This window comes from Oryctolagus cuniculus, chromosome 16 (assembly GCF_051225735.1).
Source record: "Oryctolagus cuniculus isolate XC-2025 breed Fujian yellow rabbit chromosome 16, ASM5122573v1, whole genome shotgun sequence".
Lineage (NCBI taxonomy): Eukaryota > Metazoa > Chordata > Mammalia > Lagomorpha > Leporidae > Oryctolagus > Oryctolagus cuniculus.
Genome location: NC_142882.1, coordinates 75,318,031 through 75,462,209, shown reverse-complemented (window position 1 = coordinate 75,462,209; position 144,179 = coordinate 75,318,031). Strand labels below are relative to the sequence as shown.

Below are 144,179 nucleotides of genomic sequence, written 5' to 3'. Positions count from 1 at the left end.
AGTATATATACACTATGGAATACTATTCAGCCATAAAAAAGAATGAAATCCTGTCATTTGCAACTAAATAGATGCAACTGGAAACCATTATGTTTAGTGAAATAAGCCACTCTCAAAAATCATATGTTTTCTCTGGTATGTGGTAGTTAATATAGAATACAAAAAATATATAGGAAGGAAATGGACCATTTGGGATGTGATTGTTGTTTTTAGCCCTTGTTTGCACGTCTGTGGAACTATGGTCTTTTTTTTTTATCTTTTATTTAATGAATATAAATTTCCAAAGTACGACTCATGGGTTACAATGGCTTCCCCCCCCATACCGTCCCTCCCACCCACAACCCTCCCCTTTCCCACTCCCTCTCCCCTTCCATTCACATCAAGATTCATTTTTGATTCTCTTAATATACAGAAGATCAGCTTAGTATACCTTAAGTAAGGATTTCAACAGTTTGCTCCCACACAGAAACATAAAGTGAAAAATAATAGATGATTTTTTTAAATGATGATGAAATCAGATCAGACCTATTGTCATGTTTAATCCCAGCTAGAGTCAAGTTGGGAATTGATAATTTCTTTTTTTTTTTTTTTTTTTTTACAGAAGATCAGTTTAGTGTACATTAAGTAAAGATTTCAATCGTTTGCACCCCCATAGAAACACAAAGTGAAATATACTGTTTGAGTACTCGTTATAGCATTAAGCCTCAGTGTACAGCACATTAAGGACAGAGATCCTACATGAGGAGTAAGTGCACAGTGACTCCTGTTGTTGACTTTACAAATTGACACCCCTGTTTATGGCATCAGTAATCTCCCTATGCACCAGTCATGAGTTTCCAAGGCTATGGAAGCCCCTTGAGTTCTCCGACTCTTATCTTGTTTAGACACGGTCATAGTCAAAGTGGAGGTTCTCTCCTCCCTTCAGAGAAAGGCACCTCCCTCTTTGAAGACCCGTTCTTTCCACTGGGATCTCACTCACAGAGATCTTTTTGCCAGAGTGTCTTGGCTTTCCATGCCTGAAATACTCTTATGGGCTTTTCAGCCAGATCCGAGTGCCTTTAGGGCTGATTCTGAGGCCAGAGTGCTATTTAGGACATCCGCCATTCTATGAGTCTGCTGAGTATCTCACTTCCCATGTTGGATCGCTCTCCCCTTTATTTATTCTATCGGTTAGTGTTAGCAGATACTAGACTTGTTTATGTGCTCCCTTTGACTCTTAGTCCTTTCATTATGATCAATTGTGAACTGAAATTGATCACTTGGAATAGTGAGATGGCATTGGCACATGCCACCTTGATGGGATTGAATTGGAATCCCCTGGTATGTTTCCTGTGGAACTATGGTCTTATTACTTTTTACTTTTAGAATATTATGGTTAGTGGTGAATTAAGCCTGGGTTATAGAATGGATTAAAATTATGTTTTTGTAGAAATTAATGAAAAGATAACCAGAGAGGGAAGGAGGGAGGTTGGGGGAGGGAGGAGAAGAGAGAGAAGTATGGTTATCTTCTTAGAACTTTCCTATGAAATGCATGAGATCTTTTCTTGTTATATTAATAATTAGAAAATTGAAGAAAGTTTTTTAAGGAGTATGGGTTAGTAAGTTGAGACTTATTTACCCTCAGGATTTTGAGATTATTCCACTATCATCTCATTTCAATTTTGCTCCTTCTTTTTCTTTAATTCATAATAAATATTTTACACAGAAGCTTGCAAACTTATGAGGGGGTTATATCATAATACACTGACTGTAAATTTCCAAAAATTTCCGGAGTAAAAGTGCATTTATGCACATAACCTACTAGTATATAGTAACTTAGCAACATAGCACACTACAGCCTGGCTGTTTCCCCTGCTGCTTCCCCCTGTGGCTGACAGCCAGCTGTCTCCCTACCACTGCCTAGCCTCCTGAGAACCTATCATGTGGTGTATTGCTAGCATGGGCAAATATCCGAATTCAAAATTTGAATTTTGGTTTCTGTGGGGCCTCATGGGCTGGCCAGCCATGGGGTCCCCATGTCAGGGTTTGGTCTGATAGCTGTCGTTGTGTCTTTATTGCAAGGCGGATGTTGCTAGTTTCGGTTAGGGCAATGCTTTCCAGGGGTCGGGACTTTCCAGAGAAGTTGAGCCTGTCTCGTAAACAACAAGATGGCGCCGAGGACTGTGCAGTGAGCCTGCCTGCTGCGTGACACTTCATCTGATTGGCCCAAGGACGAGTGCACACCACTTGAACAAGCAGCGGATTGGAGTGTTCCGTGCACGGACTAGAGCCTGCTTGCGATTGGTTGAATTTCGTATATAAGCTGTGTGCCCAGGAAGGAGGGGGCTTTTTTCTCTCTCCTCTCTTCCTCCTTTCATGCTTTCTCTGTCACTGTTATTTTCTCAATAAAAGTCTACTGAAGACCGATTAGCTGCGAGTATCGTCATTCCTTTGCAGGCAAGGGAATGGCAGTTTCAACTGAATATATACTGCTTTTGTACATCGTAGCATCAGATAATTGTTATTGAGCCATCGTAAACTGGGGGCCATCTGTTAGTCTAATTCTGTATATCGTGGTTTGAGTATTTCTAGTATCTTGGAGTTAGGCTCAGTAGATTGTTGTGACTTCCTCCTGCTCAGGGTGACTGTTCTCCCTTGTATATTTAGGGAACTGTGATTTTGAGCTCATGGTTCAAGGGATTTTATCTGTGGGGCCCTGAGGCTGGGGTTTAGGGTCCATTTCTTCAGAGCAGGTTTACATTTACTTCTGTTAAGCACTTGGGGCTTTAAACTGCATATTGTCTTAGAGGTTATTTTAATTCATCCAGGTTGAATGAATCTGAGTTCCAAACCTGCATAAAGGTAGGTCTGTGGTTAGAATTTTCTAGGGGAAATTTTCTTTTTATCCCTTATACCCAGAGCTAATGCTCACATCTTAGCTATAACCTCATTTCAGGAAGAGTTTTTGTGTATGTGGCTGTGTGTCCTGCTTGTCCACGAAGATCTCTTTCCAGGCTCTTTGGGGGAAGAGAGCTCTGGTCTAAACTCTCCCATCAAGCTTGGAACCAGCTGTGTCTCCTACTGCTTGCACTAACATGTATGACTGAGAGTCTTCATGGTTGCAGCCTCCAAAACAGTCACTGATTTTTCTTATATGTTATTAACTATTTAAAAGTTATGTTGGCCGGCGCCGCAGCTCACTAGGCTAATCCTCCGCCTTGTGGCGCCGGCACACCGGGTTCTAGTCCCAGTCGGGGTGCCAGATTCTGTCCCGGTTGCCTCTCTTCCAGGCCAGCTCTCTGCTGTGGCCAGGGAGTGCAGTGGAGGATGGCCCAAGTGCTTGGGCCCTGCACCCCATGGGAGACCAGGATAAGTACCTGGCTCCTGCCATCGGATCAGCGCGGTGCGCCGGCCGCAGCAGCCATTGGAGGGTGAACCAATGGCAAAGGAAGACCTTTCTCTCTCTCTCTCTCTCTCTCACTGTCCACTCTGCCTGTCAAAAAAAAAAAATAGTTATGTGACCCAGTGGTGGCAGAGTGTCAGGAGGGCATCTCTGAACATCTGTATCAAAACCTCATCTCACCTACTACTCTCAGTTCATCTCTAAGGTTGACAGGTGGAATAACAGAAGAGAACACGGGGCAGAGTTGTTGAATGGGTAACGCAAGGCCACATAGCTCATGACTGAAGTTCTGAGGCTCTTTCATGTGCTCTGTACATCCCACTTTCGTGCCTGACAGTTGCTTGCCCAAAACTGGATCTTCTACAACAACCAGTGGTAAAAAAATCAAGAGAAAGAAAGGGTGTGCGGTGACAAATGTGGCTATTACCACCCACACTGATGCTGCTTCCCTATCTGTCATCATGCAGAAAAGTTATTTCCTTATTCTGGTCTTAGTCACTTGAAAGGAATTGGTAATCCTGGGCAGCCTGTTGTTTTATAAGTGAATACACACAAAGTATTAGTGCCTGATTTCTATGTAAATTTGTGACACAAGAGGTTTAACAAGTTAAAATACACGGTCAATGTTTTATTTATGATTAACAAATGCAAATGTGTTAATAAAGTAAAATAATTCGATTTTTAAGTTTTAATATATTCAGACGGTGGGACTAAAGGTCAAATCTTTCTCTCCAAAGAAAATTCTAAGAGAAAGAAAATAACCAGCAATGACTCAAAAATTGCTTTAGCAATCCTGACAGCTACTTCTCATCACATTAGCCTGAGTTCTCACATGTTCTAATCAAGGACAGGAAGACCATTGGCCACTTTCGTCTTAGTCTCTTTGTTATTTTTATCTCTCTCTCTTTTTTTTTTTTTTGCTATTAATCTATTGGATGAATGATTTAAACTTCATTCATTAGATCTATACACTTAGAGAATGTTTTATTAGCTGGACTGTTTCTTACCTTCTTTTATAATGTAATGCGAGTTCTACCTAAAGACTGAGTGAGGAAAAGCTCTGTAGTGCAGCTCCTGACACTTAAGAAAGAAGACTTAATGGGAGAGACAGCAGGAGAAACTTCACAGATGCAACTCCATGGACCTCCAGTCCGAGCTGATGAAAACTCTACTCTGTCCTGGGTCCTACATTTTTTAACTTGTAAGGAAAAGTTAGATTTTTAGAAGATACAGTGACTTTATATACACTTGTAGTTTTAAAAAATAAAATGAAATGAACATGACCAGTATATTTGTGGAGAGAGTTATGACTAGGGTCGTATCTGCAGAAAAAAAAGGAAGAAAATTATTGTGTGGCTGTCATATCTCAGTGCTTCACTGAGTCATACTGTATAATGACAAATGCTCTTCTTTCCTGTGGTTCCAAAAGAATGGAGTTGGGGAATAGTGAGGACTCTTGGGGTAATAGCAATACTTTGTTCTGAACTTGGGTGTTGGTTATATGTGTGACCAGAGGATAAAAAACTCATTTATTGGGCATGTGCTGTGGCATAACCAGTCGAGTTCCTGCCTGCAAAGCCAGCATCGCAGATGGGCTCCCAGTTTGATTCATGGCTGCTCCACTTCCAATCCAGCTCCCTGCCAATGGCCTGGGAAAGCAGCAAAGGATGGTCCAAATGCTTAGGCCTCTGCACTCGAGTGGGAGACCCAGAAGTGTGGTCACTTGGGGAGTGAACCAGCAGATGCAAGATTTCTCTCTTAGTCTTTCAAATAAATAAAATAAATTTTTAAAACCCTCATTTATCTGTATACTTACATGTACTTTTGGTATGTATATTGTATTTCAACAAAATGTTTGAAAAACAAAAATTAGAATGTTTGCTCATTTCTCTCCAACACAGACATTCTTAACAAGAGATTTAATAAGCTTTCTACACAACCTTGTGGTGACCTACCTCGTCCTATATGTTCCTTATAATCATGCCATGCTTCACTATTCAAGAGTAGGATAAAACTCAAATGTTCCCACAGGATGATGGAAACCCTTCATGGAATTGATTGAAGCTTAGGTAACTACTAAGCTGTTTAACAAAGTCTGACCTTTCTAGTACTCTAGCCCTCCTTAATGCTTTTTGGTCAAGAACAAATGACAGCAATCTAAAGCTACAGTATTTTTACTATGATGATTCCAGAGAAGACAGCTGATTTAAAAATCTCAAACAAGACGCAGAGCTAGGTACACACACCACCACCACCACCACTACCACCACCACGGCCTTGCGGGGACTCAGCACAAGCACCAAAATTCACAAATAGGGCTTCCTGGGTAAACGAGGGTAACTGGAAGAAATAAGTGCTAGGTCCCTTAGCTCTTACTCAGACCATGCTGTCAAGGAACTACAAAGGAGTCTGTTACGTATTTCATAAATAGAATGTATGTGGATAAGGAAGGAAGTCTCATTTTCCATTACCCAGAAATGGAAGCAATGCTTCAAAGACTCACACAGCATGACCAGGGAGGGATGTGATGTAGGAAAGCAAATTAATTGATATCAACTCACTATTGCCAAGCCAAACCCTTCCTACCACAGTCCTTTTATAAGCAGTACTACGTATTTTAATATATTAAAAACCCTGAAATGTGATCCCTGTTAAACATAAGAGTGGGGATAAGAGAGGCAAGAGATGTACAATTTGGGACATGCTCAAGCTGACTTGCCCCAAATGGTAGAGTTAGAAACATACCAGGGGACTCCAATTTAATCCCATCAAGGTGGCATGTACCAATGCCATTTCACTAGTCCAAGTGATCAATTTCAGTTCACAATTGATCATAATGAAAGGACTAAGAGTCAAAGGGAGCACATAAACAAGTCTAGTACCTGCTAATACTAACCGATAGAATAATTAAAGGGGAGAGTGATCCAACATGAGAAGCGAGATACTCAGCAGACTCATAGAATGGCGGATGTCCTAAACAGCACTCTGGCCTCAGAATCAGCCCTTAAGGCACGCGGATCTGGCTGAAAAGCCCATGAGAGTATTTCAGGCATGGAAAGCCAAGATACTCTGGAAAAAAAAAAAAACAAAAAACAAAAAAAAACAAAAAACAAACAAACAAAAAAAACCTAAATAAAAGATCTCTGTGAGTGAGATCCCAGTGGAAAGAACAGGTCTTCAAAGAAGGAGGTACCTTTCTCTGAAGGGAGGAGAGAACCTCCACTTTGACTATGACCTTGTCTAAACAAGATAAGAGCCGGAGAACTCAAGGGGCTTCCATAGCCTTGGAAACTCATGACTGGTGCATAGGGAGATTACTGATGCCATAAACAGGAGTGTCAATTTGTAAAGTCAACAACAGGAGTCACTGTGCACTTACTCCTCATGTAGGATCTCTGTCCTTAATGTGCTGTACACTGAGGCTTAATGCTATAACGAGTACTCAAACAGTATATTTCACTTTGTGTTTCTATGGGGGTGCAAACTGTTGAAATCTTTACTTAATGTATACTAAACTGATCTTCTGTTAAAAAAAAAAGAAGAAGAAATTATCAATTCCCAACTTGACTCTAGCTGGGATTAAACATGACAATAGGTCTGATCTGATTTCATCATCATTTAAAAAATCATCTATTATTTTTCACTTTATGTTTCTGTGTGGGAGCAAACTGTTGAAATCCTTACTTAATGTATACTAAACTGATCTTCTGTATATAAAGATAATTGAAAATGAATCCTCATGTGAATGGAAGGGGAGAGGGTTTGGGAAAGGGGAGGGTTGCGGGTGGGAGGGACGTTATGGGGGGGAAGCCATTGTAATCCATAAGCCGTACTTTGGAAATTTATATTCATTAAATAAAAGTTTAAAAAAACCTATTTCCTTAAATAACCACAAACAAACATATTCCTAAAATTCATAAGTTTCTAGACACTTCAACTAAACATATTCCTAAAATTCATAAGTTTCTAGACACTTCAACTAACTCACAATGGTTTGGAAACAAATTGTGTTACTAACAGAGGTGCTGGTGATTTAAATTTTGATTTTCTGCAATGCTTTATCAGAAACTTGGCATGAAAGAAACATTAAATAGTGGGGGTTAAGCTGCCACTTGATACCCACACATCGTATATGACCACTGTTTTGAATCCTAGCCACTCTACTTCCAATCCAGATTCCTGCTAATATGCCTGGGAAGGCAGAGGTGAGGGCCCAAGTACTTTCCTGCCACTCTCCTGGGAGACCTGGATAGAGTTCTGCACTCTTGGCTTCAGCCAGTGACAACCTTAGCTGTTGTGGGTATCTGGAGAGTGACACCGCAGATAGAAGATCTCTCTCTCTCAGGACCAGAGCTGTGCTGTAGCAGGTAAAGCTACCACCTGAGACACCAGCATCCTATATGGGCACACGTTCATAGGCTGGCTGCTCTACTTCTGATCTAGCTCCCTGTTAGTGGCTGGGGAAGAGCAGTAGCAGATGGCCCATGTGCTTGGGTCCCTGCACTCATGTGAAAGACCCGGATGAAGCCTCTGGCTCCTGGCTATAGCCTGGCCCAGCACTGGCCAGTGCAGCCATTTGGGAAGTAAACTTAAATTTTATACAGCATTATTCTGAACAGAAGACAAGGAGTAATTAGAAAACACTTTGGTCTTTGTGTTTAGAAATTTGTGCCTCACTGATTAGTTTTTAAATTTTCTATGCATTTACTAGAGAGAGAGAGAGAGAGAGAGAGAGAGAGAGAGAGAATCTTTCACACACTGTTTCACTCCCCAAATGCTCGGAAGTCAGAGCTGGGTCACACCAAAGCCAAGAGCTTAGAACACAAGCTGGGTCTCCCACATGTTGCAGGGACCCAAGTACCTGAGCTGTCACTACTGCTACAAGGGTTTGCAATAGCAGGCAACAAGAATCAGAAATGGAACAAGGACTGGAACCCTGGCAGGCAATCTGGGATGCAGGAGTCCCACGCAGCATTTTAACCTTGACAACAAACATTTACCTCTCACTATTTTTAAGGAGCTCATTCTTTCTAGAGAAGGAAGTCAACCAAGAGCTCGTCCAGTACCTAAGACAGGTGTGACTGCTTTCCCCAAAGAGTGCCGAGCTCTCTGAAGTATCTAGTTTACCTGTGTGTCTCCACCCAGTCTAGTGCAGTGCCTTCTTGCTCAGTAAGTACTTAGAGGAAGGGAGAGAAGGGAGGCTGAGGCACAAAGCACAGTTTGCAATAGATTCCTCTGCACGGTGAAAACCACTTTCTGTGGTGTCAGCTTGAACTGAAGTGACAAAGCAGGAGGGCTTGTCCATGATGCCAAGAGGGTCGGAAGACCAATTCCCATGGAGAGGCAGGAGATGTTTATGAGTTTCCAGATGAATAGCTTAAGTCCTTTGTTAGTTTTAAAACAAAAGCTTCTGAGATTCCATAAGTCAAGTATGTGTCAGAACTTTGCCAGCAGACTTCAAAGAATGCAGATTTATTTAACATTTTAGCCTCAGAGAAAGCAAGAATAAATTTTGAACAGGAGTTGTTGGCTGGAAATTCCTATTGAAAAGCAATAATTGACAGTGAATAAAAATGGTCCTCTAGCCTGTCTCACCTTCTCAGAAGAATGAAGGAATTTATGCAGGCAATCATCTTGAAGCAATCAATAGATATTTAAAAAATGCATTATAATGAGAGGAGGGGACCTGGCTGCCATGACATGCTAAGTATCTTTTATTTGAAACACAGAAGCTGCTCAGTGCAGGAGGCGAGCACCCTGTCTGCTCACCCTGGCCAGACAGTAATGACAATAGATTCCATTTTTATATCTTTCCCCGTGGTTTCATGAGAACCAAGTGTGGTAGAGCTAATATTTCCCTACCCAATCAGTATCTAAAAGATTGCATAAACATGGAAAAGAGTTTAACAGAGAGGTGGAGAAGCAGAAAACTCCTGGAAAAATATGTGTTTGCTGGCATTTGCTATCACTAACATCGGTGTTTAATTGATCTTGGGGTTTGCTTGACTATGAACTTCATTGTGCATTTCAACCAAGGCGACCACTGAGGGCGTGCAACCAAGCGAGCTGGGAGCTCACGTCTCTATTTGGGAAGCCTAGGCAACTATGCCCTAGAAATAAAACGCAAGCTCATTGACTTGGCCAAAATTTCAAGTTAAAATTAGGCAGCCTGTTGGTAGCCTTCTTCCACCATCTCCAGACACTCACACATATCTTAGATTTTTTTTTTTTTAAGAAAGTTTACTTGAAATACAGAGAGAGTTAGAGGGACAAAGATCTCCCATCTATTGGCTCACTCTCCAAACACCTACAATCGCTGGGGTTGGGCCAGGCCAAACCAGGAGCTGGAAACTCAACCAGGGTCTACATGGGGGTGGAAGGGTGCCGACTGCTAAGCCACTCCCTGCTGTATTCCAAGAAGCTCGAATTGGGAGCAAAGATAGGAATTAAACATAGGCACTCTGATATGTGATGCAGCTGTTTGTAACATCTACACAAATCACCCCCACACGCTTTGCTTTTAAACCCACTGAAGTCAGAACTTTGTTTTCCTAAAATTCCTATATTATTACCATCCAGTGACTCTCTTAGACATAAAGCAACTTAATAATTATTAGATAAATACTCAGATCTTTTTAAGAGTATTGTAGTTTTCATTTAAAATATACCATGAACCTAAGAATGAAAGGTAAAGAGCTGGCATCATGGTGTTAATAGATAAAGCAGCTGCCTGCAACATTGCTGTCCCATATGGGCACTGCTTCATATCTTGGCTGCTTCACTTTTTTTTTTTTTTTTTTTGACAGGCAGAGTGGACAGTGAGAGAGAGAGACAGAGAGAAAGGTCTTCCTTTGCTGTTGGTTCACCCTCCAATGGCCGCTGCGGCCGGCGCGCTGCAGCCGGCACACCGCGCTGATCCGATGACAGGAGCGAGGTACTTATCCTGGTCTCCCATGGGGTGCAGGGCCCAAGCACTTGGGCCATCCTCCACTGCACTCCCTGACCACAGCAGAGAGCTGGCCTGGAAGGGGGGCAACCGGGACAGAATCCGGTGCCCCGACCGGGACTAGAACCTGGTGTGCCGGCGCCGCAAGGCAGAGGATTAGCCTAGTGAGCCGTGGCGCCAGCCAGCTGCTTCACTTCTGATACAGCTCCCTGATGATGGCCTGGGAAGAGCAGCAGGAGATGATGCAGGCGTCTGACGCTGCCACCAATGTTGGAGACCTGGAAGAAGCTCCTGGCTCCTGCAGCCATATGGGGAGTGAACCAGTGGACTCTCTTTCCTTCTCTAACTCTGACTTTCAAATAAATAAACAAACGCTGTAAAAAAAAGAAAGGTAAAAGAATAATTGTGTTAATTTACCTTTTTTAAACTTAAACATTTTAGTTTTATTTTAAAATATTTATTTATTTGAGAGACAGAGAAAAAGACTAGAGATAGTGAGCTCCCATATTCAGAAGTCCTGAGACGGGGCCAGGGGAAGTAGCCAGGAATTCAATCCAACTTTCTAGTGTGAGCAGCAGGATCCCAAGTACTTGTGTGGTCACCACTGCCTCCCAGGTTCTGCATTAGTTGGAAGCTGGGGTCAGGAGCTACATCTCAGTACTGAACTCAGGTACTCCCATATACTGTTAAGCTAATTGCCTTCCTGGATGTAAATATTTTAAATATCAAACCAGAACGATGACATACCAATTACAGATAAACCAATCAATGTGATATTTATTGGGACCATGGGTGAGTGGTTTATTATACTATTTGGGGAGTTTATTATACTATTTTATCATTTCTTGCATATTTGAAAATTTTTCAGTAAAAAATTTTAAAATGATAATAAACAAAATTTCTGAGGGAAAAAATAAAATATACCATGAACACTAGCTTTTCCACATTATCCTATGTTGATTACTTTTGTAAAAAGAAGAGTTATGCTGTAAGAATTTCCTTGGTAGGTTCAGACTTTCATACATATATTTCAAGTCAAACTCACAGGAGATCTGGAATCTTCTAGAACATGCCAAATGCTAGAATAATGACTCATTCTCTGGTAGAAACTGTGCCCCAGAACAAGTTCCTTACCTGTGTGAAGGACTGTCAGTTTTCTGTTTAGAAATAGCAACCACATTGCTTTAACAACCTCTACACCCACAAGGGTACTTCAGAAAGTTTGTGGAAAGATGGAATTAAAAGATTTTGTTTTGGTGAAAAATTTTTTGAAACCCATGAACTGTTTAAGACCCCTCTTACCTAAGCCATGCAGTTGGTTCTACAGCTCAATTTATTTTTTATTTTTAACATTTATTTAATTAATATAAATTTCCAAAGTACAGATTTTGGATTCCAGTGGCTTCCCCCTCCCCCATAACTTCCCTCCTACCTGCAACCCTCCCATCTCCTGCTCCCTCTCCCATCTCATTCACGTCAAGATTCATTTTCAATTATCTTTATATACAGAAGAGAAATTTAGTATATATTAAGTCAAGATTTCAACAGTTTGCACCCACATAGAAACACAAAGTGTAAAATACTGTTTGAGTACTAGTTATAGCATTACTTCACATTGGACAACACATTAAGGACAGAGATCCTACATGAGGAGTAAGTGCACAATGACTCCTGTTGTTGATTTAACAAATTGACACTCTTGTTTATGGCATCAGTAATCTCCCTAGGCTCTAGTCATGAGTTGCCAAGACTATGGAAGCCTTTTGAGTTCGCCAACTATGATCTTATTTAGACAAGGTCATAGTCAAAGTGGAAGTTCTGTCCTCCCTTCAGAGAAAGGTATCTTCTTCTTTGATGGCCCGTTCTTTCCACTGGGATCTCACTTGCAGATATCTTTCATTTAGGCTTTTTTTTTTCTTTTTGCCAGAGTGTCTTGGCTTTCCATGCCTTAAATATTCTCATGGGCTCTTCAGCCAGATCCGAATGCCTTAAGGGCTGATTCTGAGGCCAGAGTGCTGTTTAGGACATCTGCCATTCTATGAATCTGCTGTGTATCCTACTTCCCATGTTGGATCGTTCTCTCCTTTTTAATTCTATCAGTTAGTATTAGCAGACACTAGTCTTGTTTATGTGTTCCCTTTGACTCTTAATCCTACCATTAGGATCAATTGTGAACTGAAACTGATCACTTGGACTAGTGAGGTGGCATTGGTACATGCCACCTTGATGGGATTGAATTGGAATCCCCTGGCAAGTTTCTAACTCTACCATTTGGGGCAAGTCCGATTGAGTATGTCCCAAATTGTACATCTCCTCCCTCTGTTATTCCCACTCTCATATTTAACAGGGATCACTTTTCAGTTAAATTTAAACACCTAAGAATAATTGTGTGTTAATTAAAGAGTTCAACCAATAGTATTAAGTAGAACAAAAAAATACTAAAAGGGATAAAGTATTAAGTTGTTCATCAACAGTCAGGATAAGGGCTTATCAAGTCACTCTACAGCTCAATTTTAAAGACAGCATTAATTCAAGAGTTCTACATTATTGTTCCAAGTCTTTATTCAAATATTCTCTAGAATCTAGACTAGAGTAGGGTTTCTCAAACACTTTAGACAAGGTCATTCCCATGGTTTTGGGGTATGTGCTGGGGGAGAGTGTGGGGAGATTCTTGTTCCAAGATGTTTAGCAGCACCACTGGGCTGTACTCACTAGATGTCAGTAGCACCTTCCTGTAATCTGGGACAACCGATAATGACTACGGACACTGACAACAATGTTCTTATAGAGAAAATTCCATGTCTGTGATCCCCATAGCAGGAGCAATAACATCGCCTGTGAGTTTATTAAAAATGTACATTTATTGGGGGCCAGCTCTGTAGCATAGTAAGTTAACCCTCCCCCTGCTGTGCCAGCATTTCATATGGGCACGACCGGTTTGAGTCCCGGCTGCTCCTCGTCTGACCCAGCTCTCTGCTAATGGCCTGGGAAAGCAATGGAAGATGGCCCAAGTACTTGAGACCTAGCACCCATGTGTGAGACTTGGAAGAAGCTCCTGGCTCCTGGCTTTGGATTGGCCCATCCCCAGCCATTGCGGCCATTTGAAGAGTGAATCAGTGGATGAAAGATCTTTCTCTCCATCTCTCCCTCTCTCTCTCTCTCTCTCTGTAACTCTACCTCTCAAATGAATGAACATTTAAAAAATGCACATTTTGTGCTGCCCTGACCTAGTGAATCATAATGGAGCTACTACCCAGCAAACTGGCATTTAACCAGCTCTACAGATGATTCTGATGCACATTAAAGTTTGAGATCCACTGGAGCCTGGAGCCATTGGAAGTGGGGTGGAAGGGGGTATCTTCCAAATTCCAAAGTTCAAGCCTAGATCAATTAAATTGGAGTCTTAGGTGTGGGACATGGGCTTCAGTACACTTGGAAGCCTGAGTACTGGCTGTGTATTGGAATCCCTGGATCCACTTTCTATCACTTCAATCAGAACACTTAATGCGGGATCTATCCATCAGCGTCTTTTCCTTCCAAGTATAACATGTGTCAGGTGATTCTAACTCTAAGGTGCACCTGGGGCTGAGAACTACTGCTCTAAGATTGGAAGGCAGCTTGATGTGGTTATTCAGGACATGAGCCCTGGAATCACATGGCCTGGGTTTGAAGCCCAGTTTAACCACTTTCTGTCTGACCTTGGAGAAATTACTGAGCCAAGCCAAGCCTACATGTCCTTGTGTGTCACATGGGGAAGATAATAGTGGAAATTACCTGGAGTGTTGCTGTGAGGATTAAATTAAACGGTACATTTGAAGCATCTGGCACAGCATCCCTGTGTTAAATTTAATTTTTTCAAAGTAAAAGTTCATGAGGAGATAAAACATTAAGAAACAATTCTGGCCGGTGCCGCGGCTCAATAGGCTAATTCTCCACCTTGCAGCTCCGGCACACCGGGTTCTAGTCCTGGTCGGGGCACCGGATTCTGTCCGGGTTGCCCCTCTTCCAGGCCAGCTCTCTGCTGTGGCCAGGGAGTGCAGTGGAGGATGGCCCAAGTGCTTGCGCTCTGCGCCCACATGGGACACCAGGAGAAGCACCTGGCTCCTGCCTTCGGATCAGTGTGGTGTGCCGGCCATGGCAGCCATTGGAGGGTGAACCAACGGCAAAGGAAGACCTTTCTCTCTGTCTCTCTCTCTCACTGTCCACTCTGCCTGTCAAAAAAAATACAAATAAAAAAAAGAAACAATTCTTAGGTCAGGCACTGTGGTGCGGCTGGTTAAGCTGTCACTCAGGATCCTTGTATCCCATGTTGGAACACCAGATCAAGTCCCAGCTACTCTGCTTTTGATCCACCTCCCAGTTAATTCACCTGGGAAGCAGCATATTATGACCCAAGTACTTGAGTTCCTATCACCCATGTAGGAGAATTGGACGGCGGAGTTCCTGGCTGCTGGCTCAACCTAGTCACAGCTGTGTGGGCAGATGGGAAGTGAGCCAGGAGATAAAGAATCTCTCAGCCTCTTTCAAATAAATAACTACATCTCCATTTTCAAAACAAAAAGACCCCAAAGACCTCATGAAGATATTTGCACTTTCATATTCATCTCAGAAATCATATTCATAAATACCCAAGATACAGAAACAACCTAAATGTCCGTCAGAAATGAAAGGGTAAAAGAATTGTGGTATGCGTACAATGGAGGGATATACACAAGAAGGAAATACTCTGACTTGGGATGAGATGAATGGATGAAGCCAGAGGCCATTATGAGCAAAGAAACAAACCAGGAACAGAAAGAGAAACACTGGATGATCTCACCTATGTGTAATAATAAAATGCTGATGCCCTAAGAACAGAGAAAAGAAAGAGGGGTACAGGAGGCTAGGGGTAGAGGTAGTGGGGGAGCAAAGAGGTGGGAATGGGGAAGATGTTGATCAAAAGCTAGGAAGTTTCATTTAGACTGGAGAATTAAGGTTCAGCCCTCTGCTCACTGCATTGTGGCCACAGATAAAAATAATCTATTGTGTGTTTCACAACTGCTGAAAGAGATTTTTAATGTTCTCACTAGAGGTGATAGATATGTTAAATAGCTAGAATGAGTCTTTCTGTGATGTAGGAATAGATCAAAAATCACATACCAAGTAAGTATACACATCTATCAGTTCAAAATCTCCCAAAGAAAAAGGAAACAGCTGATCTATAGTCATAGTTATAGGCAAATGTGAATGGTTTAATTCCAAACAAGACAAATCCGTTGGTACCCAGAGTTGTGTTCCCAGCAAATGGGGGCTTGGCTACAAACTCTAGAAGCTGTCAATTAAAAGGAGGCATTTTAATATTGCCAGTCACTTAGGTATCCTCTCATGGAAGACATAAAATGAAAACATCCGTTCACTGCTGCTGCTCTGCCTGGATCAGTGGGGGCATGTGGACCACCTGCCCATGGCTCTGCCTCTTCCTTCCAGGAGTCCCTTTGAGGCCATGGTGCCTCCTCCTCCTCACACCACCTGCCAGCCTTCCTGGACACAGACCTCTGGCTGCCTCCCTTCCCACCTGCGCCTGTTCCTGACCCTGTCTTTTCAGTGTATCCCAGTGTTGTGCACTTTGGAATGCGGCGGATAAGGCTGACTCTTTGGATCCTGACATTCACGGAAGCGTCTGTCCGTGCTAAACACAGCTCACCTGGGCAGAGAAGACCCGAGGATGTTCTCTGAAGACATTTCTGTAGAGTGCAATGATTTTCTGCACTGCCTGTGCAGGAAGCTTTACCCACCTAAAGAACGAATTAAAAATGGAATCCATTCGTAAAATAGTCATTAAAAATACCTATGTACTTTTTATATCAAGGTAATTCAAATAAAGTGAAGTTGTGAGAATAATTGGGAGCAATTTGGGTCCCTTTTTGATGCTATTTTGGCTTGTTACCATTTTCAGGAGATTCTGTGTTTGTCGAGAACTCAGTCTATGTGCCAGTGAGACCCCCAGAGCCGAACAGTGTATGGATCTGGACCTAGCACTGATGGCAATGTGTCCGTGGATAGTTAATCCTCTGAGCCTGGGCTTTGGAACCATTTTCCCGGTGGAGCTGTTATCAAGTCAACTGAGATAAAGACTGGATAATGGGGCTCGTGCTGTGGCATAGCATGTGAAGCCACCACCTGCCCCACTTCCAATTCAGCTCTCTGCTATGTCCTGGAAAAGTAGAAGAGGATGGCCCAAGTCCTTGGGCCCCTGCACCTGTGTGGGAAACCCAGAAGAAGCTCCTGGCTCCTGGCTTCAGATCGGCACAGCTCTGGCCATGGCAGCCATCTAGGGAGTGAACCAGCAGATGAAAGACCTACCTCTCCCTCTCTCTCTCTCTCTCTCTCTGCCTCTCTGTAGCACTGCCTTTCAAATAAATAAATAATTCTTAAAAAAAAAAAAAGACTGAGTAACTCCGATGTCATGTTCCCACTTTATCCCCTGGCTTCTGCTGGCAATACATTTCCTATGTTTGACATGGAGACAAACCAGGTACAAAAAGAAGCCACCCTGATCAAAATTCTTGAGCTTATTAACAATATTTAATTCAAATAGAGGGGCAAGTAGGGGGAGAGAGCTTATTGATTCCAGAGCCCCACCAAAGTACCTAAAAATAATGACCCATATTGAGGTGTGCTCATTGCTGGAGATATTCTGTGGTTTTGATCTTGCATTTCAGAAATGTAATGCTACCACCCTTTTGATATAGGATAAGGTAGGTAGCTAGATTAGGGTCACCAGATGGAAGCCACACCTTACCCACACATGTAATCCTATCTACCCATTTGTCAATCAAATGACCTCTTCCTCAGGATGTACCTCCCCTGGCATGGGGGTGGTACCATGAAACCACTTCTGCTTCCAAGCTCATAATAAGCCTGGCAAGGGGAGGGCTCTCTCTCTCTCTTTTCTCTCTTTTTCTTTCTGGACCCAGAGCAAGCAGGGTACTGAAATCTCTCATTCTTCCCCCCCCCCTTTTTTTTCATTTTCAATTATCTTTATATACAGAAGAGAAATTTAGTATGTATTAGGTAAAGATTTCAACAGTTTGCACCCACACAGAACATAAAGTGAAAAATACTGTTTCAGTACTAGTTATAGCATTAATTCACATTGGATAACACATTAAGGACAGAGATCCTACATGAGGAGTAAGTGCAAAGTGACTCCTGTTGTTGATTTAACAAATTGACACTCTTGTTTATGGCATCAGTAATCTCCCTAGGCTCTAGTCATGAGTTGCCAAGGCTATGGAAGCCTTTTGAGTTCGCCAACTTCGATCTAATTTAGACAAGGTCATAGTCAAAGTGGAAGTTCTGTCCTCCCTTCAGAGAAAGGTATCTTCTTCTTTGATGGCCCGTTCTTTCCACTGGGATCTTACTCACAGAGATCTTTCATTTAGTTTTTTTTTTTTTTTTTTTTTTTTTGCCAGAGTGTGTTGGCTTTCCATGCCTAAAATACTCTTATGGGATCTTCAGCCAGATACCAACACCTTAGGGGCTGATTCTGAGGCCAGAGTGCTACTTAGGACATCTGCCATTCTATGAGTCTGCTGTGTATCCTGCTTCCCATGTTGGATCATTCTCTCCCTTTTTTATTCTATCAGTATTAGCAGACACTAGTCTTGTTTATGTGATCCCTTTGGCTCTTAGACCTATCAATATGATCAATTGTGAACTGAAATTGATCACTTTGACTAGTGAGATGGCATTGGTACATGCCATCTTGATGGGATTGAATTAGAATCCCCTGGCACATTTCTAGCTCTACCATATTTCCCTTGAACACTGATTAGTGCCTGTTCATAGAATGCTTCTCTAAGTAAGAGGCAAGAGCTTGGAATAGGAATTTAGACTCCACCTGTCTCACAATACTTTGACTCTGAAAAACCTCAATGCCCTGTATAAGAGGTGTGGTGACCCTTATGTTCCCAGCAGAAGCAAATAGAAACACCTTAGCTCCAGATAAATTTACATAGCACTGGGACACTTCGCTAAATGGATTTTATTGTTAACTGAACATTTAAACAACAAAGGTCAAGCTTTTAATGCCTTTCATAGGGACTATTTAGTGGATTAGAGACTTGGTATAATGTCTTATATGCTTAGGACTGAAGATGTCACTTTCAAGAAGTGGCTCAAAACTTGAGTCTGCCCATATGTGGCCAACTGGAGAGAGTTGGAGTCTTGGTCATCTGTGGCCTAGACAGATACTTCTCCCAAATGAGTGCTGTTTAGACAAGCAGAAGTTGTAGTGCCTGGGAATTTATTTAGACACACATACCCTAAGGCTCCTCCCAGAACCACAGAGTAGAAACTCTCGGGGTGGGTCCAGCAATCAGTGTTTTAATAAACTCTCTAGATTGTTCCAACATCTATTCAAGTTTAAGCCTCACTGCTGTAATGCAGTATTTCCTAATCCCAAGAGTCCAGAAGACTCATCTGGAGAGCTTACACACAACAAGAGTAAATGAGGGCAGGCGCCGTGGCTCAATAGGCTAATCCTCCACTTTGCGGCACTGACACACCGGGTTCTAGTCCTGGTCGGGGCGCTGGATTCTGTCCCGGTTGCCCCTCTTCCACGCCAGCTCTCTGCTGTGGCCCAAGAGTGCAGTGGAGGATGGCCCAAGTGCTTGGGCCCTGCAACCGCATGGGAGACCAGGAGAAGCACCTGGCTCCTGGCTTCAGATCAGTGTGGTGCGCCAGCCGCAGCACGCCGGCCGCGGTGGCCATTGGAGGGTGAACCAACGGCAAAAGGAAGATCTTTCTCTCTCTCTCTCTCACTGTCCACTCTGCCTGTCAAAAAAAAAAAAAAAAAAAGAGTAAATGAACCATCAGATGGGCTTGTGCTACCCCTCCAGTTTCTGATTCAATTGGTTTGGGATCAGAGAATTTATCTTTTTAAAAGATGCCTCTAGAGAGCCAGCACTGTGGCACAGTACATAAAGCCACCACCTGTAGCACCGGCAACCCATATGGGCACTTGTTCAAGTCCCGGCTGCTCCTCTTCTGATCCAGCCCTCTGCTATGGCCTGGAAAAGCAGTCGAAGATGACCCAAGTCCTTGGGCCCCTGCACCCATCTGGAGACCCGGAAGAAGCTCCTGGCTCCTGGCTTTGGATTGGCCCATCTCTAGCCATCATAGCCATTTGGGGAGTGAACCAGCAGATGTAAGACCTCTCTTTCTCTACCTGTACCTCTCTGTAACTCTGCCTTTCAAATAAATAAATGAATCTTTAAACAGATATGTCTAGGGTGAAGTGTTTGGCCCAGTAGTTAAGACACCAGTTGGGATGCCCACATCCATCAGTGTGCATAGATTCGGGTCCTGGCTGCGCTGCAGGTTCCACCTTCTTACTAATGCATGTGCTGGATAGAGCAGGTAAAGGACTAAGTACTTGGGTCCCTGCACCCAAGTGGAAGACCCAGACTGAGTTCTGGCCTCTGGGCTTCAGCTACAGTGGGCATTTTGGAGAACAACTGAGTGGGTGGGAGCTCCCTTGTTTTTGCTTTAAAAAATTTGTTTTTGTTATGCCTCTAGGTGGCTTCATTGAGTATCTGGGTTTAGGGAGCATTTTATAAGTTACCAGATTCTATAATTTATAGTGGGGTGGGGACAAGAGAAGAGGAGAAGGGAAGAGAAAGGAAGGAGAAGGAGTAGGGAAGGAGAGAAGAGGAGGGGATTGGAGGATTGGGAAAAGGAGAGGGAGAAGGGAAGAAGGCAAAGGGAGGGAAGGAAGATGAAACAACTTTCTAAGTCAAATGCTAAACTGATGCACCTGTATTTAACACCACTTTCAGAACTAGGCTTAAAGAATTTATATTAACGGCAAGTTTTTAAAGCAAGCTTAGAGTAAAAAAGTTCCTTTCTTCCCAATTCTATTATTATTCAGTGTTAAATTTAGCCCTAGTTACCTACCAGCTTTGATTGGAGCCTCACTCTGTAATACACTGGGGATACGGATTTTGGAAGCCGCCATTTCCAGGATTTGCCCTCAGCTGTGGAATCTTAGGAAGATCTGAAGGCAGATATGAAATTTAAAATGTTCCTGCCCATCACTTGGCCTCAATCTCATGGCCACTGCCTGCTTTTCTCCACGTTACATACAGGGAAGCTGTTCCTCGTACAGCCACTGGAGGAAAGCCCACCTGGCTCCTCCCTCAGCTGGGATCATCTGCCGTGTTTTCTCCAATTCCCCCACATGCCTGAATAACACAGAAATAACCCTATTCTATAAACCATCTGCAAGTGACAGTACCAAAAACATTTGCAACAAGTTTTCAAGTATCACAAGGGAAAAACATTCTCCACACTTAGAGAAGCATTACAATTCCAATGGTAATTTTAGCCCTGACATCTGATTATGAAAAAAAGGGTCTTTTCCATCTTCCTAGACCAGGAGGCTGACAAATTATGATCAGTTATATGCTTTGTTCATTCTGTGAGATAAGAAAGGTTTTTACATTTTTAAGTGATTGAAAAAATCAAAAGGATATTTCATAATAAGCAAGAATGATAGGAAATTCAAATTTTGGTTTCCATAAATAAAACATCACTGGAACACAGACACACTCTTTAATGTATTTATTGTCTATGGAAGCTTTTGTACTACAAAATATAAAAGCAGTTTTGGGCTCTTGCTACAGAGATCATATGGCTCACAAAGTAAAAAATATTTTCTTTGTGGCCTTTTACAAAAGAATAAGCCAGTATCTCCTCTAGACGCTGACTCCTGGAGGGAACAGAACTCCTGCTGTGTATCCCAGGCAGCTGTCCCCCACTTGGCATAGGTACCCAACCTCATGGTTTCTGTTCTGAGAGAACACATTCCATCTGCTGGTTTACTCCCCAGATGGCCACAATGGCCAGGGCTGGGCCAGGCTGAAGTCAAGAGCTTCATCCAGGTGCCACACACGGATGCAGGGACTTAGGGTCTTAGGATGTCTTCTGCTGCTTCCCCAGGTGCACTAGCAGGGAGATGGATTGAAAACAGAGCAGCCTGCATGCCACCCAGCACCCATATGAGATACCAGTGTTGCAGGTGGCAGGTTAACCTGCTACTCCACAACACCAGCCCCTGTGTTTACAGTTTTTACAACCACTTTTCCTCTGAAGGAGCTTATTTCTTGGTATCTTGTATTTTAAACAATGTTTAAAATAGGAGCTTTGACATCAACATGAAAACACAGGTTTCTTGGATTTGACCTGTCTGGCACATCAGTGCTCAAAGTTTTATGAAGAGTAGACTTTTCTCTGGGACAATTTTCTGCCCTAAGACAAGGGCCTCTCTTTCTCTAGCAACTTTGTGTATGTGTGTGTTTTCTGCTATTTACTCCCCTTTAATGCTGAATATAAAATCTGAAATTTCACTAATACCTTTAGAGACAAACACATACAAATTGATATCTAAAAACAATAATTATGCAGATCAAAGTGGCCTCTGACTCTTAAGATAGCTGTGAAATGAAAAATATTTCTAGGAAAAGGCAAAGCCTCATAGTAAAATCAAACAAACAAACAAACCAGAGAGGGGCTTTGGTAACTTTTAACAACAGAAGACAAAAATAAAACTTAGTTTTTTTTTTATTAAATTCACGAAATACAAAGCCACCTATGTGGGAATGTTGAGTTAACTGTATAAAACAGAAACAAATCTAAAATATATTAGAGTCTGAGTGGGGAAAAAATCTTCCATTTCTTTTCTTTGATGTTAATGAAACACAGAATTTGGAAAAAAACAAGTATTTTCCCAACTGAACTTTCTTCTAGTCTGCATACCTAGCCAAATATCATAGCAATTTTTAGTCATGAATAAATATAACAATATCCTCTATATAAGCCATAAAGGATGTTAAAATTCTACTTTCAATTATCTTAACTCATGTTTCATTTAATTATAAGTTCTTATTTTTTCCCACCAAGAATCCAATAGAAATATATATACTAATCATCTTTTTCAAAGAGAGTATTGACATGTGAATTATATCTGAAATCAAGGAAGAATCAAGAAAGGAGAAAATATGAATTAGTCTTAGGGAAGCAATTGTAATTGCAAGGATCTATGCTCGCATGAGAAATAAGATCACCAAGACAACAGTGAAAGCTATTGGCCCAGATAAGCCTCAAGCAGACAAACAAGCAGAATGTCCTTAAAAATCCAGTGGCCTGTAACCAACACCTCTTGCTTTGTGAACATTATGAAAAATGAATGCAGGACAGAGGTTTTTTTTTTGTGTGTGTGATTTCTAATAATGATCAGTTTCAGACTAGCACTCACAGAACTCTCTGAGTTATTGGTATCTTCAAAGAGTGGATGATCTTTGTACTATTTTCTGGGTAAATGCTCAGTATTTTGTGACAGGATAGAAGTTCTCTACTGCCATCGCAAATTACATGTCACAATCTCAATAATTAAATGCCAGATAAAATCGCTACTCAGGAATATCATTGAGATTGTACTTTTAACACTCTGCATTTTTAAACAGGTAGACATTTAACAGTTATTGATCTCATTTTTAGTGGGTAGGCAAATGGCCCTGTGTAAATCCATGGTAAGGACTTGTGCTGGGCTTCAGATTAAACAAGTAGCAGGCAAAACGTCTACATCTATTGATTTTGGAAATAATTGTGCCATGGTATGCATGCCAAACAACTTTAAATGAAGATAAAACAGTCAGGATAGTTTAAGAGAAATGCTGGTCTCATCATTACAAAATCCTGAAACCATTAAAATGCACTGAGTGCTTAATGTGATAGAGACTATTTCAATTACTTTACATGTTGATCTTTCGTAATTATTTATCTGATGCCCTTATTTTTCACATTTTCAACACTTTGATCCAATATTAAATCAAACAGCATCTCCTGGCAGATAGAAACAAATTAAAGAGAGAGGAAGAGTCAGAGAAGATGTAGCAGTGCCCCAGCACCCAGTCACTGGGAGGAAGACGGTCTGTGGGACTGCACCTCAATCAGATAGGCTCTCATCATGGTCAGCAGGATCGCAGAACCATGGGCAAACATTTCTCTGGGATTCATGTATTGTTGCTTCTGAGGTTAACATTTCACGGTGAACAAGTTACCACTGTGGAGGTGTAGTGATGTCCACTTATGGATTTTCAGAGAATATTGGGGAACTAGGAGACAAATTACAAATTTTTGTGAACTATTTGTACTTCCTTCTCCATTCCTGTACACACACACACAGTCAACAAAAAAGACATTAGCAGTTGTTAAAAGAGAAAGAGAAAGCTGGCTTCAGAGTCCAGCAGAGTGGTGGAGAGTTTACGTTTGTTTTGCTTATTGGAAGATGAGCTCTTGAGAGGAGAGGACCATAAACATCCCTGTACTGATACATGTTTAGAAAATAAATTTCAGCTCATGTTTGGTTTACCTCATGGTGACTGATAGGAAACAAAACCTTGCTTTTATTTTTTTTTTTTTTTATAATAGAGGCAGCTACAAGAAATACAACCCACCAACAAAGATACACACAGACTGAAAGTTGACAAAATAGACTTTAACACAAAAACTTAAATGAGACAAATTAGTGCACTATGTGATGATTAAGGGGTCAAATCAACAGGATGATGTTACTATAATAAATGCATATGCACCTAACATTAGGGTACCTGGCTATTTCAAATAAATGTTATTGGAACTAAAAGGAGATATAAACGCCAATACAATAATAATGGGGGACTTCAACACCCCACTTTCACCAATGGACAGAAAAACTGGACCGAAAATCAACAAAGAAACAACAGAGCTGATCTACACTATTGACCAAATGCACCTAATTTATATCTTCGGAACATTTCATCTCACAGTGCAGAATACACATTTTTCTCATCAGTGCATGGAACTTTCTCTAGGATAGACTGACCATATGCTAGGTGATAAATCAAGTCTCAGCAAATTAAAAAAATATAAATCATACCATGTATCTTTTCTGATCACAATGGAATGAAGCTCAAAATCAACAACTCAAGAATCTCTAGAATAGATGTGAACACAGGAGACTGAACAACATGTTCTTGAATTACAATGGATCATAGAAGAAATAAAAAGGCCAGCACCATAGCTCAACAGGCTAATCTTCTGTGTGCAGCACCTGCACACCAGGTTCTAGTCCTGGTCGCTCCTCTTCTGTCCAGCTCTCTGCTGTGGCCCGGGAGTGCAGTGGAGGACAGCCCAAACGCTTGGGCCCTGCACCCGCATGGGAGACCAGGAGAAGCACCTGGCTCCTGGCTTCGGATCAGCATGGTGCACCGGCCGCAGCGCGCTGGCTGCAGCGGCCATTGTGGGGTGAACCAACGGAAAAGGAAGACCTTTCTCTCTGTCTCTCTCTCTCATTGTTCACTCGGCCTGTCAAAAAAAAAAAAAAAGAATAAAAAAATTCCCAGAGACAAATGAAGATGACAATAAATTGAAACTTATGATACACAGCAAAAGCTGTATCAAGAGGAAAGTTTATAGCAATTAGTCCCGATATCAAGAAATTAAAAAAGCATCAAATAAATAATCTAACAATGCATCAGAAGAATATAGAAAAACAAGAACAAAACAAATCCAAAAGGATTTTGGATTTTTAGAAGGAAAGAAATAATAAAAATTAGAGAAGAAATAAACAAAATTAAAACCAAAGTGATACAAAAGATCAGTGAAATAAAGAGCTTTTTTTTTTAAAACAAAAAACTGACATTGATAATCACTAACCCAACTAAATAAAAAAAAAGAAAGAATATCCAAATTAATAAAATCAGAGACGAAAAAGGAGATGTTGCAACAGATATAGCATGGACATAAAAAGACTTATCATCAGGAATTACTATAAAAGCTATATGCCAACAAATTGGAAAATCTAGAAGAAATGGAAAGATTTCTGGACACATGCATTTGACCAAAATTGAGGCATGATGACATAAAAAAAACTAAATAGATCAATAACCAAAATGGAGACTGAATCAGTAATAAATACTCTTCCAACAAACAAAGCCTAGGACTAGATGGTTTCAGGGCTGGATTCTACTAAACTTTTAAAGAAGAACTATTTCGAGTTCTTCTCAAGCTATTCAAAACAATTGAAAAGGAAAGAATCTTTCCAAACTCCTCTAAGAGGCCAGCATCACATTAATTCCAAAACCAGAAAAAGATAAAACTAAGGACTGTAGGCCAATATTCCTGATAAACACAGATGCAAAAAATCCTCACAAAATGTCAGCTAATCAAATCCAACAACATATCAGAAAGATCATTAACCCAGACCACGTGGAATTAATCCCTGGCATACAGGCATGGTTTAACATATACAAATCAATAAATGTGATACAGCACATTAACAAACTGAAGAACAAAAACCATATGATTATCTCAATAGAAACAGAGAAGGTATTTGATAGCATACAAAGTTCCTTAAAACGTTGAAAACCTCAAGCACATTGGGTATAGAAGGAACATACCTCAACACAATCAAGGCAATATATTACAAACCCATAGCCAGCACTGTTGGATGTATTGAATGAGGAGAAGTTGGAAGCATTTCCACTAAGATCCAGACCCAGACAAGGATGCCTACTCTCACCATTACTATTCAGTATATTTCCTGAGGTTTTAACCAGGGCTATGATACAATAAAAATAAATCAAGGGGATATAAATGGGAAAGGAAGAAGGAAACTATCCCTGTTTGCAGATGCCATGATTCTATATATAGGAGAACCAAAAGATTCCACTAAGAGATTATTATAACTCATAAAAGAATTTGGTAATGTTGTAAGATACAAAACACACACACAAAAATCAACAGCATTTGTATACACATACAATGCCATGGCTGAGAAAGAACTTGTAAGATCAGTCCCACTCACAATAGCTACAAAACAAATTAAATACCTTGGGATAAATTTAATCAAGGATGTGAAAGCTCTCTACAATAAAAATTATAAAATATTAAGGAAAGAAATAGACAAAGATACACAAAATAATTGAAAAATCTTCGATGTTCATGTATTAGAAGAAAATCAAAATATCCATACTACCCAAAGCAATTTACAGATTCAATGAGATCCCAGCCAGAATACCAAAGATGGTCTTTTCAGATCTAGAAAAGATAACTCTAAAATTTATATGGAATCACAGGAGACCATGGATGGCTGAAGCAATCCTAAACAGTAAATATAAAGCTGGAGGCATCACAATACTAGATTTGAAGACATATTATAGGGAAGTTAGAATCAAAACAGCCTGGTACCGTCATGAAAATAGACATGTAGATCAACAGAATGGACAAGAGACCCCATACATTAATCCATGGATCTACAACCAACTGATCTTTGACAAATGGATTAAAATCACTACCTGGAGAAAGGATAATCTATCCAACAAATTGTGTTGGGAAAATTATATTTCTTTCTGCAGAAGCACGAAACAAGAACTCTACCTAACACCCTATACAAAAATGAATTCACAGTGGATCAAGGATCTAAACTAAGACCTGAAACCATCAAATTATGAAAGGAAAGCATGGAGGAAATACTGCAAGACTTTGGCATAGGCATGGACTTTTTGGATAAGATCCCAGACATACAGGCAATAAAGGTAAAAATAAACAAATGGGATTACAGGAAGCTAAGAAGCTTTTGCACTGCAAAGGAAACACTCGACAAAGTAAAGAGGCAAGAGAAAATGGCAGAGAATATTTGCAAATGACACATCTGATAAAGGGTTAATATGCAAGCTATGTAAGGAGTTCAGGAAACTCAACAACAACAAAACAAACTATTTAAGAAATTGGCTAAGGATATGAACAGACATTTTTCAAAGATGAAATACAAATGGCCAACAGACACATGAAAACATGTTCAGGATCACTAGCCATCAGGGAAATGCACATAAAAACCACAAGGAAGTTTTACCCCAACCCAGTCAGGATGGCAATCATCCAAACATCAAAAAATAACAAATTACTGGTGAGGATGAAGGGGAAAAGGTACCCTAATCCACTGTTGGTAGGAATGTAAATTGGCCCAACCAGATTCCTCAGAAAGCTGAAAATAGATCTACCATATGACCCAGCCATCACACTCCTGAGAATTTACCCAAAGGAGATGGAATCAGCATATTAATGAACTATCTGCATCCCCATATTTATAGCTGCTCAACTCACAATTCCTAAAATAGGGAATCAACCTAGATGTCCATCAACTGATGACTAGATAAAGAAAATGTGATATGGGGCCAGCACTGTGGTGCAGTGGGTAAAGCTGCTGCCTGCAGTGCCAGCATCCCATATGAGCTGCTTCACTTCTGATTCAACTCCCTGCTAATGTGCCTGAGAAGGCACCAGAGGAAGGCCCAAGTCCTAGAGCCCTTATACCCATGTGGGAGACCTGGAGGAAGTTCCTGGCTCCTGACTTTGGATACCCCCAGGCATTGCAGCCATTTGGGGAATGAACCACTTGATGGAAGACCTCTCCCTCTGCCTTTGCCTCTCTGTAACTCTGCCTTTCAAATAAATAAATAAATAAATAAATAAATAAATAACTCTTCAAAAAACATTAAAATGTGATGTATACATGATGAAATACTACTCAGCCATAAAAAGAAAATCCTGCCTTTCATAACAAAATAGATGCAATTGAAGACCATTATGCCTACTGAAATAAGCCAGTCTCCAAAAGACAAACATTGTATGTTTTCCCTGATTCGTGGTAATGTACAGAATACAACAAAAATATAATGAGTAAAATTTCTTTTTGAGATCTGATTATTTTTTATAGCCCTTGTGTATACATCTGAGGGTCAGTGTTTTTCTACTTTCTATTTGCTGAATTCTTTATTTAGTGGAAGGTTAATCTTGTGATTATAGAGTAAATTTAAAGTCTCATTGCAAAAATTGAAATAAAAATAAGGAAGGAAGGAAGAGAGGGTGGAAGGGAGGGAGGGAGTACACGGTAGGAAGTGTTATGTTCTTAAAGCTGAATATAAGAAGTACATGAAATTTGTTCCCTTTATATAAATAAAATTTTTTTAAAATAATAAAGTCACCAAATATTCCTGAAGGAATTTTAGAAGTTTTTCCTCATGTTTGCCTGTGTTGTTGAAAAAACACCCAGAGAAGTAAATCATTATAGTGATAAAATATATCAAATATCTTCAGGAATCCATTGATTAGAACAGAGCCTAAGGGAAGACAAATGAACATTAGAAGTCTTTTGTTTTTATCTATTGTTTATAAATTAGTCTCAGGCTATCTTCTTTGTAACTTTCTTTTTATTTCAAATATTTGATATGTGAGCAATTATCGCACTATTAAAATATCATATATTCTTGATGTATATTTTGGATAAAAGAGTTTGTAAATAAAATTCATGCCCAGTGTTGTTATTATTTGAAAGATAGAAAAATAGAGAGAGCGAGTGAGCAAGCACACTCCCATATGCTGGTTCACTTCCCAAATTGCTGAAAGTCGTAGGGTATGGCCAGGCCAAAGTCCGGAGCTGGGAACTCGATCCAGGCTCCCAATATGGGTGGTAGGGAGCTAAGCACTTGAGCCATCACCTACTGCCTCCTATACTGTGTATCAGCAGGAAGCTGGAAATGGGAGTGGAGCTTGGACAGACTTGAACCCAGGCACTCTGGTATGGGATGTAGGTTACCCAAGTGGCATTTTCACTGCCAGGCCAAATACCTGCTCCCTAACCTCTATAATGGAGCTAACAACTAGTAGGCATACACGACTGGATGCTATATATATGCTTACTCATGAAAATAGCTTACTTGAGTGGCCAGAGTGCCAAGTATGAAGAGAGGGCAACTTCTAGCCTAAAAAATTCAATTTCCAAAGAGCAAGACCCAGGGGACTTAAGGGCTGCTGGGAAATGTTCAGAACTAAGCCTCTGCTTCCGGTCCAGTTCCCTGCTAATGCACCTGGGAAGCAGTGGGAAGATGGCCTGACTGCTTGGGCTCCTGTACCCATGTGGAACCAGCATGGAGTTCTAGGTTTCTGACTTTGCTTTGTTCCAGATCAGACTACTGCAGCATTGAGGAGTGAAACAGCAAATGGAAAACCTTTCCTTCTTTCTTCCTAACTATGCCTTTCTAACAAATAAATAAAGACTCAGAAAACACTTATGTTAGGAGTGACACATATTTCATTAGGAAGTAGGTGGACAGAAAAGAGTAATCTATGGGGACTTAGTATCCAGTTTTGACACTGGAGGATGCTGTGGTTGGTATGTTTTATCCCCAAGAGTTCAACCTGCTAGAAGCTTCATACCTAGTGTGATGGCCTTGCAGTGGTGCAATCTTTTTTTTTTTTTTTGACAGGCAGAGTGGACAGTGAGAGAGAGAGACAGAGAGAGAAAGGTCTTCCTTTGCCGTTGGTTCACCCTCCAATGGCCGCCGCTGCAGCCGGCGCACCGCGCTGATCCGATGGCAGGAGCCAGGATCCAGGTGCTTTTCCTGGTCTCCCATGGGGTGCAGGGCCCAAGCACCTGGGCCATCCTCCACTGCACTCCCTGGCCATAGCAGAGAGCTGGCCTGGAAGAGGGGCAACCGGGACAGAATCCGGCACCCCGACCGGGACTAGAACCCGGTGTGCCGGCGCCGCAAGGTGGAGGATTAGCCTAGTGAGCCACGGCGCCGGCCTGGTGCAATCTTTAAGAAGTGGAACTTAGTGAAAGATAAGTAGGTTGTGGAGCTCTACCATAATGCATGGATCAATGCTGGTTTTGGAGGAGGATGTCAGGCCTGGAAGGAGTGGATTTGTTCCTAAGAGTGGGTTGTTGTAAAAACAGTGAGCCCTGCCCCTTCCCAGTCTCTTGCTTACTCAGATATTTTGTTATAGCAACTCAAAATGCACTAAGGATAGATGTAAAAAATATCTTTACTAAAAATATCTATGGGTTGGACATTGGCTTAGCAGTAAAGAAATTGGCTGAGATGCCAGTGTCCCATTCTGGAGCACTTCGTTCCTGATTCTAGTTACTTGCTAATGCAGGTTCTGAGAGGCAGTGGTGACGGTTCTGTTAGACCCTCAGAGTGAGGATGCTAACACGTCGAGAGGCACACCCCAAAGACTCAGAGTGCAGACCAGCTGATGCAAAAGCAAGAGGATTTATTCGGCGTCTGCGCAGACTGGCCTCCTGAACTCAGGAGTCCAGAGAGTGCCCCCAGCACAGAGCCACATGATTTATATACCCGCAGCGACCAATCAAAAGCACTATAGTGTCCATGCACACAGCAGTCCAATCCGTGAGCTGATCATGTGAAAGGCATGCGTCTTCTATCCAATCAGCTACGGGATCACATGGGAGGCATGCACCTCGTCGCCATTTTGTTGTTTACTTCTTTAGCAGTTCCTTTCCCTGTCAGCGTCATCTTGTTCACCCTGAGGGGGACGACGTCTCACTCCCTTCGTTCCCCTGGAGGGAGAGCAGCGTCTCACTTCCCACACTGTTATTTGAGTATTAGGAGGCATACAAACTGGGTTAGGTCTTGGCACAGTCAGGCACAAGTGTCGCAGTTAGCTAAGCATAGGGCCCCTTATTTTTATAGTTGCACCTAATTTTAGCTTTGGGGGGAAAGTTTAGGGCTATAATTTTTAAACTTTAATTTTATTTGGGGAAAAGGTGACTTCTTGTTTTTAATAGTGTTAGCTTAAGTCACTCCATCTTGGTTTGATTTTTAAGGTTCTTCAGGCTCAAGCAACTCGGGTCCTGCCATCCACATTGGAGACCTGCATTGAGCTTCCAGATCCTAGCTCCAGTCCCTGGCCTAGCTCAGGACAACTGCAAACATTTGGAGAGTGAAATGCTGATGGGAGTGCTTTCCTTCTTTCTGCCTTTCTAGTAAACACACACACACACACACACACACACACAGAGGCCACAGATGTTCCTCGACTTCTAATGGGATTAATTGAAATAATAAGTGGAAAATGCCATGTAAAAATGGCATTAAACACATCTCATCTACCAAACCTCACAGCTTAGAAGCACAGTACGTTGGAGAGTATTGGCTGCTCACTCTTTATTCTGTGACTGACTGGGAGCTGAGTGGGCTGATGCTGTCCAGCATTGCTGGATACGGAAGAAAATCACATAGCACATGATCAGGCTGAGCAAAGATTAAAATTCAAAATTCAAAGTGCAGTTTCCTCTGAATACATGCCACTTTACACAATCATGAAGTCAGAAAGTCCTAAGTAGAATCGCTGCCAAGTCAGCAGGATCTATATAGCCTGCTTAGCGTTGCAATGTGTTAGGTGTCACCGTCATTTATTAAGTGACCCACAGTGTGCTGCCAAAACAAATTAGCTTTCGTTCTCATTGCCATGTCCTTCTTTAACACTGGATTAAGGGGAGCCCCTCCTTCAACTCACCTGAACAATTCTTACAGTCAAAGATTTAGAACTGTATTATTTAGGGGTACATGTGGAGACAGCTGTGGACACAGAAGCTACACCTTTTCCAGCCAGAGAGTTATAAATAAGGGGAAGGAGGTTCTGGGAGTGGGGAAAGCAACCAGTACTATAAGCCACCTCGAACCAGCCTTTAACTCACAGCCACAGAAAACTTGACACAGGAAGCAACCTAAGTACATAGGGGTCTCTATGTCATTGAATGAAATCCAGAACTAGGCAGTGCACAGTTGGAGTGGTGCCTCCAAGATTTTGAGACCTCATCTGCTCCTTCGTTCCCAGTGAACTAGTTCCCAATTGCTGGCTCGTGGGTTTACCGTAGACCTAAGAGCTCAGACAATCCACACTCAAAATCTCGCAGTTTCAGTGGTCACAGATCTGGGCATGGTTTAGACGGGTCCTCTGCAGGCTCACGATGAAGATGGTGGCCAGGTCTGGGTTTCTGACCAGGAAGTAATAAATACGAATGACTAGGGTTTCCATGATTTCACAGATGCGGGCTTTAAGACACGTGATGACTTGTAATGACCATGTCTTTCCCACCTCTCTGGCAGATGTGTCTTGAATTAATGGGAAACTGAACACACACATACATACAGATCGAATGGGACTGGTTTCCGAAGAACATAAAGGAAAGCCTCTAGGATTCTATTTAGGACTGCAAGAATCAAGTGCACCTGCTCTGCTGTTGTGTTTTCTCTGCATCAGCATCACTTTCTACAAATCCACCAATGAGTTCTCCCACCTTTTTCTGGTGCTGGAGGAACTTCACAATTTTTGTTGAAAAGGTGCCATAAAAATGGAAAAGTTAACTATTTTCAATATTGGTTTTATTATCATTTCTTATATGCATGCCCTTAGCACCTGATATTGAAATTAATTACTTAAGGTCTGGCAGAATAACTTTTAATTCAAATGGACCATGTTGCAAACATCGTCTATCACCCTATTTTATGCCCCAAAGAAACTTTTCACCAATGTGGTACCATTGCCTCAAGACAAAGTCTCTGGGAATTAAATACTTGAGAATCATGAAAGATAAGCAAATGATCTTTTGGCTGTGAGTTAGCTCTTTAGACGTGAACATTCTTACACAGAAACTAGGCTCAACTTTGCCTGGAAGAGTTTTCCTCTTCACTGCACTGTTCATTAGTCCTGGAAGGAATCAAGTTCAATTATAAACATATCAAGGTATCAAGGTATTTGTGAAAAATTAGGATATTCTGTAAATTTGAAAGATGAATACAGTACAACAGACTCATAATTTAGTTCTCCATGTTCTTATTAATTTTCAAGAAAAAACATAAAAGAATTTCAAATAAATTCTATAACTTTTCACTCTTATTTCTAGTTTATAATCATTTGCACTATTATACCAGAATATATTTGTATATTCTCTCTCTTCATTTGCCAGGCACTGTTTTTCCAGAAGTTCAACACTGATTAAAAACCACTGCTAATGCTCTGGGCTGCATCCAGGCAGTGTTATCCCAGGGCACCAGATCTGTGGAGCCTGCTAAAGCTTTTCCCCCGGAAGAGGCAGAGGAACACTTTGATGTCTAGATGAAGACTGCGCACAGTGAGAAGAAACGAGGCTGTGAAATACAAGAGAAAAGGCAGCCTTGCTCAGGAAGCAGTCTAGGGGGCAGAAAACTGGGAGCTTCTGGAGTTGGAGGCACAGAGGCATTTATTCACACAGGGGTCATGTTTTGCATGGGGTGAGAGACATATGTGCTACAGATTCCAATTCCGTATCTTGATGACTTTCTAAATTCCTGATTTCTGACGCAAGCAGGTCAAAAGATTTCAGAGCGAGCCAAGGTGTGTGTTGGTGTACCCACCACGGGTTGCCTGTCGGACCCTGGAGGACTTTGATTTTCTAGCTCTTCTAGGAGCTACGTTGAGAAAGGAAATAAGCCTGGAACATTCGCATTCCGTATCAGAGTGCCTGGTTCAAGTCCCGGCCACCTGGTCTCCAGTCCAGCTCCTGTGACTGTGCCTGCGAGGCAGCCCCAAATTCTTGGCTCCCCACCACCCAAGAGGGAGATCAGATGGAGATCCTGGCTCCTGGCTATGGCCTGGCCCAGCTCCAGCTGTTGCAGCCATTTGAGGAGTGCACCAGTGGACAACTGATCGCCCCTCCCCTGCCCCCTTGTTGATTTGGGTGGTTTCTCTTACTTTTGTTCTCCAGGACAATGTCTGTTACCACTTATCTGTTGCATTTCCTGCCTGGTAACCAAGGAGCAGCTTAGAACTTGTGGCATTTCTCAGTTGTGCTAAACACTGTGCCTCCTACTTCAAGCTCCCACACTCACGGAAAAGTTTTCATACGTATTTATCAAATCTGATGTAATTTTCTTCTTAGGAACATGGAGTGGCTTTCCAGGCTATCTTTGGATGAGGCCATGTGACAGATCTGACCAATAGAAAGTGGAATCGAGTGATGGATGACATTCCCAAGCCAAGATAAAGAAAGCTTGTCTGTAAAGAAAACTCTGCCGGCGCCGCGGCTCAGTAGGCTAATCCTCTGCCTTGCGGCACCGGCACACCGGGTTCTAGTCCAGGTCGGGGCGCCGGATTCTGTCCCGGTTGCTCCTCTTCCAGGCCAGCTCTCTGCTGTGGCCAGGAAGTGCAATGGAGGATGGCCCAAGTGCTTGGGCCCTGCAGGACCCCATGGGAGACCAGGAGAAGCACCTGGCTCCTGCCATCAGATCAGCGTGGTGCGCCGGCCACGGCGGCCATTGGAGGGTGAACCAACGGCAAAGGAAGACCTTTCTCTCTGTCTCTCTCTCTCACTGTCCACTCTGCCTGTCAAAAAAAAAAAAAAAAAAAAAAAACCAGAAACAAAAAACAAAACAAAAAAACAAAACCTCCACCAAGGTAAAAGCAAAGGAACCAAACAGCAAACAAAACCAACCTTATCTTTTCTTCTTTTTTTTGACAAGCAGAGTTACAGACAGTGAGAGAGAGGGAGAGACAGAGAGAAAGGTTCCCTCCGTTGGCTCACTCCCCAAATGGCCACCATGGCCGGCACTGCACCGATCCGAAGCCAGGAGCCAGGTGCTTCTTCCTGGTCTCCCACGTGGGTGCAGGGGCCCGAAAACCTGGGCCATCCTCCACTGCCCTCCCAGGCCACAGCAGAGAGCTGGACTGGAAGAGGAGCAACCAGGAAAGAACCCAGCACCCACATGGGATGCAGGCGCAAGTGGAGGACCAACCAAGTGAGCCATGGTGCCGGCCCCCCAACCTTGTCTTTATAACGTAAATAAATCCTCTGGGGGAAGGAGATTTGCTTATATTAGAAAGTTCCTCTCTCTTTCTTTGGGGAGCATGGGCGGGGGAAGATGTGTAGCTCCAATAGAAGCTCCCATTTTTTATACTTTGGGGGTTCTCCTGTATACAACAACCCTCGTTTTCATTTCCAGGTCTCGCTGCCCTCATGACGTGACTCTCCAGGGAGGAAAGATCTAGCTCAGTGACTGCTCTGACCTCACAAGTCTTGTGTTTGCTTTGGCACACCAAATATTAAACACAGACCCTTCAAGCCACCCAGTGATTCCTTCAATTCTCTCTCTCCTGTCTTGAGTCTGCATATCCAGTGGACTGTGAGGTCTCATGGAAAAACAGAGCCACTGTATGGAAGGACCGCATGTCCGTGGATGTCCATGGCGCCAAGTCAGCCCTACTGGCCCATGTCAGGCTGTGGTGCAGAACTTTTTCCTTTCACATTTCAAACCACTGGGATCTGGGGTTGGGTACAGCAGCTGACCTAACTTACTTCAATACAATGTGCACCTCAGTTTTCATGATAACTTGACACCATAAGCACTGTTTGAGGTAGTAGAACACCCGATTTATGTAAATCCTACAGATCACAGGCTATAATCTTTTTATCCTTAGGGTTATTTCCAGATATTATACTAAAAATTGAGAAATTTTCAACTATATTATTCAAAATACTTAGCATAATGTCTATAAACAGTAGAAGGCATATTATATAATAATGCTCTTATCACTAGGGACATTGATATAATAAGTCTATTCATACTTCATTTAAATTTAAATATGCAAATGTCCCTTTTGAAGGAGAGGCTTAGTGTATTATATTGTAATGACATTCAGCTTCACTTCAAAATGTAGCTAATTTAGATCATTTCAGAGAAAATGACAACTTTTCCCTTGTTACAAAGAGCATGAATTAGATAATTTATCATTTTTCTTGACTAAAGTTAATCACTGATGTTGATACTTTTTCTTATATAACACTTTGCTTCAGTGTATTTAATGGCTATCATCTCAAATGTTTAAAACATCTCCACAAAGCAGGTAGGAGACAGCATTTACTGGACGTGTGTGTGTGTGTGTGTGTGTGTCTGTCTTTCTGTCTCCCTGGTTATCCAACAGCTGTAGATAGATGAGAGGCAGATGTGGGCAGATGTTTCCCTTTATGCTCTGTGCAAACCGTGGTGCTGGCATGGGAGTGAAACCAAGGTCTGAGGACAGAGTATTCCTATTATCTTGGCTACAGTGAGAATCCAGGAGTAAGTGAAGAAGCCTGGGGGCAGCAGAGGCCAGGGTGTGGCCACAAGTATCCCACAGAGCTGGCACCAGAGCTGGATCTCAACACAGACTCACCTTGTCTGTGGCTTTCTCCCTCGGCACCTGTTGCTTCACCATGCTTCCCACGAATCCTCATTGCTTCTAGAAGCTACCCAATAGTCCAAAGCATGTTTTATTTTCTTTAAGGTGGCCTGAGTTGTTTTTATTTTTAGCAATCAAAACCTTGCTGCCAAAGGTTCAAAATGATTGTCTTTGATGTAGAAATACTGTGGAGAGGTTGATGCCAGAAGAAGACACTCTAGCGTTAAGATCTGCTAAGACACAGAGGGCCTGACTGAGTGCCAATCTCGTTTGAGGGCATCACCCCAGCTCCCTGCCAGGACTCCTGGGGCAGAGTGCTGATGCTCTCGAAAGCACCAGGAATCTGATTCCTGGTCACCCCTTAAACTTACCCACCATGACCTACCACGCCATCCAGGATGTTTCCAAAAGTTTCCTCTATTTCTTTCCCGAGATAGGTCTACCCCAGTCTGATGACACTGTCCTGTGATGACTGGATTCCCCCAGCCTGGAAGTGGCTTTCAGAGGGAGTTGTGCTATTAATCATTGTATCCTGGGCCTGGTAGCATGCTTGGGAAATAGTGGGCACTCAGTACAGTCTGTTGAGAGGACCATGAGGACTAATGTCCTCAACACATTCAGAGGAATACAGCACAGGCATTGGCCTTGGATGTCCTCACTTCACTAAGCTGGAAGACTACATCTGTGCCATTATTTCAGGTGGTTTTCTTAGTCTTGGTTGGCACTGATTTCTTCTAGATGCATGGTCGCTTTGATTATTAGTGACACCATAAGGACAAGGACTCAATGTAGCATGGTAGAACTCTAAGGGAACTTGGGGAATCACCTATCATGACCTCAAATTGTGTAGAACAAGAAAACCTCTTCCAGCCATGGTGAGTCATGTCTGAGGTCCCACAGTTGGTCACAACTCACATCTGTAATCACAAACCTGGCCTCTTAATTTCCCTTGTGCTACTTTGCTTTTTCCTAATGAAGTCCTGCATCCAGGTCTCAATACAGGATTTGGCTTGTCCTCAGGGAGTGCAGGCTGCTGCTGTCTTACCACCATACAGGTGCTGTGTCTGATACTCTGTTTCTTTTTTTTTTTTCTTTTTTTTTTCTTTTATTTAATGAATATAAATTTCCAAAGTACGACTCATGGGTTACAATGGCTTCCCCCCCCATACCGTCCCTCCCACTCACAACCCTCCCCTTTCCCACTCCCTCTCCCCTTCCATTCACATCAAGATTCATTTTCGATTATCTTAATATACAGAAGATCAGCTTAGTATACATTAAGTAAGTATTTCAACAGTTTGCTCCCACACAGAAACATAAAGTGAAAAATAATAGATGATTTTTTTTTAAATGATGATGAAATCAGATCAGACCTATTGTCATGTTTAATCCCAGTGAGAGTCAAGTTGGGAATTGATAATTTCTTTCTTTTTTTTTTTTTATACTCTGTTTCTTATGTTATTTAATTTTCAATAACTGAATAGAAATGTTATTATTCACACTTTACAAAGAAGGGTTTTGCTCATAAGCTGCTGATCTGAGCTATTGTAAGAGCTTTGCCAAACCTTCTTTTTTCTCTTTATCGTTGATATGTTTCCTCCAGGTCTAGATTTACTAGAAGCAAGGTCACCTCATGCCTTTGTCCTCCTAGTAGAAAATGGCTGTTCTTTTTGTTCAATCACTTCTACAAAACCTCTCAATGGTAAAGCAGTGACAAGTGAGAGGAGATCTCTGCACAAGCAGTTAGAAACAGGAGACTTCTATGCACATTGAGCCAGCATGAGAGAACTGGGAAAGTATGTTTGAAACTCATTTCTATTGTCTCAAAGAGAAACAGAAGTTATTGTCAGAGCCCAGGTAATTGGGTCTCTATGGGTGAAAAGACCTCTTCATTGGTTCCCAAACTGCATAGCTACAATAAAATTGAATATTAAAATCCCATAAGGATAATCTATAGTCAGGCTCAGAATATGTAAACAGAAAATCCAACAAAAATGGTTTACTAAACCAAGAAGAAATTGTCTTTAAATCCTACCCAATCCTTTCTGGAAATTCTTCTGAGCTTTCATCTAAGATTTAAAATTCTTTGCAACTACTGCCATTCTTTTTCAGTCTACTTCCCACTCATTCTGCCACAGACCCATGTATTATTCAGCACATGCCCGCTTTGAGCCAAAGCATGCCCATTGTGGGGAATAGTAATAACTGTTAAGTTTCTGGGAAAAGAAAACAAGGAAAAGTTGGAAAACTTAAGAAAGCAAAAGTAAAATTGCTTCTTTAAATTCTTCTCCTGGTAAATCATCAGTGATTATTGAATCCTACAGAAGCCAAATCTATTTCTGTTTTAACACACCAGGATTTAGCATTAAGAGTGCTTATGTTTTTTTTACTGTGCTTTTTCAACTCTGCAGTGATCCTAGATGCATAGCAAAAGCAACTACAGTCTTGGAAAAACAGAGCTGGATAAATTTCAGGTTGGAGTAGTAGTGTAGTGTTGACAGATCCGAATGGCATCGGGACTCTGCTGAGTCCCCATCCCAAAGCTCTCAGCTAGGAGAGTGGGAGGTTTGCACAGATCACAACCCCATTTTGGACTAGCAAAAATCCTATGAAGCTTTTTTTCTCCATAAACTACAATAATCAGAACAGGCAGATTTTCTCATCTATCGCTTTCCATTCCTCTTGAAGATGTAACAAGAAAGTTCTCTCTATACAGGAGAATCAGCGCCATGATAACTAGAATAGCAAGAGATTAATAGATTGAACCATGAGGCAAATGTGCTCATAACATGTAATGCCATGGAGACACCTGGAGGAATTCAAAGACGAAACTAGAGATTCAGAAATCACTGAGACATGGGCCCTGCCATCGAGAAGTCTGTTCAGCAAGAGAAGCACCATTGTGTCACAAATATTGTGATTAGGATGCATCTAAAGTTTCAATGCTATAGATGAATTTGTAAGAAATAATCTATACTCTTGATATTTTCAATTTCAGAAACTGGTTTCTCTCTCACTAAGGAAAAATGTCTACATATTATCCTTGGTATCATAAAAATAAATATAAGAGGACTTCTAAAAGTTGGTGGAGGAACATAATTAAAAGATCTGTTTATTTTTGTTTGAAAACATTGGAAATCCATGCAATGAGGAATCTCCAAAAAGTTCACATAAATACATATTATAAAAAAGCATTCATGGGTTTCAAAATTTTTTGAAGCAAAATAAACATATTTCAATTCTATTTTTTCTATGCATGTTTGGAAGCATGTTCATAAACTAAACGAGTGTAATAAGGAGAAAAAAATCCCTTAAGTTCATTAAATGGTGGTATCAAAAAATATTCACAATGAAGAAAGATAATAGTAACCACAGAAGCTGTGGAGTTTGGTTGTGGTGTGCTTTCCAGGCATGCACTGATTACATCAGAAACAATAGAGCCATATAGATGATCAAAGGAAGAAAAATATTTTCTTCCTGTTTGAATTACATTGCTTTCCTAGCCATAAAAAATTGAGTGAAAACCACTGCATACAACTGGGCTTTGAAAGCAACGTCTCCTAATTTGCTGCATTAATTTGTGTTATTTTCTTTTCTGGAAAAATCATTTATTATTATATTATCATAAAACAAGGTCTTGGCTTTTCTTCTAAGTTCAGAGACATAGCCAGTCTCCAAACAGGCAGTGTGATTATGTTGTAATCTGTATTTTGATGAATCTATAATTTTAAATGAATATGCAATTATAATGAAGTTTGACTTGCCAGTTTGTTACATTTTGGGGTTAAACATACACAGATTACCTACAAGTAGAATGCTTTCTTGTTAAGTTTGGGATTTTAGGTCATTTGGATTATTGGAATACCTTGAGTACTAATGGGGGCCTGGATGCGGTAGGAGATACTCTAGGCCAAGTAACAAGCGGCCCTACCCATGCAGTCCTAGATAGCCCGTCTTGTTCCTGACAACAGTAGCAATAACTAATTTAAAAAATAATTTAGCTATTTTGAAGTTTTTTTTATCTATTAGAAAGGCAGAGAGAGCGCATGAGCAAGAATAAGAGAGAGAGAGAAAGAGAGAAAGGGAGAGAGGGAGAGAGAGAGAGAGAGAATCTACTATAAACTGGTTCACTCTCCAAATGACAGCAACAGCTAGCTCTGGGCAAGGATGAAACCAGGAACTCCCACATGGAGTAGGGGCCTAAGCACATGCGGCACCTTCTGCTGCCTTCCCAGGTGTATTAGTAGGAAGCTGGATCTGATGTAGAGTGGCTGGGATTCAAACTGACACTCCAGTAAGGGATGCCAGCTTTGTGAGAAGTGGTTAAGCCCACTGTGCCACAATGCCAGCCCCACTGAGTTTAATTTTTACTTGGGAAAAAACTCTAGACATTTAAAGCTCAATTTCATAAGAATGTTTTTATATAAATTTGAGAAGTGTTTGCTGATTTTCAAATTAGTAGTTGATCATTCTTCAGGATCAAAGAATATCAATAATGAGTTAGGAACCAGTTGGAGAGCCAAATTATTTTCAAGCTTCAACCATTCTTTGCATGTACGATGCTGCCAATTTTTATCCTTTTCCAACAGCTGCTACCTACAGTTTCCACATCTGTTTCTCTAGTATGTCCAGTAGAAAAGTTTTTATTTCCTCCAATTAAAATGAGATTTTACTGAGCACTGCATGAACAAACCACATACTTGACTAGAGTGCTACATCTCCCAGGTAAGTTGACAACACAACTTTTAAAGGGCACAGTAAGAAAGGAGATGCAGAGCCCTACCACCAGAATGGCAGATCACAAGGAGGTGATGGTCCTTACCCAGCCATTTTCCTAACAACGTGACAAGAAGGCCACCTGTACCAGGACATCCCTTGAAGAGAGGCTTCTCAATGCCATGAGTGACATATGGTCACTGTAGAAAAGCTAGAAAACACAGAGAATCAAAGTGAAAAGGAATAGCAGATCAAAACTTTAGGTTCTGGATTATAACACATGGGCTGGGAAATCTGCACCAATACCTTTTATGTATACCTATGTGGTCCTGGTCAAGTTAATCAATATTTCTAAATATCATTTTCCTTACTTATAAAGAGAATACAGAAGTCAGTATTACAGGATTGGCATGGGCACTAAATTTTTTAGTGTAGTTAAGACAGTTACAGAATTCCTAGAAAATAACAAGTGCCCCATACAAAGCAGTTGTTTCCATGATTATCCTTATGCTATTGATCTCCACAACTTCACTGCAAACTGGCTCAATCATCTTTGCAAGATCATTACAAACTTCTAAATTTCTAAGCTTCTAATGTCTGTAAAACTTTTACACCTACAGGTTATTTTCCATCACTTGAATAATTGAAAATAACAAATGAGATTGACTTTTCCAGTCCCTTGGGAGGCAGAATTAAATGCCACCTTGTTTTGGTAGAAGGAAACTACCTCAGAGAAGTCTAGATTGGTACTGGCAGCTGGTGCACTGATATTATGGCCAGGCATTTAATCCATATGGTAGGGTAGAATTTATTAAATGCCTGATATATCACAGTCTTACTTTTTTAAAAATTCTTTTCACATACAACATCATATTTGATCTGATAATTTGAGGGTAGTCAAAAGGTTCATGGAAAATATGTATTATGAGCAAACTGCATGGATTTTAAGTTTTTTGCAACAAAATAAACTTCTATTTTAATTTCATGTCTTTATGACATTTTTGAAGTACTATCACATTCCTCCCTTCCAAATTTTTCCAAAGGCTGTACACGACATGTTAAAAATCTCTTAACTAGGACACTTGGCGGATAGCTTTTTCTTCCCTTCACAATCCTTAGATTCTAGTCACAATGATCTTGTTGGTTCTCCAGATGCAGATTCTTGCACTTCCCTGACTTTGCTATTACTCTTTCAGTCAGAAACAAAGTATTGCTTAGAGTATGTCTTCTCATCACCTGCCTGACACACTCAGTGTTCATTAGCCAATGTCTACTCTGTTCTGGGATTTATAATTTCCTACTTCTTTCGTAGGCTCTCTTTTCTATACTTGGTCTCACTTCTTTTATAGACTATAAGGACTCTGGGGGCAGGGACCCCTGTCTCAGGTTTTTGTATCTCTCAGAGTACCACTCATTGAAGGGAAACTGGTGCTCACCAAATTCATTCTATCTGATACTCAGGGTGAATTTGTTAACCCAGACGGGCAGGTATTCCTAGTCTTACTTGAGCAGAGGAGGAAGATAAGGCTTGTAGAAGGTGACTGGGGTAAATCTTAAGCTCCATCATCTAGGGAAGCAGACTAAACACTTGGTTTAGATCCCTCATCTAGGGATCCTTCGGCTTAACGACTCTACCCCCCATTATAGCCCCGTGCTACAGGAGAACAGGTAGAGGTACCAACTGATTGAAAGGAGTGATCCCTGGTTATCTGCTACCTTCTTGGGAACAAAGGCATAAGAGACACAACGTAGTGCCTGGGAAGGGGCTGGCCTCACCCTAGCCCAGTCAGGCACAGTTGAGGATTAAAACAGCACTGGACAAAATCAATGTAGCACCACTATTTCTATATGCCAGAGAGTTGCTCTTTGTGGTGATTTTCAAAAATACTTATTTAGCCCTTCCTTCACTTTGCTTTGTCTCCTCAAACAAGGAGGCCCTTTAAGGCAATGGCTATATTTTATCTAAAAGACTTTTCTGCAATAAAGAGACTACATGTGTTTTATGTGCTTTGGCTATTTAGTTATGTACATTTATCAGAAAGATCTGCCTTTTAAAAGAAAGTTAAAGGGACACATATGTTCTCCCTGATCTGTGATAACTAACTGAGCACATAAAAGGAAACCTGTTGAAGTGAAATGGACAACATGAGAAACAAGGACTTGATCAGCCCTTGTCCTGACTGTAGAGGAACAACTTACTATTTTATTACTTTTAGTATTTTTTGTTCTATTTAATACCATTGGTTGAACTCTAACACACAATTATTCTTAGGTGTTTAGCTGAAAAGTGATCCCTGTTAAATATAGGAGTGGGAATAAGAGAGGGAGGAGATGTACAGTTCAGCACATGCTCACTCAGACTTACCCCTAATGGTAGAGTTAAAAACGTGTCAGGGGATTCCAAATCAATCCCCATCAAGGTGGCATGTACCAATGCCATCTTACTAGCAAAGTGATCAGTTTCAGTTCATAATTGATCATAATGATAGGATTAAGTGTCAAAGGGATCACATAAACATGACTAATGTCTGCTAATAATAACTGATGGAATTAAAAGGAGAGAAGAATCCAACATGGGAAGCGGGATACACAGCAGACTCATAGAATGGCAGATGTTCTAAACAGCACTCCGGCCTCAGAATCAGCCCTTAAGGCATTCGGATCCAGCTAAAAAGCCCATGAGAGTATGTCAGGCATGTAAAGCCAAGATACTGTGGCAAAAAACAAAATGACCAAAATGAAAGCTCTCTGTGAGTGAGATCCGAGTGGAAAGAAGGGCCATCAAAGAAGGAGGTACCTTTCCCTGAAGGGAGGAGAGAACTTCCATTTTGACTATGGTTTTGTCTAAATAAGTTCACAGTTTGTCAATTCAAGAGGCTTCCATAGCCTTGGCAGCTCATGGGAAGAGCCTCAGGTGATTACTGACATCATAAATAAGAGTGTCAATTGTTAAATCAACAACGGGAGTCACTGTGCACCTGCTCCCCTTGTAGAATCTCTGTCCTTAATGTGTTGTACTATACGAATTAATGGTAAAACTACTACTCAACCAGTACTTCATACTTTGTGTTTCTGTGTGGGTACAAACTGTTGAAATCTTTACTTAGTATATACTAAATTGATCTTCTGTATATAAAGATAATTGAAAATTAATCTTGATGAAGAATGGGATGGGAGACAGAGTGGGAGATGGGATAGTTGCAGGTGGGAGGGAGGTTATGTGGGGAAAAGCCATGATAATTGAAAAGTTGTACTTTTGAAATTTATATTTATTAAATAAAAGTTTAAAAAAAAAGTTCAGCAAAAATATCTTCAGTTTAATACATAGGCACAGGTGGAAAACAGACTGACTATGGCAAGGAGAAAGAGAATGGCACTTTGACGAGAATTAGCAAGGCAACACTAAACAAGACTTACAAATGGGTGAACACATTTTAATATACTAATGAGCAGGAAGTGTTGCTCACGCACGCGCATGCCCGGTATGAATGCGTCTTTCTGGAGAACCAGAAGGAGAACATAAAACGGGACACCCGGTCCTCTTTCTGGGGAATCTCACTCCTCACATCGTGGAGTCACACAGGGCTCGGTGCTTACAAGATTCGCATGCCTGGGCAAGTGCCTTGTTCCTGTTCTGAAATTCTTAGTGGCTTTCAAATAAGGAATCCACATTTTCCTTTGGTACTGGTCCTGCTGACCAGCCTTCTAAGCCCACTGTGATAGGTGAGGGGAGGGGAGAGGAAGGCTTTGTTCTATTCTCTAGGCTCAACTGCAGGTATCACTTTTGTGGAGAGATCCTGAAGAAGGCCGAGGAGAGCACACCAAGGCCGACAGTCTCTCTGGAAGTTGATGACTGGGGATTCCAGGAGTCGTGCAAGAAGGAGTACTGGAAACCACAAGGCCAGGCTTCCTGTAACATTTTAAAAAGCATTATGAAAGGATACAGTAACCGAGGAGCACTTAGGCATTGTGGGAAGATTCTCATTATACCCTCATTGGCCAAAGTCTCATTTGAATGATGTGTCTGGCTTCAGCTCTTTGTCTTGAAAAATAAGGAGACGTAAAGGAATAAAACAAAAATAATTTAAAAAGTAGGAAATGAATCCATTGACTATGTTAAAAGCCTGGGATTAAATTGGCAAGAAAGGCCTGAAGTTCAGTTTCCATCCAATCTATGAAAAACTAGTACTGGGCTGTTTTTGTTCCAGTTTTGCAAAGGAGGGATGGAAACTTTCAGTGCACTGGACACCAAGCCGTTCATCTGTCTTCAACACTGGAGGAGTGAAACCTCAGAAATGAAACCCAGGAGGCTGCTGTGGTGGTGCAGTGGATTAATCTGCCACCCGTGGTGCTGGCATCCTATATAGGTGCCTGCTCAAGTCCAAGATGCTCCACTTCTGATCCAACTTCTTGCCAATGCAGCCGGGAAAGCAGCATAAGATGGTATAAGTGCTTGGGTCTCTGCACTCATGTGGGAGACCTGGATGTAGATCCTGGCTCCTTGCTTCTCCTGGCCCAGTCCTGGCTATTGTAGCCATCTGGGGAGTGGACCAGTGGATGGAAGATCTCTCTCGGTGTCTCTCCTTCATTCTCTGTAATGCTGCCTTTCAAATAATAAATAAATCTTAACAGAAAAACAAGTGAAATCCAAGATGAGTCTCTTGTATGAAAAGGAATTATAGGAAGCTTGCCATAATTGACAAACAGATGGGTCAGGATCAGTACCTCAAAATTATCATTGTAATTAGTTTGGAAACAAAAACCAGCAGGAGCAGTGAGGTCAACTAAGGGAGGAGAAATAGTGACTAACACGAGAAGAAGAGAGCAAAGAGAAGCAACAGGGATTAGTTGCTGACATTCAGTTGATTACTTGAAAATACAGCAAAACCCCTGACACAGAGATAGAATGTTATCATAGTGCTTGAAAATTCTGAAAGTCTTGCTCCTCTCCAATGCCTGCCTCCCTGCTGCACAGGATCCTTCATTTCCTTGTGCATCTAGTTCCCAAGACTTCCAACAGTCTATCTGGAAAGTTGGGGGGCAAGTCTGTGGTTTCCTAGGCAAATCCAGAGACACAAAGTCACATCTCCTTTGCAGGAATGCCTCCAAGGGGAACGCACAGAATCGCTCCTTCCCTTGATTTCTGTCCTGTGAAATTGAAGAGACTTAAATAATCATCTTAGCAAGGTAAGTTTTCTTCTCCTAGAGAATGTGTTTGTATTTGGGGGAGGGGTAGCAAGAAATGGAGTGGAGGGAAGGAAAGGGATAGGGAAAGGTGGAAGAATGGAGAGAGACAAACAGGGAAGTAGGCTGGCAGATGGGGAGAGAGAGGAAGAGTGAGGAGGAGAAAGAAGAGAGAAACAAGGAGGGGTAGAGGGAGAATGAGAAGGGAGAAAAGAGAAAAACAGAAGGGCTGTGTTACATAAAAACTTAATATTGTAAGTCAATTTGTAACAGTTATGTATGTTTTTAAGAGGAAATATGTGGGGTCGGTGCTACAATGTAGTGGGTAAAGACGCCACCTGCAGTGTCGGTATCCCATATGAGTGCCGGTTCGAGACCCTGCTGCTCCTCTTCCAATTCAACTCTCTGCTATGGCCTGGGAAAACAGTAGAAGATGGCCCAAGTCCTTGGGCCCCTGCACCCACATGGGAAACCAGGAAGAAGCTCCTGGCTCCTGGCTTTGGATCAGCGCAGCTCTGGCCATTGCGGCCAATTGTGGAGTGAACCATTGGGTGAAAGACCTCTCTCTCTCCCTCTGTCTGCCTCTCCTTCTCTCTATGTGTAACTCTTTAAAGTAAAATTTTAAAAAATCTTTAAAAAAAGAGGAAATATGTCCATGATAAATTTATGCCTCTTGGGTTTCCTTCTTTGTGCTGTATTCATGCCCCATTCTTTATGAAAACACAGTGATCAAGCACACCAAGAAGCGCATGCCCAGGACATTCCTTTGAACATTACGCTCTTTATGTGTGATAACCAAGATACACAGAGAATGGCCCATGAGAGAAATAAGTAATATGAAACAGATGATGATGGAATGAAAGCCTAAATTGAAAATGCAAGATGCAGGCTGAATAAAGAAATGAAAAATAGGAAGTATATAGCACCATCATTATAAAAGGAAACAACGATTAATCAGAAAGAGGTGCTAAAGAATAAATAAGAAATAGATATATTCTTGGGCTTGTATTATATGATCCTTCTTAGAAAAAATAGTCCTTTGCTAAAGTATAAATAAAAATGTTTTAAAAGCATTGGAGACCCCCGTAAATCCTGACATACGAGTAACAGATTACTAAATTTGATTTGACGAAATAAATAAATAAGTCACACCAACGCTGGGCATTGTGTTCCAGACCCAGTAGGAGTAAGAAGTTGCTGCTTGTAATGCGATTCTTGATGGAGATTTACAGGCAGTTGCTGTCATTTTGACATAATTTGAATCTAAGGCACAGCTAAGAGTGGAAATGAAAGAAGCAGATGAAAGTCAACACTTTATTCTCTGCTGCTTTAATATAGTTTGGAAATGTTTCCATGAGAGCACTAAAGTTGAAAAACAACTCATACTGGAAGCATAGATTTGTAAAATGCAACCTCCAACTATTTACTGGTGTGAATCTATTTTCACAGGCTTTCCTTCTGAAAAATGTCACTGCACATGTTAAACAAGTGCTCAAAGAGATTTACTATTACATGAAATGTCTCACATAGTCTTATTCAGGAAGGTTCCCTTAATTGCGTGTGTGCGTGCGTGCATGCATGCTGTGTGTATGTTAACTTACCTTGACTGGCTATACGAACAGCAAACACAGCAGAAAACAAAACAATTTTGATGTCTGCAGATCTGTGATGGTTGCTTGGATGGCCGGGATTTCTTTAGTAGCTACATTCAAGCTACATGCTCCTTCCTCCAAGATTTAAGCATGTGTCTCAGATGGGAGCTGTCATTTTCTTACGCAATTCCATTTCTGCAAACAAGAGGGTGGTAATCTGACTCCACCTAGTCCAATCAGTCCAAGCCCAGAAATGTTCAGTAATTCTATCTCCACACAGCACTCCTGCCTTTCAACGATGATTGTTGCAGATAAGAGTTAGAAAGGCAATTTAATGAATTAGAGTCGCTTCCCATGTTTTTGGACCTTAGTTCATCTCTCCTCTCTAAACTTGAGATGCTAGAAACAAGGCTTGTATCCTTGAGGTGATGTTCTTCTGAGAGAAGGAAGAAAATATGAAAAAGGAGGAATGATTCAACAAGTTAACATAGAATTGCCATGTGACCCAGCAATTCTACTGTTTGCTATAAACCAAAAAGAAGTGGAGGAGGGACTCAGACACTTGAGATACTTGTGTACCAGTATTCACAGCAATATTTTTCACAATGGCCAATAGGAAGAAGCAACCCGAATGTCTACCAACAAATGAACATGGGAAAAGAAAAGGAGAAATAGACACACAATGGACTATTGCTTGGCCACAGAGAGGACTGAAACTCTTATATACTATAACATGAATGGACCTTGAAAATGTTATGCTAGGTGAAATCAGCCAGGCACAAAAAGACAAAGATTTTATGATTCCATGTTTATGACGTGCTAGAAGACACAAATTGGTGGAGACATCAAGTATAGTAATAGTCACCAGGGACTGAGAGAAGGAAAGGATGGGAAGTCATTCTGTTTTTTTATTTTTTATTTTTGACAGGCAGAGTTAGACAGAGAGAAAAAGAGAGAGACAGAGAGAAAGGTCTTCCTTTTTCCATTGGTTCACGCCCCAAATAGCCGCTACGGCCAGTGCATTGCAGCCGGCACGCTGCACCGATCCAAAGCCAGGAGCCAGATGCTTCCTCCTGGTCTTCCATGCAGGTGCAGGACCCAAGGACCTGAGCCATCCTTCACTGCACTCCCAGGTCATAGCAGAGAGCTGGACTGGAAGAGAAGCAACCAGGACAGAACCGGCGCCCCGACAGGGACTAGAACCTGGGGCGGAGGATTAGCCTAGTGAGCCGTGGCGCCAGCCAGGAAGTCATTCTTAATGGGTACAGAGTTTCTCTTCTGGATGGTGAAAAAGGGCTGGAAATGGTTGATTGGATAAGATTGTAAGGATACTTGATGGCATTTAATTATATACTTAAAAACAGATTAAATGTTGAATTTTCCATTATGTAAATTTTACCACAATGAAAACACTAGACTTCCTGGTGAGAGAGTGAGAGAGTGCGAGTGCGAGAGTGAGAGAGAGAGAGAGAGGAGAAGGGGGGGGAGGGGCAGGGGGTAGGAGACTGTGTGGGGAAGGGGAGGAGAGGGAAAGGATGAGGGGAAGGCTTTTCCTACTAGGCTAGTTTAGGTTGGATTTCCATCACTTGAAACCTGGAGGTCTAACATGGCTCTAAAGACAATATACACATAATTTATATAGACCCAACTTCAAAGACAACCTTGTGAATGTGTGTGTCTATTTCACACTGAGGGGCTCATCCTTGCAGACATTATTTATCTACTTGCAGATTAATTTGAAGGCAGAGACTATATCCTTTTTTTTTTTTTTTTTTTACCTAGTGCCTTAAGTCCTAATGCAATGCGCTAATGTTTCATGTAAAATGAGTCCTTAATGTAATACAAAGAACAAATTGGTCATAAATTTCCTAACTCCTTGTACCCACTACAGGAATATCTTGATGAATTTCTCCAAAAAAAGGGCATCTCTGTTTCTCAGCATTTGCCTTGGCTTTGATATTGTCTTCCACCTAACAGACCAATCCATCTTGTTGGCCCCACACCCGCCCAGGCTCACCTTTTGTCCACTCACCTTTTCGGGATTCATTAATTCTAGCCTCAGCCTATTCTAAGTCCACCACATCACTGAACAAAAGGCCAACATTTTCTTCACCCATCACTTCCATCTATTGTGCTCTAAATATTACCAGAAGCCAGAACCACTCATAATTTTAGTTGCTTGTTGTTATGTCCTTAAAATTAGCACTTTCATCTCTCATGTAATAGAGTATAATTTAAGGTATTAACTAGGGGAGGAATTGATGGGGGGAAAGAAGAGTTACTCAAAACCATTTTACACTGCTGGCCCTGGGATGAAGAACATCAGTTTTCAAACCTGCCAACCTTTCAAGTTGTTAAATATTTAAAAGCCAAGGATGTTTAAAATTATATATAATGGATACCCTAGGATTCTATTTTTAACAATTGGGTGGTGTTTATTTGGTTCACAGACATGCTTGCAAGCCCTCTCTGGGTTCCCAAAGTATGCTGGGTGATTTATTTGAGACTCTACTGCAAGGTGCTTTGAAAACAGGCTAAGTTCCAGTACCCAAGGGCCATCTCTGAACACACCTGTCAACGCCCTGGAGAGAGGCTATTTATTTATTTATGTTTTTGACAGGCAGAGTTAGTGAGTGAGTGAGTGAGTGAGTGCAAGAGAGAGAGAGATAGAAAGAGAGAGAGAGAGAAAGGTCTTCCTTCTGTTGGTTCACCCCCCAAATGGCCGCTACAGCCGACATGCTGTACCAATCCAAAGCCAGGAGCCAGGGGCTTCCTCCTGGTCTCCCATGCGGTTGCAGGGCCCAAGCACTTGGGCCATCCTCCACTGCACTCCAGGGCCACAGCGAAGAGCTGGACTGGAAGAGGAGCAACAGGGACAGAACCGGCGCCCCAACCGGGACTAGAACCCAGGGTGCTGCACCGCAGGTGGAGGATTAGCCTAGAGAGCTGCAGCACCAGCCACAAGTATTTTTTATACAGATCCCTGCCCAAAGAGACGAAAGAGACTTGGATAACAAACTAAAATAACATCAAAGTCCCCTGTCATGTTAAATAGACTACTGCAAAGCACTGTTCCCCCCCACCCCCAAACCCAACACCCTGCACTGCTTTTCATCCAACATGATATTGGTACATTGCCCAAGGCCATGCACATCTTATACTCTGTTTTTACTTTAATAATGAAACTTTTCAAACACATACAAATGTAGAGTGAATAGTTCAGTGAGCCCCCACATACACAATAGGCAACAATTATGAATATTCTGCCAGCATTCCCAACTGAAGGCTTTTGAAGGAGGTTCATTATACAACCCAAACATTTCTAGGATCTATAGCCCAAAAGATTTCATTGGTTCTTATGATTCAAGCTAAATTTGTGTCCTATCAAAATTGATTAGGTTCTTATAATATCTATGAAACATAAAATATCTAAAGTCTACCCAGATCCACATCATTCTTCTTATTAAGATCAATATAGTTTCCCTAATTCAATTATAGAGTATTAATAATATTTTCTTGAATAGGCTGTTTTCCTGACCATAAAGTAAGCTAGATTTATTTGGTCAGGTGGATTGTTAAAAAATTACTTCATATCCTGATTTGAAGAAATTGGATACTTTCCTACTAAAATCTTGATTACTCTTTTTGATTTTATCCTAATACATGATGAGATGGGCTATGGTAAAACACATGAGACTGAAAAAGTAGGCCTTGTCTGTCAGCTCAGTGGCTGTTGGACAATACAATTGTCCTCAGAGAGAGGAACAGATGAAATGGGCATATCCATACAATGGAACATCACTGGCCTTAAAAGGAATAATGCTATGATACATTCTACAGTATGGGATAACCTTGAAAATATTATGCTAAGTGAGATAAACCAGATATGAAAGGCCAAATACTGAATGAGTCCATTTACATGAAGTCCTTACAACAAACTGATAGAGATACAGGCCAGCAGTGGCTGAGGAGAGTCAGGAAAGGGAAGTTGTTCCATGGGTCCAGTTTCTCTTTGGGGTGATAAAGATACTTCAGAGGTGGACGTTGGTAAAAGTGCACAACAATGTGAATACACTTAATGCCCTGAACCATACACTTAAAAATGGTTAAAATGGCCAACTCTTTATGAATATTTTACCAAAAAATGGCTGCTATAATAAGAAACTAAATTTTGACTTTATAACAGGCAAACTTTATCTTTAACATAATTTTCAGATTTAATTTTCAGTATTTTGCAACATTCATTTTATACGTAAATATTATGTACAAACACACATATAAATGCTATATAAATACATAATACTATTTGTCTTTAAAGCACAAATATTAGTGTCATATGACATGGAGTTCATGACAAAAATCTTATAGAGAGGTATATTACTACATAGAGAATACAATTTAGTAAAAACATTTCTAACTATCACATAATGAATAATATTTCATCATGCATTTCATTCTCTCTCTCTATATATATATATACACATACAATTTCACTTAGCATAATGATCTCTAGACTCATCAGTTCCATTGTTAGTAATTTAGCTTAAGGAATTGATCAGAGATCCTATGGTAACAAGGATGTTCCCTGAAGTGATATCGTGATAACAGGGAAAGGGCAATAACTGAAGATTCATTACACGAACTCTGGTTTATTTATTCAATGAACTACTGTAGAATCAGAATTCTAATTTTAAGTGACATAATAGATATTCACGATAGTTTGTTAAGGGAAAGTTTAGGTTAACAAACCCACACACTCATATATCATGTTGCCTTTACAATTAGCTCTTCTATTTTTCATTGCCAGGGATGTTAAAAAGGTGTTTTAAGCTTGGGGCTGGCATTGTGGCGTAACAGGTAAAAAGGTGTTTTAAGCTCATGTGTATGCATGTGTGCTAAAAATTTAGAGGCCAATGCATCAAGACATTATTCAGGATTTCCTCTGAAATGAGATTAATGGCTATTCTTACTTGTCCATTTTTTCCTTGAAATTTTCTACTGTAATCATGAAATACCTTGGGACAGAAGCCGAAATTAGCATTTATTTTGAAGCAAATAATCCTCCTTTGGACCTATTCTTCCATTTTCAAGTCCAGGCAGACCTTATTTTAAATACAATTTTTAGTGGCTTAACCCACTGCCACATAGTGCTGGTATTGGCATTCTCAGAAAAGACATGAATGTATTTGTGCGTGTTTGTGTGAGAGAGGGGGTATGACTGAGAGGTGGGTATAACTGGGCAATAACAACCCTTTTTGTGGGGCATAGGGCTTCCATTAAGGAAGAATAGAGCAGTATTAGGAAGGAATAAAGACAGAGCAGCTTTCTCAGGAAGGGAGAAGAGAAGGGAACATGAATCCAGAGAGAAAACAGCACACAGGTATTTGACCCGAGTGACTGGGAAGGGCCACAGATTCTCTCCCATGGACGGATCCAGGGGCCCTGCTCTCTTCCTCCTCTCACCCAGCACCACTCACTTTGCAGTTTAACTTGTGGTTAAGTTATCCTAATAAAATGTGAGCTCAGCAAAACTAGAAAAGTCTAGTTTGTAGCCACATGCCGAGAGAGCCCAAAGGTACCCAACTCCTAGACGTCAATCACAAATGCCAATCTTGAGCATCATGGTCACATCACCAGTGACACCCCTCATATTTCATGGATAGAAGTCCCGAACCAGGAAGAAAGGGTGCCATGTGCTCTCCCAACTGGCCCATTCCTCCCCTGGAATGTACTGCAATAAACTTTTGCTTTACTATCCCTATTTTATCTCCCTGGGCTATAATTCATTACTCTATCAGCTAAAAGGAATTTAGGCAAGTCAGCTGCCACGGGTGACAAAAAGCAACACTGGACCATCCATAAGATGGTCCTTTTATGAAGTTTATGTCTTTGCAGGTTCTGGAAGCCATCGGTTAGAATAGTTTTGAGTTTCTTTTCCTATAATGTAACCCCTTTGAGTTATTTTCAAACTTTCAAAAAGTCAGCCATCTACAACATCCTTGGAATTCAAGGTTAGGATAGGCTGGGGAAGTATGGCTTCCCTGATCTACTTCTCTGAGGCCAGAAGGGCAGCAGCCACTTCCGGCCCTACGAGGGGAAGGTCCCTAAATCCTAAAATGTACCTGTGAGCAAAGTGAATGGAGGCACAGGGCGAAGAAAGCAAAACAATGTGAGGAACAGAAAAAACAAAAAATGAGTGGAACAGAAAAGAAATTCTAAAAGGGGAAGTAAACCCTGAAAATGATAGAGAAGTAACCTTTATGGGAGCTCAGGAGAGGCTGCCATCCACCAGTGAGGGGAGAGTCAGGTGGTGGAGGCTACAGATGCAGAAAAGGCTGAGGCTGACATGAGATGGGAGATTATATAGCAATGTGGCCTTATCTTTCTGCTTTATCCACTTCTGTAATGTGTAACAATGAGAGTGCAATACTTTCCAAATAAAAGTCTTTTCAAAGTGTAAATAGGAGAATTTTGAGGTGTGTACTATGCAAATTACTAAGTAGTTAAGTAGTTTAACTATTAACTTGGAATGAGCCTACAATTAAGATTTGCCACCATAAATTTATCAGTCAATCAAGATATATTCTTTGCACATAGTATGAATGCAAAACAGAGTTTAATTTGGAACACCATGAGTCACTTCAGAGATGATTGCAGGCTGCTACACTTTATAAGCTGTCACATGCCATTGTTAAAGGGATGGGTTTCTGATTCAACATTTTGAGAGCTCTAGGTAGAATGTTCTTTTAACGTGCTTATTAAAATGTTGAAGTTGTGCATCACTGGACCAAGAGAGTGCAATTGTATATTCCTTTATAAGAATACGTACCCTCTTTAAAGCATACTTACAATGCCTCTATGTCAAGTCCTCTGGCATATATCATTTCTAATGTTTTGAAACTTAGCACATTCCCTGGGTAGAAGTGTTGGAAAGTGGAATGACCACCAAGCCCATACTAATGAGATCTGGGGTTTGGCTCTAATTTCAGATCTCTTTTTCAAGCCAACTCATTTTTTCTGGACTTAAGACTCTACACTGATAACATGGCAGGTGGCAGGATAGTTACTGGCTGGTTTTCCTAAGAGTTCTTCTGGTTCAAAACCTTATGATTCTATAATCCGTGGAATCAGAGAATATTCAGAGCTAAGCTGAGTGAGAAGCGCAAGACCGGTTGACGAGATGTGATTACCTTTTCACTGATCAGGAGTTTCACAGAGATTTATCAAAGGATATTAAGTCACTCAAAGAATCTATCTCCAAGAGAGCCCAAAACACAGCTGCAGATGCTACTTGGCAGGGAAAATACAGCCAGAAAAAAAAAACCCATTCTACAGACTGCACACGGCTTTAGCAAACATAAACCACTCCGCCTGCTGCCTGCCTCTGGGTGCAGATCATGCTCGACACAGGCCATTGTAAACCCCTGAAGAGCTGACGCTTCCAGGCTTGCCCAGTGATTGATTTCTCTGGGCTCAGCCATCTGCTCTGGCTCTGGTTGTTTGCATCCAAGCTGCATGCAGGTACATTTAATTACTGGAGCATACACTGCATACTTGCAACCTTCATCACAGGATATCCTAGGGCAAATAGTTTGCTTTCAGTCCCCCCCTGAGAAGGAAAACTCACAACGTGGGAATATATAAAAATGTGGAGAAGATAATCAAAAGAGTCCAGACACAAGACAAGTATCTGGAAATGTTACTTCTGAATAACAAATCTCATATATCGTCTAGCAAGTGGTCCTGGTACAGGTTGAGCATCCCTATCCAAAACGCTTGGGACCAGAAGTGCTTCGGATTTTGGACTTTTTTGGATTTTTGAATATTTGTATATACATAAAGACGATATCATATGGAGAGGACCCATGCCTAAATACAAAACTCACTTATACTCACCTATACCTTACACACATAACTTGGAGGCAATTTATACATTTTTCATAATTTTGTACATGAAACAAAGTTTCAGAAAGCAAAGGCATCCCTGTCTCAGTCACCCCCGTGGATAATCTGCGATAGTTCGGCATTGCTATCACTCTTGCTCTGAGTTTATGTGCTACTGATAAACAGTTATTTTCTTACTCTTAGTGGAATCTCAGTACTTAACAGGGACATATATAAGTACCACTAACATAGTGAAAAAAAATTACGTGTTCAGGGTCACGAAGCCACAGAATAACATCACCAGGACAGCTACATCAGCTGTTAACAGCACCACACAAGCCCTGGCAGGCTGTATGCCTCCACCTGAGATGCTGGGTTTTGAATAAAAGGTTATACAGGGGTGGGCATTGTGGCACAGCAGGCTAAGCCTCCACGCAGGAGGCTGGTACCCCTTGTCTGAGTGCCAGTTCGACTCCTGGTTATTTGGCTTCAGGTCCAGCTTCCTGCTAATGCATATTGGAAAGCAGTGGATGATGGCTCAAGTGGTTGGGCCCCTGCCACCCTTGTGGGAGACCAGATGGAGTTTTGGATTCTGGGCCTCAGCCTGGCTTAGCACTGGCTGTTGCAGACATTTGGGGAGTGAACCAGCAGATGAAAGATCTCATTCTTTGTCTCTCTCTTTGTCTTTGTCACTCTGCCTTCTAAGCAGGTGAAAATTAAAAAGAAAAAGGCTACTATACACCACCTTTATTTATCATCTATTCAGTGAAGAAGAAACCCCAGAAGCAGTTGGGGGACCAGGAAGTGGATCCTCTTGAAATAAGCCACTGCTGGGGGACTTAAAAAAAATACTCTCTCCAGAGCCATCTGCCTCATTCACAGCCATTCTGCCTTAGGCTTCTCTTTGACTTTGTAAGCTGACATGGTTACTTGAGTCCACGCTGCTCTAGTCCATGGGTAAGGGCATCCCACATTTCCATCATGTCCTCTGTAGGCATTTTTCAGCATTATGAGCATCATCTTCAGCGTCACTATTATCACAAGCCCCTGGGTTATTTCACAGATGGGCAAATTAAGGACTGACTGGAACCTCATTGTCCGTTAACAACTGTTTCAATGGCCACCTCCTACAGGTCACAGGCTGACTCTGAAGGTATGTTTTTCACATATGTGAGGGGGCCGGATGGCATTTTTTCTCACTTGACATGCGGAATCTTCCACAGTCAACACCTTGCCCATCACTATTGCTGACCTGAGTCAAAGGATAGGGGTTGAGCCAGGCAGGTCACTGCACTGCAAGCACTGGCCACAGCTCCCCTGGTTCCTTTCATTTCATGCTAAACTCTTGAGAAGCTTAACACTCACACCCCAGTACACTGCTGCTGGCGAGCTCTTCACGAGAGAGTTTTCACATTTAATCTTCATTCATCTAAGGAGACCCTGGTCACATGGCTGAATGAAGACAGACACATTTGGGAGAAAGCACATGGCAGAAACATGATTTTTGATGACAACTCTAGCTTGAGGGTGAGCAGAATAGTTCTCAAGAAATCACAAGGTTTTGCAGCCTTCATCCGGTTCAGCTCCGTGGCAGTGAGGATGACTCACCGCTACCCAATCTTTGTGAAATGATTCAGGAAAGATGTCCGTTCAGTTCTCAGAGAGCTCTTTGCTTGGTTCATGATCAGCATACCACTAAGTGGCTCGTGTTCACTGCGACACTGATAGACCCGCCCCTTCAATGAGTGATTGACATCTTTATTTTTTTAGCTTTGGGAGTGTTTTTGTATTTTTAATTAACTTCTGTTCATCACTTTCAGCATAGAATTTCAATAGCTTAGCCTTCTGTTTCTTCAGGTCATATGTGATGGCCATCCTAAATCTGCATTCTTGTAAAATGTTTCACGTGTAAACCATTGTCCAATTCTCCAATAGCTTGACTTTCTGGGCTATAGAGAAACATACTTGCTCCCTCTTCCTGTTATCCCTGTTACCCACAAGGATATCTGCAGGCTGCTTTGACATCTTTAACAACCTCTTCACACCATAGAACAGACAATATCTAGAAACACACAGTGAGTGATGCACACAGGTCCTAACCCTATGTGGAACATCATGGCCTGCACACGGGCCATTTTCTTACCCATCATGGGTGTGCTCATGTGGGGGGAATTTGGGCATGTGTGGAAAAGAGAAATCACAGAAGAAGAAAACTGGGAGCGTTTTTCCCCTGGATAAGCTGGATAAACTGTGCTGTGTACCTGTATTTTGATTATGACCCATCCCATGAGGTCAGGTATGGAATCTTCACTTGTGGCCTTATGTCGGAGCTCAGAAAGCTTTAGTTTTTGGAGTGTTTCTGGTTTTAGGTTTTCAGATGAGGGATGTTCAACTTGTACTTGTTGTTAAACTTGTTTTCCTTAAAACCTTCCTGTCTGTCATTGGTCAGAGCTTAACTGTGGAAAACAGAAATCTCTCTGGCTAGTTTAAGCAGATGAGTCTTAGTTCCGAGATTAAGAGCTTACATAATCACTGGGATAGTTAGAAGGCAACTCTCAGGTCAGCTTTCAGAAGTAAGTACAGCCACATGAGTGGTCCACCAAAGGACCGCGGCCTCTGCTGTTACCAGGGAGCCAGGGAATCTGCTCAAACTGCTGGCCTCAAGATAAGCATTTGTGTGATCTGTGCCAACAAAATGACTCATTTACTGTGCCCTGGAAACTGGGGTCTGGATGCTGGCATTTATGTTACGGCTTCTGGAGAAAACCTATCTGCCTTCCTAAAGTCTTGGCAGCAGGAAGGGAAGCAGCAGCAACAGATGGGCTGCCATCTTCTGCTCTCCTGACTGTATGCAGAAACGTCTCCCAGTAGAATGGATCACTTGGAGGGCCAGAACTGGAAGGAAGTGTGGGAAAGTGCCCCAAGCACTCTGATTTCTAACATGTTACAGAACCACTGGCAGAGGGGCTGGAGGGGGGCAGAATCTGGCACATGTGCCAAGTTCCTGGACAACTGGGAATGGTCATTGCTGTCCCTGAGCTAGTATTCTTTTAATACATCTCTAAGAAGCTCAGATTTCCATTCCACTGACACTCAGGGTGCCAGAATGTTAAAACAAAAGCTGCCCAAAGGTTACACACTTAGGAAATGGAAAACTTGGGATCTGAATCTAAATTTTCTGTCTCTGAGTGTGGAAGTCGTTTAACTCCTTACTACCTAGGTTGTGGCACAGCTTGGATAACTATAGGCACCTTACACATGTGCATGGTCAGCTACCACCCCAACTGTTCATTTCCATATGGTATACTTTTCTTTCTCTTAGCTCAATCTTCCATCAAAGCTTAGCTCATGAGGCCAGAAATACATAAGGCTCTGAGATGATATTTGTAGATACTAAAACTGTAACATTGCTTTTGCAGCGGAACATAATGCTAATTGCACAGCAAAATCACCATGAATCTGCTGCCATTCATGGTCAGAGATGATCATGACACTCAGCCTTGCTTCTGGAGTAAGGGGGACTCTTCAGAATCTGGACTAATGATCCAAACTCCCTTCTCAACAGCAGACCCCAGAACCAGGCCTCATTTTCCCAGGAGTAAAGCTTAATAGTAGATGTGATTCAGGTTTTGTTCCTTATTAAAATTTAACCATGGGGACCGGCGCTGTGGCACAGCGGGTTAAAGCCATTGCCTGCAGTGCTGGCATCCCATATGGGAGCTGGTTTGAGTCCTGGCTGCTCCACTTCAAATCCAGCTCTCTGCTGTGGTCTGGGAAAGCAGTGGAAGATGGCCCAAGTCCTTGGGACCCTGCACCCATGTGGGAGACATGAAAGAAGCTCCTGGCTCCTGGCTTCGGATGGGCATAGCTCTGGTTGTTGCAGCTAACTGGGGAGTGAACCATCGGATGGACGACCTCTCTCTCTCTGCCTCTCCTCTTTCTGTGTAACTCTTTCAAATAACTAAATCTTTTTTTTTAAATTAACCATGGTGTCTTCTTCACAAGCACATCCAATGAGTGAGATTTCTATTCTCGATGTTAGGAAGTCGTGCGCAGCTACTAATATTTATATATGAATTACCAAAGAAGAAATCACATTTTTGCAGTCCAAATCACACAGGAGTGAAGGAAATAATTTCACAATGAAGTTGACTAAGGTTAAGGCTATCTCGCCACTTTTTCAAAAAATAATACTATAAATATTAAAGGATTCTTTTCAAAACTCCTGAAGACAATGGTTTCCAAGAAAATTAATATCAGACCACGTAAAGGCCCTGCTAGCTGCTCTGTGGGGCAAATTGCCGAGCAAAGCCAACCTGGAGTCCTGGCTGGAGGCTGCTTCAAACGCCGTTCTTGGTGCTCTCTGCTGTGCTTCTGCTGTTGAGAAAGGCGTTTGGGGGAGGGGTGGTCATCAACCCCAACTGTGAAGTTACTAATTCCACCCTAGCAAGCAGCCTCACTTCCCGAAGGAGAAGCATGAAGTAGACTTGCTCTGAAAATTTGTGATTTTCTTTGCAGATTTAAGGTAGAATCTGGAGAGTCTATTGTTTCCAGAGTTTAAAGTGAATAGAACCTTTTAAGAATAAAGGAAGGGGCTGGTGCCGTGGGGTAGTAGGCTAAGCCTTCCCTGTGGTGCTGGCATCCCATATGGGTACTGGTTCATGTCCCGGCTTTTCCTTTTCCAATCCAGCTCCCTGCTAACAACCTGGGAAAGCAGTAGAAGATGACCCACGTGCTTGGGCCCTTGCACCTGCGTGGGAAACCAGGAAGAAGCTCCTGGCTCTTGGCTTCAGATTGACTCAGCTCTGGCTGTTGAGGCCATTTAGGGAGTGAACCAGTGGATGGAAGATCTCTCTGTTTCTCCCTCTCTGCTTGTAACTCTACTTCTCAAATAAATAAATAAAATATTTAAAAAAATAGAATTAAGGCATTTTACAAAGCATAACCATATACTAACATAGAAACCATCATATATATAATGCATGTATGTATATGTAACTTTTTACATGAAGTAGAAAAACATAGTGCCTTTCCAACTAAATATGGGCATCACATTGCATTTGTGGCCCCCACTCAGTGTTCACTTATTACTGAGCCTGGAGACAACACATTTATATCCAAAGCTTAACTAGTGGTGGAAATACCAGGGCCCCATTTCCTCAGTGACAGGATGCCATGTCTTCCCTGACATCCACCACGGAAGCAATTCTCAGCCTTGAGGGTATGCAAGAATCATCCAGAGGGCGTGGGGAAATGCAACGTGATGGACATGACTTAAAGCCTGGGATTCAGCAGCTCTGAGTGTAGGGCCTGAGAGTCTGCATTTCCGACAACCTGATGCTGTTGGCCTGGGCACCACACTTTGAGCATCATGGGATCAACGTTCCGCTTTAGAGAAGTTAATGTTCTCTTGCAATTCTGTCACTTGCTATTTTTCTGGAAAGTGAGTGCTTTTCCTTATACTGTGCATTTAAAGACAACAGTGACAGCGTTTTAAATCATATATAAACAGCACAGATTCAGAATTATAGAATGCCAGTCAACTCAGTTTCATTCAAATGCTTTATCTTGTATAACCCAGAAGTCATAAAAGTTTTATTAACCAAGTTGGCACCAAGAACATAGTATAGCAGAAAGAATTCTGAATTTGGACTCAAAGTCAGCATGTAAATTCTAACTCCTTATGAACTCCTCCAATGCTGGTCAAGTGACCCAAACCTCAATTCTCTCTGAACTTGATTTTCTTGCTAGCAAACTGGGGATGATGCCGTCTTCCCTGGGGAATCTTATAAATTCTGACAGGGACCAAGTTAGGTAATGTGTCCAACAGGAAAATAATAAAACAAACATGTATGAGGTAGAATTCCAATCAGCAAAAAATTAGTTCAGCCTTGATGAGCATGTTCTCAAATAAGTGTAGCAAGTAATATGTCAAAAGGATTAAATCATGTCTTCATACATAAATCAATGAGTCACTGACCACATAACAGAAATTTTAGAAGTTGAAATAACTACAACTTAATAAACTTCTACAAGTATAACTTGTAAGTTACTTTACATATTTGGAAAAGGACAGAAACCAAAGTGGTTTTCTTCCTCTCTCTGCTCACACCACTCAATCACAACACTTGTGACACCATGGTCTCCAGCAGATACCAGCTTGTGTGTCCTGTAACAGTTCAGGTCTGACGCTGTTGCCTGAAGCAATGTCAGGTCCCAAAGATTGAGAACTCAGTTTAATAAGACTTCCGCTTCTCTAAGGTGTCAATCCAAGGTCCTGGGCTGTTATTATCTATACTTCTGACTGATGGTCTATAAATTGTGTTTCCCAGGTAATTTTTTCTGAAGTTTATCTTTTCATTATTTTTTCCAATTTCTGCTCTTGTTACCAAATACCTAAAACAGTTGGGATATTTTTAATAGAGAGGAAAGAAAGTTTGGGGCTTTTCTCTCACATGGTCCCATCAGCTACCCTTTTTTGTCTATGCCTCTTGCACAGATGTCTGGATAGTCAGCATCATGGATGTCCCCAGATGACTCCGGGTACTTCTGAAAGTTTGGTTCTGAGGATTTCACAACCTCAACCTCACAGTTGTCTCCTGCTGTGTAATATCCCAACTGGGAGGAGCACGGAAGGTATGCGTGGTCCACACAGCCAAGAGAGGAAATCTAAAAGCCAAATCTCGGAGACCTATGCCCTCATTACACACAATATTACAAACACAGAGAGAAAATGGAGAGGAGAGTGCCCCAGACATCCAGAAGGGGATGTGGTCAGGTATTCACTGTGATTCTCAGTGAGAACAGAATTCAGGGGGTGACAAACACATAATGCCGTAGAATACCTTAAAATATGTTCTCAGAGTACCTCACCTGAACTCCATATAATCCTTTAAAATCCAACCAATAAGACCCCCAGTGTGTAAGGAAAGAATATGGAATGATCAGGCTTAAGTCAAGATCACATAGCGGGTATGTGGCAGAGTCAAGACTTCTACCAGGGCATTCTAAAGCCTATGTATTCCCTGGTGCAGAAAGATCCCCTCAGTCTGTGACTACAGCTGTGGCCATGTCCTAGGACATGACGTAAGTCAGAGGAACCTGATACTCAAGTGTTCCCACTTAGGAAATAGATAATCTTGTGCTTCCTCACCAAAGTACAGCATGGTCATCAGGTGGCTAATAACCGTTTGTGTAACAAACATACTTCAGCCCCTCTCTCTTCCTGGCTAGATCCCCCATCCTAGGTCTGCTGGCTCTGGTTATATGCAGATCATGTCCTGAACAGTTTTGATGTGAGCTAAAAAGTTGCTGAGTTCATAATTTCACTCTCCCATCTTTTGTTCAGTCATCCCTTGAAAGGGATTCTTGGGTGTTCATGTTGTCATTTGTGCTAAGTTATCTTACTTCTCAATGATTCTTAGCACTAAAATGAAAGCAGTGGGGTAGATGATTTCCATGGACTTTTCCATGTGATTCTAAAAGCATTTTAAGCTGCTTGATTTAAATACAACCTGTCAAACATCTTGTACTACTTCAGTTTTAGAATCCATAAACTGAAGCATTTTCATGTAAAAGTCATCAATTTTTCATCTCTGTTCATGATTTATGAATGAATTTTGCCCCTAATTTTTATTAAACTATAATGAAAGCCAAATTTTATTGAGAATTCACCATTTGCCAATGATATGCTTTTTAGTGCATATAGTAATTTATACAGTACTCATCACAAGAGCTCTATGGGGTTTGTACTCATCTGTTTCATTGGTAAAGAAACAAAAGCAAAACAGATGGTACATAACCTGCCCAAGGCCACAGAGGTAATAGGTCACAAAGCCCAATTCTAAAACAGGAAGTTTGATTTAAAACCAAACTCTTAAAACCAATATCCATTCCGTATGTGTTCAACCAGATTGTAAGAAATGTTTTTAAGTTTCAAGGTTAAGTGGATGGTCCAACAGTTAAGTCGTGGTGTGGGATGCCTGCATCCTATATTGGAGTGCCTGGTGTAAGTACTATTCTACTTCTGATTCCAGCTTCTGCCAAATTCACAGCCTGGGAGGCAGCAGGTAATGGCTCAAGTAAATGCATCCTGGCTCCCCATGTGGGAGATCTGGATTGAGTTCCTATCTCCTGGTTTCCACTTGGCCCAGCCCTGTGTTTTGTGGGCATTTTGGGAAGGAACCCATGAATGGAAGAGCCCTGTTTGTCTTTATGCCTTTCAATTAAAATGAAAAAAAAATTTAAGAAATAAGATGGGAAAATTAGGATTATTATTTCAAGCATATTGGGAGGGTAGAGGAAGATGGCAGCTGGGTAAGGTGTTCCAGTGAGCATCTCCCCACTGAGACAACAGGTATTCACACACAGATATAGAATTCAACTGAGCTATCAATAAGAAAAGATTCATTGAGCAAAGTACGAAGAAAAGAGCCATCACCCTTCCCCTAGCTCTAAGCAGTACATCATGGAGAGGGACAATTCCTCTACACTTAGGAGAGGGAGAAGGAACTGAGTCCAGATTTTGACTTGATACTGAGTACCAGACCTACCATGAAAAAAAGTGTTTGTCAGGGTCCCATGGTACCTGCCCCAAGCCAGCACCTGCAAATTGATTCTTTGGACCCCCCATAGCCAGGAGGCTAAGGGATCAAATCCACCACCACTCCCCCAGCTTTTGGCTGACAGTGGTAAAAGACTCAAATCACTGCAGGGTAGGGCAGGAAAGGGAACTTAGAACCTTGCCTTGGAACTCAGATCTGGATCCACTGCTGTGAGAGTCATTGCCTGATCAAGTTCAAAGTCTCGTGTCCCCAAGACAGGGCTTGTGGACAACACCTCTGAAGCTGCCCTTGCCTTAGGCAGAGATCTGTGCCCCAGCAGCATGGATTTGTTCTGTGTGTGTCACTGCCAGCAGTTAAGCCATGGTGTGGGATGCCTGCATCCTATATTGGAGTGTAGACCTGGTTCATACCAAGATTGTGCAGGGCCTGGTGACTATGAGACCCAGGTGTGGCCACCAAGGGGCTGTCTTTATCACTCCTTCACCTAACCTTGGGCAGATAGCAAGGACCCACAAGACTATGTCTTGGTACTCAGTGTCAAATTCATAAAACCCAACATCTGACAGATATAAAAGATCCCTATCCCCAGGTTGATACCTATAGGTGAAGCACTGTGGAGCTTCCCCAGTATCAAGTGGACTCTTGTATCCTCAATCGATGAGCCTTACTTTAGAATCAGCTTACTTGTGATTAGTGAGCCCATCTCAGTAGCAGACAGACAGCTGCAGTGTGGGCTGTGGTCCTATCCCTGTGCTGCACTTATCTTTGTAGGCTCTGTTCTACTGGTGTGATCTGGCATTGTGACATTGGTGGCCACAAGACTGGTCATCTTGGTCTGTCCTGGCTCTGTGGGGTGACATGTAGGGACAGACTGCTCCTTCTTGGACATCTCCTTAGTTTATTCTAAGTAGCACACCAACACACATTTGATCAAATCTAAGCTCAGGATCTCCTTTCAGACTGAGGCATTAATGGCGTACTGGACTTGCAGCAAACCTCAATGTAGGGTGCCATCTACTGCCAAAGTGGCACAGGCTCAGCGAAACAAACAGATGGCTTAGAATTTTCAGAACAGCTACAAACAATGCCACATTATGAAGTCTGGAACAATTAACGATTACTCATTTGTTAAGGCACACATGATGTCATTTGCCAAGAGGCATCACGAATGCTCAGGGAATGAACTTCACCTAAGAAACAAAGTAAGGTGCCAGAAAGTGAGGCTCTGACATTTCAAATATTCAGATGAAAATTTTAGAGTAGAATGAACTTCAAGTGAACACACAGAAACAAGTTAATATTCTAACAGAGACTTGACAGAGAAATGGAAGGAATTAAAAGAAATTAAACAGAAACGCTTCACCTGACAAGCATACTAAGTGAAATTAAAAATGTGACAGAAAGTATCCATAGAAGAATCTATAAAAAATAACAAAGAATAGATAAGTTCAAAGACAGTCTATTTGAGGGATTGGCATTGTGGCATAGTGGGTAAAGCTGCCACCTGCAACACTGGCATCCCATATAGGCACTGGTTTGTGTCCTGGCTGCTCCAGTTCCCATCCTGCTCCCTGCTGATGACCTGGGAAGGCAACTGAAGATGGCCCAAGTGCTTGAGCCACTGCCACCCATGTGGAAGACTGAGCTGCAACTCCTAGCTCCTGGTTTTAGGCTGGCCCAGACCTTGCTGTTGTGGAGAAAACCAGCATATGGAAGATCTCTATGTGTGTGTGGGGGGGGGGGTGGGGGGGTGTCTTTGTAACTGAATTTCAAATAAACAAATATTTAAGAAAAAACAAAGACAGGCTATTTGAAAATACATAGCAAAGGAGAACAAAAAAATGAAGCAAGAGGATTGAAGAAAGAGTATAGGAACTTTGGGACACCATGAAAACAGCAAATATCTGAGTAGTTGCAGTTCAAGAGGTACTTGAGGATGCCAAAGAGGTGGAAAGCATGTTGAAAAAGACAATGACACTTCTCAAACTCAGAGAAAGATACAACTATTCAGGCTCAGAAAGGTCAGAGGTCATCAGTCACGGGGAACTCCACCAAGTCTACCTTAAGATATATTATAATGAAGCTTTCCAAGCTTAAGATCCTCACAGCTACAAGAGAAAAGAAAAAGTCAGGAATCAAAGGGTCCCGATTTGCCTGACTGCAGACTCCTCAGCAGAAACCTCACAGGCCAGGAGAGGTGAGGCTTTCACAGCATTAAAGCAGGGAAGACACTTGCCAAAAAGACTCTGTGCAGCAGAGATATATAGGACGGCACATACTCACTCAGACCTACCTCCAATGGTGGAACTGGAAATGTGCCAGGGGATTTCAACTCAATCTTACCAAGGAGGCAGGTACCAATGCCAGCACACTTGGTAAAGAGACAAATATAAATACACAACTGATGAAAAAGATAGGGTAAGTGGCAAAGAGATTACACAAATAAGACCAGTGTAAGCAAATAATGAAAGATAGAATCAAAAGGGAGAGAATGATCCTGCGGGGGAAGCAGAACACACAGCAGACTCATAGAATGGCAAATGCCCAAAACAGCACTCCTGCCTCAGAATCAACCCTTGGGACATTCGGATCTGACTAAAAGGTCCATGAGAGTCTCACAGGCATGGAAAGCCATGACACGGTGGCAAAAAACAATCTAAATGAAAGATCCTGGTGAACAAGACCCCAGCAGAAGGATCAGGCCATCAAGGAGAGAGGCGCCTTTCTCTGAAGGGAGGAAGGAACCTCCACTGTGATATGCCTTGACTAAACAAATTCAGAGTTGCTGAACTCAAGGGGCTTCCATAGCCTAGACAGCTCATAGCAAGAGTCTCGGGTGATTGCTGACATCATAAATAAGAGTGCCAATTGTTAAATCAACAACGGGAGTCACTGGGTTCATGCTCCCCACACAGGATCTCTGTCCTTAATATGTTTAACTATGAAACTCAAAAACAACACTACTAGTTGAACAATACCCTATACCTGGTTCAGTTGTGTGAGTGCAACCTGTTGAAATCCCTGCTTAGTATATACTAAGTTGATCTTCAATACATGAAGGTAATTGAAAATGAAATGTGATGAAGGGCGGGATGGGAGAAGGTGTGGGTGAGGGGAGGGCCACGGGAGGGAGGGAGGTCGGGGGGGGAAGCCACAACAATACAAAAGATGCATTTTATATTCTACTTAAAACTATTGGTTGAACTCTGTAATTAACACACAATTACTCTTAGGTGTTTAATTAATGCTATAACTAGTACTCAAATAGTATTTTACACTTTGTGTTTCTGTGTGGGAGCAAAATGTGGAAATCTTTACTTAACATACGCTAAATTGATCTTCTGTATATAAAGATAATTGAAAATTAATCATGATGTGAAGGGGAAAGGGAGAGGGAGTGGGAGAGGGGAGCATTGTGGGTGGGAGGGAAGATACGGGGGGGAGGAGGCTATTGTGGTCCTTAAGCTGTACTTTGGAAATTTATGCTCATTAAATAAAAATTAAAAAAAAAAGACTCTATGCAGCAAAGCTATCCTTTAACAAAGAGGAGACAAAGATATTCACAAACAGAGCCTGAAAGAATATCACCACCAGACTAGGTTCATAAGAAATACTAAAGGGAGTGTTTCAAACTGAAAGAAACACTAATGAATCAGAAGGAAATATCAGAAGGTAGAAATTGTATTGGTAACTAATTGTAGCTGTACAAATTCAGAACACTTTAGTATAGGAAACATGGCACAAAAAGCATTCAGATCTTTAGTAAGGAGACTGAAAAACAATGAATATGTTACTATGTTAGGAGACAAGCAATATAGAAAGATGTAAAATGGGATGTAAAAAAAATTCAAAATGCAGGGAGGAATGGAGTATAAGTGTAGAGCTCTTTATTAGATTTCTTGTCTCTTTCTCCTTTTGTTTCTTTTGTTTTTTTCATAATTAATGTCAAGTTGCTCTCATTTAAAAGTACCCTGTTATAACCAAAAGAAGTTTCTTTGTAAGCCTCATGGGAACTACAAAGCAAAAGTCTATTAGAGACTTGAGAAAAACAGTAAGCAAGGAACCAAACTACACTACTACAAAAAAATCATGTAACCACAAAGCAAGATTGTAAGAGAAAGAAAAATAAAAGAACTACAATAAAACTAGAAAAATGAGGGTCAAAATGGTAACAGTAAGACCTTACTTAGCAATAGTTGTCTTAAATGCAAATGGATGAAATTCTCCAGTTAAAAGGCATAGAATGACTGAATGATAGCCTGAACAAAGGAAGAACAAGACCTTACCCTATGCTCCTTAAAAGAAATTCATTTCACCTCTAAGGACACACACAAACTGAAGTGGAAATATGGAATAAGATATTCTACACGAATAAAACAAAAAAAATGAAGAAATGATTATTTTTATATGATATAAAATAAATTTTAAATCAGCAGTGGACAAAGAAAGTAACATAACAATAAAGTGTTCAATTCAGCAAGAGGAAATAACTGCAAATATATATTAACCTAATATTGGATTATGTATAAAGCACATATTAATATGCCTAAAGGGAAAGATACTCCAATATAATCATAGTGGGAGACTCTAACATCCTGCTTTCAGAAAGGGATGTATCACTGAAATAAAAAATCGACAGAGTTAAACTGAACCTAGATCAACCGTACCTGAAAGACACCGAGAACACTCCATGCAACAATTTCAGAATCCACATCATTCTTTAAAGCACATTAGACATCAGGACCATCAGCACATCAGGGCGGGTCATATAGCAGGTCACAACATAAGTCTTGGTACATTAAAAAAATAGAACATATATCAGGTGTCATTTTTGACCACAACGCAAAAATCCAGGGGCATTTCCATTTCCAATAGCTGTGAAAATACTTAGGAATAAATTGACCCAAAGAGATAAAGATCTCTGTAATGAAAATTACAAAACACTGATGAAAGAAATTAAAGAGCACACAAAGAAATAGAAAGATATTCCATGTTCATGGCTTCAAAGAATCAACATTGTTAGAATGTCTGTACTAACCAAAGCCATTTACAGATTTAATGCAATCCCTGTCAAAATACTAAATACACTCACCAAACTAGAGAAAATATTACTAATATTTGTATTAAATCACAAAAGACCACGCATAACCAAAGCAATCTTGAACAAAAAAGAACAAAGCGGAAGGCAATACATACCTGACTTTAGAACATAATACAAAACTACATTAATTAGAATAGCATGCTATTGGCTTAAAAACTGACATCAGAACAAATTGAACAGAAAGGACCCTAGAAATAAACGTGAGAATTGTGTGTCTACATACAGAATAATGAAAGTAGGCCCCTATCTGTCACCATGTACAAAAATCAGCTCAAAATGAATATAAGACCTAAACACAAGATCTGAAACCTTGAAACTACTAATGTTAGGAAGGAAGTCAGAAAGGAGCTTATGTGTGTGTGACAAAGGCCTAAGGAATTGGCTAGAACAGCAACTCAATAGGCTAATCCTCCACCTGTGGCACCGGCACACTGGGTTCTAGTCCCGGTCAAGGCGCCAGATTCTGTCCCGGTTGCCCCTCTTCCAGGCCAGCTCTCTGCTGTGGCCAGGGAGTACAGTGGAGGATGGCCCAAGTGCTTGGGCCCTGCACCCCATGGGAGACCAGGAAAAGCACCTGGCTCCTGCTTCCGATCAGCGCTGTGCTGCAGCAGCCATTGGGGGGTGAACCAACAGAAAAGGAAGACCTTTCTCTATGTCTCTCTCTCACTGTCCACTCTGCCTGTCAAAAAAAAAAAAAAAAGGCCTAAGGAATTGACATCTAGGTCCAGCATCTGCATCTCAAAGTCATCCTGATAACCCTCCAGGTGCAGCCTAGTAGCTGCACTTCAAAGTCCTGCAGGGATCCTGATGACCTTCCAGGGGGTCCTGCCCCTTCTACCTGGCCTGATAAACATCCCTCCTCTAAGGCAGGGCCATGCCAGCCAGGCTTCCCCTGTCTGACAACTTCAGGGGGAAAAACTCAGAAACAAGTCCTTTGTTCCAGGAGAAGGAGAGGGGGGAGGGAAAAGGCGGAAAGACAAGACCCATCCCCTTAAAAATCCCAGCCTAAATGTGAACTACACACTCTCTCTGATTCTGTCTAGGAGATGCCCATTTGTTCTTACGGATGTCCCTACCATTAATAAACCTTGATATTTTGCTTTCCACTACTCTCTGTCTCACTCCTGAATTCTTTCTTGCATGAAGACAAGGACCCTTTGATTCTCCGGTAACACTGGGACAAAACAAGGGTGACATTTCAGAACACTGGAACTACAAGGTACTCAAAAGTACAGGAAACAAAAAACAGACAAATGAGATTTCTTAAAACTAAAGAATTTCTAAATAAAAAAAGTCAACTTAATAGACAACCTACAGAATGGGAGAAAATATTTGAAGGTTATATATCTGACAAGGAGTTGATAACTAGAAAGTATAAGGAACTCAAAGAACTCAACAGCAAAAATTCATATGATCCAATTAAAGCAGGTAATAGGTTTAAACAGATATTTCTCTAAGTAACAAATACAAATGGCCAGCAGGTACATGAAAGCATGCTCAGCATCACTAATCATCAAGGGTAAGCAAATCAAAACCACGACGAGGTACTGCTTCACTCCAATTAGACTGGCTGTTATCAAAAGAATGAAAGGTAACCAGTGTCGCTCCCCCACTCGCAGAGGGACAACACTGGACCCTGTGCTGTTCTCTTTGCCCGGCCCTTCCCAGGTTTGCTGCCGCCCACCCCCCCCGCCTCCACGGAGGGGCAGCACCCCTGCCGCTTTCCCGGCTTCCGTGGAGGAGCGGCACACTGCCGGCTGGCTCTCTCAGGGGCTGCTCAGATGTTCCTCAGATGTTCCTGGTGCATGTTGTCTCTCTCTTCCTTTATAGTCCTCTTCCACCAATCCATGCTCTGCTGCCCACATGCCGAGCACACTGCTCTCCTCCAATCAGGAGCAGGATCAACTCCTGCAGCTCATCAGTCAAATTGGTGAGGCAGCTGTGTAGAAGTTGTTTGCTGTCTCTCAGCGCCATATTGTGGGAGATCAGATGCATAGAATTAGTCTTAGTTCCAGTAATTTAGTCTAGTCTCAGTTGCTCCCCACAAGTGCCTGTTGAGGAAGTATAGACAAGGGAACCCTTGCACACTGCTGACTGGAATGAAAATTCATGCAGACATTGTTAAGAAGTATGGGAGTTCCTTACAAAAATAAACATATGTTCCAGTATTTCAACTTTGAGTATCCATCCAAGAGCAAGGAATCTCTGTTGAAGAGAGATTTGCACTCGTGTGCTTAGTGCAGCACTGTTCACATTATCCAGGATATGGAAACAACCCACATGTCCATCAGCTGATGAATGGAAATAGAAAATATAGTACATAAAGATAATTGAATACTATTTGGCGCTAAACATCATTGAAATCTTCGAACTAGAGGTATTATGTTCAGTGGAGTAAGTCAAGCACACAGAGACAGGAACCATATGGTCTCACTCATATGTGGAATCTAAAAATGCTGATTGAATGAGAGCTAAGAATATAATGGGGGTTGCTATATGCTGGCGAGAATAGAGGCAGGTGAGGATGATGAAATGTTAATAGGCACTAAATTGTAGTCCTAAAAGAGAAAAAAGTTCTGCTTTTCTATAGATGACTATAGGTGTTGATGTAATATATATTTGTCTACAAAAAAAAAAAAAAAGGCTACAAGAACGAATTCTGAATGGCTTCACCACAAAGAAATGTTAATGTTTGAGGAGATAGATACGTTCACCTTGATGGGCTATTAAGCAGTACATGCTTGTATAGAAATACCACAGGGTACCCCATAAACTTGTACAGTTTTTATATGGCAGCTAAAATAAGAAACATTTTTGAAAAGCCAAATAAGGTATACTGGATGAACCCAAATTCACTTTTTATTTCCCTACAAAATCTTACCCCACAGTGGCATACCATTCTGTTTAGATCATGCATCCCAGCAGAGAACGCATCCATGTAAAGGAGAGAATTGTACCAGGTCCAATGGGACATCAAAGCAGACAGCAGTGAGTGCTCACAATGCCTCTCATATCCAGAGCCTCTTTCCCCACAAGGGAACAAAAGTATTTCTTCTACTCACCAGTAACTGTGGCATCCTTTCTCGGAAGCACAAAAATTGAGCTCAGTCTGGTCTTTACTTCTCTCTTCACAGACACCATATATTCTTTTTTTAAAAAAATAGATTTATTTATTTAATAGAGTTAAACAGAGAGAGAGAAGGAGAGGCAGAGAGAGAGAGAGAGAGAGAGAAAGAGAGAGAGGAGAGGTCTTCCATCCACTGGTTCACCCCCCAGATGGCCGCAATGGTCAAAGCTGTGCCAATCCGAAGCCAGGAGCTTCTTTTGGGTCTCTCACACAGGTGCAGGGGCCTAGAGACTTCTACTGCTTTGCCAGACCATAGCAGAGAGCTGTATCGGAAGTGGATCAGCTGGGTCTTGAACCAGCGCTCCTATGGGATGCTGGCACTGCAGGCAGCAGCTTTACCCATTATGCCACAGCACTGGCCCCAGACAGTATAGATTCTTTCAGAGAGCAAGAAGCCATCAACCAGGAATCCTCCAGTGTTTCAGTAGGTTTACGCCTTCAGAAGCTAGAAAACTCCATTCTGAATGAATATCACTTTTCTTTCTCCAGAGAGAAGTCAAGAGTGTTTGGGTTAGCATTTTAGAAGATCTGGAAGGACTATTTGTGTATTTTTCCTTCAAGTAGTTGTAGCTATAAACTCTTTTAATGATGCCATTAAAAGTATGGAGGCACTCGTAGATTAGCTGTTTTCTTCTAGATAAGCACTCCAAAAGATGTGGAAAACAAGTTTCAGTACACAATGCCTCAAATATATGTCAGAGTCTGATGAACACCAAAAGTCAAGTTTTCTCTTTACTTGACTAAGGCACTCTTTCTAATCTAGGATAAGCTGGACCCACAAGCAAACCCATCACATTACCCGCTGTGTGGTCACCAATGATTTTGTGATACATCAAAGATTTGCTTTCTCAGGGATGAAGACATCATGCCAGCAGGTACTTTTGTCATCTTTCTGCTTTCAATCCAAGTATTAAGCATGAATTGAAACATCACAAGGTGTCTCTACCTATACCATAATCAGTAGTGGTAGGAAGATGTTCTGGGAGCTGTATCCGAACTGAAATAAAACAGGAACTCTCTTTCCCTTTTCCATTCCGTTTGAAATCGTATTAGCAGTGAGTCGTGTTTCTTCTATTACAAATTCTTCTGCTTTGATTGAGGAGCACAGGAAAGATGCACCTGGAAGAATTCCCAGAGGATCAGTGTGAAATTGATCTTACCAATAGGTTTCCCTTCTGCAGATCTGATTCTTCGGCAACATTTATCCAATTACTCATTGATGTGCAATGACAAAAACGGAAAAGCACACATTTGATTCTTTTCTTGGGGGGAGGTATTATTCCACAAACAGAATAAATAGTACACAAGAGAAGCATAGTGAAAATGAAAATGTTTGAAGTGGGGGGGAGGAAGGTGTCCTAAGCTGACCATGATCAGCACTCAGTACTGATAACCAGACAGCAATAAACATAGGGAAATAGCAGGTTGAATAAAGAGTTACTGGGGTTAAGTGCAGGAGTGAAAATCCCCACTCTCCCTTTGGTGATACACTAACCCAGGCCCGCTCTGCAAATGCCAGTGTAGAGGGGTTCTGGGCTGCAGTTTAAGTGGCCCTGATTTCAAAAGCGTGTCTGAGTCTGACTCACTCCTCTGTTAGATAACCCCTGCTCTAAGATCCCCAGAGCAGAACATTTCTTAGTTTGAAAGATAATGAAGGGAATTATTCTGGATCGACCATTTGTGTCCCCACAAAATTCACATGTTGCATTCCTGACCACCCATGTGATGGCAATATGAGCTGGGGCCTTTGGCGGATAATTAGGCGGAGTTAATGTCCTTATAAAAGAATCCCTGAAGAGCTCATTGGGAGGAAGGTGCCATATACGAAGCAGGAAGCAGGCCCTCACCAGCTACTGGACATGCCAGTGGCTTGATTTCAGACTTCCAGCCTCTGCAACTGGGAGGAATAAAGCTGTTGTTTCTAAGACACATGGTCTATGACGTTTTGCTAAAGCCACTCAAAGGGACTAAGACAGAAACGATAACTTGGCCACTTCTGCCTTTTGTGGACTGTGAGGGGGTCACAGGCCAGCGTGAGTGCTGGTGCAGATCAGTGCTGTGGCTTGCCCCTGGGCTACATTCATTTGGAATATTGTCTTGTTTTCCAATTACAAAGCCAGAAGGTGTGAGTATTAATGTCTTTAAGCCATTTCCCACTTTCTGCTGCCTATGATGATGAGTGACCTCACTCATGTTTCATCCCAATCTGCCTGAACTCAACTCCGTTGCTTCTTCATGCTCCATCTGGTACCAAGACCTGCTCCTTCTACCTGCTTACCCGCTCTCAGTTTTGTCTCCAGCTAGCTAGCTCCAGTAGGTGGGCTTGCTTCAGGCTCTCTTGGTTTTCTATCTGGTTTACTATAGCAGTCTCCTCAGTTATCTATCCTACTTCCAGCTTTACTTCCCTCTAGTCCATTTGCCACAATTCTGATTTTTCTGCTTTTTCCAAATAAAATATCCCATTTTCACAGTTTTAATTTTTTATATTATACAAGGATGCTATACATTTTTTATCAACACATATTTATGTGGAACAATGTGGTATTTCAAGATATTAAGTGCATGTGTATGTAATATACACTTGTCAAATCATAGTAGCCAGCATTTCCATCTCCACGACACTATGTATTAGACCTCCTCTCCACTAATTCTTCACAATATATGTAATAGATTGTAAACTCACCCCACTGTGACGCTGACTCTAGAATGCATTCCTTCCTTCTGGGCTTTGGTATCCATTATCCAACTTCCTACTCCCTCCCCCTCACCCTCCCCAATCTCTAATAGTCACTATTCTACATTCAGGTCGATTTTTTTTTTTTTTGCTTTCATACAGGAGAGAAGGCATGCTTTATTTGTCTTTCTCTGTCTGGTATATTTCACACGACAATGTCCTGCAGTTCCATCCATTTTGAAAATGGCAGGATTCCATTCTTCTTTGTAGCTGAGTATTATTCCACTGTGTATAGATTCCATATTTTATTATCTACTCATTGGATAAAAATGACTCCCCATTGCTTTCAGAATAAAATCTAAGCTTAGCACACAGCGTTCCCCATGGTACCAGATTTTTTATTTAAATCTCACAAAATGAGAGATGTGGGCTGGATGAGAATGATGGAGATTGGGGTACATTGGATTGCACATGCCCTGTGGAAAGTGTGGGGCCATTTCCTGTTCTCATTACACTTCATCCTATCAATGCTATTATCTCTTCCATTATCCAGAATATACTGAATTGATGTGCTCTCAAAATTTTAATTAAACATGAAAACACTGTATTAATCAAGTTTGTGGACTGTACCTAGTCTAGGGGTGACTACTTTGCACTCTGTTTCAGACATAGCCCTGATCCCATCTGAGTAGGTCTGATGTTGAGGGATTTCACAGCTAGTTAAAACAGACAATGAATACACATCACTAGGACCTAAACCTAGAGAAATCAGAAAACTAACTTTTGCTTTCCTCCCATTATATTAATCAATTTTCCTCCTGTTGTATGTTAAATTAGTCTTTAAGTTTTATCACAAAATCCTTACCTTCAGTAGAGCTCTTGATGTCTTTCTCTATGTTCCATTTCTTATACACTACTGTTACAGTTGGGAGGCAATGTATGGTCTTCTCTTCCAAGAAGAATGCAGGTTGTCATCCTAATAAAAAGAGATGAGAAAGATGTCCACCAACACATCAAGGCAGCAGGATCTGGTGATCATTTGGGAAGAAAGCTGGAAGGAAGGTTCTTGAAGGTATAATTTTTATAGGTGAGGTTGAGTTCACTTACTCTATTCCCATTATCAAGTAGCCTATAGGTCAAGTTTATGAATCTACAGCTCTAATCCAAGTCTTCTTGTAGACTGAAACTTGGAAAAAATATGGATTCATTGATTTCTCCACCTCATCCAGAGTCACCTTCTGTCATCCATACCCATTTTATATAGTATTAGCCTAGGACATTTGCAATTTCTGTGTTCTTAACTTTTGTTTAAAAAATCATGGACTTCTTTGAAAATATGAGGAAATTTCTTGATATTTTCCCAGAAAATATGTATATGCATACAAAATTTTGGAGACTTTTCATGTCAGCATCAACTCCCTGAGCCACCCTAGTTAAGGACTCTGGTTTCCCTCAAAACAATGTGGAGAAAAATACAGTGAAAGCAAATGTAAATTTTAAACTCCCTTACTTAGTTGAATACCTTATTCGCCTACATTCATAGCAGGCATTTCCTCTTTATAGAAGTTCCCAGAAACAAAGAGCTGTTTTTGTGGATTCTTGTCCAAAGTTTCTGGTTTAGGAAAAGCTATACTAATATTTCATTTGGATGCTACCAGTGATGTCTCCTTGAAGTCAGGCAGGAACCATGGTGTCTTTTATCATATGACTCGTAGACTGAACTTAAGGCTTTCTTGTAGTGTAGAGATAAAACAGAGAAAGGCTGGTTGACATTTTCAAAGCAACTTTCAGCCTATTGGCACTTTGCTTTGGAACCCATGGCTCAGAGTTTGGTCTTCAGGGCAGAGTTTCAGAAAGACGCTTTTATCTGATTGTACAAGGATGTGAGACCCTGGGAGATTAATCATACATCTCAGAAAGGCAGACGACTCCATCACAGAATGCTGAAACGTATCTGTCAAGTGGATGAGAATGCCAGCTGTGTAATCTTCCAATGAGAGCCAACTTGAGGAACCAAGTGAACACCAGAAACCTGCATGGACCACACCTTGAAGATTAGAGTGTGCTGACAGGCAGACCAGCACACTCTGCCTGCCCATTCTCTCTCCCAACTCTGGGAATGTGGTACAAGGAAGAGCAAGCCAGAGAACTTTCTTTGTTAGGCATGCAGGCTTTGTATTTATGTTTTAATATTTCCTATAGAAGATATAACCATATGAAAGAATTCTATTGCTATATAACCTCTTCATTTGAACTCATTTCTGCTATAAAGTTCTGATAAATATTTCCAATCTCTTCTTATGTATCCCCATACTCCAGATATCAGCTTTTAAGTATTTCAATTTTCTTTTTTGACATCCCCTAAGTAAAGTGCCCACTTGATCACTAGATTAAAGAATAATGTGAATGTTACTGATGATTTTGTAAAGTGGATGCAATGAACTCTTAAAATCCTCTGTAGAGTCTCAGTTAAAAAACAAAACAAAACAAAATCAAACCTGATTTTGATCAAGCCTCAGGTTCTAATTCACAGTTTTCATAAAATACAGAGACAGAGAAACATTTCCAATACCAGGGAAGGAATCAGTCAATTCTAGCATGTAAAAAACTCTAACAGGCAGATGTTTCAGTTTCTTTGAAACAGAAAGTTTAAAAAGAAAAAAAAATGAGAAGACACGTAAGCAAAGAGAAATTTAAGAAATCTATGAAATTATTACAGTACATGGATCTTCTTTCAAATGTACTTTACCAATTTGTGTCTCACAACAAAATGTTCAGTGAAACAGTGTATATTACATGAGCCTACCTGTATAAAATTCAAGACCCATTTAATGGTTACCTTTGAGTGGGATACTCACTGGAGCAGGTAGCTTCCAAGGTGCTAGTGATAATCTACCTCTTTATAAGGGTCCTGGCTACACTGACACATTTGTTTGTGAATATTTTTCAAACTATCAACTTACGATTTATGCAGATGTCTCTATTATAAAATAAAATGTTTTCTAACATTCATAAGACAATTTGAATGCTGGCATTTGATAAGGAATTTCTCAGGTTTCTTTTGTTTAGATGATGTTGAGATTTTGTGGAAAAAAAAGTCTCAGTTTAGAAATACATACTGAAATATATATGGGTGAAATGTGATGCTTGAGATTTGCTTTAAAAATATGTTTCTATCTGGGATGGTGAGTATAGCTGGGAGTTTATATTGACTATGTGCTATTAATGGCTGAAGCCAGGTGATGGCTTCCAATGGGGTACATTAAGCTATTCTTCACATGTAGTTGATATTTTCCTTATAAAACGTATTTGTAGAATTGTCCTTAGAGACTTCTCTTGGCCCAGGCTCCTCCCTCTTCACTTCTCATGGATTTTCACCTCTCCCCTTCTCCCACCATTGCCCTCCACTTATAGGATCTACTCCTCTCATTAGATTTTTAAATCTATTTCTCTTCTCTTGCTGTGCAACTCAACTAGGGTCTCTTATCTGAGTAACATTTCATATTACAGACCTTGAGGCACAGCCTTTGACCTAAGTAGCCTTATAAGACTAATCAACAAAGATGGCTTTCTCAGAAGTGAGCTTGGGAACCCCATTCTAACTGCCCCAAACCCCACAATTTCCCAAATATGTATTCTCATTCTCTTTCTCCCTTTCTTTCGCCTTCTCTCTCTGACTCTCCCTTCTCCCTCCCAATACACATACATATGCAGGACTGCTCTCATGATAAATCTGAGAACACTAAGAGCATAAGCAACATAGTTATTTCCCCAGGGTGGGCTATGCCAGCTGACCACTAAATAGACCATTTCCTTAAGATTCTCAGCAGCTTTGACATGAGAAGGTGATCTCTGAAGCTGTTTCCTGTCTGACAGTTCATCATTTGGAGACTTCAATCCCCTCCACACTGGAAATCATCATTAAAGTTTCTTTCAATTGAGAAATTTGGGGTTTGTGGGAGGTGGAAGAAAGGGAAAACACTTAGGATGAGCACAGCCCAGTGGGGATTTCTGCAAGCAACTGGCCTGGCAAAAACACTAACAAGCAGATTTATAAACAAATGGAATGGAAGCAAAACATGCATCCAAATAAGATTATATTTGTTTCCCAGGAAGGATGGTAGTGCAGGATATTTACTTGAATGGGTCTTGAAACATACATATTCAGACGATAAACAGAACACACAAATCCAGCTTGATTTAGGAATTAATAAACAGAAGTAATTCAGTGAAAATTAAAACAGTTTATCAACCTCTGTGAAATGCCCAGCTCTCACAGTATGAGCCTAGCTGCCAGGCACACCACCACATCCTCCTTGCTTAGGGGGTTCTGCCCCAGGGTTATGCTGACAACCACTCACTACAGGTGGGGGCCTTGGGTTCTATCACAACCACTGGAAAGTGTGTAACCTGCTTCTGCCATTTACACTCCTGCTGTCTCTCCCAGCCTACACATCATTTCACTTACAGACTCCCACACAGCATCTGTCTCCATGGTCAGACACCTTGCCCTAGCTAGAACTATACCACCAGGTTAAAAAAAAAACTACCAAAAATCACCTTTCTGGTGTCCAAGCAACTTACTGGTTTAGGTCATGGCAATATTATTCAGAGACATCTAATGTATCCTAAATGCCCAGATCATTCATTTGACCCTAGTCAGTTCAGACAGAGATAACTGTGAAGCAGGTAAACTCTCTGAGAGTTCTGATTGACAGACTGCAAAGACATACTCCAGATTCTTGAATCTTCTTGTACTAGTAGCTTCACATTGCTTTTAAGCTTTCATACATTGGTCACTGGGATCTGATAGAGAAAAATCTGTAGCCAAGTAGTGTGTGAGATTAGCCCACACAATTCTATATGGATCCTGATGAAATAAGTGCACCTGCTATTGCTTCAGGGGCAAGAGAGTGTGGGTCCAGTGTTCAGAGCAGTGACTCATAGTCAGACTGACAGAGTCTGACACATCTTCTTCCATTATAAGACAGAAATAATAACAATGGCTATGGCATTGGCTTTTGTGAGGATTAAATGACTTAGTATGCATAAGACCTCAGAACAGGGTTTCCTGTCCCATAGTCAGCACTCTGTAAATGTCAGCTATTTTGGATTGAGGGTATTGAGTAAATATCCAAGAGTGATGATGATTTCAGTATGTTTAATAGATATTTAAAGGAAGATTCTGTGGAAGCATGGTAGAGTCATGACTTCAATTTGTGGGTTGGAATTCATTTGAATGGGACACTAAGTCTCAAATGATAGGAGAATGAAGAATTACGCAGCACAATAGGGAGAGCACTGGACTTGGAGGAAAGATATCAAAGGTTTAAGTCCTGTGTTGTTACCAGCTCTGTGACCCGGGATCAAGTGAACTATGGTTTAAAAGGGAGAGTTCATTAATGGGTTGCTTCTGGTTTGACACTAGGACCTGATGTCCATGTAGTACTTATAACACTGTTTATTGACTAGATGCCTATTAAGGTTGAAAAAATGTTCACTCTGAGCCCTGGTGCTTCTACCTTTCTCTTGGTTAAATGATCTAGACTGATTTAACCATACTTATATGATCTGACAGCATATTGTAAACCAGGAAAACAAAGAATCCAGGAGAAAAGGACCAACTGACACACACACAGATAGGATTTGACACATATTTCTCTTAAGATACCATATCTTTGTCTTCTATCTTCTTTAATGTAGGCAATGATAAATACACCTATGCATTTTTCCCCAAAAACATAGTTTATAAAGACCCAGCCACACTACTGAGCAGTTTTCCTTGTTGCGCACTGCCCCTGTTTCCAGACAGCTGGTTGGGGAGATGGCTGCGGGCTGTAGCCATGAAACAGGAGTGTGCTGGCCTGTTTGACTGGAGACTTTGCCTCTGAGCACCATATCTCTACCTCCTAGGCTAAAGCTGACCCATTAAGAGGAATTAAATTACTTAACAACCCAATGGCAAAAAGCTAGATTTCAGAAAAGACTTAAGCTGATGAGCTACATTTCATACAAATATGATTTCAGGAATAATTTCTACAGGGCATTTATAACCATCTCTCTGAAATCATAGAAAGAAATCTTGAAATGCATTTGTATTTTCTCCAACTAATTCCCTTGAAAAGGCAGTGCTCATTATCAATTCAAAATTTAAATGGATGCACTCACCAGGAAGGATAAATGAAATTCCATAGACATTGTCATGCAAATTTTGTCTTAAAGCGCCTCAGTTGTAAAAATGTTCAGTTGTATGTTACCACCTTGGCATTTCCATGGAAAACACAGATTTATGAAATAACAGGACCGACTTATGAAAAAGCAAGAAAGGCTAATGTGTATTTTTTAAATGCCATAAATGGGGAATGAAATTTTAAAAAGCTGACCTGATATCCAACAGACAAAACCTAAGGCATACACTCCTCAGCTTCTCATACATATTATGTCAGGGAAAATGGCTTAGGAAACTCCCAAACCCTTTATCTATAAGGACTTCACATTCCTGATAGAGGACATTCAAATCAATTCAATGGAATTTAGTGTCTCAGTCCATTGTGTGCTGCTATAATAAAATACCTGATGCTGGGTAATGTCTAAAGAAAAGAGGTTTATTTAGCCCACAGTCTCAGAGGCTGAAAGTCTAAGATTAGGCAACTCTCCCTGTTCGACCTCTGCTAAGGGCCTTGTGGCTATGTCACAACATGGTGAACTGCATAACACCACAGGACCTCATGCAAAAGGGAGATGTCATTTAGTGAGATTGGAAGCCAGAGACCAGAGAGGGGCCAGCTTGCTCTTTTACAATAACCCAGACTTGGTCTTATGGGAAGACATTCAACCCCATGAGACCTGGCTTAGTCCCAAGAACAGAACTGCTCTATTCATGAAGGGTGGGTCCCCATAACTCTTTCGTTTCCCAGAGTCCCATCTTTCAAAGGTTCCACCATCCTAACACTGCTGGAGACTGAGCTTCTAGCATAGGAGCCCTTAGGGAGACAAACCACATCTAAATCTTTGAATAGGCGCTGAATAACTTCCGGGGCTATAAAGACATCAAAGGTAGACAGGGCCAAGATTCTGCCATTGGTACAGTGAGGTCAGGGAAGAGGGAACAGACACTGAAATATAAAGTAGATGGTGATAAATATCATTTAAGAGGTATCAACAAAATAGTTGGAGGTAGCTGCGTTTGGAAGGAGAGAGAGATTAGATCTGGGGAAATAAAATATTTTGAGTAGAAAAAGGTGTTATTTCAGCTCAGTTTTGAAAGACAGGGTTATGGCAGCCACTGGGTAGGTGGGAAGAGTCCCTTCCTGGTGACTGGCATGAGAACGCATGGTGGGGTTGGAAAACTGTCCAGCTGGGCTTGAGGGAGGGGACAGCTGAACATGTGGATAGGAGGAGAGGCCCTTAGGGACACCCTGCTGTGATTCTTTACTCTGCAAGCCCTGTTTCACTGGGAATTTTTATGTTCCCAATGATGAATTGAATCATTTTTAATAGAATCAAATAGATTGAACACTGGAAGATGATTGACTGGAGAAGAAGAACATGAATAGAAGAGCAGGGATTGACGGAAACAGTAACAGAGCAGTCAGGGGAGCTGGACTGGGAGTGCTACCTCATGAGAGCAGGGCTTGGCACAGTGATTCTGACAGGGGCCAGATGGTAAATATTTTAAGCTTTGCCAACCACATGCTCTCTGTTCCAACTAGTCATCTCTACTACTGTGTTGTGAAAACAAGACACAGGCAACGTTGGAATGAATAAGTAGGAAGGAGTGTCAGGCCAGATTTGGTCCATGGGCTATCATTTATTTATTCTTACTATTTTAGAGAAGCAACAGGAAGAAGAAATACAGTAAGATACATGATTGAAATAAAAGAAATTAAGGTAAAGTAACAAAGTAATTTGTCTGTCAAGAAACGCAGTGGACAGGTGGGCATCAGGTGTACTGATTAGGATGTCACGCAGAACTCTGGAAGCCCAGATCAGAGTGTCTGGGTTTGAGTACCAGCCCCACCCTCAATTCCAGCTTCCTTAATGAGCACCGTGGGAGGCAGCAGCAATGACTCAAGTACATGGGTCCCTGCCAACCATGTGGGAAACCTGGATGGAGATCCCAACTTCTGGCTTCAGCCTGGCCCAGCCTGGCCATTGTGGGCATTTGGGGAGTGAACTAGCAGGTAAAAAATATATGTAAGTCTGTCTCTTGCCTTTCAAATAAAATAAATATAAATTTTTAAAAAAGAATGTAATTCAAGTGGAAGATAGAAAGAAATGGAGACATCTTAAAGAACATGGGATCACCTGGGGATGCAAATACCCAGAGAGGCTGTCTGGATTTTTAGCAGGGCCAATCAACCATGTTTGGACCAAAGAGAGCTCTACAAAAGTACTAATTTGAGATTTAACTAGTTCTTCTTTCTTTTTTTTTATTTTTAGCCTGTGTTGTACAACCTAAGTGCAAGGAAGGTCAAGCCATTATGTTGACTAGTATACTGGCAAGAATTTAACACCCAAAAAAGGAGGTTTTCTTCTTCTTTCAACTCACAAGTCTCATTGCCCAGCTCACTTTATTCTTGTCAGCATAGAAATCCAAGCCCTGTATTCCTGAGACAAGCAATCATAAATTGGCTGATATCCAAAGAAGAAATAATGAGATAATGGATAAACCCAAGCGTATGTCTCAGTCATCCAGTTACCAGCAGTAAGAGCCAAGGTTTCCAGAAAGGAACTCAATTCTGCACGTTTTCTTTCTGTAACCTCAGCCGAGGAGGGACCCAAGGCAGAGGCATCATAGGATACCTACATCATCAGCAAGTCTGAAGTGTCAGAAGGTATGTGACACTGAGTGTTCCAGAAACACAAGAAACTGAGAAGACAGAATCATCAGCAGGCTTTCTCATTTAGAAAAATTGCTTCTTTTTAAAAAGACTTGGTCTCTTCACATTTCCTACAAGGACCAAAGGCTAGTTCTTGACTTCCTACTCATTGTGAAGGAGAATGTCACCTGTCAGTCAAGCATGGCGTTTGATGGGTAAGATTGGCAGGCACCAGAGGATATACTTCCATTTCCTTTCAATGGGACCTGGAGGCATGGACATGACTCTCAGGCATTTTGATCAGGCAAGCAGTTAAAGGTATCACACTGAGCCCGAGAGGCTCCATGGTTGGAAAGACAGGCACCCTTGCCATCTGTTTGAACTTGCTAATTTGTCTAAAACTGACAGAGCAAGACTCAAAGAGGATTATCTGGCACTATCAGTCTCCCCCTAAGACGATTTCCGTCATTTGGCCTTCAGTCCCTGTCGATTCAGAACACAGCAGAGCTCAGCGCCTCTGCAATTGTCACCTCAACCCTTTCTTTGTTTCACGGAGTGAGAATTCACAGCTCCACTCTGCTATGACAAAGCAGGCTTAGAGCTTTCTATGCTGACGGCAATCGTCGGCATTAGCGGAGCTTACACAGTCCCCTCTGCAGAGAGACAATGAACCATCTCCACACCCCAGGACTGTTTGATGCCATGAGATGCGTCTTTCCTGCCATCTTCAAGCAGGTACCATAAGCTGGAGGCTCAGCAGCGTCCATCTTTGGGCAGGGGGCCAGATAGTTAGCCCAAGACAGTGAGGGCTCTGAAGCTGTAACACCTTCTCTGATCAATGGAACAAGATCTATAGCAAGCAGCTCTCTGCCTGCCTGCCCATCTTATCCCCTGCCAATGTTGTCAGTGTTATTTGCCTTCTTGTTGCTATGTATTTAATGCATCAACATTGTTATTGTTTGTTCACTGTTAGGACTATGGGACAATTATGAGGACTTGGCCACAAGAACCCTAATGGAATAATTGCCCCAGTTTTGCAGATGAGAGAGGGCCAGTGTTGAGAAGTTGGGAAACTTGCCCAAGAACACACAGCTAGAGTGAGTTGGGCTTCAAGCCCAGGTGTGTCTGGGCCCAAAGCCTGTGCCCGTATGGAGACATGAAGAGAGTTCTGAGGAGTCTGCTCACTGCTGTGGAATCTCCCCCAGGAGAGGGAGACCCCAGTGTGTGTGCACGCTCAGAGACACAGCTGGATATCCTGGTATCACAGCAGTGGAGAAAGCAGGTGCCATGAAAAATGCCAGGACACCAGACCCTGTTCAAAGGTGTGCTAGCTAGCTCTCCATGAATGAGGAATCAGGTTTCCACCTGTAGCTTGCACTGATGGAAGCACTAGCCATTTACAAGTTGTTTCACCATGCACTGTCTCTTTGGGTCTCCGGACAAGAACAGAGGAATCTCAGGACAAGAACAGGACTGGTACCATTTCCATTGTTCAGAGGAAAAACCATCAAATTTCAAAAAGGGTAGGACAAGCTAGTTAATGAAAAAGTGGGATGAAGAATCTTTTTGCTTGTTTTTGATTCCAAGTGCAAACATTTACTCTATCAGAACAATTTATCGTGTGTTGGTCATTTAACAGATCTGCAAAGAATTCCCTTTGAGCTTTCATGTTGTCACCTCGGTTTCCTGAGAGGTAGCATTTATCATTGTCATATTCCTACTTCATAGCAATCAACACACCCTAAAAAATGAATGTAAAGCGAACCAAGTGGGAAATGTGACTACACGATACCAGGTAAAGACAACAGCTCTATGCTGTAATGAAAAGTAGACAGCGTAGGAAGAGAATTAGAAAGGAAGCAAAGTGGGGGTGAGTGGGAGTGGGGCGGAGGGGTGCACCAGGGTCCCCAGGCAACAGTTAAATGCTACATCTGCATTGATCAGTGTCATGAGGGGGAGCACAAAGGGGTAGACAAGCAAAAGTGCACATCATATAAAAAAAAAAGACAACTCACAAGGAACCGAAGAAAGTTACAAAGCAAAAATGCATCGGAATCATTCATCCCAGGCAGAAATGAGCACGTGAGGGAAAGAAGTCACTAACCAGATGCACTGTATTATGCTGTCACTCTCTTAGCCTGGGACTGTGTCACCCGATGTGAAAAGAAGGAACAGGAGCAGAGAACACCGGGAGAGGGAAAAGAGGGAGAGTTGAATCCCGAGCGCTCACCAAGACAGGAAGAATTCCGGGTGAAGGAGAAGCTGCTGAACGATGGGTGTATTTCTCCACTGCCTTCCGTGTTATCATTAAATAAACCTGAGTCTGAAGGGCTGGGGGAGGATTCTTGACAATCCTCGCTGTCAGTCCCTCTGTCAGTTGCTATTTTTTCCCCTATTGCCGCTTCATTTCTTCCCCGTGTCTCCCTTCATCTCAGGGGTGAATGAGCTGAGCAAGTCCACCCCCACAGTGCAGGCTGCTCCCGTCTCACCCCTGCACTGCAGTTCTTGGGAGGAAACCACACATCCTACAGAGGTAGCTGGGGTCATTTGGGAGGAAAACACACATCCTACAGAGGTAGCTGGGGTCATCTGAACCTTCCTGTGGCATGAGCAGCCCTGGCAGGCTGGAGTGCAAAGGATCAGTTCAATAATTATCACAGAAATTGGCAACAACCCCCTAGGTGCAAACAAATGGAGTGGTAGCCATCTATTGCCTCGGTTTGGGGAGTAAGGGCTAGCACCTGCACTGTGGGCTTCAAACAGCTTAGATGGTTTTGCAGGTGCTGTGGATTAACCCAATAACAAGTGGGTCCTGGGCTCTGCCTTCTAATGACTAAAGTCACTAAGCTTCACTGAATTTCAAAAACCTTTTAGTAAAGACTTAAAATGAAATGAAGTTGAACACAGTTGCTGACCCATCAAAGGTTTTCAATGACCTACCTTTTCCAGATTGATTTAATTTTCCATGTGAATAACCCAGATTTTCAAATTTAATACAATACATTCCCCTTTGAAACTATCTCCCCTCCCCAGCTCTATAATCCATTTTTAAAAATTATATGGAAGATACAATTCCCCTCTAAGTCTTTAGATAGCTCTGGAAGACGCTTCAAATGAGGATAGCTCCGGCTTCATGCTAGCTTTGTCCCACAGTATGCACCTTGGCTCCAACACAAGCCCAATCACTAATGAGGCAAATTCTGCTCTTAGCTGTGAACTTTCCATGTCTGTCAAACTGATAAGCCATCCCACCCACCTCTTTCTGAATTCCTCTCAAGAAACAAAAACTGCAGGCAAAAACATCCAAACATGGACTTCCTTTATTTCTACTTTAAGGGCATGCATTCTTCAGAAGAGAAACCCCATGGCAAATTCCAAATTTCCTCTATGATTTTGATTGAATTCTTGTTGATTTGCAGGTGGAGCTACATTTCATTTGATGGTTCCCACATACCTGTCATAAATAACCTTTCTGGAAACCAAACCAGATATTAACAGCAGCATTTACTGTCTGCTAAAAATGTGCAGAGGGTAATAAAAAATCAACTGTAATTATGATAAAATTCTTATATACTAGTTATTACAGCATCAGTTCTTTGGTTACCATAGGAGGAAACACATTAAAATAAAGCCCGATTACCTTATTCATTGATGAAGATGGAGGAATGAAGCTTTGCTTTTGAAATCCAAGGCTTGTTTTTGAAGCCCAAGGCTTACTGTGTGTGCTGTTGTGGCTGTGGGTTTGGTTTGTGGGCCAGCAGAACTTGTTAGAGATGCAGATCCTTAGGCCTCACCCCAGGCCCGTTAAATCAGGACCTCTGGGAGTGGGTGGGGACCCAGCAATCTGGTTAACAAACACTGCTGGTGATTGTAATAAACTTCATATTTGAGAATGGTCGCGTAATAGTACTGGCCTGAAATTAAATGGAAACATTTACCCTTAAAAATGGTAGCATTACATGACTTTCAAAACTGCATCAAAGCTTTTAAATGAAATTTGTATCTTAAAATAGCTTTCGGTTTGCAGATGTGCTGCAAAGATTGTACAGAAAATTGCCATATATACCTATACTTAATTTCCTATATTAATATCTTCCATTTGTCACAATGAATGATCCAATATAGAGACAATATTATTAACTAAAGCCTGTATTCAACTCAGACTTCCTTAGTTTTTGTCTAATACCCTTTTTCTGTTTAAGATCTCGTCCTGGATATCATACTGTATTTAACCATTAATGTCTCCTGGGGTATTTCTTGGCTGTCATCTTTCTGGTTTTACTTGGTTTTGATGCCCTTTGAAGGGATGAAAAGTACTAGTTGTATATTTAACAAAGTGTCACCCAATTGGTATATCTTTTTTCCCCATGATTAGACTGGGTTTTTATGGAATTTGCAGAGGAAAATCAGGGAGGTAGTGTGGCATTCTTGTCATGTCATGTCATGTCATATCATATCAGGGTAGGTATTTATTATGAGTAAGTTAACCTTGATCACCTGGCTGAGGCAGAGTTGGTTAGATTTTTCCACCACAGTTACTTATTTCGATTCTTTCCTTACTATGTCCTTTGGAACTACGTTATCACAGGCAGTCCCCATTTAATGAGGGTAGAACGTTGCATGAAGCAACAGCAGAATCCTGCATCTGAAAAATAAGTGGGGTCAATTTTGATACTGGAGACATTTCTGAAAGAATGAGAAGTACAAACTGGGTGGGAAATGAACCTAAAAAAGAAGTCAAATCATAAATACACAGGACATGGATGTCTGCACAATGGCAGACTCACAGACAAGCCACAGCCTGGCTCTAGGACTGCGGACTGCAGACGGTCACCACGGCGACATCCAGGTCTTACTGACCTACACTAGGTTCTCTTTGAGTCTGAGATATCCTTCCCTCTTCCTCCAGTTCGCAGCCTTGTCTGCACGGGGCATCAGCCTCAGAGCTTTCAGAGTCAGACGTGGGCAACCGGCATTTAAAAAGCTCCCCAGGTGATCTGGATGTTTGAAACCCCGCTGCTCTCAGCACCATCATCATCTCCCAGTGATAGCTTTTAACTAATGACAGCACGTGGGTGGAGAATGGGGGCGGAGGTGTGGAGGCTGGGCAGAGTTGAAGTTTTCATGGCATTTTAATGTGCTTCTGAGATTGCACCACGGTGGTCATTAACTCCACCAGCTGAGGATGTTCTCAGGGAAGGCACAACAGGAGGAGGGGAAAAAGGAAGAATCGATTGATGCTTAAAGATACATAAGACATGGACCTATATCTTAGCTATGTTTATCTTTTTATTACTTGTGATTATAGTGTTTAAAAAAGAAAAAAAATAAAAATAGGCAAGCACTTAGGGTGCAGCAGAGCAAGGGATGAACAAGGAATGATACAGTTCTTCAGCAGCCGGCGCCGTGGGTGGAGTGGTGGGAAAATGTTTCTCGTGCGAAGTGGAATTGGAGTTGAGTTTACAGACAGGAGGTCTGGCAGCATTCTTTATAGTTCCTGCTTAACCTTGGATGCTTGGAATAACCGTTCTTGGGAAGCTTCATCTGCGTTTTCTGGTCTCGTTCTTTTCCACTTTCTTGTCTCAGTAGAAGTTGGGACCTGCAAAGGCGTGGCAAGTGCAGCTCAGGGGCCAGCAACCCATCACCTGGGCACCGCTAGAGCTGCAAATCCTCAAGCCACACCCACACCCATCGTATCAGGGGCAGGGGCAGAGGGTGGGGGCTGGAGGGGAAGGCAGCGATCTGGTTAAGGAGCCCTGCTGGTGATTGCAATAGATGCTCAAGTTTGAGAACAAAGGCGAGGGGTTGGGCATTTGTGATCGGAGTATTTAATCTGCTGGAATCTTAGACCAAGAAAGAATTTATAATGAATATAAAAACTCTACCTGCTCCATATTTATGTACAAGAAGTCCTGATAATTTAGTTTGGACCTCTTGTCCAAACACAGTGGTTTTCCCCTTGCAACACAGGAAGTCCTACCAATATCTTCTAAGTTTGCCAATGTCCTATCAGCAACTCATTTACCTTTTTAATCTCCTGACATGCAGAGAGAAGGAAGCTGTCCCAACAAAAACAATTGGCCCATACTGCCCACTGCAAGCAAATGAATTTAGATAAAGGCCTCTTTGGCAACAGATAATACTTTATATTAAACAAGCTTGTGGGGAGGAAAATGAGACATCTCAGTAATTGCCCTGTAGGTACCATAAAACGCCTGGCAGAGTTTAACATTTCCTAGTCTATTATACCTGATGCTCATTAGAAGTTTTCATTTCAGAGTGTTAATTAGATGGTGCCACACATTACTACTTAATGGATCTGAAATCTTGGGCAAAGGTCACTTGACTAATCATTATTTTGCTTTGTTGTCTAAAGCCGGTGAATTCTTCCAGCAATGGCAAATTCACTTTGCAATTAAATAATTTAGAGCAGAACTATCAGTAAAATCCTGTGGATATCCATGTAAAACATGCACAGAGTGTGTTGTGTTACATAAACTGATATATTCTAAAACCCTGCTTCCTTAGTTTTCTTTGTTCAATATAGTGTTCTTGGCAAGCTAATGAAATTTTAAATGCAATTGTGTGATTCCAGGATTTAAATTTCTGTCTTTTCTCCATATAGGAACTATGAGAATAGGGCTCCTTCCAGTTTGCCTGCTATGATATTCCCAAAGCTTAGCACAGTACTTGACATAAAGTGGGTATTCAACACCTATTTATCGCATTGAGAATGAGAACCTGGAGATGAGAAGAAAGAAATATTGAAGATGCTAACTAGTAACACAGACTGATAATTTATAATGAAACGCTGCTCTAACTGTGCGGGGATGTTTGAGCAGCAATCCAGCCACCTGCTCCTACTTTCCCCTCCCCCTTTCCTTTCCTCCAACAAGAGACCTCATGTTGGATCTTGCCAGACAGAGAACTGTCACAATTTGGCTGCTTAATTTCTAATGTCAACATAGTGTCTTTTCTTAGAAAGAGGTTCATAGCCCACAGTTGCCAAAAGGCAGTGACAATGAGAATTAACGGTAAAACTATTCTTCAAACAGTACTTTATACTTTGTGTGTCTGTGTGGGTGCAAACTGTTGAAATCTTTACTTAGTATAGAGTTGATCTTCTGTATATGAAGGTAATTAAAAATGAATCTTAATGAAGAATAGGATGGAGAGGGAGTAGGAGGTGGGACAGGAATGGGGGTGTGAGGGCAGGTATGGGGGGAAGAACCGCTATAATCCAAAGGCTGTATTTTCAAAATTTATATTTATTAAATAAAAGCTTTCTATAAAAAAGAAGGCAATAACATGAGTGGTAAAGAAGACGCAGTACAACATTAACATATTCATGCCAGTGAGTGCTTAGGGCAGCTGGTTAAATTTGTCATCAGGGCTCAGCATTGTTGTGCAGGACGTTAAGCTGCGACTAGCAATTCTGGCATCCCATACTGGAGTGTGGTTGGAGTCCCCAGTACTCCATTTCCAATCCTGCTCCCTGCTAATGCTCCTTGGAAAGCAATGGAAGATGGCCCAAGTACCTGAGTGCCTGCTACCCACAGAGGATACCGCTAGAGGGGGTTCTGGGTTTCTGGCTTTGGCCTGGACCAGACCCTGCCATTGTGGCCATTTTGAGGGAGTGAACCAGTGGATGGAAGATTTCTCTTTCTTGCCCTGTTTCTCTGCTTTCAAATAAATTAATACGCAAATAAGCCAATCCCAAAGAGACAAATACCACTTGTTCTCCCAGATAGGTGACAACTAACTGAGCACCAAAAAGTAAACCTGTTAAAGTGAAATGAACACTATGAGAAACGGTGACTTGATCAGCCCTCACCCTGACTGTTGATGAGCAGCTTAATATGTTATCCCTCTTAGTATTTTTTTTTGTTTGTTCTACTTAATACTTTTGGTTGAATACTGTAATCAATACACAATTATTCTTAAGTGCTGAAACTTAACTGAAAAGTGATCGCTGTTAAATATAAGAGTGGGAATAAGAGAGGGAAGAGATGTGCAATTCGAGACATGCTCAAGCTGACTTACATCAAAAGGTAGAGTTAGAAACATACCAGGGGAATCCAATTCAATCCCATCAAGGTGGCATGTACCAATGCCATCTCACTAGTCCCAGTGATCAATTTCTGTTCACAATTGATCATAATGAAAGGACTAAGAGTCAAAGGGATCACATAAACAAGAATAGTGTCTGCAAATACTAGCTGATAGAATCAAAAAGGGAGAGAATGATCCAACATGGGAAGTGAGATACACAGCAGACTCATAGAATGACAGATGTCCTAAACAGCACTCTGGCCTCAGAATCAGCCCTAAAGGCATGCGGATCCGGCTGAAAAGCCCATGAGAGTATTTCAGGCATGGAAAGCCAAGACACTCTGGCAAAAAAAAAAAAGCCTAAATGAAAGATGTCCGCGAGTGAGATCCCAGTGGAAAGAACTGGTCATCAAAGAAGGAGGTACCTTTCTCTGAAGGGAGGACAGAACTTCCACTTTGACCATGGCCCTGTCTAAATATGATCAGAGTTGGTGAACTCAGGGGGCTTTCATAGCCTTGGCAGCTCATGACAAGAGCCTAGGGTGATTACTGATGCCATAAACAAGAGTGTCAATTGGTTAAGTCAACAACAGGAGTCACTGTGCACTTACTCCTCATGTAGGATCTTTGTCCTTAGTGTGCTGTACATTGAGATTTAATGCTACAACTAGTACTCAAACAGTATTTTTCACTTTATGTTTCTGTGTGGGAGCAAACTGTTGAAATCTTTACTTAATGTATGCTAAACTGATCTTCTGTAGATAAAGAGAATCGAAAATGAATCTTGATGTGAATGGAAGGGGAGAGGGAGTGGGAAAGGGGAGGGTTGCGGGTGGGAGGGATGTTATGGGGGGGAAGCCATTGTAATCTATAAGCGGTACTTTGGAAATTTATATTCATTAAATAAAAGTTAAAAAAATACGCAAATAAATCTTTAAAAAAATCATCAACACATTTCCTTGTAACAATTACTTTTTATTCAAAATTTTTAACATATTTAAGAATTCTATGTATTTGTGGGTTACCTTGTAGTATTTCAATACTTGCATACATTGTGTAATGACCAGTCATGGTATGTATATCTACATATCTCCTCAAACATTTAAAATTTCTTTCTTCCTTATGATGAAAACATCCAAAGCGCTATCTTCTAGTTTTTTTAAAAAAGAAAAATATGCACTATAGATTGTATGTAATATTATCAGGGCATGTGAGACATATCTCAAATATAGTTATGCTGAAAATAGTGCACAATAAAATAAAAACAATTAATTTAGTGGACATTATACATTCTCCTTGCTGGTTTTAGACTAACAGTATAGAGATTTCAAACAGCAAGTGTCTTATAATGGAATTTTTCCCCACTTGGATTCCTTGGCCAACTAAAAAAAAAAAAACCCTACATTTTAAAAACTTACTCCCTTCAGTACTTCACTTAAAATGATTTCCATGAAGTGTATAATACTGAACATTGACTTTGAACTCATTATTTCCAATGATATATGATAGTATGGAAAACTGGGACAGAATAAAACATCTTGGATGATAATTCATATCCTTAGGATTTATGCAAATATGGTGTCTCTTATTCTCCACTGCAAGTGATAGGTGTAACCTCGTTAGCTGTGGAGAAAAGGCTCTGAGAGCGTTACTTACTAGTCCAGTTATAAAGACTGTACAAGTTATTTATGAGAGCAGAAGATTACAATTGAATTATCCATTGTTTTCCTAGTCTCACACCACAAACTGCTAGGCTTTAGGCACACAAAATATAGCAAAACCTAATCAAAAACAGAGTCTGTGCTTTGCAGCTCTGGGGAGAAGTCAGAACTGCTGCTGGCTTTTGAAATATGCTTCTGAATACGAAATAGAATAATTGAGAGAGTTATAGACAAACTTCCAGCTCACTGGGACTTCAGACCCCTTGTTTAGATCTTGCGAGTGAGGAAACAGGCTCAGAGAAGTCTGACCTCTCCAGGGTTCTTCCAACTCATTGTGAAAAAATGAAGGGAAAGCAAATAAATACTGATGAAATGAGAACTTTTCTCTTGAACAGTATCTAAATCCCGTAAAATGGGCTTCTCTACCTCAAGTCATATCTGGTTATAATTTAATTTAATACAAAAGGTCATTAAATAAGATGGTATCTTGTAGATGGGCCTGGTAGACAGGATAATAGCTCCCAGGAGTGGGTGTTCAGGCTAGAGGTAAAATGCCTCCATATCGTATCGGAATACCTGGGTCCTATCCTAGGTTTGAGTTTTTGACTCCAGTTTCCTGCCAACTCATACGGGAGGTGATGGTGATAGCTCAGGTAATTGAGTTCCTGTCACCCATATGGGAAATCTGGGTTATGTCTGGGTCCCAACTTCAGCCTGGTACACCCCTAGTGCGGGTATTTAGGGAATGACCCAGAAGATGGCAGATTTCTCTCTCTCTCTCTCTCTCTCCCTCCCTCCCTCCCTGTGTGTGCATTTTCTCTTCTTGATTTCTCTTAAATAAATAATTTAAAACAAGAATAATAGCTACCTAAAGATATTTACATGTTGACACCAGACGCTGTGAATATATTATCTTAAATGCTAAAAAGGATTTTGCAAAGGTGATTGTGTTAAGGATTTTGAGGAATGGAAGTTATCCTGAATTACCATTTTCTAGGTGTGTCCAATATAATCACAGGCGTCTTTACACAAGAGGGCAGGATAAGCAGAGAAGTCACAAGTGGAGATACGACTAGAATAGAAGTGGGGGTGGAAGGAGATAGACATGGGGAACAAGTGAGCCAGCACCTGACTCTGGCTTATAAAATGGAAGAAGGAGCCACAAACCAATGAATGTAGGTAACTTCTAAAAACAAGAAAACTTATTCTACAAAGAATGTATCCCTGGGGCTGGCTTTGTGGCAGAGTGAGTAAAGCCACTGCCTGCAACACTGGCATCCAATATGGGTGCTCATTTGAGTCCTGGTTGCTCCACATCCAATCCAGATCCCTGCTAATGGTCTAGGAAAAGCAGCAGAAGGTGGCCCAAGTGTTTGATCCCCTGCCATCCATGTGGGGGACTCAGATGAAGCTCCTAACTTCCTTCTGGCCCAGGTCCAACTGTTGCATCTGTCTGAGGAGAGAACCAGCAGATAGAAGTCCTCTCTCTCTCTCTCTCTCTCTCTCTCTCTCTCTGTAATTCTTTCAAATAAACAAACAAATAAATAAATCTTTAGAGAAAGCAAACAAACAAGCAAGCAAGAAAGTAAGCAAGGATGCCCTGTGTATAGAAAGAATATATCTCTGCCAACTCATTTTAGATTTCCATGCCAAAGCTGGGAATAGAGTTTTACTGACTGAGAGCGCTAGGACCTGATATGCAACCTTGGGCATACTTGGCATCTCCACTCCCGAGGCCCTGCAGCTCTTCAGGGCACAGTGGATGACCAATATGCTAGATCATTCTTGATGGGAACTCTACATTCCCTATCCTTGCTCCCTCCATGGTCTCAGAGGAAGCTATTGGCTGTTCTCTTCTTCTAGTGGGCTCCCTTTTCTACCTCTTCCAACCTTGCAGACCGAGTGGACAAACCTTTGGTGAGCACTTGACCTTTTCCTCTCCCTTAATGGAATATGTCATAGAGAAGAAAATGTGATGTTAATGAGCAGAAGAAAGACTGAACTTTGAGTGATTGTTTTGGCCGTTTCCAATCAACCCATTCAACCACAGTTTCTTATAGCGACTGAATTGGTTGCCAGTCACTGAGGGCTCAAGGTCACATTTCATGGGCATGGTTGACCCAGTCACTGAGGGCTCAAGGTTACATTCCATGGGCATCTCTCCTTATTTCTCAGCTGCCATGACCCTCTTCCCAGCCTTCCACAGTCTTTAAAATGGCCTTCTCAGGGCATTCTCTGCTTAGGTCATAGCTCCAATCTATCCTGAAATATGGCAAAGGTATATATCCTTCAAAACATCACTGCACAATATGATAGCCACATATGGCTAAGGAAACACACATCTAATTAACACTAAAAACTCATTTGCTGAGTCTCACTAGTCATATTTCATGCACTCAAAAGCTACTGTGTCTGGTGGCCACCATATGGGACAGTGCAGACACAGAACATTTCTATCATCACACAAAGTTCTGTTGGGCAGCCGTGTTCTTAAATGGAAATAATCTGATCATGCTTTTGCTTGTATTTGCCTAACAGGAAACCTACTCCCTTTCCTAGGTGGTGTAAATCCTTTATGTACTGGCTCTTATCACTTTGTTTAGTGTCGCCCTTCCTCAGACACACTGGTCAGTTTCTGGAAAATGACCTCTCTCCCTGCCCCTGCCCTACCACTTATCATTCAAGGATCAGTTCCACTGTTTCTCTGAAAATTTCACTGAACTAACTTTGATGTCTACTCTTCTCCAACACTAGGAGTTACACTCGGATGGATTGATTTTAAATAACAGTTTTGTTTTTGTCATATTTTGTCATTTTTTGGCACACTTGTCTCTCAGTCGATGGTAGGAACATGCTTTATTTCTGTGTGTGCATGTATTTGTATGCAAACCCACACACATTTATATACTATATATGTGTATATTTTTAAATTCAAAGAATGGACTTGTCAAACATCATAAAATGTTGTAAAATATCCAAGTTTCCTTAGAATTCTTTTAAAAATGGATTGTTCCATCTTAGGAATTAGTAAGGTACAATTCATCTAATATGCTACCATGGTCACTTACGTAATATCAATATTGGATTCTGAAGACAGGGTAGAAATATTTTTATTGTAAACTATAATTATTTTCAGCAAGGTCACATTGATGTAGATAGATCAGCTAGATCATTAAGTGTCCAATAATTTATCAAGTTTTATGCTATGAATAAAACTTACTGTAGCAGTCACGCAAAGGAATCTGGCTGGAAGTTTCCAGATAAAACAATGGGCAGTGTTCAATTCTCTGTTATATTTATTCACTCAAATTGCTTCCCTATTTTGGAGAACCACTGCATTTAACTTAATGAAAATATCAGCTTTGCTCTCCAAGAAAGTTTGGGTAAAGCCTTGTCTCTAAGGAATGATATCCATGGCTAACACTGATAAATCAGGATTCATTAGACACTCAAGAAAGTGGAGTTAATGCTGACTTTCTTATACTCTAGGAATTTGGGTATACCCAGAATTTAAGTGCTTGAATGATTGAACCATGCTTCCCACATTTAATTGGGCATTTTCTCTTTAATTTGAAATACATTAAATTGTATAAAAATAATAGCTACCTTTCATGAGAGGTCTCCCAAGTGTCCAGCACTTGGCCATCTAAGCTCCACAGATCCTCCTCAACCTGGGTACTCTTGTCTCCATTTCACATGATAGAGATGAGGCTGATGATCCAGCTGGATTTTAGGGGGTGTCTGATGCAGGAAGCTAAAATTTCATAATATATTTTGTACCTTCTCAAAAGACAGTGACATATCTATTCTATGTTGTACTTCAGTGTTTTTTTTCCCTCATCCTTCTACCTTTTTTTTTAATTATTTTTTATTTTTTTAACTTTTATTTAGCAAATATAAATTTCCAAAGTACAGCTTATGGATTACAATGGCTCGCCCCCCGTAACTTCCCTCCCACCAAAACCCTCCCAACTCCCACTCCCTCTCCCCTTCCATTCACATCAAGATTCATTTTCAATTATCTTTGTATACAGAAGATCAATTTAGTATATATTAAGTAAAGATTTCAACAGTTTGCACCCACACAGAAACACAAAGTGTAAAATATTGTTTGAGTACAAGTTATAGCATTAATTCACATTGAACAACACATTAAGGACAGAGATCCTACATGAGGAGTAAATGCACAGTGACTCCTGTTGTTGACTTAACAAATTGACACTCTTGTTTATGGCATCAGTAATCTCCCTAGGCTCTTGTCATGAGTTGCCAAGGCTATGGAAGCCTTTTGAGTTTGCTGACTTCGATCTTATTTAGACAAGGTCATAGTCAAAGTGGAAGTTCTCTCCTCCCTTCAGAGAAAGGTACCTCCTTCTTTGATGTCCCGTTCTTTCCACTGGGATCTCACTCGCAGAGATCTTACATTTAGTCTTTTTCTTTGCTTTTTTTTTTTTTTTTTTTTTTTTTTTTTTTGCCAGAGTGTCTTGGCTTTCCATGCCTAAAATACTCTCATGGGCTCTTCAGCCAGATACGAATGCCTTAGGGGCTGGTTCTGAGGCCAGAGTGCTGTTTAGGACATTTGCCATTCTACGAGTCTGCTGTGTATCCCGCTTCCCATGTTGGATCATTCTCTCCCTTTTTTATTCTATCAGTTAGTATTAGCAGACACTAGTCTTGTTTGTGTGATCCCTTTGATTCTTAGTCCTATCATTATGATCAATTGTGTACTGAAATTGATCACTTGGACTAGTGAGATGGCATTGGTACATGTAACCTTGATTTGACTGAATTGGAATCCCTGGCACATTTCTAACTCTACCATTTGGGGCAAGTGAGCTTGAGCATTAGTGTTTAAATAAATTTAGAAATCAATGCACAGGAACTTTGGAGATAAGGAGAATTTCTCTTAGCATGAAAAGCAAACTACCTGATAATAGAGAAGGAAAATGGAAGGCATCAGTTCACAAATGCTAAATCACATCCATCACCTGAAAGGCTGCCTCCTGTTGGCCTTTTCTTACTTTTGGATGTAGTGACTGATAAAGGTTTGAATCCTCTCTCCCTTTTGCTCACCTGTGTGACTCCCTTTGAAATCTTGAATAGTATATGGAAAAACCTACAATACAATTATATTCCACTCCAACATGCCATATATTGAACTATTAAAATTTATGTTCTAGGATTTACAGGGAATAATCTGGAAGGTTGTAAACAAAAAGTGATAATAGCAATGATGTTGGAATCAGCATTCTTATCTTTAATCTCTAGTGAAAAGTTATTTTGCTACAAAAGAAGTTACTTTTAATTTAATTAAATATACAAATTAAAGAATTTGGTTAACTTGAAAATGAAGCCTCATTTTATTATTTTCTAGAAAAATTGGTTAATGATTTCTAACTCATTTGAGTTTGGAAAGGTCAAATTTCCGGAATCTCCAAGGAAGGATGTGAAGTATGTTGTTTTCCAAAAAGGAAGGGCTATAACCAAACCTGGGATGAGAGGGAATTAGAGGAAAGTCAGCCAATGCCAGAAAAACAGCAGCAGAACTCAGACCCTTTGTAGCAAAGAAAGACTGGTAGTCAACAGATTGGAAAGCTGTTTGGAGGACTGATGATGACACACAAAGAGCACATGGCACAGTGTGTGGCCTGAGAGCCGATCCCCCAAAGGCAGCCATGTTGGACACCAGTGATGTTCCAGGCATAGCATAGAATGATGAGAGGCAAGCACCATCAAGCACAAGGCCAAGATGAGAGCAAGATCTCAGACATCTATCCGTGCCAATGAAGCTAAATAACAGACAGAGTCTGTGAAGGTGCACAAAGCGTGGGGTGCCCATCAATACAACTACCTCTACCCAAACCTGTGAAGACAAAGTTCAAGGGGGAGAATCTGTGTCTTGCAGGGCCTGCAGGCCCAAGTAAGGGAACAAGAGGTGGTGGTTAGGAGCAAGACGGACACAATGCTTGTCTGGTAAAAAACTACACAAAACCTCTCCAATTTTCTCCTCTTTAAAGCTAAATATGAGCTGCAAAGAGTCATAAATAAGAGTGTCAATTGTTAAATCAACAACAGGAGTCACTGTGCACTTATCCCCCATGTAGGGTCTCTGTCCTTAATGTGTTGTACTATGTGAATTAACAGTAAAACTACTACTCAAACAGTACTCTGTACTTTGTGTGTCTGTGCGGGTGCAGTCTGTTGAAATATTTACTTAGTAAATACTAAGTTGATCTTCTGTATATAACGATAATTGAAAATGAATCTTGATGAAGAATGGGATGGGAGAGGGAGTGGGAGATGGGATGGTTGTGGGTGGGAGGGAGGTTATGGGGGGAAAAAGCCGCTATAATCCAAAAGTTGTAGTTTGGAAATTTGTATTTATTAAATAAAAGTTAAAAAAAAAAAACAGAAAAAATCTAAATGTGAAGAGTAAACTAGAACTCCGAAAGGCATTTAAGTGGCTTGACCTGCAGAATTAAAGAAAATCTCAAGTTGGTAGTCAGGACTGAGGATGCACACCAACGAGTCGCTCAGCCAGATGAGCAGTTACAAACAGGAGAGCTGCTATTATTGCTCCTAAAAGTTAGGCCAACACTGGCTGGACTTCTGACTGGTGCATGCCACCCTCGCCCACGCCCTATTTCTCAAGTGAAAGGTCTCTGAAAATAGTGACCCTGGAAGGTCCCGGGGCTGCTGCACATCACCTCTCTCAGTGGGCTCCACCTAGCCTCCTCTTCCCTCCAAGCAGCTCGATTCGTTATTAGGAAACAATGCAAAATAGATTTGAGATGGAAGGCCAGGAAACACAAATGACACGGATGAAACAAGTTTTGTTTCTAATCATCATAAAATCAACTCACGTTTGTGACATACTTCTGGTTTCAGCCACTTTTTACTTGATCCTTCCTTGCATATGTACTGAGGGCCCCTGGTCAGTGTTCTGGATTCTTGAAGGAATGTTACTGAACAGCACCCAGTGGGTTTCTGTTCTCCTGGAGCACCTGCTTCCACTGGGTAGCAGATAATGGGTCACAGTCAGAAAAGGAAGTAAATTCACTCTGATAAACATCGTGAAGCCAAAAATAAAGTGAAATGATGACGCTTTACATTGGCTCCTGTGGGGAGGACAAGCCTCTCTTAGAAAGTGGTGTTTGAGTTGAGGTGGGAATTATACAGTGACACGCAAGGTCTGAAGGACCAAATTTCAAGGCAGAGGGAAACATTGGTATGAAGGCCCGAAGAGGGGAGTAACCCCTGGATGCTCCAGGGAAGGTTTGCGAGCGAGATATGGTTAGAGCGAGGGTGAGGGACAGGCTGAAGAGGCGGACATGTGTTTTCAGTTCAGGGGAGGCACTGACAGGTCCTAGGCAAGATAAAGGTGTTCTTTCTGTTTCCAAACTGCAGCTCTGGCTGCTTTATGGAGAGGCGCTAACAGAGGGCAAGGCAGACAAAGGCAAGCAGGCAGGTACGAGTGGCTCTGCATAGCCCAGGCCAGAGACAGCAGAGCCTGGACTAGGGCAGCCATGGAGGAGCTGCAGAGGAGCCAGTGTGGCCCAGCACAAACACCGCTGGCTAAGGTGCAAGAGCCGCGGGCGGATGTTGGAGTTGTTGTGGAGGTAACATTGACATAATCACAAGCTGGCCAGCGACTGTGAACAATAGAATGATCCTGAGTGACTCCCCAGCTTCTGGTTTGAATAACTTAATGCACACATCATCTGCTAAGATGGAGAAAAATGTGGGGGCTGTGGATCTTTGAAGACAAAAATAACCTGCACAACTCTACATGATAGGTACTGCGATAGGTACCACGTTATCCATGAGAAAATGGAGCCTTGAAGACGTCCAACATCACACACGTAGATTGACAGCAGCATAATGAGATTAAGCCCAGAGAGGGAGACCGCAGGCCTGCCCTCCCAGCCACTTCTGGGCCCGATCACCATTACCTCCACCAAGTGAGTAGAGTACAACAGTAACAGAAGAGTCTTGGTACTCACCAGAAGTACTCAAGTTCCAGAGACAGAAGGTAATCTTGGAATTATAGCAAAGAGAATCAAATGAACTCTTTCCTTGTGAATACTTTCCCTACAGTATTTGGGCCACAACACTGATGATATCAATGCCAGCTGCCTTTCGGTTGTCTTTTCTATCTAAGGTAGATAATATCAGCCAAATAAACTGAGTTTCCTGATTCTCTTCCAGGAAAAACAACCAAAGGGAATAAAAACAAAACACCTGCCTTGTCATTAGTTCCAAATGTCAGTATTCCTTTCAGACTATCTTAATGCCAATGCAGCCCTGACTTTTTTTTTCTTTCATGTTTCCTGCCTGGGAACTTTTCTCTTACAGGATATTAAACCTGGCAATCACGGCTGTCTTTCTACGATAACAGGAGTAGGGAAGAGGCTCAATCAATTGTGAGTTCCCGGCACTGGGCCCAGAGAAACTGTGAATTATTGATGGGCCGCTCTGAAGGTGACTGACGCTCACCATGGGCAGGAAGCGGTGACTTCTCTTGCTCCTTGGAACCAAGTGTCTCCATTTGCAGCACAGAGGGATCCTGTGTGACCTCACAGGTTGCCACGAGCAGTTACACTCGCTCGGCTGTGGGGGTGGCATTTGACATAAGAACACTTTGCAGAACAAGAGAATGTTAGCAGCACAATTAATAAATCGCATCACCCTTTAAAAATAGGGTCTATTTTTGCACTTATTCCCGAGTTGTGAGAACTTCTGCCTTTGAAATGTTGCTGTTTGCACTGAAGAAAGACTGAAATTGAATCCGCTGCTTCTCCCCGGGAGCTGTGTCTTGTATTCTTGACAATTTCACTTGCCTCTGAGTTCTCTTTAGGCAGGGCCACAGCAAAGAGCAAGGCTTACATGTTCTTGGTGTGAAGTAAACCCTGGGTTCACCTCAAATAGTAGTATTGAGCCATTAACGAGTCTCTGAACTCTGGACCTCATTCAGTTCAGTACCCAGTTTGTGAAGTTCTGTATTACCAGCGGAGAGTTGGGCGGCAATGGCCTTGTAATGAGTTTGCACCTGACTTATATTTTATCAACTCTAGGTTTACAGTTTATGCTATCCAGAGTGGTGAACTCAAACATGCTTGCAAAGACATTGTTTAAATATCTGGGGGAGTTTTCTGGCTCTGGAAAGATTATTCTGTCGTGGTGCCCTGGAGCCATGACTGCTGGCTCCGTCGAGTGGTAGTTGTAGAGCGTGATCATTGTTTAGTTAAAATTCTTTAGTTTTCTTCTTTTATTTTCTGTGTAAGTTTTAGAGAATCTATGGCCAAAGATAATTATATTTTTAAATTTCTTTCATTTTAAATTCTTCTCTCAGCCTTCCAAGGAGGTCCCTAGAATGGGTTTGCCAGCTGTGTCTGTGGAACCTAGGCAAGGCAGAGCAGAGGGAGAAGCCATATGGAGCTCACGTTGCGGGAGCTCATCCCAACCAGGGAAACAGCAAACTCAAGCTGGCTGTGTTGCTGTGGCTTCTCTCAGGAGGTGCCACGTGGACAGTAACAGCTTGTGTGAAGGTAAGAAACACAAGTGACTCAGCTGGGACATACAGCACGGCAGTGGGGAGAAGCCACTGAAGAATCCAGATGGGCTTCCTGTCTGTGGCAAGACAGGACTTGACAGTGGAATGCCAATCTCTTGTGAGTGGACCATCTGCCCGGGAAATCCCTGGCAGTACGGCTGAGAGTGTTAATTCTGAACACAAAGTGTTCCCTCTCCAAGGCTCTCGCATACATTCTCAGACGCAGAGACAGACATGTCATCAAGAAGCTGCACCACGGACATTTTCAGGGGCGTTCCAGCCAGGGTGCTGGAAGATGTGGTGCAGGGCCCCTTGTTAAAGGGAGGACAGTCCTGTGTCCTGCTTGCCCTGTGTGGGCTCAGAGGGCAGGAGGACGAATGAGGTTGGGTTTATTCCCGGCATAAGCATAGAATTTCCAGGGTTAGAAGGCAGAAGGTGAAAATTTCCTTTTAAAAAATGAGTAGTTTGGGGGTAGCAGCTTTAAGAAATCTGCAGTCTGGAAGGTAGTATATGCCCTCTGCCCCCAGGCAGCCCATGGCAGCAAATCTCCCTGACAAATGGTGTCTAGCTGGGGACAAGTAGGGAAAAGGCTTCAAGCTCCTCTTTCGGAGTCAGTTGCATTGACTGAATACTAACATGCAGCTTTCCAACTAGAATAGTCAATGTTAATGTGGGTTCGATGTGAATAAATTGACTAATCTCTCCTGATGACCTCATTCACAGAAACTGATGACCTATGCAGGCCTTCATTTACCCTTAGTTGTGAAGACACAAAACTACCTCAAAACGGATTTATCATAATTATTCCTTAGCAAAAGCTAGCAAAATAGAGTGATAAAGGCCAATAAATTGTTGCCTGCTATGTGGATTTCTTTTCTAATTTTTTAATCCAAACAGCCAAGCAATTATCTCAAATGCATGGAGCAGTCCACAGGAAATCAGGAAAGGCGACAGAGGAAGAAGGAACGGCTCTAACTTCCGGGTTCCATTTGGCTGTGGGCCTGGCAATGCGAGCTGCTCTCCTCTTTGGCCCTAAGGCATCAGACGCAGCCAGGGAGAGTCTGACTTCTCAGGAAGCCACATCAAATGAACAGAGTCCACGGAGGGCTACTGAGTGAGTGATGGGCGTGAAGTCAGTAGTAAACATGAAGCCATTCACATGTATTTATGTGACAGGTGCTGTGCCAATCTCTGGGGATCCAGTAGTGACCACAACCTAGTGTCTGCTCCGAAGGAGACTCAATTTATTGAAGCGGACAAATGAAACTGTCCACAACAATACATTGTTCTAAGTACTACACAGAGAAGAGGATCCCCATTGTTTTTCTGCCTAAAAGCCTGAGAAATGTGACATGTTCCTGTGTTTTCAGTTGTTGCAACTGTGTGTGTGTCCATGGGGGTAGAGAACACACAGAAAAGGGAAGCCGAGGGTCTTCCAAGAGCAAAGGGGGAGCCTGGCACAGCCTTCGAAGGTCAGGATGAGCTCTAAGAGGAGAGATCTCGGAACGAAGACCCAAAGGAGCTAGTCAGGACTGGTAAGCCTTGGTGTCTCTGAAGTGTGCATAAAGGCAGGACTAAAAGAGCAGAGATTGCGGTGGAAGACTTGAACTTGAACTCTGCTGCCTGGTGACAGTGAAAACAGTGGGTCTCTGGACTTGAAAAGCCCGGGCACAGGTCACAGGGAAGACATTAGACATCAATAAAGTGAAAGGTTCCTGACCGAGTGCTGAGAACTTTAGGCCTCTGTTTCCCTTGCTTTCAGAACACTGAGATCAGAAAAGTGAACAAGGACCTGCCAAGCTCCTCACAAATGTCTACAGATACGAAGGGTGGGTTCCCACGGCACGGCTCATCTGGGTCACACTCCAGTGAAGTTCACGCTGGACACAACACATGCATGTGCACAGAACTCCTGGAGCAGTGAAGTCGCAGCAGAAAGCAGGTGACGCATGCCAAGAGGATTCGCTGCAGAGACTTTAATGATGGGAATGCTTAGGAGTGGGGAGAGCGACAGCCATCAGAAAAGACTGGTGCTCGGTGCAGGGCTAAGTATGGCTGGGAAGACTGGGAAGAAGGGGAGGAGAGAATGGTGTTTCCAGAGATGGAGCAATGCGAGAGGGCCTCTTCTGGCCACAGCAACAGAATGGTTTTTATCAACCAGGGACAATTCTCCCCACAGGAGGCACTGGCAAGGTCTGAACACATTTCTGGTTGTCAAGACATTGGGGGGAATTGGGTGCTACTGACATCTAGAAGAAATAGCCCAGTGATACCACTAAACAATCCGTAATGCCCAGTACAGACCCCACAATAAACAATGTTCAGTGTCCCCATGTCAACAGGGTCAAGGTTACAGAATCCTGCAATGGAGGAACACAGCCAATCGCAGAACAATGGCTGGGCAGAGTGAATGGGAATGGGAAGCCCCCTCTGCCTCTCCTGCTATTGTTGATCTCCTGTTGGTGCAGCCTTCAATCAGCCTCTGAGTGCCACACTTGAAAATGAACAGGGAAACAGAAAACTGTAAAACAAATAGGAAACATGAACATGCTGTAAGTAGGCTGCAGTCCCAGTCAAAGGTTTTAAGTATTAATTTGTTTTGAGCATTCATTCATTAGTGTTTTCTGATAGACATGAAAATCTGCATTTGTCCAAGAGTGGGATTAAAAATGCTGGGGATGGGACAGGAACACCTCGAGAACAAACAGCTGGCTTAGAAATTAAAATGTGAAAGCAAAAAGGAAAATCTTACTATGAGTGGTTTCAATTTTGGCCAGCAACCAGTAACAATGCTGATTTTCACATCTAGCTCGATGTGGGGAGAAACACAGCACACAAAACACACTAGACTGAGAAGTCAGGCGGCAGAGGGACCACAAGCACACAAGTGCCAGAAGCTGATCAGAACTCGGATTAGCTCAGACCATGCAGCAGGAAGATGGAGCCCATTTACTTTTGCCCTTCGAGTCCCCCGTAGCCTCACCTCCTAATTGGGCAATGCACAGTCACATATCGTGCAGCTCTGCGTGTTTGCCCGTCTAAAGTCTCAGCAAGTGCAGTAAGTGTCCTTAAGCAAAAGGCCAACCTGTTTTCCTCTAATTTCAGTATAGTGGAAAAGGGTTCTCACTGCCTGGGGACCTCAGGAACTTCCTGGAAAGATAATGACTGGACAAGTGGAGATTCCTGATATCCGGGACTAAGGTCCCCAAACCAGTGAGGGAGAAGGACAAGCCACCCCCCCCCACACACACACATGGAGTCCAGAAGGGAACACAGTTCAATTAAAGCACTGTGTTCACTTGGATTGGCTCTCTACTGGGCCTAAGGAGCAGAGGTTGGTTTCTTAAAGTGATAGAGCTATACCAAATGGCACCTATCAAGAGAATGAAGAGATGAGTATGGATTGAGATAAAATATTTACAAAAGGTAAACCAGATTGTCATCTAAAATATACAAAGAACACATAAAATCCAACAGTAAGACCAAAAGCAGCCTGCTAGTTTTCAAAGGGCAAAAGACTTGAACAAGGTACCTCACCAGAAAAGATAAACAGATGGCAAATGAGCATGTCCAACTCCATATGTCTTTAGGGAATTTCAGATTAAACCAATGATGAGATAGCACTAAATACCCATTAGGAAGACTAAAACCCAACATACTGACAACAGCAGTTGCTGATCAGGAGGTGGTGCAATGGGAACTCATTCACTGCTGGTGGGGTCGCAGAACAGTGCAGCCACTTGGCAACCATTTGGCAGTTTCTTACTAAACAAATGCACTGATTCCCCAAAAGCAGCTGAATCCCATGAAGAAACCCAAGATGCAGGTTTGTTCTGGTGGATGGGCTGGGAACATGTATCACATGAATTATGGGGACTTATTCTATATTTCTAGCATGGAGATTATTAATATCGAATAGGAGAGCAGCTATGATTGCCACAGTGGGGAAAAGCGGGAGGTGGTGTACAGAAGCAGTCACCACCAAGAGCCACTCAGCAACAAATGGAAAAGCACAGGAGGGTTAGAGGGTGTGCTGGAGCCGCTGAGTGAAGGAAGAGGCGAGATGGCAGAACTGCCATGTGCAGTTGGACCAGTTACTCACTGCACAAGGATGTCCAGCTAAGGGGATCAAAGCATGACTGGATCCAGCCCTAAACCCACTCTTTTTTTTTTTTTCCTGACAGGCAGAGTGGATAGTGAGAGAGAGAGACAGAGAGAAAGGTCTTCCTTTTGCCGTTGTTTCACCTTCCAATGGCCTCCGCAGTCGGCGCTGCAGCCGGCGCATAGCACTGATCTGAAGGCCGGAGCCAGGTGCTTCTCCTAGTCTCCCATGGGGTGCAGGGCCCAAGGACTTGGGCCATCCTCCACTGCACTCCCGGGCCATCGCAGAGGGCTAGCCTGGAAGAGGGGCAACTGGGACTAGAACCCGGTGTGCCGGTGCCACAAGGCGGAGGATTAGCCTATTGAGCCGTGGCGCCCACCTAAACCCACTCTTTAAGCTGGACTGTAATTGCCAGGAGAAAAGGTACCCTTTCTTAATTTGCACAAAAATGTTACAAACTATAAAGGGAAACTGGCCATTTCATAACTTTTCATGAGAAACTTTTATCCAAGGTAAGCAATCCGGAGATAGATGTTCCAGCAGTTTTACTGGTGATGATGGTAGGTGTGTGTGTGTGTGTGTGTGTGTGTGTGTGCATGCGAGCATGTGTGCACGTGCAGGGGGTGGGAGAATAGATAAATGCGGTGATTTTGGGTTTGGGAACTGTTATTATTATCCCAGTGTAAATGAAGGTCCTACACATTGATTTTAATTTAATGAGAAGTCTTTTACAAAATAACTAATATGCACAAAACTCAAGTCTTTGTACTTTGTTGTTTTTCGTGGAAAGTTAATTACAGTTGACTTTTCAGGCAGGAGTGTGCATTTTTATATCCCTTCCTTAGTCCTCTTCTCTCTCTTTTTTCAAGAGTATCATGACATTAACTATATAAGGAAAGTTATTTAACTTGCCATCAGAGAGCATTTATAATTTAGATTTGAAGTGTAGAACAATACACTTTATTTAAAATGTTGAGGACATTATGCCATTCTACAAGAGAAAATGATTTTTTTGAGCAAGTTGCTAAGTACAGCAATTTCCTTCCAATGACATTACATGCTGCCTATTCCAATTGTTTTTCAAGAAACACACACATTAAATGTTATGTGTTAATCAGACCCCTGTTCAATACGAAAATGATTAGGGCATAAACATTTCATAATAGGAAGTTATGACTGAGGACTGAGAATGATATCTCCTGACTTGCTCTGTGGAACAGATAATCAAGTTGTCTTTCAAAGACTGAACCTGCAGTGAATGTTTTACTAGGGAAATAAATGAAATTGATTATATATTCTAGGGGAAAAAACACACTGTAATTACTTACAATATCTTTGTAAAATGTTTCTCCACGAGCAGAGATTTTCAGAATTGTTAGAAAATACAAGAGCATGGGTGCGGGAGTACATTAATCCCAGGACGCACAGGCAGAGGGGGACCTCGTGGGCTTTCCCACCCCTCTTCAGTCCAAGATGGCCATCTCCACTCTGCTCCAACTTGAAGGGACTTGGCTGTGGACTCCTCCACATGCCCAAGGAAATCTTGCATGGGGTCTTTTTTGGGTTTCAGAACACAGTGGGGGCTTTAACTGAGACCTACAAATCATTTCTGAAAATTCCCAGTCTTCAACTCTTCAGTTTCACCTGAAAAATCATTTTGACCCAATTTCTTCGCAGTGTTGACCCATCTCCATTATTTATTTTCTCCCATTGCCCTCCTTGTCACTAGATCAAAATGCAAGTCTGTACTTTCGCCTAGGACTGCTCAAAGAATAGACAACCTTAGGCAATCCTGTGCAGGATTGAAGCTCTGTATACCCTGGTGCTACTCCTCCCTCGTCACCCCAAGAGTGCTTTCTCTCATTTAAAAGAGATGATCTACACAACAACCTGTCAGGCCCCTGGGCTTCTCCTTGCCTCTTAGCCCCCCACTGCTCTGACCATCTTCTCCTGGAATTTTCATCTTATTACCAACCCTCCTCCAAGGGTTCCACTAAATGCTTTGCAAATAAATTCTCAGTAGTCTCAAAGCCTTCCTATAAAGTTCTTCCTCCTGCTGCTCTTGTTATTTTTTAATGCTCTTGATTTTCATCTAGTTGAACGAGTGACAGACATACAGACTCCACTCAGGTCTCCCACATGATGGCAGGGACCCAGACTCTTGAGCCATCATCTGCTGCCTCCCAGGATGAATTAGCAGGAAGCAGGGTTAGAAGTGGAGTGGCCTGGCAAAAGATCTCTGTGAGTGAGATCCCAGTGGAAAGAACAGGTCTTCAAAGAAGGAGGTACCTTTCTCTGAAGGGAGGAGAGAACCTCCACTTTGACTATGACCTTGTCTAAACAAGATAAGAATCAGAGAACTCAGAGGGCTTCCATAGCCTTGGAAACTCATGACTGGAGCATAGGGAGATTACTGATGCCATAGACAGGAGTGTCAATTTGTAAAGTCAACAACAGGAGTCACTGTGCACTTACTCCTCATGTAGGATCTCTGTCCTTAATGTGCTGTGCATTGAGATTTAATGCTATAACGAGTACTCAAACAATATATTTCACTTTGTGTTTCTATGGGGGTGCAAACTGTTGAAATCTTTACTTAATGTATACTAAACTGATCCTCTGTAAAAAAAAAAAGAAATTATCAACTCCCAACTTGACTCTCACTGGGATTAAACATGACAATAGGTCTGATCTGATTTCATCATCACTTAAAAAAATCATCTATTATTTTTCACTTCATGTTTCTGTGTGGGAGCAAACTGTTGAAATCCTTACTTAATGTATACTAAGCTGATCTTCTGTATATTAAGATAATCGAAAATGAATCTTGATGTGAATGGAAGGGGAGAGGGAGTGGGAAAGGGGAGGGTTGTGGGTGGGAGGGACGGTATGGGGGGGAAGCCATTGTAATCCATAAATCGTACTTTGGAAATTTATATTCATTAAATAAAAGTTAAAAAAAAAAAAGAAGAGGAGTGGCAAGAAATTGATCTGGCCCTCGTACATGGGATGTCGGTGTCTCAAGTGCCTGCTTAATATGCTGACTACAAGACCTGCCTCATTTTTTTCATTTGAAACAGAGGAAGGGAGGGAGGAAGAGACAGACCACACACACACACACACACACACACAGATTCCCTCATCTGCTGATTCAGTCCTCAAATGCCTGCAAAGGCCCCAGGCTGGCAGCCAAACATGAGAAGCTGAGCCATCTCCTGCTGCCTCCCAGGGTGTGTGTGTCTGTGTTAGCAGGAAGCTGGTGCCAGGGATTGAACCCACACACTCCACTGTGGGATGTGGGCATCATAACCACTTGCCTACACACTGGCTCCTTCTTTCTCTTCCTACCTTGATGAGTGTTTCCCAATCTTTGATCACTGAACTCCCATGATGTTGCTGTATCTATAAGCTAGGTGTGTGTGTGTGTGTGTGTGTGTGTGTGTGTGTGTTAACATAGAACTCTCTCTGTCTTGGTTTCAGGTGAGGAACTGGCAGAAAGAGTCACAAATGGAATGAAGCCATGGGGCCAAGTACTTAGATTTCAAAGACAAACAGGGTATTTTTAAATGAGTTCATCCATCCTTAGTCCTCACTTTCTTCAAGGGGATAAAAGGGTTGAGCCAAGTGTGACAAGAGGTCATTTTACCTCCATCAGGAGGGTGGGTAGAAAGAGATGGAAAATGTGCTATTAGAAGGACAAACGGAGGCTCAACATCATAAGGGAAGGGCAGAAATAGGAGGGTTCCTGCCACAGTCACGTCTTCCTTCACGAGGGAACTTTAGGGAAACCTTGAAAGACGCTCCTGATGAGAACACCTCCCCCTCAGACCTGCGAAAGCTACAGGGCACTGCTATTAGATTAATGCCTGCTCCTTGGATACCACCTTTCCTTGCCATCTGTCTCTCAACTCCCCACAGCCTTCCTAAATAATCTGGGTGGAGTCAGAGGCAGCGTGGTGTGGAATAGGAACAGGAGAAGAGCCCAGAGGCAGCTGGGGGAGGATGGGACTCCAGCCTCACTCCCTCCCCTGCTCTAGACTTCCTGTCTAAAGCAGACCAGGATGGCAGAGAAAAAAGCTTTCCCTTTGAAGCAAGTGTGGAGTTAGTTAAACCTTACTCATTGAATCGCCATGTGTTCTGGACTACAAGGGACAGACAGTCTTTGCAATATACAAGTGTCCTGAAGAGGTGATGGACTGGTCCAAGGGCAGGAGGTGTGGAAAGAAAATGATTATGCTAGGGGCAGAAGAAAGAGTTGCTGTCTTATTTCGCTGAGTTCACACCTTCCCCTCATGCTGTATTTTTTGTGTTTGAGCACTCTCCAGAGACCTGTCAAAGCTTGGTGTCCACGGCTGCACAGGCACACAGAGCTCATCAAATCAGCGCCAAAAAGGCTCCAAAATAAAAGTCACTAGGGGAAAAGGTACCCTAGTCCACTGTGGGTGGGATTGTAAACTGGTGCAGCCACTCTGGAAGACAGTATGGAGATACCTCCAAAATCTGAATATAGACCTAGCATATGATCCAGCCATCCGTCTCCTGGGAATTCACCCAAGAGAAATGAAATCAGCATGTGAAGGAGTTGTCTGTACCCCCATGTTCACTGCAGCAAAATTAACAATAGTCAAGTTATGGAATCATCCCAACTGTTGAGTGGATAAAGAAATTACAGTACTGGGGCTGGCACAGTGGCACAGTGGGTAAAGCTGCTGCCTGCAGTGCTAGCATCCCATATGGGTGCCAGTTCCAGTCCTGGCTGTTCCACTTCTGATCCAGCTCTCTGCTGTGGCCTGGGAAAGCAGTAGAAGATGGCCCAAGTCCTTGGGCCCCTGCACCCACGTGGGACACCTGGAAGAAGTTCCTGGCTCCTGGCTTCGGATGGGTGCAGCTCTGGCCATTGTGGCCAACTGGGGAGTGAACCAGTGGATAGAAGATTCATATTCATTCTCTCTCTCTCTCTCTCTCTCTCTCTCTCTCTCTCTCTCCACTTCTCTATCTGTTTAATTCAGACTTTCAAATAAATAAAAAAAGAATTATGGTATATATACACTATGGAGTGCTACTCACCTGTAAAAAAAATGAAATCCTGTCTTTTACAAGATGGATGCAACTGGAAACCACTATATTTAGTGAAATAAGCCAGTCCCCAAAAGACAGTCACAATATATTTTCCCCGATGTGAAGTGACCGAGTACCTAAAATGTAATATATTGTAATGAAATGGACTTTTTGAAATTTTGTGATTGTTTACAGTCCTTGTTGCTTCCATTGAGGAACAATGTGGTTTTTTTCTTCATACTATTTGTTGAACTCTTTTACTGAGTGTAGGGTTAACTTTATGATCATTAACTAACCTGAAAATATATCTTTGTAAAAAGTAAGAATGAGAATGGGAGAGGGAGGAGCAATAAGGGTTGGAGTGTGGGCAGGAGGGAGGGTAGAGGGGGAAGTATTACTATGTTCCTAAGTCTGTATATATAAAATTCATGAAACTTGTATAACTTAAATAAAATTTTAAAAAATCACTCCAAAGACTCAGTTGGTCAATTGGTCATGCTCTACGATTCAGAGCTTAGGGTAGAATGTTATCTATGGGCTTGAACTTAGGATTTTTTTCTTAAATAAATTTAGTTTTAATTAGTTCTTTTGAAGTATGCTTTATATGTCCTTTTGAGGCTTACCACTGTATGTGTTTTAAATATATATACACTCCTGTAACTACTGCCATGATTGAGACAGAGACTATTTTTATCATCCACCTCCCAGACTTCGCTCACTTCCACTTTCAGTCAACCCCTACCCTACCCCACCAGCAGCTCTGGGCAACCACAGATCTGATCTCCTACAGAAATGTCTTTGCCTTTTCCATAATGGCACATGAATGGAACTCCATTCCATGTTGCCTTTCTTACTGGGCTTATTTAACCCAGAATTACACTTTGAGAGTAATCAATACTGTGTGGATCATTCCTTCTTCTTTCTTATTGAGAAGTATTCCATTATGAGCGTATCACTATTTCTTTGCATCCATTCCTCAGCACGTAATTTGGATTATTTTAGGTTTTGGTCATTATGAATAAAGCAATTGAACTGAGAATTTTAAGAAATTCCTTTAGGCTTGTCCTGAGCAGTAGGTTTGAGGTATTAATTACATATATATTAAGTTGCATATTTATATACACAGAGACATTAATATAAATATGAAGCTATTAACATGAAAATTTTGGTTTATGTAGCCTTTAAACATATTCATTGCAATATGAGCAGGAGCCTTGTCTCCAAAGTCTCAATAATAATTATCTTACCTGAATCTTTCTCCCTTTCTCTCCTTTACTCCCAGGACCCAAATTCCACTGCAGGCTTCTGGAGGGTACCAGCTCCTCCTCAAACACAACAAGGGCAGGAAGACTTACCAATACCCTCCTGTCTCCCAGGGCTGTTCCCAGAGGCTTCACTTCTACCTGTCTGCAATAAAGCCACAGGCTTTGAAACTTGATCCTTTGTGCTGTAGACACTGGCATAAAAGAAACACATTCTCTCTGGAGGAGATGAGCATCTGTAGGTAAAATTAAGATGCGATATACTTGTTTCAAAGACTGCTTTACTGTTTACAATGAGAACATGAATTTGAAATACCAACTTAATCAAAATACTACAAATGTAAGTAACTAATTACAATTCATCTTTGTCATCTTTATTTGCCTCTATTAACAACTTACTTCAAATCACCTTTAGTGCCACCTATCAAACATGATAGCACGAGTATGTGAGGAAAACTGCTTTTTCAGATTTTGATGACCCAAACCTCAAGTACAAGCTATTCACACTCAACTTCAGAATTATTAGGAGCTTGGCCCCTTGTCATCAGAATGGAAGAAATTATCATTCCATTGGAGTGTGAGCTTTTAATATTCCTTGAGAATCAGCACTCACCTCTCAGGAGAATAGAACGCTTTTTTCAGTTCTGCTCTACCAAAAAGAAATTAAACTTTCTGAACTACCTTTATAGCACCACAGTAGTGTTTTTTTTTTATTGTATTTTTCTTGAAAAGGCAAGACTAAGTCTAGTTTTTAAAATTAGTTCTTTCCTCCATACCAAAGCTTTGACATATACAAGAACAAGTCACAACTGATTTGCTTTTCAATTAGGATATGATTAAGTCACTACAAACTTTTACGACTATTTTATTTTGCTTATTTAATAAATCTCACCAAGTGAAACAACTTGAATTTCATCTATTTAGCCATCAATTGTTGTTTTCAATTTCAAGATGGCTATCTATACCACCCGGAATATCTGTTCATATTTTATATTCCCATCTTCAAGTATATATAAAAGTAACCATTGCTAGAATATTTATACAGTACAAAAATTAACAGGTAAGTAATTTAATCTTAAATTTGCCCATTATGTCACAAGATAAACATACACATATCACGTACTTCTGTTAATACACATATGCTTGCAATATACACCCATGCTCATATCATTTCCTCTTGTTCTATCAGGTTTCTTCAGGCAACATGGATAAAGTTTATTTTCTAACTGACACTTTTGATGCATTCTACTTTCTGTCTTCAAAATTATCATCCTTCTTTTAAAGCACAAGTTTCAGAAACCTAAAAGGAAAATTACACTTATTGGTGGTCATGGTTTTAGGGACAGAGAGTTCTGTGCCTTGAAAAGTGTAATGATTTAAATAAGGACAACCCTTATATAACATTACATCCTGGGCTTGGTTCCATCTCTTGCTGTCACGAGTTGGTTTAGTGAGTAAAGTCTAACAGAGAAGGTTCACTCTCCCAGGACACTTTAAACAGCCAAATTTCCTTTTAAAAAACGAGTCATATTGAAGTTAATTATATAAGTCACTTTCAACTGTACAGCATGGATTTGGTCCTTTTCAATGCTTATTCATGTAAAAATAACTCATGAATTCCCACACCTCTCACAGGCGTCTGCAGCAGGTACTGTAGCTTCCCACTGCAAACGAGAATGATGAAGGGAGAACCACCCTGAGGCTGGAGTTGAGTTCTATCGAATGTTGGAGGAGAAGAAGCCTAAGTACCTACAGCTGGAGGGGGCTGGCTGCAAGCAGAAGTTCAAGGGCTCAATGAGCAGCAGGGGAACACAATGTATCGGAGCAAGGATGGCTGAAACTGCAGCTTGGAAGCTGAAGTTACCAAGAATCTGAGCAGAAAACAAGAGATAAACCTGGTTCCAAGCATGGACTCCAAATGCAAAGCCGGTGATGAGCAAGACTGAGAAGGTCAAGGCTGGGCATAGTCAAGAGCTGGATTTTAACAGGGGCCAGAGCAAGTATAAGACTGAGTAAGGATCATGTTGGTTGAGCACACGTGCTTCAAACACCTAAAGACATGCCTGGGGCCTGGTGATGTGAGCAGCTCTCCTTCCTTTGTCATGCTTCCTTACGGAGCCATTTAGCTCTCACCCCTTATAGTCATTGCCAGGAACTGAACTATGTCCCTCAAAACTCATTTGTTGAAGCTTTTTTCACTGTTGCTTCAGAATGAAACACCTTTTAAGAGGTGTTTGAGCTTAAACTATTCCATTAGGCTAGGCCTTGGTGCAAACTGACTTGTGTCTTAGAAGAAGAAATTTGTGCACACACAGACACCAGGTAATATGTGGGAACAGAGGACCAACCATACAAGCATGCAACAAGAAGACAACAATGGGCAAGCAAGAAGAGAACTCTGGGGCTGGTGTTGTGGCATAGTGGATAAAGCTGCAGCCTGCAATGCTAGCATCCCATAAGGGGGCCGGTTCATGCCCTAGCTGCTCTCTTGAGATCCAGCTCCCTGTGAATGGTCTGGGAAAATCAGCAGAAGATGGGAAAAGCAATGGTTTGGGCCCCTGTCACCCACATGGGGGACCTGGATGAAGTTCCTGGCTCCTGGCTTTAGTTTGGTCCTACCCTGGTTGTTGCAGACATCAGGGGAGTGAACCAACAAATTATCTATCTGTAACTCTAATTTTTAAATAAATAAATAAATACATCTGTTTTTTAAAACAGAGATGTCAGCAGGAACCAACCCTGCCAACAGCTTGATCCTAAACAACTACCCTCCTGAACCATGAGAGTATCTGCTGCGTAAGCCATCCAGGTATTTTGTCATGAGAGCCTACCAGCTAAAGCAATAATCACCATGTTACATAGCATCAGAAAAGATTCACAAAAATTAGTAAATCCTAAAGGAATTCCAGTAGAGGAACAGTTTTTTTTCATCATACTGTTTGTTGAACACATTACTTAACATAGAGTTAACACATGTGTATAAAGTCAATTGAAAATAGATCTCAGTAAAAAATAGGAGTGGGAATAAGAGAGGGAGGAAACCTTGGGCCAAATAGAAATAAAAGTTTTTTTCAGAAAAAGAAAACAGACTTCTTGCAAAGGTAAAGCAAAATGAAAGAGAAAAAGTGTGCTCAGCCAGGAACTCTGCAACCTAATAGAGCTTTCAAATGAATTCATCGTTACCAATCTCTGAACAACTTACAGAGAATAATTTATGAGAAATGAAAGAATAATATCCAGGCAAAATAGGCACCAACGAAAAAGTAATAACACAGAGGAGAAGGGAATTATATTTGTCAACTGAAAACAACAAATAATGTGTTTATGGCTTGGGAGAACAAGCATCCTCTAAATTCCAGTTGACAATCTGTAGTTTATATCATGAAACACACTTTATACTTAAGTTAGAGAGCACCTATATGGCAGGAAAATCGTTTTATCTTTCTCTTTCCTTCCCACCTTTCTACCAAACACCATAAATCCTCTATGTTGTTAATAGATTTCCTAAAGAAAGTTTAACTCTAAAAAAAGCAGAGCATCTGATTAAATATCTGCTTCACTGATTAAAATTACATTCTGCAGGTAGGTAAACATCAAGGGAAACTAATGATAAGGATGAGGTGCTAAGGGACAAAACCCACCTAATGGAGTGGGCTCAGTGGGGATTTGGGGTGGGAACAGGAATGGCCAGTTACTGTGAAGTTTGTAATGCAAAGGAAGAGAATGCAAGGTGGATCCATACTTGAGGATGGCAAATTTAAAATTATCAAAGAAATAAAGAAGTTACAAGAAATGGCATATCAACCACTCAAGGATGAGAATTCTAACAACCTAGCAAAGGACAGCATTTTTAAAAAGCTGACGAAATGCATGTAACGAGTGACTTTAACTAAATTTAATACATAAAAATCATTAGGCGTAAATAATTGAGTAACATAAGCTCAGAATATAAGTGTCTATTGAATTCTATAACTAAATGACCGTAAATACACAATTTCCTCTTTTTTTAAAAAAGATTTATTTGCTTTGAAAGGCAAAGTTACAGAGAGAGGGATACACACAGAGAGAGAGAGAGATCTTCCATCTGTTAGTTCACTTTGCAGGTGGCCACAATGCCCAGTGCTGGGCCAGGCTGAAGCCACAAGCCAGGACCTTCCTCCAGGTCTCCCATGCGCATGGCAGGGGTCCAAACAATTGGGCCATCCTCTTCTGCTTTTCCCAGACCATTAGCAGGGAGCTGGATTGGAAGTAGAGCAGCTGGTACATGAACTGGTGCCCTTATGGGATATCCATGTCACAGGCAGTGGCTTTATCCACTATGACACAATGCCAGCCCTTAAATACACAATGGAAATTTATAAAAAATGATCCCACAAGGCAAGTCTTGAATCATTTCAAAGAATTCAAAGAATTAATGAATTTCAAAGAATACTTTGCATGATCTTAATGCAGCAAAATTCATAAACAAAGACCTTAAAAAATCACCCTTATTGAGACCCACCCAAAAAAGTCCAAACAATGAAAAAAGAGAAGAGAGGAATATCTTTATGAAGAGATTTCATAGCTTCACTGAAGGCATTGAGAATGACTTGGTAACATAGACGCACTGTATGCATGGGTGGGATGACTCCCAATGGAAGATGTTGACTCTCCTCACCTCTGCAGCCTTAACAACCAGTTATAGTATAGAACCCAGGAAATTAGGTGAATTCCTGTTAAGAAAAGTTTACTCAATAGAAAAATAAGCAGAAAACTTGAATAGATAACTCAGAGAAGATGAAATGCAAATGGTTTGCAAACATTTGAAAGGAAAACAGTTTTGCCAGTCATCAGAAAAGTTCAAATTATAGCAAAAAGATTTTATTCTTTTTAAAATCCTTCTGAACTACAAAATGTCAAATGGACAACAAATTAAATATCAAATATCGGAAGAGTTATCAGAAAGCGATTGCAGCCCATTCCAGGAACAATTTGGCAGCTTTCTCTGAACCTGGACAGGTGTCATTTATAACACAGATCCACAGCAGCAATGACAGCCCACAGCCTAGAGCACTTCCCTTAGAGAGGAGCTGAACTAGGTCCTTTCTGTATGTGAGCGAATCTGACTCCCTAACTTATGACGTGGGAACCGTTGATATTCTCATTTTATGAATGGGGAAGGAGAGGCACAGAGGGGTAAAACCCTTGGCCATGGTCACCTGGTACTTGAAACCCAATAGCTTGACTTTCAGCCACTCCTCCTAGTGCCCCTCCAAAGCAACAGTAATTCATTCCTACAAGTCACGTGGACCAAAATATTTTGAGAGTTTTTTTTTTTAAACTTCAGTTCTGTTCATTAGAGAGGTAGCATTGCTGGCGGGGAGAGGGGACCTGATCCAGCCACTGATCCATTTCCTAAATGTCTGCAATGGCCAGGCCTGGACTGGGGCCAAAACTGAGGCTGAGAACACAACCCAGGACTCCCACGTGGGTGGCAGGAATGCAATTACTTGAGTCATCATCCTGATTCCCAAGTTCTGCATTAGCAGGAAGCTGGAATCAGAAGCAGAGCAAGGCAAAGAACCCAGTCACTCTGATACGGCACACAGGTGCCCTAACCACAGGTGCCAAACATGCGTTGCTACAGCCGTGTTTTGAATGAGAAAACCTGGAGACAAAACAAATGTCCACAATGGGTGTTGGATAAATGACACATGTCAAAATACTGCTGTTGCCTGAAGCATGAGCTAGTCTGTATGGATAGATTGAAAACAACATGGTAAGAAACATTAAATTTTAGATGATATATAAAGTATGATGCCATTGATATAACAGATTTGCTTTGTTAAAACAGTGACATGATTTTCAATGGAATAAAGCATATCTTAATCTAAAGAACCAAAAAGATTCAAATCCAGTAGGATTAGAAGTGACACTGAAAAGTTGGGAATCACACGGCTCAGATGCTTATAACAATTTCTCTGTGTGGTTGGATTAGAGATGGTGGTTACATTTCCTTCATTTTATTCTGAGATTTTCAAATTTCCAAATGTAAAAAAATGTAGAAGCCAAATAGGAGTAAGGAGAACAAAGGAAAGGGAGGAATGCTAGAGAGGAGAGAAGGGAGTGCAAAAGCTGGGAGGACCACGATGAGCCCGTGTTCTCAACACTCACATGTATCAGAAGCTGGGAGGACCACGGATGAGCCCGTGTTCTCAATGCTCACACGTATCAGAAGCTGGGAGGACCACGGATGAGCCCGTGTTCTCAACACTCACACATATCAGAAGCTGGGAGGACCAGGGATGAGCCCGTGTTCTCAACACTCACACGTATCAGAAGCTGGGAGGACCACGGATGAGCCCGTGTTCTCAACACTCACACGTATCAGAAGCTGGGAGGACCACGGATGAGCCCGTGTTCTCAACACTCACACGTATCAGAAGCTGGGAGGACCACGGATGAGCCCGTGTTCTCAACACTCACACGTATCAGAAGCTGGGAGGACCACGGATGAGCCCATGTTCTCAACACTCACACGTATCAGAAGCTGGGAGGACCACGGATGAGCCCGTGTTCTCAACACTCACACGTATCAGAAGCTGGGAGGACCACGGATGAGCCCGTGTTCTCAACACTCACACGTATCAGAAGCTGGGAGGACCACGGATGAGCCCGTGTTCTCAATGCTCACACATATCAGAAGCTGGGAGGACCATGGATGAGCCCATGTTCTCAACACTCACACGTATCAGAAGCTGGGAGGACCACGGATGAGCCCATGTTCTCAATGCTCACACGTATCAGAAGCTGGGAGGACCACGATGAGCCCGTGTTCTCAACGCTCACACATATCAGAAGCTGGGAGGACCACAGATGAGCCCGTGTTCTCAACGCTCACACATATCAAGCTCCAGGAGGTGTGCATGTGGAGGAATAAAAAGAGAAGAATGACATAAACTGTTGAGAGTCAGGAAAATTGATGCTAAGAGTGAGCCTAGCATGGCACGAAACACATATGTTTAAGGCAACAAAACCAGCATGGTTGCTTTGTTTGCTTTTTAATTCTGTCAAGTGTTTTTGATTCTGGAGAAAAATGAAGAGAAGAAATATGTTCAGTGTACAGCATATGGTACAAGGAGACTTCAAAACAGTTTATGGAAGATGGAATTAAAAGATGTTTCTTTTCCTACAAAAAGTTTTTTAAATCCACGCATAGGAGGGGTCTTCAAAAAGTTCATGAAAATGCATATTATGAAAGAGAACTAAGTATAAATTTCAAAATTTTCGCACCAAAATCAATTAGTTTTTTGATTCCATTTCCGTAACTTTTTGAATTGTCCTCATAAGATATTTGCAGGAAATAGTGATAAAGTCTAGCATTTGAAATCCCATTAAAAGGATACCATAAAACAAATGTGGAAGTCATAACCAGTGTATTACATGCTGGACTAGAAATTTACAAAGATCTTGATGAGCTGGAAACCAACAAGATAAAATTTGTCAGGAGTAATTTATTTACTCTGTTGTGAGGGGGAGCAGGTGAGGGTGCGTGTGGATGCTCTGTGGACACGGAGATGAGAGGTAGCTAGTGCCAGGGATGACTTTAAAAATACTAAGAAGCTGATAATATAATAGGAAGAATGAGAAAAACACACTAACTGCATGCAAGCCAGAATGTCATGCGTCTCGGGTTGGAAGTGTGTGTGTGTGTGTGTGTGTGTGTGTGTGTGTGTGTGTAAGCACATGCTGGGGTAAGTGTAAGTTTGAGTAGGGAGGAGAGAGCCACAAAGGATAGCTGGAATATTGCAGATAGTGGTGGGCTGGGCACGTAGCCTAGCAAGTATGACACTGCTCAAGTTGCTGATGTGCCACACCAGAATGCTCTAGTTCAATCCCTGGGTCCAGCTCCTGACTCTAGCTTCCTGCTAATACAGATCCTGAGAGGCAGTGGTGTTGTTTCAAGCAGTTAAGTTCCTGCCACTCACACAGGAGACCTGGATTGAGTTTCTGGCTCTAGGCTTCAGCCCCCTGCCTGGGCCAATGCAGACATTTGAAGAATAATGGAAAATGGGAATATTTCTCTCTTTCCCCAGCCTCTCTGTTTGTCTCATTCTCTCTGCCTTTCAAGTAAAAGAATGATTTTTAAAAAAAGATATAAAGACATTCCAGAAAGGAAGGATGGCCTGAAAAAAGTGTGGATAAGAACCCATGAGAATCCTGAATACATAGTCCAAGGTGGATGGGTTGTAAGTATATAAAGAATATACAACAGCCGGCGCCATAGCTCAATAGGCTAGGCCTCCGCCTTGCAGCGCCGGCACACTGGGTTCTAGTCCCGGTTGGGGCGCCGGACCGCCAGATTCTGTCCTGGTTGCCCCTCTTCCAGGCCAGCTCTCTGCTATGGCCTGGGAGTGCAGTGGAGGATGGCCCAAGTCCTTGGGCCCTGCACCCGCATGGGAGACCAGGAAAAGCACCTGGCTCCTGGCTTCGGATCAGCGCGATGCGCCGGCCGCAGTGCGCCGGCTGCGGAGGCCATTGGAAGGTGAACCAACGGCAAAAAGGAAGACCTTTCTCTCTGTATCTCTCTCTCTCTCTCACTGTCCACTCTGCCTGTCAAAAAAAAAAAAAAAAAGAATATACAACAGAATTTTGCCCAAAGAATGAGAATTCAACAATACAAACTAGTGTATTGTGCATTTCTTCAGGTACTAGTGAGTCATTGAAAGGTTCTTGATTATAAAAGAAAAATCTGTCTGGAAACACCAGGGAAAGCAAAATATTCCAGCTTGAGCTATTTGCATCATCTCCTCTTGTGATAGGCAGAATAATGTTCCCCAAAGATGTCTACGCCCTAATCCCCAGAGCCTGAGAACTCGCATTTCAAACAGGTTTCCAGATGCTGTTGGTACTTCTGTCATGGGAAGCTCCTTTTCAGAACTATGAAAAGTTACCCTGTTGGTCCTATTGCCTTTTGCTGGTCTGTTATGTTTCTAAGCCTTTAGAATATGCCTTTCTGAGTGGAATGCAGTGACACAGAGTTTACTTCAGCATCCCCAGTGCCTATGCATTTTGTGCATTTGTCTAGACAATTATATATGCATGATCAGGGCACTGGGGTTGGGCAGGTTGGCTGGATGGGAATGAGAAGCTGGTACCTGCTCATCAGGCTGGCCATTGGGGAATGCTGGACAAGTTCTGTGTCAAAGTCCTCTGGGACATGCGTGAGCTCTTTCTAGGATTGTAAATTCTAGGAGTTCTTCTCTAATAGATCTTCACCATCCACTAAATAAATGTGTTATAAAAGCTTCTGTCTTTTTTTAAAAGCCCTCTATGACCCTGCGTGCACTTCACCACGCTATTCCCATTGGCAGCAAAATACCCCTTGCAGGAAAGATTTGGCCCTTCTGTCTTTGCTTCCAGAATCCCTGTCCCATCTCTGCTCTCTTCTCTTGCACTAGGTCATAAGTCACCACTACATGGTCAAATCCATGGTCTGTCTGGGCCTTGTCTTACTTGGCCTCCCAGTAGCATTTCACAGGAGTGATTTCCATGCTGGCTGTTTTTACTTTTTCATTCTTTCCTCCCCTTCTTACTTGCAGCATCTTTCTCTTCCTGGCTTCTCTTCTCTTCTTCAAGCAATAGGAGCATGCAGGCAATGTCATTTTTTTTTTTTTTGACAGGCAGAGTGGACAGTGAGAGAGAGAGACAGAGAGAAAGGTCTTCCTTTGCCATTGGTTCACCTTCCAATGGCCGCCGCGGCGGGCGTGCTGCGGCCGGTGCACCACGCTGATCCGATGGCAGGAGCCAGGTGCTTACCCTGGTCTCCCATGGGGTGCAGGGCCCAAGTACTTGGGCCATCCTCCACTGCACTCCCTGGCCACAGCGGAGAGCTGGCCTGGAAGAGGGGCAACCGGGACAGAATCCGGTGCCCTGATCGGGACTAGAATCCGGTATGCCGGCGCCGCAAGGCGGAGGATTAGCCTAGTGAGCTGCGGCGCCGGCGTCATTTGCTTTTGAATATCATTGCCATCCTGAACCACCCATACCTTTTGATGACAGCTGAAGTCAGGGTGGACAGAGGAATGGCAATGGAATGCCAGGTGCAAAATGCATCTGTTGCAACTAGAGTTGGTGCTATTCAGCTCAATGCAGTGTGGTAAAATTAGATCATCAGAATCGGAAATATTAAGACAGTCCCTACAGCATGAAACCATTCAAGAGCTAGAAGACAAGCAAAGGTGGTGCAGTATTGTGTACAGACCATGAACTTCAGAGGCAGACCGACCTGATTCCAAGTCTCTGTTGTACCACTTATCGACAATACACTCTTAAAGCTATTTAATTCACCTGTCTCCAGTTTCTCATCTATAACATAGTAATATTTATAGTTTCTTCATGGGACTCTGATGGAAAACAAATGATATCAACAGTATAACCCCCTTGTCCAAAGCCTACTGCCTGCCTAACATAGTGCCTAAGCAGAGAGTAGCTGGCCAAAAAACATGAAGTCCTTTCGCCTACTTTATGAACCGTTTTTCCCCGAAATACTTACTCAGATAAAACAATTCTGATGTCACCAAGAGTACTATTATTTGAGAGTCATTTAAGCTATTTTCATAAACTTTCAGAAACTTTCCATGTTCCCTGTTCATTTAAAACTTTCCTGTGGCAGAGGTGGGGATTATCTGGCCGGCAGACCGTATAAGGCCCCCAATACATCCAGAGAAAGCTAATTTTTCAGTTGATAATTTTGTATGGCCTATGAATGATGTTATAAATACGCAAGTAGCCCTTGGCAGAAAGAAGGTTCCCTGCCCCCGCAACTGCACCAAAGTACTCTAAATGGGTCCAGAGTGTTCGTGCGAGATCTGATACAGTGGATCTACTCAGCAATTCTCAGTATTCAGCTGTGGCATCTCAAAGTTTCAGACAATCAGGCTATCTAATGTTAGTGGAGTACTGATGAAAAAGATAAGGAAATCCATTCCTTTGCTTTTAATTTAGCATCTCCTCTAAGAGCTGGGACTCAGGGTTCTGAATTTTTATTCTGAATCACAGCAAGGTTTCGAACTCAACAAGCTACTTGATAAGCTCAAAGTCACTAAGATTTTGGCAAAATTTTGCTTGGATTTATTCCCATTATGCCTTTTTTTCTTTTTTTGACAGGCAGAGTGGACAGTGAGAGAGACAGAGAGAAAGGTCTTCCTTTGCCGTTGCTTCACCCTCCAATGGCCGCCGTAGCCGGCGCTGTGCCGATCTGAAGCCAGGAGCCAGGTGCTTCCTCCTGGTCTCCCATGTGGATGCAGGGGCCCAAGGACTTGGGCCATCCTCCACTGCCTTCCCGGGCCACAGCAGAGAGCTGGACTGGAAGAGGGGCAACCGGGACAGAATCTGGCGCCCTTATGGGATGCTGGCGCCACAGGCAGAGGATTAACCAAGTGAGCCACGGCGCCAGCCCCCAAAACATTTTATTATAAACCCTATGTATTGTTGGCCTCCTTTCCAGTGACTCCCAAGTAAGCTTACCCTTCCTTAGGCAAAGTATAATAGCCGCATGAGTCCTCACTGACTTCCTGGAAGGAATTAGCTTTCTCCACTGTTCTCTCTTCGTCTATTAATTTCCTGCAGTTTCCTAGGGCACGGCCCAGAAACTCCCTCGTTGTTCCTCTGCTCTGGTTTCTCCTCCTGCTGCCAGGCCACCTGCTCTGGGGCAGATGATCCTTACATTACCCCTACACTCCAGACCTGGTCATCTTTCCTTGATACCACCACTTACAGTTACCTTTGCCAGGATTCCCACACAAATGAGACAGACCCAACTATACTGCTAAGAGTTGACTGAGTCTTTAAGATTCTGAACATTAGTCCATTATCAGTTGCATAGTTTATGAATATTTTCTCCTATTCTGTTGGTTGTTTCCTTACTTCCTTGAGTGTCTCCTTCACAGTGTAGAAGCTTCTTAGCAATCTCATTTTTCCATTTTTGCTTTTATTGCCTTGTGCTTCTGAGATCTTTTCCAAGGAATCTTTGCCCATGCCAGTGTCTTGTATCATTACCCCAATGTTTTCCTCTAGTAATTTGATGGTATCAGGTTGGATATTTAGATATGTGATGCATTTTGAGTTGATTTTTGTATAAGGTGTAAGGTAGGGATCTTGTTTCATACTTCTGCATGTGGAGATCCAATTTTTCCAGCACCATTTGTTGAAGAGACTGTCTTTTTCCCAGGGATTGACATTGGCTCTTTTTTCAAAGATTAGTTGGTTATAGATTCATGGATTGATTTCTAGGGTTTCTATTCTATTCCATTGGTCTACATGTCTATTTTTGTACCAGTATCAGGATGTTTTGATTATAACCGCCCTTTAGTACATCTTAAAATCCGGTATTGTGTTACCTCCAGCTTTGTTTTTATTGTGTAAGTTTGCTTTAACTATTTGGGGTCTTTTGTATTTCCATATGAATTTTAGCATCACTTCTTAAATAGCTTAAGAAATTTAACAACAACAAAACAAACAATCCAGTTAAGAAATGGGCAAAGGATTTGAACAGGCATTTTTCAAGAGAGGAAATTCAAATGGCCAGCAGATGCATGAAAAGATGTTCAGGATCACTAGCCATCGGGAAACTGCAAATGAAAACTGCAATGAGGTTTCCCTCACCCTAGTTAGAATGGCTCTCATAGAGAAATCAAAAGATAAAAAATGCTGGTTGGGGCCAGCACTGTGGCACAGTAGGTTAACACCCTGGCCTGAAGCGTTGTTTGAGACCCAGTTGCTTCACTTTGATCCAGCTCTCTGCTATGGCCTGGGAAAGCAGAGAAGATGGCCCAAGTCCTTGGGCCCCTGCACCCACATGGGAGACCTGGAGGAAGTTCCTGGATCCTGTCTTCGGATTGGTGCAGCTCCAGCAGTCGTGGCCAATTGGGGAGTGAAGCAGTGGATGGAAGACCTCTCTTTCTCTCTCTCTCTCTCTCTCTCTCTCTCTCTCTCTCTGCCTCTCCTCTCTGACTTTCAAATAAATAAACAAATACTTAAAAAAAGTGCTGGCAAGGATATGGGGAAAAAGGTATCCTAATCCACAGCTGATGGGAAGGTAAACTAGTACTGTCATTGTCAAAGACAATATAGAGATTCTCAGAAATTTGAAAAGAGATCTTACATGACCCAGTCATCCCACTCCTAGAAATTTACCCAAACAAATTGAAATCAGTATATGAAAGAGATCCTATACCCTCATGTTTATTACAGTTCAACTCACAATAGCTAAGATATGGAGTCAACCCAGATGTCAATCAACCAATGACTGGATAAAGAAAATGTGATATGTATACACTATGGAATACTACTCAGCCAAATACTACTAGAATACTACTCAGTTGACTCAAAGTATAGAGTAGAAACACAACTTCGGCAGCTGCTGGAGTCGTCAAGAGGCCTTGAACTTCCCTGTGGTTTCCTGGCAGGCCTCCAACGTCAGCTCCAGGCTCGCCAACCCAATGCATGCAGCACTTTCATACCTGAATGTCTTAGCTCCAACTGAGTCCTATACCAGTAGGGACGTTCTTGCATTTCTAAGGCTGATCTTACTTCCTGTTTTGGGATGAGTGACACTGGGAGTACTGCTACTCCTTAGGGGAAAATGTTCCAAACCCATGGATAAAAAATAGTCTGCTTCCATGTTTATTTCAAAGTGGCCTGGCCCTGAGCACATTTCCCAACTTAGGACTGGCTCAATGTTAAGTGAGTAGGGCACCTGACAACCCAGTGAAGGTGGGGTTGTGTCAACCCAGGCTCCTTCGCACGGTATTTTCTCTGCCATGAACAGAAGAGAAGTTAAGAATTGTCTATGCCACTTCCTACAGCCAAGTCTCGGCTTCTGAGAGAAGAAAAAGATGTGCCAAACACTGTTCATTCACCCCTCCCAGGAACACACAGTCCATCTGAGGCTCAGGGCGATTTCAAATTCTATGAGTATTATGGGTTTATTGTTGTAGTGAACTCAACCCCTTGCTAAATAGAATACCAAATGCTGTGTGGAGCATCTGCTTTTAGGTTAATTTCCAAGAATAGTGGTAAATAGTTCCTATGCCTACATGACTAGTAGCTGTTACCAAAGAGGGTTTGTCCTAAGGATAGATTCCAATATCTGCTCTAGATTATTTAAACAGTGTGCACTTTCCATATGGCAGGGTTTCATCTGCATGCCTTTTAAGATATAACCATTGTTTGGGGTAGATATTTTAATTCAATCATATTTTCAATGCTACTACTTTATATGGCTTACCAAATTACTTCAATATTTGTATAAAATCAGTTTATGCCATTAGGGGAAAAATTAAATTCACTCCACATGTGTCAGCCTTTTTTTATTGTAAAAAATTGTTTGCTTTCATTTTATTTGAAAGAAATGGAAACAGAGATAGAAGAGAGGCTGGCGCTGCAGCTCACTTGGCTAATCCTCCACCTGCGGTGCCAGCACCCTGGGTTCTACTCCTGGTTGGGGCACTGAATTTTGTCCCGGTTGCTCCTCTTCCAGTCCAGCTCTCTGCTGTGGCCCGGGAAGGCAGTGGAGGATGGCCCAGGTCCTTGGGCCCTGCACCCAGATGGGAGACCAGGAGGAAGCACCTGGCTCCTGGCTTCAGATCAGCACAGTGCACCAGCTGTAGCAGCCATTTGGGGGGTGAACCAACGGAAGGAAGACCTTTCTCTGTCTCTCTCTCTCTCACTGTCTAACTCTGCCTGTCAAAAAAATAAAAAAAAAGAAAGAGGAGAGAAGGAAGGAGGAAGATTTTCCATTTACTGGTTCACTTCCCCAGTGCCGGTAACCCCTAAGACTGAATGAAGCCAAAGCCAGCAGCCCAGAAGCTCATCCAGATCTCCCACATGAGTGGCAGGGCCCTAAGTACTTGAGCCATCACCACGGCCTCCTAAGGTGCACACTGGCAGAAAGGTAGAATTAGAAGCAGAGCCAGGACTCAAACCCAGGCACTTTGATACAGGATGCAGTTGTCCCAGGCACCAAATGCCTGCCCCTGCACATGTCGGCCTTTTAAAGAGCGGTATCAATTATTCTTTACATAGCTGACGAAGGGAAAACACATTAGTTTGCCAGATGTATGTAAAATAGACTCCAGGTCTCTGTGGTGGTGAAAGAAGAGAGGCCTATGAGAAACAAAATGAAAGTCAGGAAAGAGAAACAGGCATTGATATTAATTAAGAGAGACCAAGGCACAAGATAGGAGAAATACACACCTATGCACCACATATACCTGCACATTAAACTATATCACGTGGGGCCGGCTCTGTGGCACAGCGAGTAAAGCCGCTTTCTGCAGTGCTGGCATCCCATATGGGCGCCAGCTCGAATCCCGGCGGCTCCACTTTGGATCCAGCTCTCTGCTGTGAGCTGGGAAAGCAGTAGAAGATAGCCTAAGTCCATGGGCCCCTGCTCCCATCAGGGAGGATCTGGAGGAAGCTCCTGGCTCCTGGCTTTGGATAAGTGCAGCTCCAGCTGTTGTGGCCAACTGGGGAGTGAACCAGCAGATGGAAGCCCTCTCTCTCCCTCTCTCTCTGTCTCTCCTTCTCTTTCTGTGTAACTCTGACTTTCAAATAAATAAATAAATCTTTAAAAAAGCATATCACATATCCAGGACTCCTGTATGAATTAAATGAGATGATACTTTGAGACTGAGAAATACAGTCAGTCCCTCATAGATGATACAATGGAGAGCTTATCTTCCGTCATATGCCCATAGAACACTTGAAAAAAACCAAGATTCCTTTTTTTAACTATAGGCAGAAAGGACAGTAAGTTGTATGAATTTAAAGTCATAGTTGATATCATTCTGGAGCACCAAATCATTTCTCTACAAATTTAAAGTGTCTTAAAATCAAAATTATATTGTATCTGTATTTTAGGCCTCTATCTGCCTCTCTAAAAATTAAGATTTTATAATATATATATATATATATATATATAGTGGAAATTAGTCTTTATTCCAGAGAGATAATTCATTTATTTTAGGAACCAAATGAGGTGTTCTATAGCCATTTCAATATTTTTCAGAACAGAACCCTATAGCTAAAAATTCTCTAAGTTTCAAGTTTCTCTTAGTAGTTCTGTACTTAGATTCTCTCTCTCTCTCTCTCTCTGTATGTCTGTGTGTGTGTGTGTGTGTGTGTATTTGCCTGCCTATCTCTGTCTCTCCAACAAGAAAGTTTTTAAAAAGGGACTAAAATCTGTCTCTGGCTTTTGCTTGCACAGAAAACTTAGCACATGTATTTAACATAAGATGGGTTTGTTTTAGATCTCATTTTGTAATGGGAATGACATGAAGATTAAATGAGATAATATGCTTAAAATATCCAGTCTACTACCAGCATGCAGATTTATTAAGCCCATTTGTCTTCTGCCTTCCATATTGCATGCCTAGTAGTATAAAGTACCTAGCAGGTACTTCAACAAGTATGTTTTCATCAAGCGATAAGCAAAGGATTCCTCCTTCTATTACAGAAACAGAGCTGACACTCGCACTGCAGTTCTCTGTACCAAGCTGCATTCGAAGCGTTTCACATGTCTCCCTCATCTGCTTCCCTCAGGGCACCGTGAGGCAGGCAGTATGATGGCCTCGTTTTACAGACGAGGAAACAGGGTGAGAAAAGTTACACGGCTTGCTGAGACCTGGCAGGTGTCAGGTAAGGAGCTGGGATGGGAACTCATGGTTGGATGCAGTATCTGCATTCTGATTTTACAAGCAGAGTGCTCCAGACCAGTGACTCAAAGACTATCACATTTGCTGCTGATCTTAATGCATTCCTGAAAAATTAAACCAGAAAAATGATGAAATTTAGCTTTCAAGACTCTTCTTCAATTCAATACACCTCAAAGAAGAAGCCAATATATCTCATTTGGCTTTTGCTTGCATGGGAGTACCTGTTGAAAGAAATAGTTTGAATGAAAGCAAGCCTAGTATTGCACAGGGCTTACGTTCAACATCCTTGATGTCTTTGGATGTGGCTCTGTTGTGGGGTGATACGCTACAAACTAAAGACTTCTATAGGCCTCTAAGCCTGTAATTTTGAGCAACAACGTACACGAAAGTAGTCCAGGACATTCAGCAAAGTTGCAACAATGACCACCAAAAAGAATGCCAATTTCCATTCCATCACCTATTAAAATTTTTACATAGCTCATTTTTGCAAGAAATATTTCTTGGTTGCCCATGTTAGTGCTGGAGTTGTGAGCATGGGAAAGAAGGTATCTGCTCCAAATAAACTCACACTTCAGCTGCAGGGAACAGACAACGATTAAGGACCAGTTGTTGAGATAAAAGTTCAAGTTTCAGTTTGTTTGTTTGCTTGTTTCAAATCATGTATTTATGGCCCTCCCCCATCTTCTGTCTCACGGTATCAAGAATGTTTTGTCTCTCCTGGTCTCACCAAAGCAGAAATCAAGTCTGGAAGAAATCCCAAAGCCTGATGAAGATTCTTACATGTTCTTCCCAGAAATCAGCTGGGTCCAAGCCTGCTGGAATGGAGAATGAGAACACTCAGTGGGTATTTAAAGGAGAGCAGGTAGGGAGGAGGTTTCCAATGGGAAGGAGATGGATATCTTCGGTCATGAGACCCACACAGAAGCAAGGAAGAAAGATCGTTGATATCATGCAAGTTCTGGGAAAACCTTCAGAAGACATAACATACAGCCCCATAAGCCAAGTACTTGGTATGTGTGCAATATGACTATCTATTACAATTATTGTTCTGTTTATAGTTTTGCTATTTTGATCATGGTCAGTCCCTTCAGCATTGAAGGTCTAGTGCCAAAATCCCTTCACGGCTGAGTCCAGATTGCCACGGCATGACTCCTTAATGCTTCACAATTGTCTCACTCTGCCTGTCTTGCTACCCTCCTGCTGGCCACTCCTCTAAGCTCCCAGGATAACTTAACAAGTGCTAGCCAGTTTGTCTTCTCTCTTGGGCTTGGTAAGGCTCTCCCTGATCTCTTTGGTGCTAACTTACACAACTTTGATCTTTTCTCCCATAGGTGGGATCTATGTTCACTGCTATACTAATGCTAAGTAGATAATGCATCTTCAGTGAGGAATTGGAAAACCCCAAGGCAGTATTGTATCTACAGGAATCTAAATACACTTGTACCAGTTCAACTTGTCGTAAGTAAAGACCCATCCCAAGAGAAATGTTTGCTTGATTTGCAAGTCTCAACTAAGGTTAAAAGTAAAACCCAAAATAAGATCTGGCACTGGAAGCCTCATATTTACCCTGTACAGCAGGTTCTTCATCAGGTTCTTTGTTGGGCTGTGGATAAAGCACCATGCAAAATGCAAGGGGAAACAATCTAATGCTATTGATTGTTAGTGGCTTAGGCAGTGGCTCTGCCAAGTGCTAGCAAGGTCCATTGTTAAGTGAGCACATGAAAATCTCTGGGAAAATCAGTCAGAAAATAAGGTGTCTGAGAGGCTATGAGGATTTAACCAGATATGAAAATATTCAAAACATCTTACACATATTGGATATTCAAAGATACCTCCTGTCCTTTCCTTTGGATCAGAGATTCAGATACGACTGGATGCTAGCCAGACAATATCAAGGCCATGGCTAACATTGTATACTTCAGTCTTGTGACTATAACTATATACTTGAAATCAGCTCATTCTATTCTTTTTTTTTTTTTTTGACAGGCAGAGTGGACAGTGAGAGAGAGAGAGAGAGAGAAAGGCCTTCCTTTGCCGTTGGTTCACCCTCCAATGGCCACCGCGGCCAGCGCGCTGCAGCCGGCGCACCATGCTGATCCGATGGCAGGAGCCAGGTACTTATCCTGGTCTCCCATGGGGTGCAGGGCCCAAGCACTTGAGCCATCCTCCACTGCACTCCCTGGCCACAGCAGAGAGCTGGCCTGGAAGAGGGGCAACTGGGACAGAATCCGGCGCCCTGACCGGGACTAGAACCCGGTATGCCGGCGCCGCAAGGTGGAGGATTAGCCTAGTGAGCTGCAGCACCGGCCAGTTCATTCTATTCTACTTCAAAAGCTTGATATCTGTTGGGATCAAAAATTTTTTTTTCCTCCATGATTTAGAAAAGACAAAAGTATTAAAAGTTGGAGGAAATGTATATTGTATCAAGGACAATCCTGATGCACTTACTGAAAGGACAGATGTACATCGCTATTTATTTGTGCTGGGAATTTTTCCAAATTGCATTAGGCCCCAATCCTCATCCCTTGCAAGCTAAGGCATAGCTCTGATGCATTCTTCTTGGAGTCAATCACACAGCACTCTGCCATGAGCCAATCAATTGGCTTGTCCTTCTAATGTAACTTCTGTCCCAGTCTGCAGTATATACAATACCAAACCGATTATTGTGGTTTCGACTTATAAGTATAAATTCCTTTTCCTTTTAATATATCAAAAATTGAGAAAAACATTTAATGTATAATGGCTCTCTGGATTTAAACTTAATGCACTTTGGGTTTGGAAAGAGCGCTTGTCAGGAAGTCATTACTGTGTCGAGGTTTGACTCACACGTCTATTTCTGTACTAATCTCCCATCAAGGAACAAAATAGTCCTCTCCTTACAGTGCCAATCAGCCTACCCCCCAAATCCATCAGTCAGGCACCATTTTTCACTTACAACTTTATATGGGATTTCCTGTCACTGCTGCATGATGGCACCCCAAATGACTGTCTAGAAGTACATATCTATGTATTATCACTTTTCATCACTTTGATCGTTGATGGCAAAATTGATCTTAAAGAAGAAAACTGTAAGCATCTGAATAAAGAAAGCCATTTTGTTTACATATTCAAGGTTATAAATTTTAAAATAAGTTCTTTGCTTCCATTTTTCAGTTCATCCTAAGCCTGAAAAGAACTGTATAATACCTATAAGTAAATAAAGTAATGCAAAGCAAGAAGTATAAGAACAAAGATATTTCTTGTTCATCCAAGTTCTAAATCACCAAAATAATCATCTAAACATCTGAAATCTGTATGCATTAATGGCTGAGGACCGAAGAAATCTTCTCAGAACCCTTGAATTTACCAGGGAAGCAGTGATCGAATAACAGGGGGAAATACAGCTTTGTCAAAAGTAGCTCTCCACTCCAGGATGCGGATAAGAACTAAAAATGCAATGACAGGAAGCTTTACTTAAGAGATGGCCAACAAGATGGTCATTGGCCCAGCAGGATTAAATACGCAGCACCCTGGAAGGACAAAACAGAGGCCATGCCTAAGGGATGCTTTGATTAGCTAATGATTCTTTCAAAAGTGCAAAGAACAGGCTAGTCACACATCATTGAATCCTAGGAGTCTCCACTTTACCAAGGCAGGTAGCAAATGACCAAATGATCAGTTTGGACAATCTGGTGAGAGATATCTCAGAAAATGAAGAAAACACTCCAAAATCCTAAACTCATGCTCAAGGTGTGTTTACTGTCAACGTTGCTGGTATTTGTTCAGACCTCCAACATCTGCCTCAAGGAGAAAGGTTCATCTATGATGAAATTGTGCAATATTGCACAGAATGCAAGCAACAGTCCACAGAAAAATAGACAAACCTATGCATAGACAGGGAATATCTTTGCAATACTAAGCCACTCATCTCCTTCCTTCCTGTAAGTTTTTATCCATTTCCAACTTTCTGTTTGTAAAGTTTATGGCCACAGGCAAAGAGACACTGTGGGATGGGAGAAAGTCAGAGAGAGTGGATTTGCAATTTCTTTTATAAACTCTTTTAACATGTCAAGATTTAGGGCTCAACTCACAGAATTTGCCCAGAGTGTAGAGAAAGTATCTCTCTCAAATCTCACCTCTCAGCCAAAAATTTGCTTCTCTCTAATAAAAAGGGAAAGCAATGAGCAGAACAAGAGAGAAAATCTGTTTTTTCTATTCTGAGGAGTTTGAGAAACTTAGAAAAAAAAAAAGATGAGATGATAAGAGAGTGAATGAGATAAGAGGAGGAAGTGACTAGTCACCTGTCCTCAGAAGTGAGGAAAAACAGAAGGCAGTGGGAAACTGTGGTCTTGACTCTGCACAGTATTTAAAGATGAGCCTGACAGCCAGGAGAAAAATCGAATCAAAGTAAAGCACATGGTATGGTGTGGTTTGGCAGACAAAGGAGGCCCAGGCGTTTGAGTTCCTGCCCCACTCATGGCTTGTGTGTAACAAGGCTGGAACCTGGAAGTGGCTGTAGCTCCAGGGCAGAAGCAGTGAGGCTGAGCTGAGAGCTCTAGGCCAGGAATGGGGTCCACCATCACAAGGAGTCAGCAGATTGTTGGGAGAGATGAAAGCACTGTGTGAACTGAGGTGAGGCTGGGTCAACATGGAGGGCCAACCTACGAGAAGCAGGATAATGAGTCGTGCTAGATATGGAGTAGGGCCGGTGCTCTGGTGGACACAAAATGGACCAGAGCTGCAAGGTGCCCGAGGGCACCGTCCCCAAGGACTCAAACCCTTTCCGTCCACCATGAAGTTGCATTGTTGAAAACATTTTATCCGAGGACTACTGAAGAGAGAGGAGTTGGAGAAGTGCAGAGGAGAGAAAACCCTGCATCCATTTGCTTAGAGAATTGGAAGATATTGTGAGTTCATGGTCTAAGTAGTGTAAACTTAGAGCAGTATCAGTCATCTCAGAGTGCCATAACCAAATGTAATAGAATAGGAGGCTTAGATATGAGAAAACTATTCCTCTGGTTCTTGAGGCTGAGAGCTCCAAGATCAAGGTGCCAGCCACTATGGTTCCTTGCGCAGGAAGCTCTTCTCCTGCCTTGCTGTGTCCTTACATGGAGGAAAGGGAGCTCTGGGGTCTCTTCCTCTTCATGTAGGAGCACCAGCCCTTTCATAGATGGTCCCTGGTCTTATGATCTCATTTAGCCTTTCCCACCTCCACTCAGGCCCTCTCCCCAAATACAGACCCATTGGAGACTGGGAGTCAACATATGGATTTGGTGGGGACACAGCTTAGCTCACACTGAAGACTAAGTATTGTCTTCCTTCTGCACAGTGGATGGAAGCTCGTGGGGGAAACATCGACTACAGACAGCTATGGCCTGACTGTCCCCTGATAACGCCTGGGAAAGCAGTAGAAGATGGCCTAAGTGCATGGACCCCTATACTCATGTGGGAGACCTGGAAGAAGCTCTTGGCTTCAGCCTGGTTCAGCTCTGGTCACTGCGGCCATCTAAGGGAATAAACCAGCAGATGGAAAATCTCTACCTCTATGCCCCGCTTCCCCCCGGCTTTAAGTCTTTAAAATAAATAGATCTTTAAAAATAAGAGGAAGACATTTAATCGCCAATGTTATGGTCGTTGGAATTGGGGCCTTTAAGGAGTGATCAACACATGACGGTTAATGCCTTTGAAAGGGGGCTTCTTCCCATTGCTTCTCTCAGCTTTTCCACATCTGCCACGTGAGGAGCAGTGTTCCTACCCTCCCTGGAGGATGAAGGCACTATCTTGGAAGGGGAGTCTGGCTCTCACCAGACACCAAGCCTACCGATGCTTTGGTCTTAGGAGATCCAGGCTCTGGATCTGGAAGAAGTAAATTTCAGTTCTTTATAAATTATCAGTCTCAGGTAATCTGCTATAGTAGCACATCATAGACTAAGACATAGACAACATAAGGAAGCTAGATCTTCTCTGCCTATCTGAGTGTATAAAGACTGGGAGTTAGGATTGTGCTCTCTTTGTGGGTTCATGCTAACAAGAGGATAAGGAAGTGATCACTATTCCCCAAATGCAAGACATGCTCTGGGGTGACTGGACACAGCCTTCATGTAACAAAAATACTGAAAAACCAAAGCAAAACAAAACCACATTCCATGTTCTAAATCCTCCCATGCTTTCAAAATAGTGGCCCTGGCCACTCCATGCTGTATGTGTGTCCTCTATTCCTCAATAGAGTTGATTGCCTGAAAAATTCTATCAAATGAGTTGCTATTTTATGGAAGTATTTTTCATGCCAAGAAATTAATAACCTGGGAATTTTCTGAGTTCAAGGTTAAAGGGAAAAAAACTTGATATTACCACATAAGACAATGCAATAGTGTGTAGGAAAAAAATAGAGCTCTTTGATTCAGACTAAATATACATGGCCCACAACTTAATTCAAATTTTCATATTCCCTTTTAAAGAGCTACTAGCTTCCCCAAAACATCAGCAAAGCTATTCAATAAATAAAGCATTGCTGTCTGCAATAGGTTAAATAAAACCAAGGACATGGTCTCTGGGTGTTTCTTCTTCCCCATTACATTGTGTGAAGGTGGAAAGTAATGCTTATGGGTATTCAGAACAAAGGAACTCAATTAGGAATCAGAAATCAGATCATTGTGATCTGCCCAGATGGAAAATCTGAGTATTCTGTTAATACACTCTCCTTATATTATTTGTTGCCTTCATGTGAACTGGAATTTGAAAGTTCTTTTTTCACAAGTTTAGTCATATTAAAGTTTTTTTTCCCTTCAAAATTATTTCAGGCATTATTTTATGTTTCCCAATAGAAATTTCAGAGTCTTTGAAAGAGGCTACGTGTGATGGGGAAAGGTGCATTTTAGTGAAAACCAAGAGACTTCTAGTCAAGGCCAACTTTCAACTACTCCTAAGGACTTTACTAAGCCTCTTTTGTCATGAAATGGCCCATACATCTCAACAGGTTACATTAAGTCTTCGAAGAAAAATGGGAAATGATACACAAATACAGATTAGGTATCTTGTTTTTAGTAGGCTTTAAAACATGTTTCAATGAAAGAAATATAGATTGTAATGAATATATTTAAGTTTTTCTCCATCTGTGCATATATCAAAAACGTTCTCCCACACTGCTTTCAATAGTGCTTGAATTTACACATCATTGCATAGAATAAGTCATTTCAAAGGTTTGGAAAATTGTGTGCATATGGGGTAGGTGGGAAGTAAAAGAGGAGAAAAGAAAAGAACAGGAATTATCCACTGGGAAACAATGACATTTTTAGGATGCCTTGTGTTCCTGACACTGTGTATAAAGCACTCCAAGAAGCTTGACTGGTGTTAACAGTCTTATTTAATTGAGTTTTATTTGGCTCAAACTTCCATTTTGGTAGACTTATTGTTTAACAGCTGCTCATCGAATCAAGAAAAAACCAAAACTCAGTGAAGAGCCATTTGCTTGTTTCTTTCCTTTCCTGTGCTAGTGGCAATTGAATTACATTTTCAAAACATTTCATATGCAGGAAAATTTAGAGTGTTCAATAAAGCCAGCTGCAGAAGACTGAGAGTCAGCTCAAAGTCATATCAGGACACAAGAGGTTTATTTGCTTGCAATGGTTACCTATGGCAACAGTATTTAACAGAGGTGTTTTTATATGTTCCTTCTATAAGTATATGTGATATTCTAGGTGAAACCACTGGATTTCATCTAGGATCAGGACCACCTTCAGATCCTGCTACTTGACTGATTTACACTGGCTCAAAGGAGCAGTGGATATATGAGCCTGAGTAAGAGTTAATGCTATAACTAGTACTCAAACAGTATTTTTCACTTTGTGTTTCTATGTGGGTGCAAACTGCTGAAATCTTTACTTAATATATGCTAAACTGATCTTCTGTATATAAAGAGAACTGAAAATGAATCTTGATGTGAATGGAAGGGGAGAGGGAGTGGGAAAGGGGAGGGTTGCGGATGGGAGGGAAGTTATGGGGGGAAGCCATTGTAACCCATAAGCTGTACTTTGGAAATTTATATTCATTAAATAAAAGTTTTTTAAAAAAGAAATGGGCAAAGGAAATGAGCAGGCAATTTTCAAAAGATGGAATACAAATGGCCAACGGACATATGAAAAAATGCTCAGAATCACTTGCCATCAGGGAAATCCAAATAAAAGCCACAGTTAGTTTCACCTTACCCAGTTAGAATGGCTATCATCCAAAAATCAAAAACTAATAAATGCTGGTGAGAATGTGGGGGAAAGGTACCCTAATCCACTGTTTGTGGTAATATAGACTGGGTACAACCATTATAAAAGACAGTATGGTGATTCCTCAGATATCTAAAAATAGATTTACCATATGACCCAGCCATCCCACTCCTGGGTATTTACTCAAATGAAATGAAATCAGAGTAAGAAAGAGTTATTTCTACCCCCATGTTTATTGCAGCCTAAATCACAATAGCTAAGATATGGAATAAATCCAGATGTCCATCAAGGAATGACTGGATTTACAAAAATGTGGTATATATACACTATGGAATATTGCTTAGCCATAAAAAATGAAGCCAAATCTTTTGCAACAAAATGGATGCAAATGGAAATCATTATGCTTAGTGAAATAAGTCAGTCTCAAAAACATAAAAATATTTTCTCTGATATGTGACAGTTAATATAGAATACCAAAAATGTGTAGGTATGAAACAGTCACTTAGGGACACGATTGTCATTTTTAGCCATTGTTTATGTGTCTGTGGAACTGTGGTCTTCCTACTTTTTACTTGTTGAATATTATGATTAATGGTGAATTAAGCCTGTGAATATAGAGTGGATTGAAATTACGTCCTTGCAAAAACTGAGGAGACGAGAGTGAGGAAGTGGAATTGGGGGAGGGGAATAAGGGAATGAGGGAAATGTGGTTGTCTTAGAACTGTATCTATGGAACGCATAAACTCTGTTCTCTTTATATTAATAACAATGAAATAAAAAGGTTTTTGTTTGTATATTAAAAAAAAAGCTCACTTAACTTCCAGTTTAGTTCTGCCAAAGATAGCAGTACAGAGTAAGCATGGCAGTATTTCTTTTATTTTTTTCATAGAAAAATTTTTTTTTGTAAATTTTATTTGTTATACAAGTTTCATGTATTTCATATATACATGATCCATCCTACCCTTCCTCCTCCTCCTTCTCACATTCCACTCTTAATTTTTACAAAGATCTATTTGCATTTTACTTAAATATTGCATAGTTATTTCCCTACACTAAGTTAAAGAGTTCAATGATACTGTTCCTCAATGGAAGAGACAAGGGTTATAAATAATCATCAAACCTCAAAATGTCTAATTCACTCCAACAGATTACATTTCAGGTACTATCTGCAGTCACTGCTAGGAACATATGATGTATATGTCAGCACTGCACAACTCTTGGGTGCACCAGTCATACAGAATGCCCTGCTATTCATGTAGATGTCCTTTGGTTGTACATTTTTATAGAAAGAGGGTCCATAGTTTTTATTAGATTTCTAAAAATGTTACCAACTTTCAGAAGTTAACGACATTCATCAGATTTCATGAAATAGAACAAAATCTTTACACCTGATTGCTATGTTTTCTCCATTATGCAAACGAGTCAATCCTACAAAGTGGCTTCATTGCATTTGGGGTTCAAAACTTTGATTAATATTTAATTGATTGTTATTCAAATGCAAATTATCCATGTCTTTTATTTATCAGTTTTCTCTCTGCTTATTATACTTCTGGCTATCTTCACTGACTGATTATAAGCTTGTCCATTAGAGGGAATACAGAAGGTCAATGAACTGAATATTAATGAAATCTATTGATTTTCAATGCAATACTGTTCTATTGTTTGCAATATTCAATTTTTTTATTCACATAACCTTTACCACTGATAATCAGAAGGCAACCTTGTCCGGAAGACAGCTATTTATTACATCATACAAGGCATCCACTCTTTCTCCTGCTTATTCAACAACATAGTCTTTCAAAAACCTTTTGGAAAATAAAACTCTTTAGCTATCCAATGTATGTAAATGGCTGATGAAACAGGTGTTCAAACAAATAGGTGTGTGAATGTGTGCATAGAGTAGGGAAGGCAAAGCCAGAAGCCATCACTCAATGTGCAGACAAGTGATCAATAGTTATTCCACAGTAACTCATCTTCCTGATAGGCAGCCTCTTCTTCCCATTCTGATACTAAGGAAAAAGAGAACTGATCCCTCGTACCCAAGAAATGCAGCCTGGAAAGCACACGCAGTGCCTTTTTCTGCAGCAGAAGTCTAACAGAGCATCTGAGGAATTCAGTCACCTTGTGGAGATAATGAAAGAGCTTCACACTTTTAATCAGATATTGATTGATAACCATAATCTCCTGTAGCCATAGCTGTCGCAATGAGAAATCAGGAAGGATTGAAGAGATTTTCAGGAGGATATGAATTAATGAGTGTTAGAGACTTGGATGTTTGAAAACAATAGCAATTGATACTTAAAAGCTTGGTTTCTCTCTTACAGTCTGTAATAAAATCTGTTTTTATTGATCATGTGGTTGCTGACAGAGTACAAGCATTTGTGGACAGTATTCCAGTGTTAACAATTACTTTGGTCTACTGGATTTCCTCATAGCTATCCTAACTAGCTAGTTCTATGAATGGCTCAAACCTAAAGCCCTAAAGCTAAAGAATCCATTTTATATTATATTCCAGGCTGTAATGGTCATAAAATCATGTTTCTGGACTTTAGATGGAATCTATATTTCTTGATTTGTAGCACACACAGCACAATGTACCCAGACTTGCAATAACTACTTTTTGATGAAGAAAAAGACCAGGAACAGTATTTCTCATCTCAGAAGGCTTAGCCTTTGCTGATTGGTAAGGCTTCTCTGTATGTCTTTGACCACAAGCAAGTCAGTATGGATTTCTTCATAACGGCTTCATTTGAAACTTTTATAGAGCTCTACTATCTGTATATCACTGTTACAGGTGCTAATATAGATGAAAAATGCACTATGGGTCTCAAAAAGATTATCACGATCCAATAAGGAAGAAAATATTTTTTAAAACATAGGCACTGGGAATTCAGTCCTAAGGGATAAATTCAACAAATACACATGAAGGAATTAATCAGTTGCAGGATTTTGAAATTGTGTAAAAATAGAGGGCAGCAGTGGTAGTGCAAAGGAGAAAATGATCAATGAGCTAGAATTTGTGGGCATGCAGGAGAGAATATTACACCAGCCACAGGGGGATAAGCAAGCAGGCAGCCCCTATTTATAACATACTTAAATTAAAGTCATAAAGTATTGCTACAACTATAGTCCAGAGTATTTCTCTGACAACCCAGTGCACCTGAGGATGGATGCTAAATGCAGAATAGAAACTTAGCACATACTATGCCCCAATATCTAAATGGATAAAGCATCACATCATTGGGTTCGCTAGGGAATGTTTTCCCAGGGGTACATGGTTACTAAAACTCTGAAATAGCTGGGATTTCATCACAGGATGGCAGCTTGAAGGTATCTACCCCTCCTTTTATTGACCAAAGATATATTCCTCTGTATCTGGAATTCCTTTAGTGCACTGCTGATAGAATGCAGTGTAACAGATTTAACAACAAAAATAGACTTTAGTCAGAGTGTCATTACATTGAAGTTTCATATTCACAGAATGAATTCCCCATTCCTTGCCATAACTGAATCAATAATCTAGATATTACCATGAGATACTCTACTGGCTGCCCTCACAGACTAACTATAAAGTCGAGGATCAAAATGGTGGCAGAGCATGGAGCCTGTATGATGTGACTTGAGGCCCAATTCCGAGTCTCTCTCCACTAGTGTCACCTGCAGGCCACCATCATTAGAATCGTTCACTCCCTTAAGGGAATCTCATAAAAATAGGGCACAGATATTTTACAAGAAGTAAGGCTAGGGAAGGACATCACAAGATGGCAGAAGGGGAAGCCTGCAACCTGCTTTCCTCTATGGACAAAATGATCAAAGAACAAATCCACCAATTCCCTTTTTGATAATCAGAGACTGTTGGAAAGTCTCCTGCATCCCAGACAGGAACAAAAAAAACAACTACAGCAAAGCCAGTAGGAAAACATGGGCACCCTCTGCCATAACTGAGCCTCCCCGTCCCCCAGCAAAATGTCATGTTAAAACAGGAGGAAACTACAGCACCTGGATTCCTCCAGGAGAGAAAGAGAACGGAGTGTGCATCCAATATGCTGACAATTTGAGAGGAGGGGCGTCCTGAGGTGAAGACTTTGTTCCACCTGTCTTGAGGCGTCGACAGGACCTGGGAGACTCCAGATCTGGGCAAAGTGCTGCTGCTCCAGGGGATCCACACCAGAGCACACCGAGGTCAGAGGGGGCAAGAGGTCACAAGCTCCATAAAGCTTTCCTACTAAGAACTTGCATTAAAAGTTTCAGAGATGTATTCACAAAAGCCCATGTGTGCACACACACACACCACACAAAGCTGGAAGGCAAGAAGAATCTCAACCAGGCTGGTTGATGAAAGCCTTTTCCTGTGTAGAGCCCACCTGTGAAGACTGGGAGAGGTCACTGCTTTTTCAGATACAAAGACATCAACAAAACCTAAAAGGAGCACTGAGAAACAGGTGCGTATGCCCCAACCAAGTATTATGTGGATTAATTGACAAGGAATTCAAAATAGCCACTACAATACTAAGTAAATTCAGGAAAATGACACATGAGCATATTGAAACTTTGAGAAAGTGGTAGTGGTAGATAATACACACACACACACACACACAAAACCCAGCCAAAAAGAAATGTCACAGCCAAAACCCTAAGTGGCTTATGGAACACGACTGAGCCCATTGCATTTGGCTAATGAGGGTGTCATTTGTGGAACAGGGAAAGAAAAAGGCATAAAGATTACTGAAGACATTGAGGCTAAAAACTTACCAAAGCTGGAGAAAGGAATAATCACCCCAATTCTAGAAGCCCAAAAGAATCCACAGTGAAATACATAACCAAATTTTAAAAGTCCAAGGAAAAGAGAATTTTGAAAACAGCAAGAGAAAAAGGACTCATCACGTACAGCAGAGTCTCCCTAACATTATCAGTAGTTTTCTTAGCAGAAACCCTGCAGATAGAAGGGAGCGAGATGAAATATTCAAAGTGTTGAAAGGAAAAAGAAAAACCAACCATTGAAGACCAATATCTCTAGAAAAATCATCCTGCAAAAATGAAGCTGAGAAGAACATCCCGGATAAACAAAGCTGAGGAAGTCCATCACCACTAGACCTGCCCTACAAGGAATGTTAAAGGATATACTTGAACTTGAAAGGAAAGAATACTAAGAGCAACACAAAATCATGTGAAAGCTCACAGTACAGGTAAAAATAAATAGAGAGCATTGTAATATTGTAATGGCAATGTGCAAATCACCTTCAATTCCAGTACTGAAGTTAATGGACAAACATATAAAAAACTAAAATCATAAATATATATTCATGTATACATAAATAAAACAGATATAATTTATGACATCAATAGCATAAAGTGGGAGGGATGATTAAAGGTAGAATTTTTATATGCTGTTGTTATCAGTTTAAAATAGAAAGTCATAACTATAGGATGTTTTACATAAACTCCCGGTAAATACAAAGAAAATACCCATAGATGACAGAGAAAAGAAAATGAGAAAAGAATCAAAGCATGTCACCACAAAC

General features: G+C 41.7%; 1 long non-coding RNA gene across 3 annotated transcripts; it reads right to left on the bottom strand.

Moving 5' to 3' along the window:
• Positions 1–44,435: 44,435 nt before the first annotated feature.
• LOC149121828 (uncharacterized) lies at positions 44,436–89,085 on the bottom strand. 3 transcript variants are annotated; one of them, XR_016222746.1, is made up of 5 exons: positions 88,938–89,085; positions 87,718–87,991; positions 76,121–76,231; positions 47,915–48,100; positions 44,436–45,039 (listed from the first exon to the last, which is right to left on the bottom strand). It is a non-coding gene; the product is annotated as an uncharacterized LOC149121828 (long non-coding RNA). The 3 variants fall into 3 exon arrangements; XR_016222747.1 differs by lacking the exon at positions 47,915–48,100 and having other exon boundaries at positions 88,938–89,078; XR_016222745.1 differs by lacking the exons at positions 44,436–45,039; positions 47,915–48,100 and adding an exon at positions 73,292–73,700 and having other exon boundaries at positions 88,938–89,075.
• Positions 89,086–144,179: the final 55,094 nt, after the last annotated feature.